Source organism: Loxodonta africana, chromosome 27 (genome assembly GCF_030014295.1).
Source record: "Loxodonta africana isolate mLoxAfr1 chromosome 27, mLoxAfr1.hap2, whole genome shotgun sequence".
NCBI lineage: Eukaryota > Metazoa > Chordata > Mammalia > Proboscidea > Elephantidae > Loxodonta > Loxodonta africana.
This window is the reverse complement of record NC_087368.1, coordinates 27,448,856-27,593,034: the sequence shown is the minus strand read 5'-3', so window position 1 is coordinate 27,593,034 and position 144,179 is coordinate 27,448,856. Positions and strand designations below refer to the sequence as shown.

General features: G+C 38.8%; 2 protein-coding genes across 16 annotated transcripts; one reads left to right on the top strand and one right to left on the bottom strand.

Annotated features, from left to right (window-relative positions):
* Positions 1–32,213: 32,213 nt before the first annotated feature.
* On the top strand, positions 32,214–58,158 carry AZI2 (5-azacytidine induced 2). 3 transcript variants are annotated; one of them, XM_064277412.1, is made up of 9 exons: positions 39,353–39,457; positions 39,607–39,741; positions 41,599–41,819; positions 43,639–43,761; positions 44,221–44,320; positions 45,359–45,507; positions 48,365–48,423; positions 55,074–55,192; positions 57,511–58,158. In XM_064277412.1, exons 2-9 carry the CDS (start codon positions 39,693–39,695, stop codon positions 57,921–57,923), a joined length of 1,233 nt encoding a protein of 410 aa, XP_064133482.1. In that variant the 5' UTR covers positions 39,353–39,457; positions 39,607–39,692; the 3' UTR covers positions 57,924–58,158. The 3 variants fall into 3 exon arrangements, with proteins under 3 accessions (XP_064133483.1, XP_064133484.1, XP_064133482.1); XM_064277413.1 differs by lacking the exons at positions 39,353–39,457; positions 39,607–39,741 and adding an exon at positions 32,214–32,414; XM_064277414.1 differs by lacking the exons at positions 39,353–39,457; positions 39,607–39,741 and adding an exon at positions 32,500–33,006.
* CMC1 (C-X9-C motif containing 1) lies at positions 40,820–142,979 on the bottom strand. Of its 13 annotated transcripts, none has more exons than XR_010319597.1 (6): positions 142,780–142,912; positions 121,364–121,453; positions 66,484–66,574; positions 62,087–62,277; positions 57,349–61,842; positions 40,820–46,783 (listed from the first exon to the last, which is right to left on the bottom strand). XR_010319597.1 is itself a non-coding variant. In XM_064277418.1 (6 exons), the coding sequence occupies exons 4-6, from the start codon at positions 121,404–121,406 to the stop codon at positions 62,157–62,159; spliced, it is 255 nt and encodes an 84-aa protein (XP_064133488.1). In that variant the 5' UTR covers positions 121,407–121,453; positions 122,756–122,836; positions 130,004–130,217; positions 142,006–142,649; the 3' UTR covers positions 61,849–62,156. The 13 variants fall into 13 exon arrangements, 10 of the variants coding, with proteins under 10 accessions (XP_064133488.1, XP_064133490.1, XP_023410662.2 ...); XR_010319598.1 differs by having other exon boundaries at positions 61,493–61,842; XM_064277418.1 differs by lacking the exons at positions 40,820–46,783; positions 57,349–61,842; positions 142,780–142,912 and adding exons at positions 122,756–122,836; positions 130,004–130,217; positions 142,006–142,649 and having other exon boundaries at positions 61,849–62,277.
* Between the last annotated feature and the right edge of the window lie 1,200 nt (positions 142,980–144,179).

Below are 144,179 nucleotides of genomic sequence, written 5' to 3'. Positions count from 1 at the left end.
TAATGTTAAGAAAAAAAAAAACTGATCATGGCCAGACAAGCAATGAGGGGTAAGAATTAATTTGTCCAGTACTGGTTTCCTGTAAGCTGTCATCCCCTAAAAAGAGATGTCCTGCAAAGTTCCATGCAAACTGGGTATGGCTCAGAGCCTAAGGCAATCAATACCGGTCAATGACTATTTAAACCTCAGCATGACCTCCACCACCCCATCATGCCAGGGAAGAGACTGCTGCTAGCTCAACCATGTACAGATAGTCCCTGACTTACAACGAGGTTCTGATTCAAAGACTATTCCATTATAAGTCAGTTCTGACATAAGTTAAATACCTCGTTTTTTTTTTTAGTTTTCATTATTAAATATAATATATTTATTTTTATTATTGCCTTTTATGATCAGTATCTTTATAAATACGATCTTTACTTGTTTTGGGGCTTGGAAACATTACATCTGACAATGATAACATCGGCAGCATTATATGTAGTACACATTACTAACAACGAATTGTGCCAAACAAAACAAAGAACGGTCCTAAGTGCTGATTATCATAACTCAAATACGTCGTAAATCGGGGACTACCTGTATACAGATGAGGCCAATCCTATTGCTGGCTTCCAGCATCTTACGGCTGCAACCATAAGGCTTGAGTTTCGGGTTTGGCTAGGGCTAGGGCTTCCCATCAACCTCGAACACTGGAATCAAAGTTCTGCCCCATCGTATTGCTATTCTATTCTGGTCCTTGATCAAGTGAGGGGAAGAGCCGGTGGTTCTATAATTATTCATTAAAAACCCCACAGTCCAAGGGTCAAAGTCTCTGTAATGGAGCTTGTCATATGACCTTACTAGACTGTTGTGTGCTCTGCCTCAGAGTTAGAGGAGGTAATGCAGATCTACCCACTGGGCCATGGACCCCATCCCTGTTTTCCCCAGCAAACACTGCTCCAGCAGGTATAACCCCTGTGCTGCTTGGCCACTTGCCTTGTCTGCATGACACGCCACATAATGGATTAAAGAAGAAAAAACATCTGATCATCTTAATATTTGTCCAAAAAGCAAGTGAAAAATTCAACATTCATTCGTGATATTTACAACAAAAAATAAAGTTCAATCTCAATGCAACACCATTCATAAAAACAAATTCCACATTAAATAAACACTAATGTAAAAAGTATAAAATAGTACATGGCTTAAGACTGAAGTAGAGGGTCAGCAAAAAAGAGGAAAGCCCTCAACGAGATGGATTGACACAGTGGCTGCAACCCTGGGCTCAAACAGAACCACAATTATGAGGATGGTCTAAGACCAGGCAGTGTTTCCCTCTGTTGCACATAGGGTGGCTATGAGTTGGAACCGACTTGACGGCAACCAACAACGACAACAACACTGAAGTTGAAATGTATTTGTACGCAAAACACAAAAGAAATACCGATAAACTTGAACATGCCATGATTCAAAATTCTCTGTGACTAACATAAAACTTAAAAACAATGAAAACCATTAAATTGAAAGGAAAATAAGAGGCTATGACAAAATATTTCAATATACAGGCATGTGGATGAATACCCAGAATACACAGAGCCTGAGGTGAATGTCCTCAGTTGAAGAACTTCAGGAAAACAGAACAGCTGTAAGGTCGTTTTTGTTCGTTTTGTTTTCTAATTTTCTAATAAGACGTCGACCTTGGACACCAGGCTGTCACGACAGTGCTGGAATCAAAGCAAAAGCTTTGATCATATGTATCTAACAACACAAAAGTACAAAACAGATCTGTGATTTCTAATATAATAATACAAAGTACTTGACTACATACAGAACATCCAAAGCCAAAAACCAAACCCACTGCCGTCGAGTCGATTCTGGCTCACGGTGACTCTACAGGACAGAGTAGAACTGCCCCATAGAATTTCCAAGGACCGCCTGGTGGATTCGAACTGCCGACCTTTTGGTTAGCAGCTGTAGCACTTAGCCACTATGCCACCACGGTTTGCATATAGAACATAGTAAGGGCAAAGAGAGGTGGAAGGGGGAAAGAAGACAGTGGTTGGGTCTAGTGATAAATAAACTCAGAACTAGAGATGGAGGACCTATATTATATTCTAGCATCAATAACAGCCAAATGTACCAAAATAAATTTCAAGTATGACTCAGGAGGAAGACAGCAGCTGGAACTTTGTAATATTCCTCAAAGGCTGTAGGAGAGCCCACTTAACTCATGGTGGCATGTAGCATGTGGGTTTTGTCCAAAAGGAAGAAACACAGAATTTTAACTTTAGGTTAATAAATATAAAACTTTTTTACAGGGTGCCCATAAAAAGTGTCTCACTCCTTACTGTTGTTTACACTATCCAATTTAAAAAATTCAGATTTAAACGTAGGCACAAGGAGTCACACTGTTACAAGGTAGGCAAAATGTTCTTCCCTCATTATGAAAAGTCTTAACTGGTGATACCATTTCCTAAACTTTTAGAGAAGAGGCAATGAGAGTACTTTGGTTTGTGCTCAAGTGAGAAAGGTTGTTTTTTTTTTAATTTTATTAATTTTGTTGTTGTTAAGAATATACACAGCAAAATCTACACCAATTCAACAGTTTCTACATGTAAAATTCAGTGACATTGGAGTTGTGCAACCATTCTCACCCCCCTTTTCTGAGTTGTTCCTCCCCCTTTAACATACATTCACTGCATCCTAAATTTCCTACCTAATCTTTCAAGTTGGTGTTGTCAATTTGATTCCATGTTGATAGATCCTGGAAGAGCGTAACACTTACAGAAGATGTTCTTTACTGGTTTTGCTGAACTGCTGCTTAGTCTTAAGAAGACTTCAGGGGACGTTTTGGATTACGGTTTAAAGATTATCTCAGGGCAATAGTTTCAGGGGTTCATCCAGCCTCCATGGCTACAGAAAGTCTGAAGTCCATAAAAATTTGAAAATCTGTTCTGCATTTCCCCCTTTTGATCAGGTGAGAAATGAAGATATTAAAAAAGATTTTAGAATTGAAGAGTTCCGGGTTCAGAATTCATTAATCATCTACCATCTCTATGTTCAGAAAGCCTGACTAAAAGAAGCCAAGCCAAAAACCAACCCACTCAGCACTGACACACACCTCTTCTAGAATTTTTCTTTAAATATAGAGTGAAAACAAAACAAACAAAAACAACAACCAAAAAAAAAAAAAAAAACCTCATAGGTCAAGCAAGAAAGCAAGTCAAATGCCATCTCTACACAGGAAAAACCTTCACAGAGATCAACTGAAGTAATTTAGAGCTAAAAAATTATGCAGGTTTTCATTAAAGTCACCGGTTATATAAATAAAAGTGATTATTTACATATACTGTAAGCTCTCTAAGAAATGTCCCCCAAGAAGCATTAGCTTTTCCTTTATGCTATCTTGAAGACTTACACATTTTATTTTTCAAAGAGTGTAACATTTTTAATAGAGTGTGTTTTCTACTACGTGGTAATGCTTCGTGTTATTCATATAGCATCTCCTAGCGTAAAGACTTGTGGTTTTCCCAAGAGGAGATTTGGTCCTGCTTTAGAAATCTCATTTTAAACACTTTTTCAAATATTAATAAAGAGGGAAGTGACACAGGATGTAACACAGGCTATCAAGTTACCTCTTTGTATGTTTATGAATTAGTTTCTCCTACAAGGTATTTGAACCAGGAAGCTTAGTCCATCCTGATTAATATTTCAATAGTACAGGTTTGAGTGATCAGAACCTTGGCAAAACCTTAATTCAAAAGTATTAACTAATATTCCTAGGGACAAGTCCATATGATTGAGTTATGACAATTTTCTTATTATAAGGGAAAACAAGCACAGTCAGTCATCTTTAAAAAATGCCTTAACTACTGCTTCTCAAAAAAGACTAAAACTACCTATGGTTTATCGTACAATGAATCCCATCTCTGTCTTCTGAAATTCCCCTAATTTCATTCACTAGAAGGGGATTTCAAAAGATCTAAGTGCACTTTATAGCAATATTCAGCTTTCCTACGAAATACTCAATATCTTAAAAATCATGCACACATTTATACAGGATAATGCCAGGGATCATTCACGATCCGGGATCATTCACAACAAGATCAATGACATCGACAGGATCAGGACCACAACAATTTTAACGCTTAGACATGATTACATGTGATGCGTATTACTAATTAAGGTAAAGTAGATGACTCTTAATAGTCATTACAGCCCAGGTGAGCATTTACCAACCCAGTCGCTTTTCTTTCCTGTGTGGAGGTATGTCTATCTTCAAATTTCAACAAATGAGCACCAACGCTGTGCCAAAATACTTATCTTCTGTGGTACACAAAATAATACCTCCCCAAAGATGTCCACATCCTAAACCCCAGAATGTGTCAATATGTTACTTTATAAAACAAAAGGGACTTGGCAGATATGATTAAATTAACAATTTTGAGATGGATAGGGTACCCTGGATTATCCAGGCGGGTCCAACCTAATCCAGGGTATCCAGCTCTGTTTTATATGGTTGCCTATTCTTCAAAAAAAAAAAAATTTTTTTTCTTCAGTTTATAATATTTCACTGATTAAGTTTCATAGTTTTCAGTTGTAGGGTTTTAACTTTTCAAGATGTCTATTTTCGAAACTAGCCATTTCTCCTGATTTGCAAAATCAAACAATGAATAAAAATCAATTTTGCACCTAGTATTACGACATGTTTTATCTGGATTAAATTGACTTAGTTTTTCAATCAACTATTATAGACATATTGCATAATTTGGGCCATAATTCAGGCCTTATGGCCAAATTTTAACCATTATTATGTGAAAATGGACATTAGAAAACAAAACAAAACAAAACCCATTCCTGTCAAGTTGATTCAGACTCATGACGACCTAATGTGTTACAGAGTAGAACTGCTCCATAGGGTCTTCTTGGCTGTAATCTTCACAGACGTAGATCGCCAGGTTTTTTGTCCATGGGACAGCTGGATGGGTTCGAACCACCAAGCTCTGGGTTAGTAATAGAACACAAACCATTTAGCAACTGAATTCTTAACTACTGCCCCACCAGGGCTCCTGCACCACATTAGGTATATATTAAAGAGAAAACAGAACATTTTGAATGGAGAATGAAAAACAAAGATTATAAAACAAACGAAGATTATACACTAATCTCAGTGAAATGCAGAGTGACATTTAATGTTCAGAACCTTATGCATTTTCTACATTACATTACCTGAGGACACTAATCTCTTCTTATCTTCATGCCCGTAGATATCAATGAAACGTGACTGTCTTCTGTATGGATGTCTTTTTTTTATTCTAATACATTTTTTCTGGTTATAATTTTTTGTAATTGAAGTGAAGTACACTTAATATAAAATTAAACATTAGAAAGTGAGTAACTCAGTGGAATTTAGAACATTGACAGTGCCATGTAGTCACTACCTCTATCCAAAACACTGTCATCACCCCAAAAGGAAATGCTGTACCCATTTGGCTGCTGCTTCCCATTTCCTCCTTCCCTCACTCCATGGCAGTCTGCATTCTACCTCTATGGATTTACTTATTCTTGATATTTTATATACGTGGAATTATACAGTATGTGACCTTTTGTGTCTGGTTTCTTTCCCGTAACGTAAGGCTTTCGAAGTTCTTGCAGATTTTACCATGTATCAGCATTTCAGTTCTTTTTAAGACCAAATAAATACTCCATTCTACCGATCTACCGCAATTTGTTTATCCATTCATCTGTTAATGATGAACACTTGGGTTTTTCCCGCCTTTGGCTATTATGAATAATGCTGCTATGAGTACCAATTTGAGTACCAATTTTAACTTCTTGAGGGACCAACCTGTTTTCCACAGCCGCTGAAGCATTTTCCATTCCCACCAACAATGCACGAAGGTCCCACTTTCTCTACATCCTCATCAACACTTCTTATTTTCAGATTATTACTGTTTTATCATTATACCCCTCCTAGTGGGGGTGAAGTCCTATCGCATTGTGGTTTTGATTTATTTTCCTCATGACTAATGATGTCGAGAATCTTTTCCTGAGGTCGTTGGCAATTTGCATATCTTTTTTAGAGAAACGTCTATTCGTGTCCTTTGCACATTTTTAAATTGGGTTGTCTTTTCGTTGCTGAGCTATAGGAGTTTTTAATATATTTTGGACGATGGTGTTGTTAGTGGCTGTCAAGTCAATTCTCACTCATGTGTGCGGGTAGAACTGCTCCATAGGGTTTTCAGGGCTGTACCTTTTCAGTAGCAGATGACAAGGCCTATCTTCCAAGGTGCCTCTCGGTAGGTTCGAACCTCCAACTTTTCAGCTAGTAGTGGAGTACTTGACTGCTTATGTCACCCAGGGACTCCTATATATTCTGGATACCAGATCTTATCAGATATGTCTTACCAATATTTTCTCCTATTCTGTGGGTTATCTTTTCGCCTTCATGACGGTGTCCCTTGATGCACAATGCTTTAAATTTTTATGAAGTCCAATTTATCCATTATTTTTGTTGCTTGTGCTTTTGGTGTCGTATCTAAGAATCCACTGCCAAATCCCAGGTCATGAAGATTTACCCCTATGCTTTCTTCTGAGGGTTTTATTGTTTTAGCACTTATGTTTAGGTCATTGATCCATTTTGAATTAATTTTTGCAGTCTGTCCTTATGTCAGTACCACACTGTGTTGATTACTGTAAGTTTTAAAACTGGAAAGTATAAGTCTTTCTACTTCATTTTTCTTTTTCAATCTTGTTTTGGCTATTGGAGGCCCTTGCAATTCCATATGGGTTTTGAGAATTGGCTTTTCCATTTCCACAAAAAAAAGCCATTGAAATTTTGATAGAGACTGCACTGAATCTCTAGATTGCTACCTAGATGGTAACATGGCCATCTAAAAAATGTTGAGTCTTCCAACACATGAACATGGGATGTCTTTCCATTTGTTCAGGTTTCGATGTCTTCCAGCCGTGTTTTGTGGTTTTCAGTGTACGAACCCTTCACCTCCCTGGTTAAATTCATTCCCCGGTATTTTATTCTTCTGGGTGCTACTGTAAATGGAGTTGTTCTCTTAATTTCCTCTTTAGATTGTTCATTGCTGGTATACGGAAACACAGCTGATTTTTGTGTGTTGATCTCATAACCTGCAGCTTTGCTGAATTTGTTTACTAATACTTTTTTGTGGATTTTTTTTTTTTTGATTTCCTACAGATAGGACCAAGTCATCTGCGAGCAGAGATGGTTTTACTTCTTCCTTTCCAATTTGGATGTCCTTCATCTCTTTTTCCTGTCTAACTTCTCTGGCTAGAACTTTCAGCACAGTGTTGTGAAAATGGGCCTCCTTGTCCTCTTCCTGATCTCAGGGGGAAAGCTTTCAGTCGTTCACCACCGAGGATGATGTTAGCCGTATATTTCTCATAAATGCCCTTTATCATGTTAAAAAAAAGTTTCCTTCTATTCCTATTTTTCTGATTTTCTAAGTGTTTTTACCATGAAAGAGTGCTGGACTTTGTTAAATGTTTTTTCTGTATCAACTGAATGATCTTTGTGTTTTAAAAATTTCTTCCTATCGTATATCGTATCACTGTGTAGAGAATGGGTTTGAAGATAGATGATGTGTCACACTTGGGCACTGATACGGCCCTGAACAAATTGATTCTACACATGTTTTAGAGGCAGAATAATAGACAGAAGTCCCTAGATGGTGCAAATAGTTAACAAGCTCAGTTGCTAACCAAAAGGTTGGATGTTTGAGTCCACCAGGGCTGCCTGAGAAGAAAGGCCTGGAGATCTACTTCCAAAAGGCCAGCCATGGAAAACCCTATGCAGCACAGTTCTACTCTGACACACACGGGGTCGCCATAAGTCTGAGTCAACTCATCGCAACTGCTAGTTAAGCAGGGCTCACTAACCTGTAACGTATAGGTGATTGTTATGGATTGAATTGTGTCCCCCAGAAATGTGCGTCAACTTGGCTAGGCCATGATTCCCAGTATTGGATGGCTGTCCTCCATTTTGTGAGCCGATGTAACTTTCCTATGTGCTGTATATCCTAATCTCTGCCTGTGGTTAATGAGGCAAGATGAGATTATGTTAAAGATGATTAGGGTGGGACACAATACCCTTACTCAGGTCACAGCCCTGATGGGATGTAAGGGGAGTTTCCCTGGGGTATGGCCTGTGTTACCTTTTATCTCGCAAGAGATAAAAGGAGAGAAGAGCAAGTAGAGAGATGGGGACCTCCTACCACCAAGAAAGCAGAGCCGGGAGCAGAGCTCATACTTTGGACCCAGGGTTCCTACGCTGAGAAACTCCTAGACCACGGGAAGACTGATGACAAGAGCTGACAGAAAGCTAAAGTCTTCGCTTGGAGGTGGCACCCTAAATTTGGACTTCTAGCCTCCTAGACTGTGAAAGAATAAATTTCTGTTTGTTAAAGCTGTCCACTTGTGGTACTTCTGTTATAGCAGCACTAGATAACTAAGACAGGCATAAAGAAAAGGAAGGAATTAAAATTGACTCCTAAGTTTTCTGCTTACGTAATTAGATCAAAGTTGGTGATATTTATGCTTAAAGAAAGACAGAGTGATTGACTGTGTTGGATGCTGTTTAGAATTCTAGTTGCTTAGATTTTCTGTTGGTACCACTACAAAGTAATAAGGACAGAGAAGTTGCCATGGATTTAAATATGAAAGTTAATTGGTGACCTGAAAAGAGCAGTGTCAGTATAGTGATGGGGATAAAAATCTGATTGGAAAGTGCTGAAAGTATAATTAGAAAGTAAGGAAATGGAGAAAACAATTGTAGATCATTTTTTCAGCAGCTTTTCTCTGTGAATGGGGAACAGAAAAATGGAAAGAAAAAAGCAAGCTGGAAAACATTGTGGGGTCAGAGGAAGTTATGAAACATACATTATATGGGTGGTGGAGGAAGGGGACCCCTGATTAGAAAAAAAACAAAAACTTGACTTATTTAACAATTTTCGCCCAAGATTAGGCCATTACATTGCAGTTCATTTCTCCCCAAAATAGAAAGCCACTTTGTATGAAACTTTTTGACATATTGCTTGGACTACTACAGTCAATTCTTTTTCTAGGGGGAAACAGCTGCTAACCAAAGATTGGCAGTTCAAATCCACCAGACGCTCCTCGGAAAACACATGAGGTAGTTCTACTCTGTCCTGTGGGGTGCTATGAGTCAGAATTGACTTGGTGGCAACGGGTTTTGCTTTTTTTTTTTTTTTTTAGTAGGACAAAGTTCCCGTTTTTCTCCTTCATTTTTTTAAACAACTTTATTGAGAGATAATTCACATGCCATAAAATTTACCCACTTAGAGTGTACCGCTATTTCTTTTTCAGGCTTTGGTTCCTCAATAACATTCAAGGGTTGTCTGGCATCAGCAATATTCAGCGTCAGACAAAAAATGTTCTTGAAAGAGAAGAGAAATACTTTCCTTCTAAATTTTTATGTCATGACCTATTTTAATGTAAAAATATTTGTTATACAAAAGAACATTTTGGAAAAAATACACAGACAGACCCTTTCCTATTGTTGACTTTTAGGGAAGAACTCACAGAAACATTCTGAGGACTGATTTACAGCCACCTACACTGGGTTATGGGTAGGTACACATGCTCTTGTGGCCTCGTGGGTAAGTGCTACAGCTGCTAACCAAAGGGTCAGCAGTTCGAAACCTCCAGGCGCTCCTTGGAAACTCTATAGGGCAGTTCTACTCTGTCCTATAGGGTCGCTATGAGTCAGAATCGACGGCACTGGGTTTGTTTTTTTTTTTTTTGTTTGACACATGCTCTTCATTATATGTGAGAACATTAACCCTATTTGTTTAAGCCCCCATTGGATATCTTTTCAATTACCTGAGGCCAAAAGCACTCCTAACTCACATAGGCCTGGGCCCTGATTTCTGAGCTGCTGATTTGTGGAAGAAATTACATAGTCAGGCCTGTCGGTACCAGTACTACTACGAATTCACCATCTCCAACCTCAGATAAGTCCTTAACATCTCCAAGGTTATCCTTTTTATATGTTCTTTTTCTCTTTCCTCTTGCATCCTCACAGTGATTATTCTAAACTTTTATGATCTTAAGCCAACTTCTTCACTCTCAAAAGATAAACTTTCCTCCAACCTAACAAGGAAATCTCCATCACTTCTCATCCCAATATCTAAAAGCTTGTCTAAAACTCCTCTCTCACTCATTTGCTGCAGTCTCAGATCTTGATTCTATTTACTTATTGGGGGTTTGCTATGAGCCAGGCACAATGCTAAGGTAAAGACAAGATCTTTCTCTGCAAGGAACTTAACAATCTAGAACGGAATGTAGACACATAAACCGCAGTACGATAAGTACTATTCTGGGGGTAAATACGGAATGCTATAGAAGCACGTGGGGGACATCTAACTGGGATTTTCAGGGAGGAGGTGATAGCCTACTAGGGGAAAAGGAGGTCTAAGCCCATTTGAAAGATAATAAGTAGGAGTCAGTGGCCCTACTGTGTGCACCCCAGTAGTCTGTACTCCCAGTACACATACACCACACTGTATTATAATTGTTTGTTTAATAAAGTTCTCTACAAGACAAGAAAAATCCACTAGAGCAAGGTTCACATATATCTTGTATCCCTAGCACCTAGAAGAGTACTTGATAAAGTGAAGCACTGGATAAATATTTATAAGTTACGAAACAGTGGAAGTAAAATGTACTTTAGAGCTAGGCTGGCCTAGGCAGAGCTGAACAACCATCATGGCTGCATCAATTGAATGTCATCACTGGGTCTGGATTTAAATTCCCACTCTATTTCCTACGAGTTTTCTTTAAGTCCGAGTCAGGTAAATGATCTGAGCATTATTTTATCATCTATACATGTTAATGGGAATAATGCTCTGTTCACAAGGTGGTTTTAATAATGAAATGAAACAGGATATGAAAGTACCCATTTCAGTGCCTGGCACACTGAAGACATATAATAAATTGTTTGATTTCTTTCTTAGACTGCTTTTAAGTGGGTCATATTTTTAATTAGATGAGAAAATTAAAATATGCAGAAACCAATACAGAATGAGAACATTCTAATTATGTTGTCTTGCCTTCATAATTTTTCTCAAGTGCTCAACTTAACAATTAATTTGCTGCTAATCCTGAAAACGTATTTATCTTTAATTTTCTCTACAATGTAAATTTGACATTCAGGGTTCATTCACTTACCTAATTAACAAATTTGTGTCTATATGACAACCTTATATTATATTTAATGATTCAACAGAAATTTACTAAGAGCCTATTATCTATGCAAAACTAATTTATCTTTATCATTTAGGGTCTAGTTTCTACAGATATTGCTGGACGGCTTCTAGCATAGCTTCAAGATGCTAATAAATGCTTTTTTTTTTAATTAACAATGAAGATAACTGATGGATTCCATCAAAGGTTAGAAATCACAGTAGACTAGAAAGAAAGAGCTTATTAGCATAAATAAGGAATGGTTATCTTTCACAATAACTATATTTTGCTTCTATGGGGCTGTTCTACTCTTTCACATGGGGTCACTATGAGTCGAAACTGACTCCATGGAACCTAACAACAACAATCACAATATTCTGCTTCTTCAAAAAATTTCAAAGCAGAAGTTTACAAATTTTTAGAAATTTGATAAATTTCAATTCAAAACCTTAGCAATGGGTTTATATACCACAGGTCTACGCTGGATGGCCACCAATATCCTAGTTAATTCAGTATATCAAGACTTGTAAAAATATAACAACAGATCCAAAACAATTAAAATTAAGCTTAACATATAATAAAAATTATCCTTCAGATAGTCTACCAAATACAGTAATGTTATAAAAATGAAAAGAATTATATTAGTAGATTGAATGAGGAGAGTTTTAAACTTGCTTGCTTATTTTGCCCAGCATGTACCCAGTCTCAGTTGACCTTTACCTAAGCTATGATGCCATGACAGTCATAGAATTAATCTGCTTAAAGGTAAAATTCTGTCCCACTAATGTTGTGGAAAAAAGATCTTCAATTAAGTTGACTGCTTCCTTTAAACCACATGACACCTCCCCCTACCCCCAAAAAAGGAATCTCCAGCGATTCAAATTAGAAAAGTCCAACTTGTCATTCAAAATGATTTATACATTGTCATTTATTTTCCTCGTTTTAGAAATAAATGTCATAATCCTCATAAATAAAGAGTGATGACTTTCTTATTCTGGGTTCTAGTAACTACATAGTTATTGTTTCAAGGATCACCATTCAAATATTAAGAAAAAGGCATCTGTCACTAAAGACTTGTAAAATGAGAAGGGAAAATGGAAGTAGTTTAAAATTACATACTACGAAACTAAGAGAACACGTCTTCAAGGTATTACATCTAAATTTGCAAAGGATACATGACAGGCTGAGGATAGGAATCAGCCGGAGTTCTTCTCCTGAAAAGAAACAAATTAAAGGTCCCTAAACCAATCACTGATGGAATACAAAGATCATTATCTAATCACTCCAATAGTGCAAAAACATAGTGATTTTCACTTTGAATTTCATTAGAACTGTCTAAATACATAATTGAGGAGTAAATGAAGAATATATTTTTAACTTCAAAACTTAAATCATGGCTATGCTTACACCCTGTAGATATTTAATGATATAAAAAATGTTCAAAATATATTGTCAAATAAAGAAAGCAAATCGTCAAGTTCTGTTCAGGGTTAAAAATGATTTAGTTACCTTTTTTGTCTATTAAAACTCAGTAAAAAAAGAAATATACACGTAATAAAGAAAAGTTCGGAGCGTTATCAGTGAAGAAGGGATCTAAACAAATTTTCTGAGATAAACTGGGTATAAACGTGTTGTCGAGTGACATGGAGCTCATTAAGCTTTAGCACAGAATACACTGAAGGAGTCTACAGTGGAGATGGGAATCAGTCTTTCCAGAAAGTTCATGGTGAGGCTTTGAGTTTAGGTCCTTTGCTCTGGAAGCCCAAAATGGAAGGTGGGGGATAACTTTTTGGAAGTCTTTTTGTGAAACTAAGGTGTCAATTATCCTCCCCTCCCTGTCTTCCTCATCTCATCTCATCATGCTGAAAGACAGGCAGCCCAGAGTTCCCTCCCAGGCCAAAAAACAAGAACAATTCCAAAAAACATTGATCACTTACTATGTGTCTAGGCACAGGGCATACAGCCAAGAAAAAGACAGGCTCTTGCTTTCCAAGAGTGAACAATGCAAGTTATGCAAAGGTACAAGTCAAAAAATAATTCTAACATGAGAAATGTGCAAAATTCAAAAAAGAAAATAATCAAATTAAACAGGATTCTGAGAAGAATTTAAGAAACTAGAATATATTCTATTTACTCGACAGAAATTACAAAAAAGCTGGATGATCTTATGATATAATGAAGACGGAATAAGTTTCTTCATCCAGTGAGACAAAATAAAAAGGCAAGTTACTCTCCAAATGTGAACTAAACAAAAATGTGGCACAATTTTACCAATTATTGGTATACAAAAAGATAACTAATTTGACATCTTGACAGTATAGATTTTAGGAATGTAATTACTCGATGTGTAGATCTAATCTGCCAAGGACGAGATTTTACATGAAAGAAACCAGTAAAATTTTATAATAAAATCCAACAACAGACACTGATGAGTAACAATTTAGGTAAACAACTTCATATAATTTGTTATCAAGTAAATATATTTATCAACGGTAAATTCAGCTTTTGAAAGTTCAATATCCTAAGCATAAGAATGTTTAAAAGAAACTAATAAATATCCAATTCTTTCATTAAAAAACCAAAAAACCAAAACCAGTGCCGTTGAGTCAATTCCAACTCATGGCGACCCTATAGGGCAGAGTAGAACTGCCCCACAGAGTTTCCAAGGAGCGCCTGGAGGATTCGAACTGCTGACCGCTTGGTTAGCAGCCGTGGCACTTAACCACTACACCACCAGAGATTCCATTCTTTCATTATAGTGTAAAAAATACTTCTAAAATTATCTTACATAGAGAAAAGTGCATAAATTATAACTGCACAGCTGACTGAATCTTCACAAAGTGAATATACCATGTAGCCAACACCCAGTTCAAGGAAAAGAACATAAAACAATCCCTCAGAAATCTCTGGTGGCCTCTCCCAGTTGTTGTTGCTAGTTGACTTCAAGTTAGCCCCAACTCATGGCAACCTTTTATATAACAAAACAGAATATTGCCCAGTGCTGCACCCTCTCACAGTGCTTGTTGTATTTGAGCCCATTGTTGCAACCAATTCAATCAAGGAACTAGCAGGGAACTGCTAGAAGTTCAAGCCAGATTTAGAAGAAGACATGAAATGAGGGATATCATTGCTGATGTCAGATGGATCTTGGACAAAAGAAGGGAATACCAGAAAGACGTTTATCTGTGTTTACCAACTATGTGAAGGGATTCAACTCTGTGGTTCACAACAAATAATGCATAATATTATGAAGAATGGCAATTCCAGAACACTTCCTTGTGCTCATGCAGAGCCTGTACATGGGTCAAGAGGCAGTTGTCCCAACAGAACAAAGGGATTAAAATCGGAAAAGGTGTGCGGCAGGGTTGTATCCTTTCACCTTACTTATTCAATCTATGCTGATCAAATAATCAGAGAAGTTGGACTATATGCAGAAGAACACAGCATCAGGATTGGGGGAAGATTCATTAACAACCTGCAATACACAGGTGACAAAACCTTGCTTTCTAAAAGTGAAGACGACTTGAAGCACTTACTGATGAAGGTAAAAGAAAAAACTACAGCCTTTAATTTGGATTGTACTTGAACCTAAAGAAAAGGAAAACCCTCACAACTGGACCAATGAACATCATCAAGATAAATGGCGAAGAAATTGAAGTTGTCAAGGATTTCATTGTACTGGAATCAACAACCAATGCCATGGAAGCAGCAGTCAGAAATCAAATGGCGCACTGCATTGGGCAAATCTGCAAAAGACCTCTCTGAAGTGTTGAAAAGCAAAGATGTCACTTTGATGACAAAGGTACATCTGACTCAAGTTACAGCTTTTTCAATCACCTCATACGCATATGAAAGTTAGACATTGAAAAGAAAGAATTCATGTATTTAAATTGTGGTGCTGATGATGAATATTGACTATACCCTGGACTGCCAGAAGAAGAAACAAATCAGTCTTAGAAGAAGTGCAGCCAGAACCTTTTTCATAAGGCAGGATGGTGAGGCTTTCATCTTTCTTACTTTGGACATATCATCAGGAAAGATCAATTGCTAGAACAGGACATCACGTTTGGTACAGTGGAGGGTGAGCAAAATGAGGGAAAACTTCTATGAGATGGGCTGACACTGCGGCTGCAACAATGGGCTCAAACACATGAAAGTTGGTAAGGATGGCGCAGGGTTTCATTTTGTTGATACATAAGGTCACCCAGAGTTGGCACCTCCTTGATGGAAAGTATAAACAATTACTTTCACCATGCTGTGTGTGCAACCATCACCACTATCAATATCCAAATGTTTATCACCCTAAACAGACATCCAGTACCTACTAACGCCCCATTACTCCCTCCCCTTAGTTCCGGGTTACCAGTAATAAGCTTTTGTCTCTAGGCATTTACCTATTCTAGATATTTCATTTGAGGAGGATCATTTAATATTTGTCCTATTGTATCTGACTTATTTCACTCAGTATAATGTTTTCAAGGTTCAGCCATGTCATGGCATGTACCAGATCTTCCTTTCTCACTGTGGCTGAATAACATTCCATTGTAGCGATATACCACAGTTTGTTTATCCATTCCTCGGCTGAAGGACATTTGGGCTGTTTCTATCTTTTGGCTATTGGGAATAGTGCTGCAACGAATACTGCCATGCAAGTATCTGTTTCAGTCCCTGTTTTTAGTCTTTTGGGGTGTATACCTAGGAGTAATTTCTGGGTCATGTAGTAATTCCGTGTTTCACTTTTTGAGGAACAACCAAACTGTTGTCCACAGAGCTGTACCACGTCACATTCCCAGTAGCAATGGGTAAGAGTTCCAATTTCTCCACAGTCTCCCACACTTGCCATTTTCTGTTTTCCTTGTAATAGCAATCTTAGTGGAGGTGAAGTGGTATATCACTGTTTTAAATTTGTATTTCCCTAATGATTAATAACGTTGAGCATCTTTCCATGTACTTTCCGACCATTTGTGTGTACCTTCTTTGTTGAAACATCTATTCAAGTTCCTTGCCTACGTTCTATTTCTACTGTTGGCTTTCATTGTTCAGTTTTAGTTCTTTACATAGTCTGGATACGAAACCTTTATTAGATATATGGTTTTTTCCAAATATTTTCTTCTATCCCACAGGTTGTCTCTTCACTTTCTTGATTAAGCCCTTTGATACACATGTTTTTAACCGTGATGAAGTCCAATTTATCTGTCTTTTGTTGCTTATGCTTGGTGTCATGTCTACCAATCCATTGTCAAAAACTAGGTCCTGAAGCTTCAGCCCTGTATTGTCTTCTAAGAGCTCTATGGTTTTAGTTCTTTAGGTCAAGGACACATTGAGTTAATTTTTGTATATGGTATGAGGTACGGGACCAACTTCATTCTTTTGCACGCGGAAATCCATTTCTCCCAACACTATTTATTGAAGAGGTTATTCTTTCCGCATTGCATGGACTTGGCAACTTGGTTGAATATCAATTGACCACAGATTTATAGATTTATTTCTGTACTCTCAATTCCATTCCATTAGTCTATCCTTATACCAGTTCCAGACTGTTCTTATTACTGTAGCTTTGTAGTGTGTTTGGAAATCAGAAAATGTGAGTCCTCCTACTTTGTTCTTCTTTCTCAAGATCATTTTGGCTCTTTGCAATTCCATATGAATTTAAGGATTGGTTTTTCTATTTCTGTAAAAGAGGTTTTTGGAGTTTTGATTGCATTGAATGTATAGATTGTCTTGGGTAGTATTGTCATCTAACAATATCAAGTCTTCCAGTACATAAATACAAGTTGTCTTTCCATTTATTTAGGGCTTAATTTCTTTCAGCAGTGTTTCATAGTTGTCAGTGCACAAATTTCATCTCCATGGTTAAATTTTTTCCTACATAATTTATTTTTTTAAAGGCTATTGTAAATAGAACTGTTTTCTTAATTTATTAGATTGTTTATTGCTGGTACATTGAAACACAACAAAATTTTGCACTTTGTTCTTGTACCCTGCAATTTTGCTGAATCCATTTATTAGCTCTAGGTGGCGTAGTGGTTAAGAGCTTGGCTGCTAACCAAAAGGTTGGCAGTTTGAATCCACTAGCCGCTCCTTGGAAACCTTATGGGGCAGTTCTACTCTGTCTGATAGGGTCACTATGAGCCAGAATTGACTCGACAGCAAGGTTTTTTGTTTTTTTTTAAGTAGCTTTGGTGTGCATTCTTTGGAACTTTCTATATATAGGATCACGTTATCTGTGAAAAAAGGTAGTTTTGTTTCTTTCTGATTTATATAACTTCTAATTTTTTTCTTGTCTAATTGCTTGGGCTAGAATTTCTAGTGCAATATTAAACATCAGTAGTGAAAGTGGGCATCTTTGTCTGTCCTGATCATGGGGGGAAAGTTTTTCAGTCTTTTCCCACTATGTTGTTTTTTTTATGATGTTAGCTGTGGGTTTTTCATAAATTCCCTTTATTATACTGATACATAGCCATTCAATTCCTAATTTGTTGATGTTTTTGTTATTTTTAATCATAAAAGGGTGTAATATTTTGTCAAATGTCTTTTCTGGACCAACTGAGATGATCATGTGATTCTTCTGATTTTATTAATGTGGCGTATTACATTGATTGATTTTCTTATGTTGAACTACCTTTACATTCCTGAAATAATTCCCACCTGATCATAGTGTATAATCTTTTTAATATGCTCTTGGATTCAGGTTGCTGGTATTTTGTTGAGGATTTTTCCATCTATAAGTGATAATTGGTCTGCAGTTTCTTTTTCTCATAGTGGCATTGTTTGATATCAGGGTATTGCTGGCCTCACAGGAAGAGCTAGGAAGTTTTCCTCCCGCTTCAATATTTTGGAAGAGTTTAATAAGGGTTGGTGTCAATTCTTCTTTAAATATTTGGTAGAATTCACCAGTGAAGCCATCTGGTCTAGGACATTTTCTGTTGGGAGGTTTTTTGATTCATGATTCAATCTCTCCACTTGTCATGAGTCAGCTGAGATGTTCTATTTCTTTTTGAGTCAAGTCAAATTCTAGGAATTTGTCAGTTTCATCTAGATTATCTATTTGATTGACATACAATTGTTTACAGTATTTTTTTATAATCCATTTTTATTTCTGTAGGGTCAGTAGTAATGTCCCTACTTTCGTTTCCAATTTTAGCATTTCCTTTTTTTTTTTTTTTTTATCAGTCTAGCTAAAGTCTTGTTAAGCTGATTGATCTTTTCTAAGAACCAACTTCTGGTTTCCTTGATTCCACTGCTTTTCTATAATCTGCTCTGATCTTCATTATTTCCTTCCTTCTAGGAGATTTGGGCTTGATTTCCTCATCTTTTTCTAATTCCTCAAGGTATACAGTCAGATTAATGATTCGAGACTTCTCTTTTTTAATGGAGGCTGAGAACTGCCTTCTCTGCATGTCGTAAGTTTTGGTATGTTGTGCTTTCATTTTCATTTATCTCTAAGTATTTTTGATTGCCTTTTTTTTCTTTTGATCCACTGGTTAATAGCACATTGTTTAATTTCTATATAATTGCATAATTTCCAGTTTTCCTTTTGCTATTTATTTCTAGCTTCATTTCACTGCGGTCTGAGAAGATATTCTTTATTATAATTTCAATCTTTTTTACGTTTATTGAGACTTGTGACCTAGCATATGGTCTATCCTGGAGAATGATCCATATGCAATGGAGATTGTGTATTGTGCTGTTGTTGGGCCACTTGTCCTATACATGTCTGTTGGGTCTAGTTGTTCAAATTCTCTACTTCCTTAATGGTCTTCTGTCTAGAGATCCTATCCATTATTTATCGAAAGTGATGTACTGATTGAAGTCTCCCAACTATTACTGTAAAACTGTCTATTTTTCCCTTCAATTTTGTCTGTTTTTGTCTCATATATTTTGGTGTTCTGATGCTAGGTGCATACATATTTACAACTGTTATATCTTCTTGGGGAATTACACCTTTTATCATGATATAATACCCTTCTTTGTCTCTTACAACAGATTTTGACTTCAAATCTCATTTGTATGATATTAATATAGTCACCCCAGTTCTCTTTTGGTTATTATTTGCGTAGAGTAGTTTTTTCCATCCTTTCATTTTCAACCTATTTATGTCTTTGTACCTAAAGTGGTTTCTTGAGACAGCATATAGATCATTTTTTTTTAATCCATTCTGCCACTGTCTGCCTTTTGATTAGAGAATTTAATCCACTTACCTTCAAAGTAGTTATTGATAAGGACTTACTGTTGCCATTTGGCTATTCGTTTTGTGTATGTGTTACTCATTTTTTTGTCCCTAACTTCTTCCAATACTGCCTTCTTTTGTGTTTAGTTCATTTTTTCTAATGAACCATTTTGATTCCCTTCTCCTTTCCATTTCTGTATTTTTTTTAAGATACTTTCTTTGTGGTTACTATGGGATTACTTTTACTACCTGTCTTAAGTTTCTTAGACCTGCTGCAATAGAAATATCAGAAGGGGGGGGTAGCTTTAACAAACAGAAATTTATTTTCTCATGGTTAAGAGGGCTAGAAGTCTGAATTCAGGGCACCAGCTCTAGGGGAAAGCTTTCTATATTGTCTCTGGGGGAAGGTCCTTGTCTCTTTTAAGCTTTTGTTCCTTGGCTCCTTAGTGATTTTCACGTGGCGTGGCATCTATCTTCCCCCATCTGTGCTTGCTTGCTTCTGTGCCTAATCTGCTCCTTTTATATCTCAAAAGTGATTGGCTTAAGACACATTCTACACTGAAACAACCTTATTAACATAACAAAGAAAATCTTATTCCAAATGGGATTCATCCATAAATGTAGGGGTTAGGATTTATAACGCAGGGTTTGGTGGGATACAGTCCAATCCATAACACTTTCCCAAATTTATAGCAACCTAGTTTAAACTGATAACAACTGAACTTCAATAACATGACAAAACTCTATACTTAAACTCTATACTTACACTGTTCTCCCTCACTTTGTTTTTATCACAAATTATATCTTTATACACGATGTGCCCAATAACATAAATTTATAAATATTTTAATGCAATTTTCAGTTTCAATCATGTAGGACGTAACAACTAGGGTTACAACACCACCCCCCCGCCCCGCCCCACACATAAAAAAAATACCAGAAAACTGGCCCTTATACTTTCTTATGAAATTACCATTAGCCAGGCTTTGAGTTGCTGGGTAGTGTGCTCTCATTTCAAACTGAAAGACTTACTTTAACACTTCTTGTAGGGCAAATCTACCTGTAAAGAACACCCTCAGGTTTTGTTTAACTGGGAATGCCTTAATTTTGCCCTCAGTCTTGAAGGATAGCTTTGCCAGATATATAATTCTTATTAACAGTTTTCTTTTAGCACTTTATACATGTCATCCTACTACCTCCTGGCCTCCAAGGTTTCTGAAGAGAAATCAGTACTGACCCTTATTGACGATCCCTTGTATGTGATGGTTTATTTCTGTCTTGCTGCTGTCAGGATTTTCTCTTTACCTTTGTGGCTTTTAAGAGTTTGATTATAAAAAATCTTGGCTTGGGTCTCTTTGAGTTTATCCTACTTGAAGGTCATTGAACTTCTTGGATGTGTAAATTATTCATGCCCTGATCATCAAATTTGGTTAGTGTTCAGTCATTATTTCTTCAAATTTTCTTTCTGGCCCTTTTTCTCTCTCTGCACCTTCTGGGACTCCCATAATGTGTATGATGCTTCACTTGATGGTGTCCCACAAGTTCCTTAGGCTCTGTTCACTTTTCATTCCTTTTTTTCTCCTTAGAGTCAATAATTTCAATTGTTTTCATCTTTCAGTTCACTGATTCTTTCTTTTGCTACCTCAAATCTGCTGTTGAGGGACTCAATGATAAAATTTTCATATCATTTATTTTTCAGCTTTGGTAATTTTGTTTGGTTCCTTTGCAGAGCAACGATTATGAGGGTGGCACAGGACCAGGCAGTGTTTCATTCTGTTGTACATAAAGTCACTATGAGTTGAAAGTGACTCAGCGGCACCTAACAACATCTTTTTATTGATATTCTCTATTTTGTTCATCTATCATTTTTCTTATATCCTTTAGTTCTTCGTCTGTGTTTTCCTTTAGCTCTTTCAGTACACTTAATACTGTTGCTTTAAAGTCTTCTAGTCTTTCGTTTAACTGGGCTTTCATGGGGACATGTCGCTTGATTTTTTGGAATGGGCCATTCTTTACCGATTCTTTCGCACACTTTGTAAATTTTTTGTTGAAACTGCAACATTTGAACATAAATATGTGTTAGCTCTGAAACTTAGATTCTTCCTTTTTCCTAGGGTTTAGGTAAAAACGTTCTTTAGTTAATGAAAGCTGTGACAGCCCATCTGCTCAGCAAGTTTCTGTATTTATGTAATGACCACCCTACAGGATGTGTGTGGACACAGAGGACTCTGTTCTCTAGCTGATGCCCAGCTAATGCCCAGCTAATGTTTTGAGATTCCCTTGTACTAGAGGGAAGAAAATGAAACAAAATCCTTCTCCAAAGTTTTTGAAACTTTGCTCTGTGTTGGGGCCTCCTTCAACATTTAGGATTACTTGCCCCATGCTTAAGTGTCAGCCCAAGTTGAAAATATAGGTTCTACCTTAGGCATTTTCTGTGTATGCATTTTGTCCTGGTATATATGTGGCTTTCTCAATTCCCCATATACGGTGCTTTTGAAAGCACTAATTTCTGAAAGAAACTCTCTTCTGGCTTTCCCTTCAGCCTTTAGATATTACATGTATGCTCCAGTTGTACTGTTTGAAACCAGATGGCTAAGAACAGTTACAATCTTGAGGCATTCTTCATCACTTCCTCCCACCCACCCCACCCCTACCCTGCATGAGCTCTGAGGAAAGCCAAATCAAGGGGAGCACTCCGCTTCCGTATTTCAGACAGTATCCTTACAAATAAGAAAAGACACAAACAATAATCCACTAGCAACGTTTGTTCTGTTCATGCCAGAGACAGAAAAACAGGCCATCTCTCAGAGTAGGTCCATGGTCCGCTACTGCCACCAAGCCAAGGAGGGGGAATGGTGCAGGTGATAGAAAATAAGTTTTCATCCATTTAAAAGTCTTTTCCTTGATTCACCGTTTACTTAGCCACTGCAACCCTCCGATTGCTTTTCAGAGTTCTAAGAAAGTTGAATCTGCCAATTTCTGGTTGTTTTCCTTGGTAATTGTGTGAGGAACGAGAGTATGGAAGTGCTCATGCCACCATTTTCCAGGAAGTCACTTTGGTAAGGTTTTATTTATGATTTTTTGCATCCTACTCCTAAGAGACCTTAATCTATAATTTTCCCTTCTTGTACTGTCTTTTTAAGATTTTGCTATTAAAATTATGCTGGTTTCATAAAATGAGTTAGGATACAGTCCCTTTCTATTCTCTGGGAGAATCTGAATAAAATTTGTGTAGTTTCTCCCTTAAATGTTTAGTAATATTCAACAGTGAATCCATCTGTGCATATAGCTTTCAAAATGGAAGTGTTTTTAGTTATGGATTTGACACTACAGTATTTAGAGTTTCTATTTCTTTTTTGTATTATTTTTGGTAAGTAGTATTTTACAAAGAATTTTTCTATTTAAATTTTCAAATTTATTGGTATAAAATTACTCATATTATGCTATTATAATTTTAATATCCATATGATTTGATATTGGTTATTTGAGTCTCCCCTCATTTTTCTTGGTGTTACCAGGAATTTATCAATTTTATTAGAGTAACCAAAAGGTTGGCAGTTCAAATCCACTAGCCGCTCTTTGGACGCCCTATGGGGCAGTTCTACTCTGTCCCATAGGGTTGTTATGAGTTAAAAACAACTCAACAGCCATGGCTTTTTTTTTTTTTTAGTCTTTTCAAATAATCATCTGTGGTTTTCTTAATTTTCTCTACTGTATATTTATTATTTCACTAATTTCTTCTCCAGTCTTTATTATGTCTTTTGTTTTCTGTTCATTGGATTCTAACGTCTTGTTCATTCTTCTTCTAACTTCTTGAGATGGATGCTTAGCTTTCTGATAATTAATCCGTCCTTCTTCTCAAACATAGACATCCAAAGCTATCATTTTCCCTCTAGGCCCTTGCTTAGTTGCATGTACACCTTTTGCTATATCATATTTTTATTATTCTGCTAAAAATACATTTTAATTTCCATTGTAATTTCTTCTTTGTTCCTCAGCTTATTTTGAAGTGTGTTTTGTAATATGCAAATACAAGAATTTTTTTTTTTTTTTACTTATCTTTTTGTCTATTTTAATTCTTCAAGGTCTATAGGATTTCAAAACTTGAATTTTTGATAATTGTTTTATGGCTCAGCATATGGTCATTTTTGGCAAATTTTCCAAGTGTACTTCAATTTGTATTTCGCAGATCTTAAGTACTGCACACCATATAAATCAATCTGATCAAGTCTGTTGTTTAGTCCAATGGTCTATTTCCTTACGAATTATCACTCTTTGTTCTATCAGTTACTGAGGGAGGTATGTTAAAATCTTCCCCTGCTGAGGATTTGTCTCTTAGTTTCACCAAGTTTTGCTTCATACATTCTGCAGCTATTAGGTGCATATAAATTGAGAATTGTTTTATTTTCTTGTAAGAAAATAAAAGAGACAGAAGTAACATTCCCCCCCAGAAGTCCACTTTGTCTCATATTATTATACCAAATCAATATTTTGCCATCTGTTACACTTTTACACATATTTCTTGTAATCAGCACAGTTATTTTTCTTAATCCAATATGATGATCTTTATTGTGAGTAGTCTGTGTACATTTAATGGAATTATGATACATTTGGTTTAAACTATATCATCCAATTGTTTTCAAAATGATTCTTAAAAAGTGAGTTGTCTATTTTTTTCCTAATTTTTTTAAATTGACACATCATTAGAGGAAGTGATGAAAATTATTAACATGATTTTGTATACAATTAATCTTTTAAAAATTATTATTTTCAACTAAACGGGTGTGTAGGAGAAAAAAAAGAAAACACTATTTCTAATTAATTCCTACCTAAAGAAAGCTTTCATAAACACATCATATAAACATATTCAGTGCTTCATAACTTATAGTTGATAATTTCATTATTGCTCTATGTGCTTCTCTGCTGCAAAGCCATGAATAAACCTGGTCCAGAGATGTTTTGTAAGGATGAAATCATTTATAACTTTTCAAAGATATTTTTGTTCTTGCTTTCATTTTTATAAAGAATTATGGGATATTCTGATAATTCATTTAATGTCAAGATACATAAAATTTTCCCATAAGCCTTTTTTCTCTCTTCCTCAACCCAAACCATTTTTTCCCCCTAAAATCAGAGACAGCCATATGCATGTTCTCAAGTGAATAAGCTCTACCTGGAAAACCCTAGCTGTCCTCTGCCTAGTTGCACCAAACCAAAAAAAAAAAAACCAAACCCACTGCCATCGAGTCGATTTTGACTCAGAGCAACCCTATAGGACAGAGTAGAACCGCTCCATAGAGTTTCCAAGGAGCGCCTGGCAGATTCGAACTGCCAATCCTTTGGTTAGCAGCTGTAGCACTTAACCACTACACCACCAGGGTTTCCCCTAGCTGCACAGACAAAATAATTTAGATTCTCTTAGACTCTTTACTATATTTTATACTTTTATAAGAAAATATTGGCCAAATCAGGAGGAGTAAATGATCAAATATCAATGAAGAATATACTCAATATGCAGCAGGATTACATTTTTCATGAATGTAAGTGTGATGAATAATTTTAAATCATATTTCTGTTACTAATAATTTCCCAAGTTAAAACACAAATAGTTTTGGATCATAGATCTGGTCATTTCTGTTTTTATCCAAACAGCATTAAAAATCAAAACTGAAAAATAACAGAAGTAAAGGATAACCTGGCCTCTAAAATCCTGTTATCTTTTGTCTTAAGCAATTACCTCACTCACTGTAGTCAACATGGCGATGCTTTTCTCAAAGTACAGCTAAGTATGACCAGGCAGTGATAGTCCTGCCTTATCTCTGACCTTTAAACTACTTTGTTGTCTAACATAGGTACTTGTAACATATTAACTCCTTTGAGGTTATAAATATATCAAACTGTCTCATCAGCAAAACAAAAGAGGTACTTCTGTAAATTGAAAATCTGGATTATTCCAGAAAAAGCATTGGTGGAGGTTGGATGAGGTAAGAACTCCTCTTGTGACTTGTGCCTGTAATATTCAGGAAGCAATCCAATTAATTATGAAGATTTAAGGGAACAATTGAGAGTTCTGATGGTAATTTTAGATGGCCTTCAGAGAAAAACCTTTTTCAGGCACTAAAGGAGTGTGTGACTTTGAATCCCATTAGGGGGCACCTGATGTCCAAATAGTGATGATACATTCCTTATACATATTTTTTTTTTTTAAATGTATGACTCAATAATGTATTCTGATGATATCCATTATATGGAGATATAGGATCCCCTTTTGAATTTGGTAAATTATTTTGTTACAGACATGTGAGAACTAGAGCTGCAATTCTCAACCTGGTATCGGAGAAGGTTTTCTGGGGCACCCCGATTCTCTGAGAATTGTTTTTTAAAATGTCAGTGGTAATCTAAGAAAGTAAATATTTTAGAAGCACCATCAGGGTCACTTGAACACAAACTTCGTTAATGAGTAGAGCTATCCAACTTCAGTGCCTCAGTTTACACCTGTGTTCATGGGTGCCTTGGCACCCAGTGCTGCTTCCTTAACTCTCACAGGCTAGTAAAAACAGAGCAAAAGTGCACTCAAATGATAAAGAGTAAATACAGACCAAAGGTCAAATGACATTTTAAAATGTTTCACAGTAGAGGTGTTTAAGAAAAACTGAGTCATCTTGTACTGCACAGTAACACAGGTATTCTCTACTCAAAAGTATTTCACCACTGCATTCAAAGCTATAGGCGGTTTATAAGAGGTTGTATGGCTTCTGGGAAATAACATCATTTAGAAATTTAGTGATATTGTTAACTGCTTTCATAATTTTTGTTTATATTTAGTTTATAATCTTGCTTTGGTTTTATAACTTCATTACATCAACATAATTTTCTTTCTTTAAAAATCTGATTTAAAACAAAAATTGATAAATGTCATCACAAGTATGTACAGCATGGCACTAGAGAACCAGGCATGAATTCATGTTTTGCGGGACCCGAAGCTTATCCATTTCTGAGGGACTTCCTTCACGAAAAATTACAAACACCAAAATAAATAATAAAGTGTTAAAAGGACTCCTGGTTAAAACAGTATGCTCTAAGTATACTTAGGTCTGTGAAAAATAAGTTGGTGGTGAAAATTTTAAAATGAAAAAGAACTTTACCCCAAAGCTTCCTTTAGTCTATTTCTTTGAGAAATTATATATTTTTTGAGTTATATTAGTTCATTAATTCAGTGAACAAATTTGATTTTTCTTCGGTGCCGTGCTAAGCAGGCATGAGGACATGGAAATCTGGGCCACAGGAGCTGACAGGCAAGTGGAAGCTGCTCTGAAAGTCAAAAGCAGAGTAAACCTCATTGTGGATGGAACAATGGATGGCTGCAAAGAAGAGGTAACAATTGAAGGTTAAAGGTTGTGATCTGTCAAATTAGCAGAAAGAAGGTAGAACAGGAAAAACAACACGTACAAAGGTGGGCTTCAAAGCCCACAGTAAAATTAAGGAGGGAGTTCAGTATGGCAGTATATGCAGGGCTGGTGGAAAAGCAGGCTGGGCTAGATCAAAGAAGGGCCTTGTAAAACATGCTAAGCACCAATTTTGGGAGTTTGAGAGAAGAAATGTAATCATTAGATTTATGTTTTCAAAAGATCACTTTGATATCAGTGTAAATGACGGGTTGGAAGGAGAAACACTAGCTAGAGGAAACTATTGTCCAGATGAGAAACTGTGGTATGGTTGTGGCTATGAAGCTGGGCCTGAAAGACAGCTAAGGGATAGAGTCCATAAAGCCAGGTGAGGAGATCGGCTAAAGGATGAGAGAGACGGGGATTATTAAAGCTATAAGGGATTGTTAGAGAATGTTTTTTTTTTTTTAGGAGAAAATGGCTAATATCATCTGTGAATAAAGAAAAATATCATTATTTTATTTAATCATCAATTGGTTACTCATAACTACTCCAAAAAAATCTACACTAGGAGACTGTCTTAAACTCTGTAACAATCGCAAGTCAAAAATTTCACTTTTGTATTGTGTGAGTTATGCAATGGGTTTGAAAATTTTTCCTGTCTTCTTCACATAATCAAATTTTTAAAATCTAGTTTAATTTCTGTCCATAGAACTTACTGAAGTTTAATGTCATCATTTCATTATAGTTTATTTGGTAGCTTTATGAAATGCCTTTCCTCTAAAAAGCTGACTTTGTCTTCTTGGTATTTACGGTGTACTTGAAAGCCTCAAAATACAGTTATTTCTTCCTCTTCCTGATCTACATAGGAAAATAAATGTGTCTGTTTTTGTCCACTCCAAATATTTGAGAATGGAATGGTTTTCTGATTATAGGAATTACCATTTTTTTGAACTCCTACATTACACACCAAAAATCATGCAGGGGTATGTCATCAAAAATCATTTTTAATGATCGCCTGACCTGACCAGGGTTGCAAAAGAATTAGCTACCGAGCCTTTAGAGTCATTACTTCCTAAACACCACTATCAAGATTTAGGACTAAAGGTAGGGCTTCATTTGTAGAATAAAAGAGGGGAATTTGCTAAAGAGGAAACGGGAAAGTGTACCTGGTTCGGGCACAGTGTCTAAACCAGGCGGGCTGTGATCTGGATCAATTTTAGGGAAGAAAACATGCAAGTTGACAACCTGACAAATCAATACTCTTAAAACTATCCTTACACACATGCCGTCTGGGAAGCCTTCACACACCTCCTAAGGTTAAGAGTAAGGGCTTTGCTCTGCCCACTTTAAAAACTGCTGCTCTGGGGTACACACAAGTTTGGACACACGCAAGTATAACATACGGATCTCGGTTACTGAGTTTACAAACTTCTCTGTGTGCGTTTTGTGTGGGAGGAGTGATGAAATACTGGGAGAACATAAGGATATTTAGACTATTACACTCCAACGCTAGATTTTTCAATAGCTTCTGTGTAAGATAGAAGTTTGAAGTTAGAACATCATGCTAGAAAGAAAACATTTTAAGGTGGAGGGAGGCCTTCCAGATTGGTTTTAAAAGGATGGAATTTGGTCTGGCAAAGAAGTGCACCTCTCTTACTTCAAACACAACATATTATAGGATATAATTTTACCCTAAAACTTCCCTACTACAAATTTCAGATTCACAGGGTAACAAGCTTTTCATACCTTTTGCCAGACTCAGGCTTCTTCTTCCAAATCATTTTGGGTAATATTCTTGAAACTGCTCTTTATCCATGCCACTAAAACCATTTTCCTACCCTAAAGATCTTAATCTGGGCATATGACACGTGGGGGAAAAGAGAGGGCCAATGCTTTCACAATGCCGATGAAATGACACTGAAGCTGATGTTAATATGAAAAGATGGGCACTGCTTTTTCAACTTGCCAGTTCTCACATCTTACATCTGTTCTCTTGACACTGATGAGCTGCATCTATTGAGGGTCAACGCAAAGCACAGTACTCAGAATATAGAACAAAGAAACAGAAAACATGAAGGACCCTTAGGGTGGTTTAATTTTAACCAAATTAAATTAATACATAATTTAAATCACTAATGAGAAATATTCACTTGAAAAAATTTCCTCGAAAATTGTATTTTTGCTTTAACCATAAATACCCTTCACAGCTCAGACATAGGTAATAGCCCTCAATTTTAAAAAAAGTAAACTATTTTTTTTTGACAGGCTGCATAATTAAACAAACATAAGATTTGATGCATTTCTAACAATGCATGATTGACTAAAAATAAGAGAAGGGGACAGAGCTACAGTTAGGGGTTGTGCCAGAGCCCATATTCTTTGTTCAGATAACTACTTTGAAAACCAGTCTACCCCAGTATACCTAGCCACAGCCAGTATAATATCTTTCACTGAGCCCTGTCCCTGATGAAAAACACTTGGAGCTTGGTGAGCCGGTGGCTGGAGGTAGGAAAAGGTGGGGGGAAGCTCTTGTGGCATCTTTCCCTTCGTATTTTGTTCATAACACTCTGTAAATAGGACACTTAAAAAAAATGCCTGGTGTCAAGAGTGTTCAATTCAGTCCAAAATGACCACGTCCTGTCACAAATGTGTTTTAAATGCAGTGAATTGTTTTGAAATTTTCGGATTGCTATTGTTGCTACTGAAAATGTAATGACGATTTAAAAAAAAAAAAAAAGTCCCAAACTGGTCTGGACAGATTTTTTTTGGATGATGTAATTCACATCTCTCTCGGGAGAAAATGAGCATTCCTGAAAAAATGCCTAAGCAATCTTCCAATAAACTTTAACGAAATTAAGGCTTGTTCTGGGAAACCGGCTACTCCCTATCCATCTAGCTCATTTAAGAGTCTGCTGTTATTGAGTGCCCTCTAGTCATTCCGACTCATAGCAACCCCATGTGACAGAGCAGAACTGCCCCATAGGGTTTCCAAGGATTGGCTGGTGGATTCGAACTGCTGACCTTGTGGTTAGCAGCCAAATGCTTAGCCTCTACGTCATCAGGGCTCCAGCTAGTTTGACAATAGTCATTTAACAGTGGTTGCTTAGTGGTGAAGAGTTTGGCTGCTAACCACAAGGTCGGCAGTTTGAACCCACGAGGAGCTCCTTGGAAACCTTACAGGCAGTTCTACTCTGTGGCTATGACTCGGAATAGACTTGACGGCAACGGGTTTATGGGGTTTCATTATCTAACCATTCCTTTTTCCTATAAAATCTCCTTACCAAGACATTTTCTTATTGATTTATCAGAGGCCATTTCTTTTGCAGAACCAGTATAATAAAACTTTAATGATGCATATAATTAAACTGACAGGTTTTCTTTAGTAATTTAATTATTTTATTTGCCAAAGTTAATTAAAACAGATGCACGCAAGTTGTCAGGCAGTGATCATTTCCAGCTAAGCGCTACGACTATCTGGTAACATTTTGTCTTAACCTAGGGGGTACTATCCACTAAGAAGAAAAATTTAAGATGTTTTACTTGACTAAAATGATAAGTTTATGTATTGCAGACAAGCAAATAATTTTAATAAAACCCATTTTGGGGAAGAGTTATAACTGGAAGGTTGTGGTTTAAAAAAAATCGACTAACCAGATAAACTTTAAAATATTGAGCTATGCTATTTTCTCTTTGTTTACCTTGAAAAAAATGTAAAAATGAATTTCCCTGCTTTTGAGCAATTATCAAATTATTCTAATTGTGAATGAAGGTTCAAAAACAGAAAACATTTCTCTATCTGCATTTTAAAACTAGATTATCATTTTTGATGACTTCGGGTGCTTCAAGCCTTTTACTTTGTTAACATTCTTCAAAACTTAACTGGCCAAAACACACTGGTTGGTGGTTCGGTTTTAAATGGAAAATTCGTAAAGCGCATTACGGAGGCAACCAAAAAAAGTAAAGAACTGCTCTTTGCCTCAAATATTAAGACTACTGCTCTCTTCCGTCCCTTGGGCCAATAAATTGGATCTAGTGGATCCCTTTACTAAATTACTTTAATACATATATTTAAGTGTTTTTAAAAGGAACACATAACTTTAAGGTGTGGTCTTTGTTCAAAACAGCTGAAAAAATTCGCTTAAATCTAAACAACAACAACACAAAGAGGGGCTTAAAATTTAAATGAAAACACATTTTAAAGAAGACCCTCGAGTTGAACCTACTCTATCCATGCGCTTACAGTTGGGCTGGTGCGTTACAACGTGATGAACAAGATCTTCCAACTGAACTTAAAACCATTATTTAAAAACCTTCAGCTGACAAAATTACTACTTAAAAGGAGTAACGACAGTAGTGTTGCTCACTGGCGGTGAGTGAAGGTAAGTTCCCTGTAATCACCGTTTTGTGTGTTCACTCGTTTAAGCAGAAATAGTGATACCACCCCAAAGGGTGTAAGGGACTCGACGACGCACTTTGGGACAACGCACTTTGGGACAGTCTAAAGCCATCGTCGTCGAGTGGATTCCGACTCACGGCGACCCTACAGGACAGAGCAGCACCGCCCCAGAGGGGTTCCAAGGGGCGGCTGGTGGATTCGAACTGCCCATCCCTGGGTTAGCAGCCGAGCTCTTAACCACTGCGCCACCAGCGCTGGGGGGACGGTTTGGGATAAACAAATAGCCAAGGGTCTAAACCGTACGGGGACAACCCCGAAGCTCTGCCACCTTCTCCCTGCCCTTCATTCCATCAATTTCCCGTTAAACCCAGCAGGGCTTTAGTTCCCGCCGAGTAACCGGGGGCCGTCGAGGAACGCCGCCCCGAAGACAGGACCGAGGGGCCGAAACGGCTTCCCCCGGGCCCGCATCTAACCGGTTTCCCAGTCCCCAGCTCGGTAAACCGTAACGGGGCGACTGAGCTGTGCCGGCACGCACCCCACACTCGGGAGCCCCGAGAGGACTCACACGCGAAGCGGCGCGTAGAGGGCGGCCCTGAGGCGACCCGGGGCCCAACCGCCGCGGCGGCCGACTGCGCTTACCCGGCCCGGCTCCGCCTCCTCGCGCCCCAGCCCCGCCCCGTCCCGCCGCGGAGGCTCACGGGACACGTAGTACGACAGGCCCACTTTCCCCGCGTCGCGAACGCCCTCCCTGCTCCTCGGGCTTCACTTCCGGTCTCCCCGCCCGCCCCCGGCGCGCAGCCCGCAGACGGCGGAAGCCCCTTTTCCGGTCGTGCGCGCCGCGTCCTCCCGGCCCCCCGCGCCATCGATTCCCCGGCGCGGCGAGCGAGGCGGCGGCCGGCCCACGCAGGCCCTGAGCAGGCCGGCTGCGGCGGCCCGGGCCTCGCGCGTGCGTTGCCGGGTAACGGGCCCTGTCGGCCGGCGGCTCGGCCCCGCGTCCCCTGAGCTCCCGGGCCCTGCGGCGGGGCCGGGCCGCGCGGGGCCTGGCGCAGTCGCGGCGCGAGCGATGGAAATCCCTCCTCGGCGCTCCCGAAGCGGCTGCCATCGCTGGGGAAGCGGCCGTGCCTTCGAGGAAACCGGAAGCCCGTGGTGACCCCTGGCGACCCGGCTTGATTTCGATCCGTTTCCAAATCCTGGGGAATCGAAACTCAGCGGCCCGGGGGGCAGCCGTGCGTAGCCTGGCTGCGGGGTGAGTGACTCGCCGCGCCCGGGCCTGGCATGGGGGTGCGGGCAGTGCCGGGGCCAGCCGCCGCCCCTCGCGCTGGGCCCGAGAGACCTGTCATTTTCTCTCCAAAAGCAGGCCCCCCGTTTTTGAACAGAGCACCCCACCCCGGAGCACCCCTACCCCTGCCACCCGCCTCTCCCCAGCAGTCCCAGGCCCCTGGTGCTTCACTTCACTGCTCCCCTATTGGCACCCTTTTTTTCCTCCTCCGTGCTCCTCTTCGCAGGGACCCTTTCGGTTGGGGTTCATTCATTGGAATGGCTTTTGTACCAGAAAGGAAAGGGGGACCCGTGGCTAGGACGGCACTGCCTGGAGCACCCAGCCTTGGGCATCAAACCCGTGTCCATTATCAAGGGCTAACAGTCGGTAGTCGTCGTTTCTCCGGTGTCTGACCTGTGTATTCAGTACGGTGTTTGCTGAGTGACTAGGACACGCGAGGTAGACCGAGACCTTCGTCCCAACAGAGGGGGAACTCACATACGAATGAGCTGAACGACCCGTGAAAATTAAAACAGATCCAAACACAGATTGCTCCAGGACATGTTGGAAGTATACTAAGGTGATCAAAGGGAGTGACTTACCGGGATTGAAATTGACCCCTCCTTCTATGGGAATTTTAAATTGGATTGAACAAGACCTCGAGGCGAAATTTAAATTCGAGTTCTAATTTCCGAACTTGTGATTACTCCCTCTATTGTTTGGAAATTGGAAATAACGCCTTCCTCACAGGATAGTTAAAATTTAACGGGGTACTGTTTGTAAACTGGGAACTCCTATAAAATACAAGGTTTTACTATGAAAGAGGCAGCACCGTGATCAAGTCAGAACACCAGGAAGTGAGTCCTGAATTTTCCAGTTCCTTCCTCAAATCTTTAGGAGAAGCTAAACCTCCTCCTCCTTTTTCTACTAAAATGGGAGTAGGGCATAGTTTCTATGAGCTATGGTGGCTCTGGGATCAACTGGCTGATTTTCATTCTTGGCTTCTGAGTTCTCTAATGTTTGTCTGTCTTAGACTACATGGCATATCATAAACACTTGGCAAACAATTACCATCTCAGAGGGCTGTCGTGATTAACGGTGTGATGAAGTTCTTTATAATCCATGAAGTAATAGAAAAAATGTAACTTCTATTTTTTTTCTTATATTCTGGATTGAAGTATAGTGGTCTTACCACTATTAAAAAAATTATAGATAACATCAGAAATATTTACTGTATAATGGGTGCTCGGTTTCACGGCGATGTATTACTTTATGAAAGCCATGAAAAGGCATAGTCTGCTCTTGATATCTGTGCTGGCTTTGAAAGATAATTTTATGATTCCTTGGCTATGAGTCGGATGGCACTGGGTTTTGGCTGTACAAACTGATTTCTGGACTAGTGCAGTTACTGAGGTAACTGAGGACCATGAAGATGAAAGTGGAGCTTTTCTTACTGTATATCTGGTGCTGAGCACACTTTTGGACACTTAAAGCGTTATAGATCATTAGAGCGCTAAGGTACATACACTGAATGATAACCCACTGCCGCCGAGTTGATTCCAACTCATAGTGACCCTATAGGACAGAGTAGGACTGCCCCACAGAGTTTCCTGAGTTTATCACTGAGTGATAGCATCTTGAAAAAAGGCACTTGATCATCCCTTCTAAATTAACTAGTTTGGCCGTATCTGCCCCTACTTACTGCGCTACACATAGGGAAAGAGAACTAAGTGTTGGTCTGTCTGCATTTATAAGATGTAATCCATAACCCTTGCTCCATAGTATCTTGAAGATCATAGGAAGTGAGTACGGGAATACCCTGACTTTGCGGAAGTAGAAACTTGATGGAAATTCTAAATAAGATCCAGTTCGAGAAGTAATAATAGAGGAAAGAACCTATGAGACAGGCTTTAATTCAAACTCCAGATCTGTCACATAGTACTGATGTAATCAAAGGCAACGTTAACGTTACCTCACCTCTTTGAGCCTCAGTTTCTCTTCTGCGGTGGTAGTAATACCTTTCTTGCCAAGTTTGGTTTGGAGTTGAGTAATGTGTATGTATATTTCTTAGTTCCTGGCAAAAATGTTGATTCCCTTCTACCTGTTTAGATTTCTATTCATACTTGGATTAAGAAATTGCCTTCTCAATATAGGAAGGTGGTGTTTTAGTGATGTAGTCCAACTGTGTCATTTTATAGGTGGGAAAATTTAGACCTGGAGAAGCGAAGCGCACTGATCAAAGTGGCAGAACCGAGACTAGAATCCGGGGCTTCTAAACCCTGTGTTCTTTCTAGTGTATAGTTCTACCTTGTCTAAACTCTTACTGGGCAAATCAGAATCCAAGTTATATTGCTTTGTGAATGTTTTATGACAGGCACAGATCTAGAGGTCAGCTTACCTGGGCTCGCATCCCAGCTTTGCCACTGATTAGTTGTGTAGCTTTAGGTAAGCTATTTAATGTTTCTAAGACTTAGTTGTTCAATGGAATAATAGTGGGCACTGTGTGTAAAACCACTAGTGCCTGGCATATGGTAAATGATCGATAAATGGTAGATATGAAATATGACAGGATAATCGTGTTTATTCCTATAAAAAACATCACCCTGGTGTCAGGAGATATTTCTATCTTTTCTAGTATCCCAAACTCAGGTGTATGTATCTATGAAGAACTGAGGGCCCTTTTAATGTGGATTGCAGTGAAGACTGGAATTTAGGATCTTGATGTCTAAATTAATTCTCATTACTGTAATAACCTTTGAATCTTTTTTTTTATGTCTCTTTTCCTAGCCTCAGGAACTATTTTTCTCTTTTCTACCCACCTTATTTGAGAGATTATGCCTTTCTTTCTCCCATTGCCATTCTATGTAACTTCACTGTTCTCAACATCTTTTATCTCAATCTTTTCCAATTCTCTTTTCATTTATACTTTATGTAAACTTCTGTAAACAGAATTTAATATATAAAATGTTTGCATGATTCATCCAGTTGCCATTGAGTTGATTTAAATTCTTGGCAAACCTATGTGTGTCAGAGTAGAGCTGTGGTCCATAGGGTTTTCAAGGTTTTTTGGCAGTACCTCGCCGTGTCTTTCTTCCTAGGTCCCTCTGGGTGGATACAAACCTCCAGCCATTTGGTTAGCAGCAAGTGTTTTAATCATTGCATCTCCCAGGGACTCCTCCCTCTAGCGGGTTTTATATTTCACTGGGACTTCAGAATCCTGGGGTGCTTCTATGGAGTCCCTGGGTGGTACAAATGGTTAGGCACTTGACTACTAACAGGTTCATGCCTCAGATCCACTCAGAGGCACCTTAGAAGGAAGGCCCAGTAATCTACTTATAAAAGATCACAGCAATTGAAAATCCAGTGAAGTACAGTTCCATTACGATACACATAGGGTCCCCATGAGGTGAAATAGACTCAAGAGCAACGGGTTTTTTTGTTCGTTTTTTAGGGTGTTTGTTGGAAGTACGGTTCTGATATCCATAGATCTCTGGTGGAGCCTAGAAACCAGTGTTTTTGAAAACTCCAAGTGAGTCCAAGACAGTGGAGCACACCTCACTTTGTGAAACACTGCTTTGGTTGTCTCTAGTTTCTTGGAATGTTTTTGAAAAAGAAATTTCTTTGTGACGTGCCTGTGGAGTACATTTATTATTGAATTTCATGATTGAGGGAAGTCTACTTAAGCTTGCCTTTGAACATTTTTTTGTGGCATTTGTTAAGTTTTGAAAGTTAATGTTATTCCTGCTAGACTATTTAAAATATTGTCTAGTCTTTGGATAGTTGTAGCCTTTGTTAATAACATGATTATAGCACTCATTTTGTATAAATTAGAGTAAAAAAAGTTTTCTTATTTTAATTTCAATTATGGTAAATTAGGTAGTTATAGTAGAGGGTACGTTTGCCCAGATGTTAAAGGGTAAACCATAGCTTGGTCTAGTTCGTTAAGTATAATAGCCAGTTAGGCTTTTTACCATTTATCCAGAAAATCAAACTGCGTGGTCCGGAAATACTTCATCACAACCATAGTGTGTAAAACTGAATCCTACTGTGAGACGGACTGCTGCAGCAACCTTTATTCTCTGTAGATGTTGAGGAAAAATGCTTGCATGAGCAGAGACACCTCAGGCTGTGTGCACACGAGCTACTTTGTTGCTCTGCTAGCAGTTTCCTGTTCCTGTGGTAACAAATATAAGGGGCGTCTGGCTCGCATTGGGTACCTTCCTGGGATGTGTGTTTTCCCTGGCCTTGCAGCTTTATCTCTAGGAGGCTGGTTTGTACAGTGTAATATGATAAGCATTAAAGTTTCTGATACTAATGTGATTTGGTTTGTATTTTTGCAGAGACAAATTAAAATTTTAACTTTCAGTTTACAGCAAACTTAAATGACAGTCATTTTAAAAGTTAATCGATTTTGGTGCTTGTCTGTGCCAGTAATGGATTTCCTCTTAGCTGTACGTTACCACGTGGGTATTTCTCATATAAAATTTAGGACAGGTAAGTAGCTTTCCAGTGCATTCCAAGTCGCGTTTACAGAGTACAGAATAAATGTATAGGATAATGGTTTAAAACTTGAAAGGTGCTTCTTTTATGCAAATTATTTTTTTATATTGAGAAGGTGAGCGACGTATGCAATTTTTTGGCACTTTGTAAATAAAAAAGATAACATAAATACGTGAAATGAGCCAGTCTGAGTACTCATTTTGTTCTAAAAATGAGTATTTTGACCAGTTATCTTACTGTATAATATAATATGTGACGTTGTTAGATCAGTATGCCCAATCCCCTTTAAGGTACTTGTAAACCTTCTCAGGGTTCCTAGTTTTGTAGTTCGTGATGAGTTCAAGTGTGTAAAAGCCTCACCAGAGAAGGAGAAATATTGGTAGTTCAGGCTCTGAAACCCCTGTACTTGGGCTGCATGTTGTCTGATCCTGACTAAACCACATGACCTTTCTGGGTCCCAGTTTTCTCATCTGTGAAATGGGTTTCATGAGATTTTCCACCTCATAAGATTGTCATGAGAATTAAGATATTTATAAAACTCTTGGCACAATGCTAAATAGTTCATTTGGTTGTGATTTTTTTTTTTTTTTTAACAAATATAGTGTAAGTATTCTTCACTATAATCACATCTAGGTCTATCTTGTAAAATGCTGTAGAATAAGGGCCAAACCCTGTAGTCTCTGTTATAAAGGGCCATCTCATTTTGTGTCTATCCTGTCTTTCCAGTTTCATCTCCTACCCTTCCCTTTCTCTACCCTTTTCCCTATACTCTTACAGGCCTTTGATCTCCACATGTGTTCACCCTATTGTAAAGGTATGATTACAGTAACCACTGTCTTCATTTAGAGTATGAGTCATTCTGTTTTTGTGGTATTTTCTTTGAATATAACTGCCCCATCCTCATAGCATTCTGTTTTGTTTCTATTACTCACCTCTACGATATAATAATTTTTTGTACATTTTCTCCCACACTGGGTTTTCCTTGTTGAGTAAAATGATTGCTTCATGATAAAAATGAATAGGAAATCACAGAGCTGAGCTAGTTAGAAAGAACGTTATGTAAAGCTAAAGTACATAGGCTTTGATTCTTAGAGCAAAGTACACAAACTTTAGGACATGTATTTTGACTGTAAGGAGCCCGGTGGTGCAGTGGCTAAAGCGCTAGGCTGCTAACCAAAAGGTCAGTGATATAAACCCAACAGCAGCACCACAGGAGAAAAGACCTGGTGATCTGTTCCAGGAAAGATTACAACCTAGGAAACCCTATGGGGCAGTTCTACGCTTGTCACATAAGGCTGCTATGAATTGGAATCAACTCGACAGCACACATCAATAACATTTTGACTGTAGATGATGAGAAATGGTTTTTGTTTTAACAAGGATTTTAGGCTTATATCTTGTTTTCTATCAGTCTTTAGAAAAAGAAAATTATTCAAGTTAAATCCTCATTTGGTTGAGTATGAAGATATTATCTCTCAGATGTTTCATATGGTGTTAAAACAAAAATCATATTAAGCCAGTAATAGAAATTGAAGTTTATTGATATATACGATTTACAAATCGGGGTGACATTTTGACTGTTGTTGTTAGGTGCCATCGAGTCCGTTCTGACTCATAGCGACCCTGTGCACTACAGAACGAAACACTGCCCAGTCCTTTGCCATGTTCACAGTTGTTATGCTTAAGCCCGTTGCTGCAGCCACTGTGTCAGTCCATCTCATTGAGGGTCTTCCTCTTTTGCGTTGACCCTGTGCTCTATCAAGCATGATGTCCTTCTCCAGGAACTGATCCCTCCTGATAACGTGTCCAGAGTGTATAACACACAGTCTCACTGTCCTTCTAAGGAGCATTCTGGTTGTACTTCTTCCAAGACAGATTTGTTCCTTCTTTTGGCAGTCCATGGTGTATTCTTCACCAGCACCACAACTTAAAGGTGTCATTTCTCCTTTGATCTTCCTTATTCATCATCCAGCTTTCACGTGCATATGAGGCAATTGAAAACACCAAGGCTTGGCTCAGGCACACCTTAGTCTTCAAGGTGACATCTTTGGTTTTAAACACTTCCAAGAGGTCCTTTGCAGCAGATTTGCCCAATGCAGTGTGTCATTTGATTTCTTTATTGCTTCTTCTATGGGTGTTGATTATAGATCCAAATAAAATGAAATCCTTAACAACTTCAGTCTTTTCTCCGTTTATCATGATGTTGCTTATTGGTCCAGTTCTGGTGATTTTTGTTTTGTGTTGATGTGTAGTCCATACTGAAGGCTGTGGTCTTTGACCTTTGTCAGTGTTTTAAGTCCTCTTCATTTTCAGCAAGTAAGGTTGCGTCATCAGCATAACACAGGTTGCCAATAAATCGTCCTCCAATCCTGATGCCCCATTCTTCGTACAGTCCAGCTTCTTGGATTAGTTGCTCAGCAAACAGATGATTATACGGTGAAAGGATACAAGCCTGACACACACCTTCCCTGACTTTCAACCAACCACGCAGGATCCCCTCGTTCTGTTCAAAGGACTGCCTCTTGATCTAGGTACAGATTCCTTATGAGCACAATTAAGCATTCTGGAATTCCCATTCTTCACAATATTATCCATAATTTGTTACGATCCACACAGTTGAATGTCTTTGCATAGTCAATAAAACACAGGTAAACATCTTTCTGGAATTCTCTGTTTTCAGCCAGGATCCATCTGACATCAGCAGTGATATCCCTGGTTCTGTGTCCTCTTCTGAATCTGGCTTGAATTTCTGGCAGTTCCCTGTTGATGTACTACTGTAGCTGCTTTTTAATGATCTTCAGCAAAATTTTACTTGGTACGATATTAATGACATTGGTCAGTAATTTCCACATTTGGTGGCATCACCTTTCTCAGTAACAGGCTTAAATAAGGATTTTTTCCAGTCAGTTGGGTAGGTAGCTGTCTTCCAGATTTCTTGATACAGGCGAATGAGCACTTCCAGTGCTACATCCGTTGGTTGAAGCATCTCAGTTGGTATTCCGTCAATTCCTGGAGCCTTGTTTTTTGCCAGTGTTTTTCAGCGCAGCTTAGACTTCTACCTTCAGTACCATCGGTTCCTGATCATATGCTTCCTCCTGAAATGGTTGAACGTTGATTCTTAAATTCTAATTTAAGAATACAAATTACCCTGTATGGTAGAAATTTTTAAATCCGTGTTGGTAAAGATTGATTGGATTATAAGTTTCACCTACCCAAGCTTGTACACAGATTTGTTTTTGCCTACTTTCCTTATAATCCTAGATATAACTAGACACTCCACATTGACAAATAACTCGACCTCCAGATTCTGACTTTGCTTGAGAGCAATTGGGTGCTTTCAGTTATAAAATCAGAAAGACAATACTATTGTGATAGAAGATCGGACGCAGAAAAATAGACGAAAGCTTTCATTACTATTCACATTGCCTGAAATAAAGGAAAACAAACTTTACAGGCATTAATTGACACAGGAAGAAAGAAATTTCAGAGAAGAGCAAGCACAGTGAAACATGGATTCTGTGATTAAACAACTTGTGTTTACATTTCACCTCTCCACTTACTGTGTTACTGTGGTAAAGTTAAATTCTTTCTACCTGTTTCCTCATCTGTAAAGTTTTTTGAACAGTGACTGGCACTAGTAAGCAACTGTGAAATAAAGAACTGGCTTTGACTGTTTATCTCTGGTTTCTGAAAATAACCCTTGGGATAGCCAGAGGTGTAGTGGTTAAGAGCTCAGCTGCTAACTGAAAGGTCAGCAGTTCATATCCACCAGCTGCTCCTTGGAAACCGTATGGGGTAGTTCTGCTCTGTCCTGTATGGTTGCTATGAGTTAGAATCGACTCGACAGCAACGGGTTTTTTTTTGGGTTTTGCTTTCTAAAATAACCAGCCAGCATTTAAATGTGTGAATAAGTAGGGGGCTACACAGGCCCCACTCTGGCAGCAGGCCTCAGGAAGGGAGGGGCATGATGCAGTCATTCATATTCATTGATCGAACATAACTTTGTATTAAGGCTCCATCATGCATATTCCCTAGATTGGTGAGAAAATCCTTGAACTAGAGAGGGTGGCATGTCCCTGGAGACAACGGAGGCCCCTGTGCCAGGAACGCTCTCAGACCTCGCCTCATGTCTCTTCACTTGTATCCTTTCTGGTTATAATAAATGGGTGACTGTAAGTATAGGTAATGTTACTGTTGTTACGTGCTGTCAAGTCAGTTCTGATTCACAGTGACCCTATCAGACCGAGTAGGACTGCCCCTTAGGGTATCCTTCGGCTGAAACCTTCACAGGAGCAGATCGCCAAGCCCTTTCTCCTGTGGAGCCTTTGCTGAATTCCAACTGCTAACCTTTCCGTTAGCAGCCGAGCACTTAAGCGTTGCACCACTAGAGCTCCTTAATTATTAAAAAACAAACAAACCAACCCGTTGCCGTCCAGTTCATTCTGAGTCATAGTGACGCTATCAGACAGGGTAGTGGTAGAACTTGGATTAGAAAATCCAGGCAGTCTGGTGCCGGAGTCCATGCTCTTAGCTACTATGCTATACTGCCTCTAAAAAATCAGAGTTTTTAAACATTGCCCCGATACTCACATTACTCTAAATACATCTTTTTTTGTTGTTGCTCATTTCTTCAGTGAGACATTTCTGTTCCCTGTGTTTTTCTTTGAACTAGCTGTCATGGATACACTGGTGGAAGATGATATCTGCATTTTGAATCATGAAAAAGCCCACAGGAGAGACCTAGTGACTCCAGCCTCAGTATATTCAGGAGATGAGTCTGTTGCCTCCCATTTCGCCCTGGTCACTGCGTATGAAGACATCAAGAAACGACTAAAGGATTCAGAGAAAGAGAACTCTCTGTTAAAGAAAAGAGTAAGACTTTTGGAAGAAAAGGTAATTCTTTTACCCTCATTATGTTTTATGAGATAAAGGATGATTCACAATATTAGAAATTTTTTATATTTTTCTATCCTCTCTTCCATAGTTAAACCAAATTTCCAAGCATCTTTCACTGCTAATTTCCAAACCTTGGGCATTGTACTTAGTCACAGTGTCACTCACATACCATGTGATTGGGGAATATTTGTGGGGTAGGATTGAATAACTTGGAAGGGGTATATTCCAAATATTTTCCTTCCTTTTTTCAGATCGCCTTAACATTCATAGCTGTATGTATTGTATTCAGAATTTTAAAATCCGTGCAAAAGTAAATGACATAGCAACAAAGGAAATGAAAAGCCAAAAGAGGCTTTTCTGAGTATTGTTTTAGTAATGTTTAATATCAATTTCTTCATCAAGACTGAAGTTACAGCAGGACTTTCATCTTCTTTACCTCAGTGTTTTCTTTTGCTCTTGAATACCCATATATGAATACTGCTTTTTTAACTGATGAATTAATGTCCAGTGTTTACCTTTTTATGCAGAATCTTGACATTTCTAAATGTTTCAGAACGTACAAACAAGGTGGTGTTGTAAGCGCTATGTGCCCCTGAGTTGAATTTTGACTCATAGCGACAGCATGTGACAGAGCGGAACTGCTCTAGAGGGTTTTCTAGGCTCTGATCTTTACAGGAGCGGATTACCAGGCCTTCTCCTGCAGAGCCACCGAATGGGTTCGAACTGCCAACCTTCTGTGAGCAGCCAAGTGCTTAACTGTTGCTCCTTTATAAACAAGGTGGCTGATTTAATCGCAAGATCTTCTTGGCCTCACGTCTTGAGAAATGGTCCCCGCTTCCCCGTTTACTTTTGAGTTTTGAAGTTTTTCCTTACCTTAGTGTGTATTTCTTCAGGTCAGATCAGTGCGTCTCTATTTTATAAAGAGCAGCTTCCACAAGGGTGAAAGAAGTGGATTCTTAGCAGCCAAGAGAATGAGTTCTTCTGTCACAGAAGCTTGGGGATGGGGCTTGCTGGGGCTAGAGGGGAGTCGGTTGTAAAAATAACCATAATTTCTTTGCATTCATATGAATTCATTCTTTGCTTCAATGGTAATTAAATACGTTTGTGACATACTGGGATAGAATGAGAGAATTAACATTTCGGCGCTCATAGCTATGTACGTTATTTGAAATTTGGTAGGAAAAATGTGATTTGGTATACAGTTACTATGGGAAATATTTCTGTACTTTGTGACCGAATAATCCTGTTCAGTCCTATTCTGGAATAATGCAGGATTTAATGAACTAACACACGTATTCCTTAAAAAGTCAACTCTACCTTAACTGGCTACTCTTCTGATGACGGGCATTTGATACTAACAGCTTCAGAGATGCTTAAGAACTTCAGAAGGATAATGTGTTGTGAAATACTGCGATGAATCAACAGGTTATAAAACATGGTATAGAAGGCTTCTAAAAAATTCTCTCTTTTTTTTATGCTTTCTTAATCAGTATAATTATACGGAAGTGAAATGTTCACTTTACTATGCTGCTGTTAGCAGCCATCAGGTTGACCCCTGACTCATGACAACCCCATGTGTTACTGAGTAGAACTGCTCCAGGAGGTTTTCTTAACAGAAGCGGGTTGCCAGGTCTTCTGTGGAGCTGCTGCCTGGGTTCCCACCACCAGCCTTTAGGTTAGTGGCCAGCTGCAGGCTGCTTGTGCCACCCGCATTACATGATTAAAGTTAGATGCGGACCCATCAGAAGACTGACTTATTTTTTATTCAAAATCCCCTTTTAATAATATCCTTCGTCTGCTAATTTTTTGCCATTAGCTTATAGGGGCTCGATTAGATGACGAAAGTTCTGTGGGACGAGAACAAGTAAATAAGGCCTACCATGCGTATCGAGAGGTCTGCATTGATAGAGACAATCTGAAGAGCAAATTGGATAAAATGGTAAGTTGGTTTAAAAAGAACATTATCTACAGACTGCAGATGAGTTTTCTCCTTCGAGAAGTTTAAGGTTCAAAGAGGTTAAATATTTACGTTTATAAAATCACAGATGCTCAGGGCAAAAATAGAATTTTTTATAATATTTATAAATTATTTCTATACAAAATAGATATTACGTAATGACGCGTGGGCCTTAAATACATCTGGCACTGCCGACTTCTGTTGAAAAACCCTGAGATGGTGGGATAATTCATTATGTTAAAAAGAAAAAAAGCTGTTGAACGAAATATGCCCTAAGTCAGAAAAAGAAAGGAAAAAAGATTGATGAGAGCTACGTTTATTTTCCCATCTTGCTTTTAAAGGCTAGAATGAGTTTTTTCCAGTATCGACCCGAAAACGAAGATAGAATACCAACTTACTGATTTTATTGAATGTAATTTGGCATTTTCCCTACTTAACTAGAATAAAGACAACTCTGAATCTTTGAAAGTATTGAATGAGCAGCTACAATCTAAAGAAGTAGAGCTTCTCCAGCTAAGGACAGAGGTGGAAACTCAGCAGGGTATGCCACTTACTTGTTCTGAATATTCTTACAGAATTAATGCATTTGTCCATTTATGTGTTACCTCCATTACCAACTTTCTACATCTGTATTTAGGCCTTATTTTTTAATTTTTAGGCTTATGTTAATTTCTCTGTTCTGCTTTCATAACGTATCAGCTCATTTTAACTTATAAATTGTGCATTTCCAAGAGAAAATACAAGGATTTTTCTTCAGGGCTGGTTTGTGATGACGTAGAGGAGAGGAGTAATCCCCCACCCTCATCCAGTCCTCTTGCCCTGGCTTTTCCTTTCTGCACAGCCTTTGTCTACACTGTCATGGAATAGTCACAATTGCTTATTTATATTTTTCCTTTCTGAAGGTCGTGAAAATGTGCAGATGAGATGTTGGGGTGGAAAGTCAGGTCTGAGGGATACCACTGTTAGCCTGTACCCATGAACACTGACGCAGGGGCCTTTAGGAGACCTGCTGATGGGAGTGGAAATCTCAGGACAGCTGGTTGGGGGTGTTTCTAAATACAGAGACAAAGGTACCGTGTTCAGGGTCAAGAATAAAGCAGTATCCACTTGTATTGAGTTTTCTACTTTGAAATGTTGATGATAAAATTGTTTTGGCATCATGCCATTCAGTGTTCCGGGCCTGATGGTCAAACTTTATACTCCCTGAAGGGACTAAGTGAAGAGATTAGCTGAGTGTGCATCAGTTTATTATTTTTATCATGCAAAATAGGAGATTATTGATCTGTGTACAATTCTAGCATATGCTTGATTACTGTAGCATCTTCTAAAATTCCAGACTGGCAAATTTGTACTTTAACCTAAACAGAAAATGGGGGGTGGGAGTGAATAATACATTCTAAACCAAAATTACTAGATTTCTTACTAGCATAGATCTTTGAAAGTCATTACTTTTTTTCAATTATTAATTATTATACATTTCATATTAGCATTTCTTTTATCTTCAGCAGCATAACCTTCTTGGGATTGCAGCCAATGTAGAAAGCAGAGGTAACAGTTTTGACGCCTGTCCTTTTTGTAGTGATGAGGAATTTAAATCCACCGTCATCGAACTGGGAGGTGGAGAAGTTGAGCTGTGACCTGAAGATCCATGGTTTGGAACAAGAGCTGGAACTGGTGAAGAAAGAATGTAGCGATCTCAAAAGGGAGCTGCAAAAATCCAAACAAACGGTACTAAAGAATTACTAAATTGAGAAATTCAGTACTCTGTGTGTAGGATTTATAATTAGGTATTAAAATGTAAGGAGCTTTGATGGCACAGTGGTTAAAGCACTTGGCTGATAAAATGTGAGGTTGGCAGTTTCAACCCGCCAGCTGCTCAGTGGGAGAAGGATGCGGCAGTCTGCTTCCCTAAAGACTACAGCCCTGGAAACCCTATGGGGTGCTTCTCCTCTGTCCTTGAGGTTGCTGTGAGTCGGATCCACTCGATGGCAGTGGATTTGGTTTGGTATTGAACTGCAGAGTTGACATGAATGGTAACTACCTAGAAAGGGAATGTTCTTATTCTCTGAACAGTCTGTGTTTAGCTTCCCTTTTAATCATTTCTGCTAAAATTTGATATACTCTATACTTTTAACATGATTCTAGAATAATAGGTTGCTTAAAAAAAACCTTAGTGTTTACTTATTGTAACCAGGGCTTCTGACCAGTTTGTTTTGGCTTGAGCCCCTGCCGAGAATTTCCACTCAATATACTGAATCAGAATCTACATTTTAACAAGATCCCCAGGTGAATTTGGTTCTAGTTTCAGTTCTTAGTAGTTACTCTTTTCCACTAGATGGTGCTAGGGAATACACTTTGCTTTTAGTTTTATTCATGATCATAAATCACAGAAACAGAAGAAATTTTAGAAAAATCACTTTTACTGATGATGAAATTGTGCATGAGAGACTACGTAACTTTAAGGGCTGAAGATAAAGAGGGAATATTAAAAAAGATTAAAACATGGTCCCCAATTTTACAGTTTATTTTTGGGGTAGGGGGGAGATGTGAACTAAAACAGGAGTCACAACTGAGACAGACAAACGAACTAGAAGTGCTTTATTTCGGTGTATGAGTGGCTCCAAGTTGACGTCTCGACACCACGGGATGTGTACTTCCAGGCCTGTTTCAGTGGTGATGCTGACCCAGCCCTCTTAGATACGGGAATCAGAGCAGGCCAAGGGGAGAGGTTTGTGTTCACCTTACCAGTCTTGCTTTACTTTCTGTAAAACATTATTTTAGTGTCTTCTGAATTGTATAATAGCATCTGTCATTGACATAATAGTTTTGTTTTGTTTTGTTTTTTTTAAGTGTTTAGTTAATGAACTCAGTTGATCAGTATCTGGTATTAAGTGAGGTCAGGGTTCCAGGGTCAATTCCAGACTCTGTGGGCCTTTTAGACTTTTTGCATTCGTTAATTTTCCATCTATTTATATTCAGAACAGTTGATCCTCAGAAAAACAAACTGTAGGGCCAAAGAAATATAAGAACTGGGTCAGTAGAGTAGAGTTTATTTAGAAGACATGTCCTGTAATATAGGGACCTATTTAACTTGAGCATTTGTTTCTCAAGGTTATATGACCATGCGGCCCTGTTTATGTGAAACTCCCACCTCACAGGGCACTAGTGTTGTGTGGACATGTTGGGAAACAAACCCATTTCCATCTTCAGAAAATGGCAAACTGATGACTGTCCAGGAGCAGGGTCTTTGAATATTAAAGAAAATCCCTTTGAGCTTACTGCAGATTTACATTAGATCTTCTGAATTTTTAGGAGATTGGCTGGAAAAATACTTTTCCACACAAATGCAGAGTTTTTTTTATCAATGACTTTAAGAATGAGGATATTTTTATTGTTTATAGTAAGTTTAAGAATATACTAGTTGTAAACTTTCACTTAAAGCACAATAAAAATTATTTTTTAAAAAATACACTAGTTGTAAATATTAAAAATTAATGACACAGGGGAACTGAAAATGACCTGATCTGATTCTTTGCTTTCCTCTGGAGAACAGGGAAGAAAAATGCCCAAAGTCATGCACCTTGTTAGTGGTCAAACCTCCCCTAACTTGAGGGCCAGTTCCGTTCCCCCTCTCTGTAGGCCTCCCTAAGATGCAATTTAATTATTAATTTCTACAGCATTTAGTACTTCCTGGAGAATCAGGGGTCCAAAATGTTTAAATTCCTATAATGTATTTTTCATATTTTATGTTCCCAAGTTCATGCTACTTGTGAAGTCTTGTGTAGCTTTTTAACAGTTCCACATTAAAATATATAATCTAGATTATATAAGCAAGAAAAAGTAAAATTAAATTTTGTTCTCTTCACAGCCCACTTCTGCCATTAGAATTAGTAGTGATAGCCATTTTTATTTGTTACAGAACTTTAAATGAGAATGCATTGCAGAAAATTGTCAGAATTGTCTTAGACATATTAAGCCTACTTTTAAATACCCTTTATAGGTTCTTTCTGTCGTATCTACTACTTGCACTACTAAAACTTAAAAATATACAAAGACTTTATGAAGTCCTTGCAAATGGTCACTTAGAATTCATAGCAAGTTATTTTGTTGTCTGTGTGGGAGGAGGAAACATACACTCATTGTTTTCAACAGTAACCTGTAAACTTTGGCTCTTTTTTGTAATAAAAAGACTGAAATGCCAATATACTTCCATTTCCTATGGAATTCCTTCAGCTGTACCTTGAAAAAAAACAGTAATTTTCTTGAGAAAAAATTTTTTACTCTTACCGAATACAGACTTCAGATTGGTGTCTTAAATACATTATGTGTGAGACTCCAAATTCTTTTTCATGGGAGTAGTTTAATTTTGAAAGAAAATTAAAACATGAACACCTTTAGATAACTGGAAGTGATTTAGAAATATCTGATGTAGGTTGGAGGTATTTCACTGGAATTGAGTAAAAAAATCTAGTCTTACACTGTACATTACAGATGTCTTATATAAAAGCTGAAAACATGTCTGGCAAGAAAAGTCTTGAGAATAAATAGAATGTAACAATTTTTTTTTTTTTTAAACAAATGACAGGATCTGTCTCAAGGAGATGATCTGAAGAGCAGAGATCTCCAGAGACTGAGCATTTCAAGGTATGACCATCCTTCAACATTAAACAAAAATACATGGTCTGTCTTCTGCAGGCCACTTTGTGTAGGTACCTAGATTTCTGTTATGATTTTATTTAAAAATAAAAAGAATCTTGAATGTAATCTTTGACCATCATATATTTTTAAAAAATAGTTTTGTTACTTAACAACAAACTTGAACTTGATTAGTAGAAAAGTCCGTATTGTGATGCCTTAAACAAACACTTTGAACATCCAGTCATATTTTAAATATAATTTTAAGAAGCTAGGTATGTAGAGGTATTCTGTAAGAAATCCTGATTTTGTACTTAAAGTATCATACATTTCAGAAGAAAACCAAAGACACAAGGAAAACATGAGTCTAAAGAACTAATGGACCAACCACATGAACCATGGCCTCCACCAGCCTGAGAGTAGAAGAACTAGATGGTGCCCAGCGACCACCACTTGACTGCTTTGACAGGGGTCACAACAGAGGGTCCCGACAGAGCAGGAGAAAAATTTAGAACAAAATTCAAATTCACACAAAAAAGACCAGGCTTACTGATCTGACAGACTGGAGGGGAGCCCCTGAGACTATGGCCCTCAGATACCCTGATAACTCAGAATGAAGCAACTCCTGAAGTCCACCTTTCAGCAAAAGATTAGACAGGCCTATAAAACAAACAGTAACACATGAGGGATACGAGACCAAATGGGCAACACCTGCCCAAAGACAAAGATGAGAAGGCAAGATGGGACAGAAACCTGGACAAATGGATACAGGGAACCCTGGGTGTAAAGTGAAAGGAGCATACTGTTGACACATTGCAGGGATTGCGACCAACGTCACAAAATAATTAGTGTATAAATTTTTGAATGAGAAACTAATTTGCATTGTAAACTTCTACCTAAAACATGATAAGGGGAAAAAAAAGAATTATGCATTTCAGTAGTATCTGTCTCAAGGGCAGACTTGAACAATCAGTCTTTTGTGTAGCACGAGCTCTCCTCTTACGGTAAAAACAGAAAGTATCGGAGTTCACATACTTCAATCTTTTTTTCTCAAATACATCATACTTAAGTTATTTAAGTTCTGTGCTTTAAATTTTTCTGGTAAGTTTGTTTCTGCTGTTTAGCATGGCCTCTATGCAGATACCCCCACCATCCAATGATAACTACCGATTTGACTTCCTTGTTAAAACTTCTGTTGGATCATTTGGCTTCCAAAGTTTACTGACCTAAGTAAATCGTGTGAATTTCTCCCACCTATTCCTTTCAAAAACAGAATTGGGAGAAATGATCAATTAAGGAGAAGAGTTTGAGGAAATGCTGTCTAGCCACTCTTGTATATGAGCAGTTGGCACGCTTTTGTGAAGAGCCCACTAACAAATGTTCTGGGCTCTGTAGGCCATACAGTCTCTGTCACAACTACTTTGCTGTCTGAACTGTACCTCAATTACGCCTTTGGCTTTTACATCAAGAAAAAAAAACGTGTCTAGGACACTGTCTGTGTAAGCTATTTCTCAAAGCTGTAGAGAAGGAAAACTTTTGCCTTAAAGGACTTGTTTTTCACCTGAGATCACAAAAGTTATGTCATTTCAGCATATCTTTTCTCCAGTTAACCTAAGTGTTACTCATTTTGCTGTATTTGTCCATTTTATAAGTTGCTTTAAATCATTTTGGAAAGAGGTAGGGAATAAGTAAATATGTTAGAATCAGAGTTGGTCGCATAAAGGGGCTGTGTAGTGTAGATATAGATACTTGATATAGAATGGGACTTCTGCTTCCATTCAAGGGGGATTAGATAATTTTGATCAACAGTCTCACTGAGAATAACTTTAAAAGCTGATCAACCCCCGGAAATACTTGTTGGAAGGCATCAGGTATTTTACAAGATAGTGAAGGATTTGAGAGAAGGTTAAAACCCAAGAAGGTAAGCCCAGTTTTTTGAGGCTGCTTTTCCCCTGGAAGCATTTGCTGATTTTTGAAGGGGTGCTTCAGACAGCCTCAGAATGGGTTAGGTGAACAGGGATTAGAATCCAGTGCCATGGCAGGGGTTGGCCTTGGTGAGATCAGCTCCCATTAGGTGGGGGCCCTGAAGGGCTGCACCTTACGGTAAGCATGAATTGAAAGTAGACAGGCTCTCCCCATAGACTATAGTTTAGTATCCTCAGTCCCTGAAATACAGTTAAAGGGATCCCGGAGTGTTAACATTCCCAAGTGTGTGGCTAAAGCAAACGTAAATACTCCCTGGAAGACGATAATATCATTTTAAGTCTCCCACATGCAACCAGAAAGGAGGAGGATTCTTAGGAGACTGACAGCATAGACAAAAACAAGCAGACAAAAGATAGAGATCAAAAAAAAAAAAAAACCAAGCTATAGTTCACTTAAAAAAAAAAAAAGCTGTTCTTACTCTATGTTTCACAGACATAAAAAACAAAATTGAGAACTTTGAAAGAATTGGAAAGTAAAAAAGAACCAGTAGGGGTTCTATAACTGAAACATACAGTGACTGAAATGAAAACCCAGTAGATGGGTTTAGCAGCAGATAGAACAGAAGGCTGTGTCCAGAAAGAAGGTCTATAGGTTGAGTTCTTCCGAAACTGAAGTCATTAGTTTTGGTAGGTGTGTTCTTACACAGTCAGTCAGTCATTTCATTTAGCTACACTGGGGTTATTAGCTTAGAGGGCATGTTTAGAATGTAGCACTGATCAAAGCTAGGCTTTCAAAGAAAAAAAAAATATAATGGGAAAGGTGGTTTTTTTCAGACTGTGTGTGTGCGGAGCTGTAATCGTGGCTTCAGTTCGCAGTCTTGAATACTATGAAGCTCAGTATTATAGCATCAGCTGACAGAAATAATGTTCTAAAAGGATTATCTCAAGTTCTCTTTAAAAGTTACCATATATTAAAGCCATACCCAGGGCATGGTGTTACTTGTGTAACTGAAGCGTGTCCTAGTGGCTCCTCTAGTGCTCAAGTCCACTCGCGGGGTTTTTGCACATTGATTTACATTTGTCCTATGTAGGCAGTGTGACTTGTGTAAAAGGTTTCCCTGTTCTGATTAGCAACTAGAGAACTTTATAACTAAATTTGTGGCCTATTCTTAGCAAACTTCGCATCATGTATTTTTATGTTAGCCTTATTCCTGACTACATGGTCTTTTTTTGTCCTTACCTCATCATTTATATTGTATCTTACCATGCTTTCTGAATTACTTCATTCACTTTTAAATGGGAACAGCCCAGATAATAAAAGTTTATATGTCCTTAAAGATTATTTTTCAGTTATTTGGAAAGCTTCCCTTTTTGGAAAACTCCTTTTTTTATTTCCTCCATCATATGGCCAGGCAAATGAAGTACTACTGTATTGTTTCCTTAAGACAGAGTGAATTTTTTAACTACTGGAGGCCTTTTACATAGTATTTACCATTATTTAGCAGTAGCAGACATTTGGCCAGTGACCTGTTTTTGTTGTTAAAACTGTTAAAATTGGCTGCTGTTCTTAAACTAGATTTGGGAATGGAGTTACTGTATTTCTTGTGCTCATCTGTAAACTTGTATGGTGGAACCGTGTTACAGATGGCTTACTGAAACATGGGCTAGTGTGTTTCAAACTGCTGTGTTCCCTTAGTTAGGAAATTTTGTGAGTGTTTTTTCAAACAGGGAATATAACAGTAGAACATAGCAGAGTGCATCACATGTAATAAGCGTAACTCATAACTTGTCTGTGTTGTAATGTAAAACGGTTCCTTGCTGTGCCTTGCAATGAACAGTTTGAAAACCACTAGTTTGGGAGAGTCGCAGATGTCAAAACATGCATTTCTGAGTCTGTAACTCCTGGCGATGAATAACCCATGCATTAATGGTAGCTCCTCTGGGGGGATGTCACAGTTCAGTAACTGTGAAAGTTAAGTAAAAATACGTATGGCTGAAGTAGAAACTCAGCTAAGTAGATTTTTCTAACACTTCAGTATTAGAAAGAGTAAAATGTGTAGTGTCAATGAAGAAAACTGGGCTTTCATACAGTCTTACATTGTAAGCTGGATGTGTTCTCTTTGAAATGTGGACAAGCAGGTTTCATACACGTCAACTTTAGAGGTGTGAAATCTTATATTATGGCTGAAAAGGTTGTGTTGGCAGTCAGTGTATGATGATGCTATCAAAACGGCAGTGATCAGCCGTTATTAGACTGGATAACTGAAAGACAACTGTGAGCAACATGGTAAAGTAACTTCTCCTGAACCTGTTTCCTCATGGTAAGATGAGGTTACCTAGTTTGCCAGGTTGGTGTGAGAACATGGGTGACGTGCCTAGCATACGGTAAAATGCTCAACCATCATTTGTGTGTGTGTGTGTCTATCTTATCTTTCAGGGTTCTCATTCAGGATGCTGTAGTGTTAGATTTCAGTATTTTTCAAGTATCTTACAAGTTCCTTATAGACCACTAACTATATAACACTGGGATTCTGCTTGCATTGGAACCCAGGGGAGGGGGGCATGAGGGGGCAATTTACATATCGTCTCAGAACTACCTAGATAAGAAGGCTAGTGTGAAACCTACTGAATATTTGTGAGATGACAAATTGCTTGTTTCAGTCTCACTTAAATAAATGGTTTAAAAATTTTGTTCGAGTAGGCAGAACTAAAAATAAATTTTTAACGTAAGTATCAGAACCTTGAAGACTAAAATTTTATTACCTGTAAAGTAACACTAACTGCCATTGCTTTTTTATCCACAAGAGGGAGAGCTTAGACTTAGTAATCATTTCAGATTTTTATCTCCATTGCTTTAAATTCAGGTGACATTAAGGACAATAGAAAAAAGACCTAGTTTTCAGTTTAACCTAATTTGGAAGCAGTCTTCATTAGATTGAATTGGAAAATGTACTGGACGCTGCTTTAACACCTCTGTTGTCATTGTTTCTCTTTGATTTTTCTTGCTGAGCTGTCAACTAATTCTCAGATGTGTTTGGTATTTCAGTGCCCATACTCTGTCTTGGGCATTTGCTTTTCTTTTCTCCAAGTCAGATACTGATTTACCATCTCATGCCAATAACAATGGTAAGACCATCTATTTTTAAACCATATTATTCATGTCATGACTGCCTGCACACATTAGCACATGTATAGTGTTTACACAGACTGCTATGGAACTGAGTAACTCTTTGGAAAACATATCCAATGCCCAGAATTGTACAAGAAGCCAACCACTCTCTTCACATTAAGACAGGTTCCTATACGAAACATTCATTGTAGCAAACATCTCAAGTGTTCAGTGGTGAAACGAAGGTGGTTAACTAATTTTTGTGAAGTAATTATTTCACACCTATCGAAAACTTGCAAAAAGCTCTAGATTTTTTAATACGCTAAAATGAGACTAAACTCGTTCCTCCCCCCCGCCAACCCCAAAAAGCCCTAATCTTTGTAAAGCAGTATAGAGTTTATTCTACTGCTTCTATTGAAGAAAGAATTAGTCTGAGTGGAATGGAAATATTTTCACCCCCTAAAAACAAGGTATTTAACTTTACATAATTCAGAATAATTCAGTTTTTGAATGTATCTTTTGCTTCCTTAATTAGAGAGGATATTAGATTTCGTTATCAAGGATGTTATCCCCTTGAAGTCTGTTTAAAGGTTTTTGTATTTAGTTAAGCACAAATTGAGGTATGAGGCTATACATGTTTGTATAATTTGATTTCTATACTACTAAACAGACACTTAGAGGTAATATATAATGGTTGCTTGAATGCTATCAGACCTGTTATTCCTACATTCAGTATTTTATATATTCTTGTGCAACTAAGTAATAATATATGTTGAAAATTCCAATTCATAATAGTTGGCAATTAAGAGCCTAAAATGAAGAAAATCATGAATAGACAGATAAGAATGTTTACTAGAACACCAAAACCTGTCAACATTAAAGTACCTCGTTTATAAAATGTTTGAGATAATTGAGTTAAAATACTTTTAATTACAAAAATATCAGAGGCATTTGTCAAGTTTTTACTTCTGTTTCATTGAATCCTCCCTTTCTAGCTTCTTTTCCCTTACCAGGAAATCATCTGGCTCTTCATGTCTTGGGCTGTCATGTCACATTGGTTTAAAACCAACAATATGAGACAGCCCGGTCAAACATAAAAGAAAGTAATGCATGAAACCTAAAATTTATTTTAATGTGGGCTTGGGTATACGTTTAGCAATTGACATATTGTTTTAATTCACATCATCAATACGGAATGATTAGGAGATAAATACAAATTTAAAATCATACCTGAATGAATATAACTTTATTCTTGGTCAGATTTGCAAGTTAAGAGCATATTTTTTACTATTAATTATATTTAAACCACTGCACATACTAGGTTACAAAAAAAAAAAATCTCAATTCTGAGAAGAAACTCTTGTTGGTTAGAAATTTTCTTTCTGTAATACCCTTCTGTTCAGTACATTGCAGGCTATTGCTAGAGATCAGAAGGACAGTGTTATTCTCGTGAGATCTTTTCCTTTATTTTAATGCCCTAATATTCAGTTTAATTATCTAATGAGGAAATTTTATATTATCTCAAAATTAATTTTAGCAGAAATACAGATGTTTATTTCTATTTTAAAGTTGTTCCCTTCTGTCCGTCAAGAGAATAATGACTTTTTTTTTAACCTGTATTTCAGTGATAACATGCAGAATGCATACTGGGAACTGCAGAGAGAAATGTCAAATTTACATCTGGTAACTCAAGTACAAGCTGAACTACTGAGAAAACTGAAAACCCCAACAGCAATCAGAAAAGGCAAGTCAGTGTTTGCCGGAAACCACCGATTCCAGGCAAACTGTTTGAAGAGCAGCTAGCTATAGTATCTTATCAAAATCTCATCAAATGAGTTTGATAAACCAAAGTATATATAGTGTGTTCACAGCCTACCCATTCTCTGCTCTGGCTTTAAGTCTCACACTGGTCAGCTTCACACATAAAGGTGTTGCTGATGTGTTTTTTCTTCAGTACTGTATTCTTTTCCCCTTGTGGCTTTTTTCTCAGCCAAGTGTTGCTTATGTGTGTAAGGCTGAGGTGTTAAGTTTGCTCTAGTTGACCTTTAACCACAACTACTTCATATATTACCAAAAAAAAAAGGACACCAAATGCTATTTTTCAGTCCAGTGCTACAGAATACACCAGAGACCTAGCTTTTTAAACTGTTTAGAAAAAAATAATTTTGATTGTTTTGGTTGGTTATTTTTTCAGCCAGATGTTTGCAAACTTAATTGTTCTTTCCATAAAAGAGACGTTGCTTAGAGCAGAGACTAGGTGTTTTCTCCCCATCCCCTTCTACCCAACAAAATTTTCATTGCATTGCCTTTCATATTTAACTGCCTAACTGATCAGAATTCTTCAGTTTTGTGTATTTCTCAAAAGCTGGGTAATATAAAATGGAATGCCCTAAATTTCTAAAGAAATGAGATGTGGCTTTTTACAAAAAATAATCACCATCTAATTGTGTTTATATCACAGGAAAATGTTACACATTGGGAAAGAAAACAGTTCAGAATAGGGGATATATTTCTTTCCGTTTCTGTAGAGTTACTTATGAATCAGGCGACATAATGTGGTATTTTAGCAGGCGCAGTGGTTACGAGCTATGGCTGCTAACCAAAAGGCTGGCAGTTCAAATCCACTAGCTGCTCCTTGGAAACCCTGTGGGGCAGTTCTCCTCTGTCCTACAGGCTTGCTGTGAGTCTGAATGAACTCAATGGTAACAGGTAGCTAACCTTCTGGTTAAGTTTGTCTTTGAATTTCCCAGTGGTCAGGGTTATATCTGAGGAGACCATAAGTTGATGGTGGAAATAAAACTTCTTAAAAGAGACTCAGAGTAATTTTCCAGGGAGTTTTTGGTGTGGCTGTTTGCTTATGGAATAAATAGGAGGAAAATGCTTTTTCCATTCCTGGAAATAGCTCATTGTTTTGTCCCTTCCAAGCTGGTGAGTGGTATGTCTTCTGGTGCTTTGGACCGTAAGTTTCCTAAGCACGTTTTCACGGACATCAGCAGGCTCAAGGTCGTCACTCCTCACCCACAGAGCTCACTGCTTTGAGGAGCAAAGACCAGATCACCTTCTTTCCCTGACCTACTTACTGCCTCTATCCAGAGCTGAACACTTGTTATTTCTAGTCCTCCCGTGCCCCTACCTCTGCCCTCCCAAGAAAAGCCAATGAGCTGTCATAATGTGGTTCAGCGTGTTTTTCTTCTAAAACCACAGAGTCAAGCCTTACTTGAACTTGGCATCTTTCTTAAGCTTAAAATTCATTTATTTTTCCCACGCTGGTAGGTTAAGTTGGATGGGGAGAAAAAACGCATACTACCATTGCTGGCTTATGACTAAATAATAGCTTTAGAGCAGTCTTAGTTTTGTAAGCCAATGCATGTGTACGAAACACATTTTTTGCTTTTTTTCCCCAGTTGACCTATATTGTGATCAGAATTTACATTTATTATTTATTTTTTACAAGAAACAAGATTTTAAAGCTTTTATTTGAACTGTCTTTATCCATAAAAGCCTTTGAATACATATTAAAACGTCTGTAAAACTTCATTTGGGTCTTACCAACTCACAATATAATGTAATTATCTGTGAAATAGATTTATTTCTGGACCACCTATGGAGAAAAGGTTTGAATAAGCAAAAGAATACTATATTTAGCTAACAAATATTAAAACTTAAGAAGGACAACGTTCTCAATCCCCACTAACACGTCCACTGCCCTCAGATCTTCTCTAAGCCATGATAAAAGCCAAGAACAGGGATCTTTACTTGTGTTTTAACTCTTACTTTTCACTTAAGAATTTCTTAAGTGAAATTCTTCATTCATCCTTAGTGCTGTGATATAGGTGAGACGGGAATACCTGTGCCCATTTTACAAATGAGAGTGGCACTTGGAGCAGTTAAGTGACTTACCTAAAGTCACAATGTGAGTAAAGAGCTGACCCATGATTAGAGCTCAGATTGTCTACTTCCAGGTCACAGTGCTTCAGTCATCCTCCAAACTAATGAAGTGTTACGTGTTGTACGCTCACAGATGGCTTGAAAATTAACATCTAGCCTGTGCTTTCCTTCTAGCCTCTGCCCCAGTAGGATGTGTTGAAGACCTTGGGAGAGACAGCACAAAACTGCATTTGACGAATTTTACTGCAACGTACAAAAGACATCCCCCTCTCTCACCAAATGGCAAAGCCCTTTCTCACACCACATCTCCTCCTTTCCCAGGAGATACAAAGGTTTTATCAGAGAAAGCAGTTCTCCAATCGTGGACAAATAATGAGAGAACTGTGCCTGGTGATGGCGCAGACTTTCAGGAAGACAACTCCTGTGGCAGAAATTCTCCGGAAGATAATTCTTGGGTGTTCCCAAGCCCTCCTAAATCAAGTGAGACAGCGTTTGGAGAAACTAGAAGCAAAGTTTTGCCTTTACCCAACCTGCCACCATTGCACTGCTTGGATCAGCATAATCAGAACTGCCTTTATAAGAATTAATTCTGGAGAGATGTGTTATCTGGCCAAAAGGATGCTGTATCGCCCTCAGTGGTTCCCCCGAGAAATTATTTAAGAGTAAAAGTGGATTTTGATTATAATTTTGCAGTTTTTCAGTATATATATACATTTGCACACACTGTACCATAATTATGTAATGAATTTTGGATACCCTCCAGCTCCACATTCTGGCAAAGAATCAGATATATGTTACTAATAAATTAAAGTATTTCAAAAAGACTGTTTTTTTTCACCTTCGATTACAGTTGTGAATTTCAGCCTCTCCGATAAAGAATGGAATTGGACGTTTCTAGATTGGCTTTACAAAGTGTGTGATATGCCTAAATATATTCATTTATATGATAATAATCAAGGAGGTATATGGAATTAAAACCATGTCAGTTGCTTCAAATTGCCTGAAAGTAAAAGGCAATGTGAATAGGTTATATTTCTCTTGACCTTACGATACATAAAGATAGGAAAAATATTACAGTGGAGTAACAGTATCTAGGTTATTCCATTTCTATGTGCCATTGTGTTAAAAATTTTAAATCGCTTCTTACTCACAGTATTGTGTGTCAGTAGGTGTAGAATTGCAATTAGATTTCTAAGACTCAAAATAACCTGATCACTGAAGCCAGTCCCAGTACATCCTTCAAGTCATAATCGAAAATTATGATGAAATCATTGCAGAACTATGTGTTGTGTGAGTAAATTATTATAAACCTATACATCCAATTAGAAGTAGAAAAACTGACAAAGATTTCACTCTAATCTGTCCCTTCAGTGGTCCACAATGAAAATCCAAATCTGTGTGTGTAACTGTGTAAAGCCATCTTCTCCAGAGGGACTACGGCTGCTTATACAACAGCTTGCAAGTATCAGGCTTTGTATTGAAATGGAACATTTTACTCATGGAGGTGATTTTTAATTAATTGAATTAATTAGGAACTTTAATTCTAGAAATCAAATTTTGTACCATCTTGATACAGTACAGTCATGAAATGTCCCAAAACTTTGGTTCTAGGTGGCCTATCATTTATAAACAAGTAAGGAAATAACAAAAATGGCTTCACATGGAAATTTTGGGGGAAATCTAAACTTCAGGGTGGAGGTATTAAGAATATGAATAATATAACGTGTTACTTGTTTCATACACTTTTGGCCTGGGGATGAAGGTTTCATGTAGGGGGCCTTTATCCTTTTTGAGAGACAGTTTCCTGTCTCTTGAACTCAGTATCTCAGATCTCTTCTACTCTATTACTGAGTAGCGTACATACATAAACAATGCTCATTGCTCACCAGATATTTTTGTCTTTCTATTATCTTTCTTATTCAGGCTTGTCTTTGATTAATGGAATTGGTGGCAGATGCTAGAATTTATTCTGACCAATGAACACAGCTGACTCAAGGGAGTACAATCTCTTGCCAAGTAATAGAACAAAACCCAATATGCATAAAACAAATACCGGGCTCAGGCTTTAGCTGAAGGAAGCAACTACCTGTGTAATAACGAAGCAGCAGGAACTCCTTCTCATGTGGCTGCGTAGGCCTGTGTATTACGTCTCCTCTCTAATGTTGCTTACTGGGGTTTGCCTTTATTTTTTGAACCAAATTGGAAATTTTCCTTTGTAAAGAAAATTAAGTCTTCTGAGATAATGGCTTGATTAATGTTTTGAACAATGCGAAGAATTGTTTCCTTAAAATAAATTATTTTTGTTTGAAATTAAAGTGGATGTGAAATACTGTCCTTGCCCATGTATTCCCAGGTCAAGCACTAAAATTGCTGGCTGTTAATGTGATTCATATAACAGACATTTGTCTTGCTTATCTTTAAACCAGCTTCCTTTGGGGAAGAGCTTTTCCATCTAAATAATGATGCCTATCAAACAGGTATGCTAGAGAATCAGGGGTTGGATGTTCTTGACAGTTGAAGTGCAAAATAAATGTGTAAGACTCTAGTAAGAAAAGGTTGAAAAATTTTTTTACCCCCATAAAAAAATTTTGAATGTATACTCACTCTCAGGTACTAAAATAAAAAAATGTGTTGTCTTATCAGTACCTTAAAATCTATTTAAATTGAAAAATTTATGTAGGGTTCTTTCATACAAGTGGAGACTTGCTCCAAAGAGATTCCCTTGAATATCTAATCTGCAGATTTCTTCTTATAGTGATAACTCAGTTCAGCACATCCATAACTCAACAGAATGAAGAGAAAGATAGCTAACAAAAAAGCCACCTGTTCCTTCCTTTTGATCTCTTATTAGCTAAAACAGTATTTACATCTTCTCTAAACGGACAACTTTTTATTGAGGAACCGAATTCACAAGTAGAGCAAGGACATACCTATGTGGGAACCATGAGAAAACGAAAATAAATAGGGGAGAAATCGAAGACTTCCCCAGATCTTATCAAGAAAGGCTACTTGGAGAAGGCAGATCTTTAGGGGCAGAAAACCTGTGGATTGCCACTTAGTAGGGAATAATCTAAGCAGAGGCACAAGTAAGCAAGGTACATCTGAGGCATACGCACAAGTCAGAGAAATAGGCACGAGTACAGATAGGCGGATGGGTATCCTGAAATCTATGTTGAGTGGTTTCGTTTTGATACAATGAAGAGGTATGAATGCATCATGCTACACAACCTCCTAATGGTCTAGGGCCTATGGGGAAAGTGACATTTACGTAAGTGAATGTACCACATAAAATTGAAGAGGGTTCCTCTGATTTTAACCTAAATTATAAAACAGTGACAGATCATATAGTTCCCTGGCTTCTTAAAGTAACTTCTGGCTTTTCTTCATCGGGGTCGTCATTAAAAACAAGAACTAAGGTCCTATGTTCTGGGAGGTACACCAATACCAAAAGGCCAACAAGAATATAGACTTGTGTGCCCCTATGCTACATGGTCTCTAGGTTTCTTTATTTGCTTTGCTTTTCTCTGTTCTCGTAATCTTCCTCCTCTGGCTCCATGGCCTGGGAAAATGTGGTTTCTTTCTATTTCAAATAAGAGTAGTTTTTTGAGTGATTCACTAAGGAGTAAAATGTGCAACTTGAACAGCCATTGGTCCTTCAAGATCCTATTTGCTTTAACTAAGTTCTTTATAAAAAATAATCTCTCATATCAATTTCATGGAAATGGGGCCAAAGTTAAATCTCGTCCTACTGTGCAGTAACTTCTGTGATTTTGGTGAGAACTGTGTATGCGTAAAATTTACCAATTTTGAAACTGGTTAAAAGCAGGTATAATAGCTGTGGTGAATGTGAGTTAATGGGGAAGAAGAGCAACTTTGAACTACTGCATCAGGGCAGAAATTTTTTAAACTATTGAGACCATTACTGTGTTACAAAATGGTAATTCTAGTTTGTGAACAAGACCTTTTAAAATGAAAGGTTAAAACATTTTCAGTAGCTAAGTTACAGGTCAAGGAACGTCATAATGCAAAGACATAAGTAAAATTAATTCACGTAAGTATCTTATTTATGTTTCTAAATCAGGCTTTCCTACTACTGCTAATGACTGACAAAGAGCATTTAGCACATCTGAAGCACTGGACTATGCACTTAACTTACCTGCAATGCTCAGTAAACCCTTACAACTGTGTGAGACTCTTAATCCATGGTTGCATAGGTAAAAAGTGGTAGAACCAGGCAGGATTTGAGTTCATCACGCTGCTATCCCACTGCTGTTGAGTCGATTCCGACTCATAGCAACCCTATAGGACAGAGTAGAACTGCCCCACAGAGCTTCCAAGGAATGCCTGGTGGATTTGAACTGCTGACCTCTTGGTTAGCAGCCATAGTACTTAACCACTACGCCACCAGGGTTTCCTGTCCATTCTGCTATACTGTCTAGTTATCAGCACCTCTGAAGGCTGTCTGTTCCTGCTTTCCTTTAGTTGCTTTTGGTTTCTGTGATTAGCCTATACAATGGAAGAGAATAATATACGGTCAACATAGAACTCCAAGAATTAGCATCACTGTTGTAGAACTATGGTTCTGGAAAAATTTATTAAAAATCCAGAATGATCAGGAAAACCATATCCCATTTTACTAATTACTCCCTGCCCATTTAATAAACTGTAATTTTTTTAAGTTAAAATTTATTTCAGACAAAATTAACATTTCCATAATTTAGGATAAAGCAAAAAGATACTTCCTTATTACCAGTGATTCCATTAATACCAGTGACTGTGCCTTCTGTATGAGAGTTCCTGAGTGTCATTGAAACATTTGCCTACATGCTCGTGGGAAGCTTCTGCAGCCTATTCTTAGCAGGAATTCCGGTTTTTCTGAATTCTTCCCTTTCTCTGAGGTATTCCATTTTGCACTCCTCATAAAAGGCTGGATCAGTATAGCTACAAAAAAGAAAAAATCTCCCTTTAAAATGAATTCGTAACTTTGTGAGCTTTTAATACAACCTCACTTTAATAATATTCAGGCATCTGGTTCGTCAAGCTCCATCTTCAGAAGTAAACGTTTAGCATCAATTGCAAATTCACTGTAAACATTAGCCTACCAAGCTAGTGAAAGAAAAAGGAAGAAAAAAAAAAAAAAAAGACCTAGTGGTTCTTTTTGTATAGTACTGTTCAGCAATGAGAGGCACAGCTCCTAGCCTTGAGGAGTACATGGTGTTATAGGGCAGACAAGTAAAGACTGCATTACAATTGGAAATACAAAGTGCTAAATGCAGAGGTATGGCCCAGAGCACCATGGAAACACGGGAAAGGAGCAGCGGAAGGAGGAGTTGCCAGCTGAAGGTCTATGATCTCTGTATAGAAAGTACATGTGGAAAAGCACACAGGTGAGGGAAAACTGATCCAGGAAGAACTACAAGCAGCTGGGTACAACTATAGCAACTCACCCACGCAGAGAAAAAGGCCTGACACAAAGCTGGAATGGGCATGGCTCAAACCATGACGGGCCATTTATGCCGTACTAAGAAATTTAAATCTACCCTGAAGGCAACAGGATGCTGTTCACAGAGCAACTGTAAGATCAGTTTTGTGTTTTAGATCAGTCTGATAGCATATGGCATATAGGCTGAAAGGGGGCAGCCAGGTTAGAGGCAGGATGGTCCAATAAATAAACTGCAATAATCCAGACAAGAAATGAGGAGGACCTGGGCCAAGGAAGGGACAGTAGGGATGGACAGAAGGAAATGGCACTGGAAGAAATTTAGGAAACAAAATCAGTAGGAAGTAACCAATAACAAGGAAGAGTCTGTGTTCTAGAAAACTATCACTTACAAAGATATATGCTGCAGCAGGAAGAAAGAAGCCGAGTTCAGTTTTGGACCTGATGATAAAAAGCAGCAGAAAAATGTCATAGCCCATAGGAAGTAACTGAATCCAGGGGTACAAACTGAGCTTGCCCGGATTTAAGAATGAGAAGAGAACCGAACCTAGGGAAAAACCAACTTTAAAAAGTAGGTGAAGGAAGAAAAGGCTGAGAAGCAGTAGGTAGAGATGCTGGGGAGATGAGGGAAGAGCATTATCACAGAAGCCAGACAGGAAGGAATTTTAGGACTGGGTTGGTCTGAAAACATTCCCATCCTCGCAACAAGAAAAAAGCTGACAAACTGAAAATCATCAACTCTTCTTAGATCCATCCGAAAATTGAGGTGATAGAGCAAGCCACCACTCCAAAAACTGGAGCGATAAGACAGGCTGATAACCACCACAACGGGAAGGCATACCTAGTAACTGACTAATTGCTGGAGTTAGACTAGCTTGAAAGACAAAAACTCTTGGAGGCTCAGTCTTACCCATATTTTCATGCATTTTACCTCCAGGAGCCCCACCAGATTCTCACTGTAAAGCACAGAGAAAAATCCCCTTGTCCTCCCAACAGGGGGAGAAGGAAAGTAAATATTTTGAAATAGTGCTGTTCTCCTTAACAATGGCCTGTCCTAGGGGGAAACTACTGTACACATCATGTTTCATCAAAAAAAATTACAGGACATGTTAAAAGGCAAAAAACAGAGTCAGATGAGACAAGGTAAGCATCTGAACCAAACTCAGATATGGCACAGATTTTGGAATTACCAGACCAAAAATTTTAAATGACTATGACTAATATGCTAAGGGCTCTAATGACCAAAGAGACAACATGCAAGAACGGATGAGTCATGTAAGCAGAGAGATGGAAACTCAAAGAATCAAAAGGAAAGCTACAAATCAAAAATACTGTAAAAGAAATGAAGAATGCCTTTGATGCGCTCATCAGTAGACTGATAACACAGCTGAGGAAAGAACTGGTGAGCTTGAAGATACGTTAGTAGAAAACTTCCCAAACTGAAAAGCAGAAAAACAAAACACAACAACAAAAAACCCACAGGATATCTGTGGGGCAATTACAGAAGCTATAAAAAAAAAATTCTTTTTTTTTTTTATAATATGGATAATGAGAATACCAGAAGAGAAAAAGTAACAGAGAAATATTTGAAGTAATAAGAATTTTACAAAATCGTTGACAGACACCAAACTACAGATCCAGGAAGCTCAGAGAACACAAAGCAGGTATACGTACCAAAAATCCTACACCTAGCCATATCAAAGTGCATAAAATCAAAGACAAAATCTAGAAAGAAAAGACCTTACCAATAATGGAACAAGGAAAAACATACACCAGACTTCTCTTTAGAAACCATGCAAGAAAGACGACAGTTGAGTGAAATAGTGATGAAAGAAAAAAACCTCATCAACCTAGAACTCTGTATCCAGCAAAATTATCTTTTAAAAGTGAAGGAGAAATAAAGACTTTCTCAAATCAAAATAACAAATCAGAGCGCTTTCCTATTCAAAGATGAAAAAATTTATTTCTTAGAGTAGTTCAGACTTAAGGTCAAGTAAAATTTTCTTTAATAACTCTCCATTTACTTTCAGCAAATGTCACATCCCTCTTTCTTTCCTTCACTGCATATCTTCCTTCTAAACAAACCAAAAGCAGCCTCATCCTCCACCCCTTACCTGTACCTCAGGAGGGACTAGAACCTATTATTTTCTTTTCTTATTTCCAGAGATGGAAGGAAACCCTGGCGATATAGTAGTTAAGTGCTACGGTTAGCAGTTGGAATCTACCAGGTGCTCCCTGGAAACCCTATGGGGCAGTTCTACTCTGTCCTATAGGGTTGCTATGAGTCAGAATCAACTCAATGGCAACAGGTTTGGGGTGTTTTTGGTGGTAGATATGTTTATATGTGTTACCGCACTCCATGGAGTATAATTATCCCATTTTACACTGAGGAACCTGCCCAAGGTACATAGCTAGCTAAACTTTGGCTGATTCAGTGGAGCCCAGCCTGCCTTCTGCACAGTCCGTGTTCCCATCCACTATGTTCTAGTGCTGCCCTATCTGGAAGGAGGGATAGTAACAACAGAAATTTATTATGGTGACTGAAACTGAGGTGTAAAAATTACTTAACCGATATATACAACAGGATTTAACAAATGCAATCACATTATTCGTTAAACCTCTTGGGAACACTAGGGAACAGAACTGAAAAAAGAGCAAGTCACAGAAGGGACTCTCACTCCTCTACAGTATAGTGCTTAACACAGGCCCTGACCCATAAATAATGACTGCTGTTACTACTGTTATTATTACTGCAGTCACTGGGCATGTCTTCTCATCTATAAAAGTAGAGTTTAAATAATCTCTGAAGTCTCTTCCAACTCCAGCATTCTAAAACAATCTATATAAGTTTATGGGTACATTATTTGTTATTAAAAAGAAACCACAGAGGACTCAGATAATCACTACTTCCTTTTTTATTTAATTCCCTGAGAGGCATCATACCATACAGACATATGCCTCCCAGGTTAAGCGAGCACAGTAGAGGAAATAAGGGCTTATCAAAACTAAGACTGCACTTACAACTATCAAATAACAATACTTACTGAAGTACTCAGCAATAATCTCTCTCAGTAACGTGGGTAATAAAACAGCAGATGGAATAGACAGCATTCAAGTTCCCGTATTCAAGGGACTTTGCATATTTTACTTTAAGATTTAAGGAACTACAATGAAGTATCAGTGAACACGATATTCAAGAATTATTTTAAAAGTTAATTTGATTAACTCCAAAAATCTGTATTTACTTTTGGAGTCATTTAATTTACCCCAGCTTTCCTAGAAGTTAAATCACACTAACAAATCCCAAGGCTGGAAAGGTCTTAGAGAATTTAACTCAATACTTTTCTATTAAAATAAATGAATATAAATCACTCTATATTATATTCAAATATATAAACCTGTTCATGAAAACAGGTTTATTAAATCGTGAAAAATAATGTATTTTATAGTCTGACCCCTTAATTTTAATCAAACACAACACTGGCAAACAAAACTTGAAAAGATCCTTTCATAAATACGTTACATTGCTTCTTTTAGAATAATCTTCAGTAAGTGGAAATTTTTGACTTGACCAACAATATGAAGGATTTGGTGGGAGGAGGGTACAGATGCGTTACATGTAACAGTTAATAAAAAATGTACTCTCACCTCCTATATGTCTGTGTGTGTGCATGTGTGTGTGTGAGAACACTGAGAGAATTACTTACTAAGCAGTTAGACAATCTTTCAGTGCAGAATTTTCTTTCCGGCATTTTACTACCATGAGGACTCCGGAATCCTTGCAACATTTGGTAAAATCTGAAATAAAAAATTTGGAAGAAAAAAATACCACTGCAATTATATCAATATAATTTTTAACAAGTCTAAAGTTATCATTTAACATTTATTATCTAGATTGTGCCTGGCACATGGTAAATGTCTAACGTAAGACATGTATACTAGTAACAGACAGAAAAAGGCAAATGCCATTCACTTTGTAGAAATAACGAGAGTTGAGAGGAGGAAGAGAAGACTTCTAAGATAAAGGTGTGAGGAGGCTTTGTGGAGACAGGCAGGATGTGGACACTGCGTAGGATTTTTCTAACAGAAGTAGACAGTGTATTCTAGGAGGAGTGAATTAGAAGACTAAAAGAGGAATCTGCTTCCAGTCACTGACTGAAAGAAATCAGGCACCTGCTATCCAATCTCTCCTGTCTTCTCACTACCCAATAAGCTGGTGGATTCCAACCTGATGGCACAAGATGCCCTTTTTCTTTGAGACAACCCTGCCATGGGGCCTCACTTCTGATAACAGGGCTCTCATTTCACTTCCAACTCAGCTTTTAGAGGCCCCAGAAATTGCAAATGGCTTTCTGTCAAATTTCCGTTCTTGTGGTTCGCCTGTACGATTGTACTGGCCTTGTGGTATCCTGCCTACTCAGGACTGCCAATCCAGAAAACCCTGATGCCATACTCCACAGATAGCTGGACCAGTTGTTATTCTTTCTTCTCTTTATGTGTGTGCGTGTAGACACGTCTATACACATATTTTGTACATATATCTATAATATGTAGCAAAAATATCTTTAAACCACAAGCAAACAAAAACCGATAGAGAATTGTTAAATGCATACAACACTCATTGTTATGTGCCTTGCTGGGACAAGAGCACCACAGCACAGGCAATCTGCGGCATCATACTCACACTGTGAAGGACAACTGATGGAAGAGCAGGGGAATGAGTAGGCACAAGGACAAAGGATGCAGAAAATTACTTTAATTCAAATAATTTCATCTGTGTGGTTACATAAAACTGTGCATGACATGTAACATTCCCCTTCAAGGACGTGCAAGCTTTGCTTCCTTAGCCCCTCGTTCACCAGTCTCAGCACTCCCATCATTTGCTGATTCCCAACTCAGCTTGTTAGACTCTGTTATGGATTGAATTGTGTCCCTTCAAAATATATGTTGAATTCCTGGCTCTTGTACCTCTGGATGTGATCCTGTTTGGAAACTGGGTTTTTCTTTTGTTACGTTAATGAGGTCATGCTAATATGGGGTGGATCCTAAACCTAATCACTTCTGAGTTATAAAAAGACCAGAGTAGACACAGAGACACACATACAGGGGAAGACGGACACCGTGTAAGGATTGTCTACAAGCCCAGGAATGCCAAGGAACAAAGCAGTGCCCAAGGTGACCAACTAGGAAGGAAGTGACAAGGCCAAGACCCTGATTTAGACTGTCAGTCTACAGAAATATGTGAAAATAATTTTTTTTTTAAAGCCACCACTTACGGTGTTTCTGTTACAGCAGCAGTAAGTAACTAAGACAGACTGATCCTAATCAGGTATCTTCTTTCTTACAACTATGCAGATGAGCTGGGCACACGGGCCAAATCAGACCAAAGGAATTTCCTTTGCAACCTTTGATTAAGGGTTCCCTACAATTTAAAAAAGGAAACCCTGGTGGCATAGTGGTTGAGTGCTATGGCTGCTAACCAAAGGGTCAGCAGTTTGAATCCGCCAGGCGCTCCTTGGAAACTCTATGGGGCGGTTCTACTCTGTCCTATAGGGTCGCTGTGAGTCGAAATCGACTCGACGGCACTGGGTTTGGTTTTGGGTTTGACAACTTAAAAAGGCAATACAGTCTTTTGGCCAGCTCCTTATCAATGGACATGGTGAGCGGTGGCCACATGGATATCAAAAAGCCCATTAACTTTCTCTCTGGAATGCCTATATATTCCTGCACATTAGTGTTTCTATTTATAGTATGATATTAAGATCTACCTTTATGGAAGCAAGAATTATGATCCCAAATAAAAATTAGGGTGTGGGTAATCCTCAAAAGAATATATACATAAAACTAATCTAAAATTGGCTAAATCTGGCTACAGGCCTCTTTAAGAGGATCGCCGTGTCCGACAAGAGGATAAAAGCACGGGCTGGCTTTTCCTGTACCATCTTACCTTTAAGAGGATCTCCGTGTCCAACAGGAGAATAAAAGCTCGGGCTGGCTTTTCCTGTACCATCTCACCTTTAAGAGGATCGCCGTGTCCAACAAGAGGATAAAAGCACGGGCTGGCTTTTCCTGTACCATCTCACCTTTATTGTATCCTCACTATACCTACACCAGACTAGTTCACCCAGATGACACCTAGAAGAACACACTAACATCATGAATTTTGTCTAATGAAGACATGCTGGTTGGTTAAACCCCAGTACTTATCCAGAAAACGCAAATATAATGGCTATTATTAAAAGTCCACTTTCAGAATTTAACAGATCCAATATTTTTACTCACTTGAGAAATTCACAATAGATTTCCTAGGCACGGTATTATTTTAAGATTATTTTTTCCCTAATATACATGAAATATCATTAGAGAATTGACAGGAGACAGCATTTGTGTATTCTGATCACAAGAGAGGCACAGTCTATATATTTTCACACTTGTCCAAATCTCTTCAGAAATAGCTGTGATTGGCCTAAAGCCTCAAGCTGTTTGTAAGGCTTTTGTCACTTGTTTAGCAACAAGGTTTTAATGAGGATCTTTCTTTCATATCACATTAGCATACAGTCATATAATAGTGATGTTGCTAATACTGTCAAGTGATTCTGAAATGGAATTTTGAAACAAATCCAATTTAAACTGCTCCTGTCTTTCAATATTATTATGTCAAATGTTAAAGACTGCACACCTTATTCTCCCTATAAATAACCGTATTACCATTTAAGACTATGAAAAGTAAAATTTCATTTACCTACATACTAGGAAACCCTGGTGGCGTAGTGGTTAAGTGCTACAGCTGCTAACCAAAACATCAGCAGTTCAAATCCGCCAGGTGGTCCCTGGAAACTCTATGGGGCAGTTCTACTCTGTCCTATAGGGTCGCTATGACTCAGAATCGACTCAACAGCAGTGGGTTTACATATAGACTGTGTGGCTCATAACAAATTATGGACAGCATTGCAAAGAATGGGAATTCCAGAACACTTAATTATTCTCATGAGGAACCTGTACTTAGATCAACAGACAGTTATTCAGACAGAACAAGGGGATACTGCGTGGTTTAAAGTCAGGGAAGGTGTGCATCAGTGTTCTATACTTCCACCATATCTATTCCATCTGTATGCTAAGCAAATAATCCGAGAAGCTGGACTATATGAAGAAGAATTTGGCATCAGGATGGCAGGAAAACTCATTAACAACCTGCGTTATGCAGATGACACAACCTCGCTTGCTCAAAGTGAAGAGGACTTGAAGCACTTACTGATGAAGATCAAAGACCACAGCCTTCAGTATGGATTGCAATATAAAGAAAACAAAAATCTTCACAACTGGACCAATGAGCAACACCATGGTAAATGGAGAAAAGACTGAAGTTGTGAAGGATTTCATTTTACTGGGATCCACAATCAACAGCCATGGAAGCAGCAGCCAAGAAATCAAAAGACGAATTGCACTGGGCAAATCTGCTGCAAAAGACGTCTTTAAAGTGTTGAAAAGCAAAGATGTCACCTTGAAGACTAAGGTGCACCTGACCCAAGCCATGGTATTTTCAATCACATCATATGAATGCAAAAGCTGAACAATGAATAAGACAGAAGAACTGACGCCTTTGAATTGTGGTGTTGGTGAAAAATATTGAATATACCATGGGGTGCCAAAACAATGAACAAATTTGTCTTGGAAGAAGTACAACCAGAATGCTCTTTAGAAGCAGGGATGACAAGACTACATCTTATGTACTTTGGACACATTGTCAGTAGAGATCAGTCCCTGGAGAAGGACATCATGCTTGGTAAAGTAAAGGGTCAACGAAAAAGAGGAAGACCCTCAATGAGGAAGACCCTCAATGGATGGACTGACACAGTTGCTGCAACAATGGGCTCAAGCATAAGAACAACTGTAGGCATGGCACAGGACCGGGCAGTTTTCATTCTGTTGTAGACGTGGTCACTATGTGTCGGAGCCGACTCCGTGGTACCTAACAGCAACATATATCCTAAGGTAATGCAATTAAATGCCAATTAACAGTGGAAATAACAGCACATGGGAAGAATGTTAGAAGTTATTACAACAATGGAATACCTCACAACGATAAAGAACAACGATGAACCCGTGAAACATCTCACAACATGGATGAATCTGGAGGGCATTATGCTAAGTGAAATAAGTCACCCACAAAAGGACAGATGTTGAATGAGACCATGATTATAAAAACCAAGAAAAGGTTTACATACAGAAGAAAATAATCTTTTATGGTTAGCAGGGAAGGTGGGATGGGGAGGGAAAATCACTGATTACAAAGCAGAAAACTGGTAACTTTGGTGAAGGGAAAGATAACACACATTATAGGGGAAGTCAGAACAACTTGACCAAGGCAAAGTCATAGAAGCTTCCTAGACATAGCCAAAGGGCTAGGGACCGGGTCTCAGGGGACACCTAGGTAGCTGGCATAACAAAGTTCATAAAGTTCATAAAGAAAATGTTCTACATCCTACTTCACTGAGTAGCACCTGGGGTCTTAAAAGCTTTCAAGCAGCCTTCTAAGATATATCTATTGGTCCCATCTTGTCTGGAGCAAAAGAGAATGAAGCAAAGCAAAGACACAGGGAAAATATTAGTCCAAAGGACTAACAGACCACATGAACCACAGCCTCCACCAGCCTGAGTCAAGAAGAATGAGATGGTGCCTGGCTACCACCACTGACTGCTCTGACAGGGATCACAACAGAGGGTCTTGAACAGAGTGGGAGAAAAACGTGGAACAAAATACAATTTTGTAAAAAAAAAAAAAAAAAAAACGACCAGACTTACTGGTCTGACACAGACTAGGAGAACTCCTGAGACTATGGCCCCTGGACACCCTGCTAACTCAGAACTGAAGCCACTCCCAAAGTCCACCTTTCAGACAAAGTCCTGCCTGGCTAAACAAACAATAACGCAGGTGAGGAACATGCTTCTTAGTTCAGTCAAGTGTATGAGACCAAATGGGCAACACCTGCCTAAAAGCAAAGGTGAAGGTGGGAAGGGACAGGAAAGCTGGACGAATGGACATGGGCAACTCGAAGTGTAAAAGGAAAGGGAGACGGTGCTGACACATTGCAGGGACTGCAACCAATGTCACAAAACAATTTTTGTATACATTTCTGAGAATCTAATTTGTGCTGTAAAGTTTCACCTAAAGCACAGTTTAAAAAAAAAGTTATTCCAAGAAATAAATGTGCTTAAAGATAGCACTAAAGACCTTACTTCATGAAAATATTAAGAACAGAAGGATATGACACCAAAAGCACAAGGAAGAAGAGAAAAAAGATAAACTGCACATCACCAAAATTAAAAGCTTTCATGCATCGAAGGACTTTATCAAGAAAGTGAAGAGACAACCCACAGAATGGGAGAATATACATGGGAACCTTAAATAAAGGCAAAATATCCAGAATATATAAAGAACTCCCACAACTCAATAACAAAAAGCCAAACAGCCCAACTAACAAAAGGGCAAAGAGCTTGAACAAACATTTCACCAAAGAAGATACACAAATGGCCAATAAGCATATGAAAAGATGCTCAATATCATCAGTCATTAGAGAAATACAAATTGAAACTACAATGAGACACTAATTCATACCCATTAGGATGGTGACGATAGAAAGAAAAAAGGAAAATAATAAGTGACAGCATAGATGTGGAGAAACTGGAACCCTTGTGCATTGCTCGTGGGAACGTAAAATGGTACAGCTGCTGTGGACAATAGTTTGACAGTTTGTCAAAAAGCTAAACAGATGATTACCATACCCCTATTACCATATGACCCAGCAATTTCACTCCTAGGCATATACCCAAAAGACTTGAAAGCAGAGACCAATACTCATTGTAGCTCTATTCACAACAGCCCAAAGGTGAAAACAACCTAAATGCCCAACAGTGGCTAAATGGATAAACAAACTGTGGTGCATACATACAATAAAATACTACTCAGCCAGTAAGAGAAATGAAATCTTGATACATGCTACTATATGGATGGAGCTTAAAGATATCATGAAAAGACAAATATTGTATGGCTTTGCTTATATAAAAAGTGTATAGAGACCAAAGTTTATTAGTAGTTACAGGGATGGGGGGGAAGGGTGGTCTGTGCTATAAGCAAATACATCTTCTTGTCAGTAATGGAAGTAAAAAGAGATAAAATCTAACTTCAATCTAACTAAAATAAGGTATGAAACAGTCATTCATACTGTAATAAAGTACAAATATAACTCCGAGTTTATTATGATATAAAAAAAGTTTTGGGGAGCCTCTATATAAATGCAGTTAAGAGAAATAATGAAATTGTTTTTAACTCATTTCATCTATAGCACTTTTGAATATATCTTAATATTGAAATGAGCCTCAAATAATAAGTTTTTTAAATTAGCTCAAGGTAAAGTATTTACAGAGAGACATATATGCAGAGAACTAGTAATACCAGGCACTTGATCTTTTATATTTCTCTCTGCATTTAGTCAGTTTCAAGCAACGCATTATTTTTCAAATGCAGTCACCCAGTTGAAACTAAAGCATTAACTGATACCAAACCAAAACCAAACCCATTGCCGTCGAGTCGATTCTGACTCATAGCGACCCTACAGAATACAGCAAAACTGCCCATAGAGTTTCCAAGGAGTGCCTGGTGGATTCCAACTGCTGACCTTTTGGGTATCAGCTGTAGCACTTCACCACTGTGCCACCAGGGTATCCCATTAACTGACAGATGAGTTTAAAAACATATGAAATGAAATGATACCCACTGTTTCATGTGTCTTGATTAGAACCACGAATTTTATCTCCACTAATCTATAATTAAAAAAAAAAAAATCCTAGTCCTATAAATTTTTACACAGCCACCTTTAGTAGACGTAGTGCTTATTTCTAACTTTGCAGTAATTTATTTCCTTAACCGGCAAAATGTTTGTAAACGCCCATTTTCCCAAACGTTCCACAAAGCAAAGATGTATTTGGATACCAATATAATTTGGAACTTGAACGTATGAGCGACATGTAATATTTCTGTGATCACAGCATCATCTGAACAGTCTCCTCTTTAAGACTGTCGCTTCAATTAAATCTAAAGGAAAAACATTTACTATGTCCTGCTTATTAAAGACAGGTAGTAGGGCAGATTTTAAAGTCTCCCTAAGTTCTTAACACTCTACGAGTGGAAATCTTAAACTGTTTTCCTGAAAAAGAACAAAAAACAGAGATGTGCTTTAAACGTAATGTTATAATATAAAAGATCTTTAGGCCAGTTACTGAATCTTAAGAGGTTTTAAAAACAGGTAACTGAAAACAACACAACTAGGGGAGGGGTCTAGGTAGGTGGGAACTTGTAGTATGACTGCCCTTCAGACAAATGTTTTGTAAATCTGCAGTATATATTAAAACCTAAAGTTAATCTTTTTCAAGAAAAGCCATCTTTTATGTAAAGCCTGATGTTGTGGACAGTCTAACGCCAGGTCCCTGCAGACCGGTGCCTGAGTGCTGCTCTCTCTCAGCAAGCGTCATTCCTTGCGGAGCTGTGAAAAGTGCCTGAAGACTACAGGAGGTCATCCTGAGTTCTGAGTTCGCCAGTTTCAAACGCAGTGATGAAGCCTGAGCGAAGGCACAGACAATGAAGACAGTATTTTGTCTTCCTCTTTCTGATAATTATCCAGCTGAAGGTAACCAAGGCCATAGGGACACAGCACATCACTGTGCACAACCAAAAGAAGGTGCACTATTTCAGAGGCTCGTAGGAAAGAGTTTATCAACAGCTGGGACTTTTATGTACATTAGTTCATAAAATGAAGTAGTGACACCGAGTCTCTCTGAAACTTGTATGTCAATAATTCCAATAGTGTCTTTGGGAAAGAATTCAATACAACCTACAGACAAAGTCAAATATTATAAATAACTCCAGATTGGGTGAGAAGCTAATTAGTACTTTGTTGTTGTTGTTAGGTGCTGTCAGGTTGGTTCCCCCTCATAGTAACCCTATATACAACAGAATGAAACACTGCCCAGTCCTGTGCCATCCTCATAATTGTCGCCATGTTTGAGCCCACTGTTGCAGCCACTGTGTCAGTCCATCTCACTGAGGATTTTCCTCTCTTTAGTTGACCCTCTACCTTATCAAGTAGGCCGTCTTTCTCCAGGGACTGGTGCCTCCCGATAACATGTCCAAAATATGTGAGATGAATCTCACCATCCTCACTTCCAAGGAGCACTCTGGCTGTACTTTCTCCAAGACAGATTTGTTCGTTCTTCTGCCAGTTCATGGTATATTCAATATTCTTCATTAACACCATAATTCAAAGGCATCGAATTCTTCTTTGGTCTTCCTTATTCACTGTCCAGCTTTTGCATGCATATGAAGTGACTGAAAGTATCATGGCTTGGCTCAGGCACACCTTAGTCCTCGAAGTGACATCTTTGCTTTTCAACACTTGAACATGTCTTTCGCAGCAGATCTGCCCAATGCAATATGTACAGCCAGAATACGTACAATGTGTACAGCCAGGATGCCCCTCAGAGGAAGGATGGCGAGACTTCATCTCACAGACTTTGAACATGTTATCAGGAGGGACCAGTCCCTGGAGAAGGACATCATGCTCGGTAGAGGGTCATCGGAAGAGAGGAAGACCCTCAATGAGACGTACTGATGCAGTGGCGGCAACAATGGGCTCAAGCATAACAATGACACTGAGGACAGCACAGGACTGGGCAGTATTTTGTTCTATTACACTTAGGGTCACTGTGAGTAGGAAACGACTCGATGGCACCTAATTACAACATGTCGCTTGATTTCTTGACTGCTGCTTCTGTGGGCGTTGACTGTGGACTCCAGGAGAGTGAACTACTTGACAACTTCAAGTTCACTTTAGCTAAGGAAAGCATACCAGCGTGTATTTCCCAGCAAACATTCCAATAAAATACAGAAACCCATACACTGTCTTCCAAAGGATCTACGAAATCAATAGCTCACGTGGAGAAACAAAGTGGAAAAACAATAAACATCATTTCCAAGATGCATACACTGAAATAGTGGCTTCTTTACTGCACTTATTCTTTTAAAAATGACTCTGCTTTCAAAGACAAATCTGTAATACCGCGGTAGGAACTGCCATATCATGCCACTACCTACTGTTTAAGAAGAGATTCATTTGTCACTTTCATTTGTCCTTTTTTTTCAATTACAAAAGGACAAAAACATAAACTCACATTCCAGCCTTTGTGACAGCAACAACAGTAATAGGTAATACCTGTTGTGTTTACTATGTGCCAGGTACCGTTCAGTGAGTTAATTCAGGCTTCACGTGTACTAACTGATTCAATCAATTAAAAGATGTAATTTTTGTCATATATCCTTTCAGTCCTTATTCATAGGCTCATAAAATATTCATTCATTCCACAGACATTTTCAAAGTACTTGCTGTGTGCTATTCAGTCAATTCCGACTCATAGTTACCCTATGTAACAGAGTAGAACTGCCCCATAGGGTTTCCTAGGCTACAGTCTTTATGGGAGCGGATCTCCCACTGAGCTGCTGTCAGGTTTGAACCACTGACCTACTGGTTAGCAGCCAAGCGCTTAACTGTTGCACTACTAAAGTTCTTTGTGAGCTTAACACTTAACTCCTTACTCTGTGCTTAACACTGTATTAGGTTATGGGGTCTTCATGGGGAGCAACACAGACAGGGTTCCTGCCCTGAGAGAGCCAACAAGAATCCCAGGGAAGACAGACAATTAAAAAGCACAAACAGTTGAGTCTGACACCTGCTGTGATAAGGAAGGACAAGGAAGGTGCTGTTAAGGCATGCAATTAAGAACTCCAAGCATACTCCAGAGGAACTTCCAAAGAGAAGTACATTTAAGCTATCATGAACACAGTAAGTGTTAGGCAAAGAGGAAGGGGAAGGGTGTTCTAGATAAAGGGAATAGTGGCCCTGGAGGTAAACTGCCAGACCATATTAAAGAGTGTGATCTGAATGGCTGGAACACTTAAGGTTCTTTGGGTATGTGTATATGTGTGTGGGGGGGGTATGAAAGAAAGGTGTGTGTGGAGGGGGAGGGGGTGGTAGATGGAAGAAAGGCAGGTACCAAGTAGGCCTGTGTTAAAGTGTTTAGGCTTTGTCCTCAGGGCAATGGAAATCTCCAGGTTTTTAAAGAGGGGAATGGCACTATCAGATTTGCCTCTGCAGAGCAATGAAAGAGCAGGGAAGGCAGGAGTGAAAGTAATAGGGAAACTGGCTAGGGGATTAGTATAATAATCCAAGCAAGAGATGATACTCGAAAAAAAAATGTTGCTGTCACGTCAATTTCAACTCACAGAGACCCTACAAGACAGAGCAGAACTGCCCCACAGGGATTCCAAGGCTATAAATCTTTATGGAAGCAGACTGTCACATCTTTCTCTTGGGGAGCGGCTGGTGGGTTAGAACCTTTGGGTTAGCAGCCAACCACTTTAACCACTGTACCACCAGGGCTCCTTCAAGAGATGATAAGGAGCTAAAAAGGTACACTCTATGAGAATAGAGAGAAGTGGATGAATACAACTGCAACTTGAGAGATCTGACATATTAGGGATGTGGCTGGCTATGAGGGGTAAAAGATGAAAAAGTTAAGATAACTCCTAAGTTTCTTGCTGGGTGTATGACGGCGCTTTCTGATGACTCAAAAAACACCAGAAAAGGAACAGCATAGGATTTTGTTCTGCTCTAGTGAGAGCCAGTGGAGGAAGGTGGGACAAAGACAATGTCAAGAACGGGACGTGCTGAGCAAGGGGAACTGTGAAACAGCTGAGCTGTCCAGAAACCAGATAGCTATGGGTCTGAAGGAGTTAAGTCTGGAGATACTGGCTTGATGGTAGTAACTTATTAAAAATGACAAAGAGAAAGAGGCTTTGGGCAACTGCTGCAGAATATCAATATTTAAGGGTCAAGGAGAGAAAGAAGAGGCTGAGAAGATATACAAGACTACATGGCAATGAAAGCCAAAAAAACTGAGTGTTTAACTGCTGGTATACAATCAGGGTCCACTGAATCCAATTGTAGTTTTTTAGTTTCTTTTATGAGTAGTTATAACTAGCATAAGGATGATATTTCCTGACTTTTTACTCATTCTTAGAAGTCATCCCGCTAAAAAACAAAGAAAATTTACATATTTTTAATATAATAAAACTCATCCTATCTTGCAAGTATCATATGGGTTCATTGGACCCTTGTATAAAGCTAAGATACATTATAGAATCTTCATGATCTTGTTTTTCCTATTTTGAAACATTTTACTATTTTCTCATTCTAGGAATTATTTCATCATGACTCCTCGATTATTCCCAATTATACTAAAAAAGACATTACAGAATGATGGAATCACCTAGAAGGATTATGCACCAGTGAAATAAATATTCACCAGTTTTCTTACGGTATTGACCAACACGCTGCATCGTCTTTCATGAAGATACAAAGAAGTCTGGAGACATTTTTTTGTAGTCTTTTCTTTTTTTTTCTTTAAGTTTTACTGAACACAATTGAGATGAGATTTTTTTCATTTTCTGACTGTATTAGGCAAAATAAAGGCCCCCCAAAACATCTAATTCCTAATCCCTGGAACCTGTGAGTACGTTAAATTACAAGACGAAGGCGAGTTAAGGCTGCTTATCAGCTGACCTTAAAATGAAGAGATTCTCCTGCATTACCTGGGTGAGCCCAATACAATCCTAAAGGTTTTAAAAAGAGCAAAACCAAAAATCAAACCAGTTGCCACAGAGTCAATTTCAAATCAGGGCAAACCCGTGAATGATGCAAAAGAAGAGAGTGAGAGAGAGAGATGTGGATGATGGAAATGGGGTCAGAGAGATGCTATGTTACTGGCTTTGAAGAGGGAGGAAGGAGAACACTTGCCAAGGAACACAGGCAGCCTCTAGAAGCTGGAAAAGGCAAGGAAGCGAATTCTCTCTCAAAGCTTTCAGAAAGGGCCGCAGCACTAACGACACCTTGATTTTAGCCCAGTGAGGCCCATGTCAGGCTTGTGAACTACAGAACTACAGGATAATAAATCTGCATTGTTTTTAGTCACTAAGTTTATGTAATTTGTTATGGCAGCAATAGAAAACTAATATGCAGTACACAATGGAAAAGAGACCAAAAAACTGACCAAAAGAAGATGCTTCACAATCACTAGATACACGAGCATAGGAACGCAAAGAAACTAACAGCAGCTCTCCAGACGCTAACGCTGACGGTGGGATCATCCTACAGGCGTAAACACAGGCTATGAGTCTTTAGGTGACAATATTCTACAGGAGTTTCCTCAAAACCAGAAACTGACCAGTGAATAATGCATTTGTAAGGATAAAAAAGAAATATAGTATACTCATCCAGACGGTCATTTGACAGGAAAGACTTACCATGCTGTTTATTTTATAACAAGAGCCTGGCCTCTCCCACTTTGCAAAAAGGAAATATGACGGTATTCCTCCATCTTTTATGTCTGTGGGCCAAAAGGCACTTGACACAAATCTGAAGGCGGGTGTATATACAAAGGTAATTAGAAGAAAATAGTATTTATGGTATTTCTAAGTCTAAAAATGAAAATGTTTTACAGTTATGGAGTTAAAAAGTTTGGCCATCCTCTCTTCAACAAAATTATGAACCATCAACGTTTTCAAACATACTGTGATTAATGGCAAACTAGAACTTCATAGACATAAGCTGAAATTTAGAGTCCAGTTTTTTATTTACAAGTATTTACAAGACGGCTATGTTCCAGGTTCATTCGGACACTGACCATTTCTAGCATAAAACTATCAAAACCAGGAAAACATGGAATAAAAATTTCAATTTGCTACGTTTAAATTCTCATCTAAATTTCTAAAGTCACTATCCCTTTATTCTTCTGCAAAGTATCTGAATATGACTTCAAGATATTAAAAAAATAATAAATGTGACCAGCAGGTGACTAGTTTTTCCGGGATACTGTGGGTCATTAAGATCAAGTGTTGCTGAGATGTCTACTAAGATGAAGAGTGAAAAGCGCCCATCGGATTTTGCTGGAATGGCTTGATCGGTGATCTTAGGAGGAGGAATTTTTGTGGAAGCTGAAGATTGACTGGCAGGTCAGTAAGGCAAGTATAGACAATTTTTTTTAATTGTTGTGAATATATACACAAAACATATACCAGTTAACAACTGTTACTTGTACAATTCAGAGACATTGATTACATTCAAGCTGTGCAACCATGCTTGCTATCCTTTTCTAAATCATTCCACCACCATTAACACAACCTCAGCACCCTCTAAGCAGAACTTTCCTTTTTCCCCTCCCTCCCACCCTGTGTAACCACTAATCATCTTTGGTTTCTACGTATTTGCTTATTTCCTACAAGTGGGATCATACAATATTTGTCCTTTTGCCACTGACTTATTTTGAGCAGCATGATGTTTTCAAGGTTCATCCCTGCAGTGGCATGCAACAAGACTTCATTTCTCTTTATGGCTGAGTAGTATTCCACTGTGTATATATACACCACGTTTGGGTTATCCATTCACTGTGGATGGACATTTTGGTTGTCTTCACCTTTTGGCTATTGTAAATAGTACTGCAGTGAACACTGGTGTACAAGTAGTATAGGAAACCCTTTTAATAAATTTGTCCGGGAAGAGAAGGCAAGAGTAAAGGCAGCGGTTGGAAGGAGATATGGATCAAGGGCAGTTTGCTGAATGCCTTATGTGAAGGGAGAGACTTGACAGAAGGTGAAAGAGATTTGATCTACAGCACAGGTAGATAAGCATTAGGAAGGGAAAGAATGACCTCTTCAAATTTAACGAGAGGAAGAAGAGGGTGAAGCTGGGGTAAGTGTGGTTTTAAAAGCAGAAAGTTTGCATTCTGATGGCTTCTACTTCCTCTTGGAAGTGGGAAGGATAATCTGCTGAGAGGGAGAAGAAAGATGGAAAGGTTGGAACGGTGGTTCTGGAAAGCTCTTAGAAAAAAAAAGAGAAGTCTGGCCACTGCCCAAAAGTTTTCACTAACAAAGATAAATATAAACCAAAAAAACCAAACCCACTGCTGTACAGTCAATTCTGACTCACAGCAACCCTATAGGACGGGGTAGAACTACACCATAGAGTTTCCAAGGAGCGCCTGGCAGATTCAAACTGCTGACCTACTGGGTAGCAGCCGTAGCACTTAACCACTACGCTACCAGGGCTTCGTAAGGTAAATACACATGCGTGCATATACATACTTCTATAAACATGTTCAATATTAGAACATCCACAAAAACATGAGATGTCCAACATTAGTGAATGATTAAATAAGTTTTGGTACAATAAAGAAAACATCATTGGGCCAAGAGAATAAAAGATAATACAATAACTGTGTAGCAACTTAGGGAGAATATGTATGATATAACCTTACGTAGAAAAGAAAATTATGTGGATGCTACCTTTGAAACGATGTAACAAAACATGTATGGCTACGATAAAACCTCAAGGAGAACATGTTTAAAACAGTGTTAACTTACTAAAATGATTAGGACTGTGAGTAAATATCCTAGATTCTAGTTCAATTTTTGTTACATGTGTGTAGAACGTATTTTTAAAAGAAGTATAAAATGTCACCTCTGCCCATAATGCCTACTTAAAAAAAAAAAAAAGATCAGTAGCAGCCACGAATCTCTCGGTACTAAATTCTGTCTTAGTCATCTAGTGCTGTCATAACAGAAATACCACAAGTGAATGGTTTTAACAAAGAGAAATTTATTTTCTCAGAGTCTAGGAGGTTACAAGTCCAAATTCAGGGCATCGGCTCCAGGGGAAGGTTTTCTCTCTGTCAGCTCTGGAGGCAGATTCCTTGTCCTCAGACTTCCCCTGGACGAGGAGTTTCTCATGCGTAGGGACCCCAGGTCTAAAGGGCGTGCTCTGCTCCTGGTGCTGCTTTCTTGGTGGTATGAGGTCCCCAACTCTCTGCTTGCTTCCCTTTCCTTTTATCTCTTAAGAGATAAAAGATGGTGCAGGCCACACCCCAGGGAAAATCTTTTTACCTTGGATCAGGAATGTGGCCTGAACCAGGGTGTCACATCCCACCCTAATCCTCTTTAACCACATGCAGAGATTATGATTTATAATACACAGGAAAATCACACACGGCCTAACCAAGTTGAAACATTTTTGGGGGGGCACAATTCAATCCATGACGACCCCTCTACCGAAGAGTTTAGTATTTCCAAAGACTCAAGGAAAGAAGAAAAATATTCCATGTATGTCAGGCAAGAGATGATCCCAATGCTTGCTGTCAAGTGCTCGAGCCTGCCACTTTGGTAGCTGGTATGATTTCCTCATCTTCTTTCCTACCCCCAAACACCACGCGGCAGCCCATCAAAAATAACTTGAGCAGCATGTGTAGCTGCTGAGAAAAAGAGCAAACTATTCAGTGTATAGGCCAATAAAAAATGTGGGAGTTATTTTTACTATTAAAATATTTACATACATGCTGGACCACAAGGCAGAAGTGCAGAAAGAAAGATATTTCTGTAGCTGTGGAAATTTTACATACAGTTTTTTATGTTAAAATGGTTGTACTGCTCTCCAGAAATACCTGTGATTTCACATAATGCCAATGATGGGACTAGAACAGACAAGAAATTCTTACTCCTTATCTCTGATTTATTAAACCAAAACCAACCAAACCCAGTGCTGTCAAGTCAATTCTGACTCATAGCGACCCTATGGAAACCCTGGTGGCATAGTGGTTAAGTACTATGGCTGCTGCCCAAGAGGTTGGCAGTTTGAATCTGCCAGGTGCTCCTTGGAAACTCTGTGGGGCAGTTCTACTCTGTCCTATAAGGTCGCTATGAGTTGAAATCGACTTGACGGCAGTGGGTTGGGTAGCGACCCTATAGGACAGGGTAGAACTGCCCCACAGAGTTTCCAAGGAGCACCTGTTGGATTCGAACTGCCGACCCTTTGGTTAGCAGCTGTAGCGCTTAACCACTACGCCACCAGGGTTTCCCTGATTTATTAAACATAGCTTTTATTTTCAACTCTTACTAGGATGGAAATTTCCTTAATCAGGTATTCCTTAAATACAAAATATGGCCCCAAACTTCAATGTGTTTATAATGCAGTAGCAGATCCATGAAGGAATTCAACAGTAATACTGAATGGTGTGTCTTTTGGTCAACCAGATTGGGTTTGTTGTGCAAACTTCTAGACCTGCACGGTCCAATATGGTAGCCACTAGCCACATGGGGCTATTGAGCACTTGAGGGTGACTAGTCTGAATTGGGATGTGTCATCGGTGTTAAAATCCACACTGGATTTTTAAGGCTTGGGATGAAAAAAGAAATGCAAAACATCCCATAAAAAATTTTCATATTGATTACATGCTGAAATGATAGTATTTTAGATACACGTTAAATAAAACATAATATTGAAATTTTACTATTTTTAAATTAACTTCGCATTTTTGCATGTAGCTACTTATAAAGCTGAAATTTCATGTAACTCACATTGTATTTCTCTCTCTCAACAAAACTTTCTGTGATGATGGAAATGACCTATGCCCTGTCTATGCTCTGTCCACAGAGTAGTCATTTCTACATGTAAGCACTTGAAACGTGGGTAATGAGACTACAGGGCTGACTTCTCTATTTTAATTAACTTTAAATTTAAATAGCTATGTTGGTTGTATCAAGAGGCTACCATATTGGACAGAGCAGCTCTGGTGGCGCGGTGGTGAAAGGGCTCGGCTACTAACCAAAAGGTTGGCAGTTCAAAACCCCAGCTTCTCCTCAGGAAAAAGATGCGGCAGTCTGATTCCGTAAAAATTACAGCCTTAGAAACCCTATGGGGCAGTTCTACTCTGTCCTACAGGGCTGCTGAGTCAGAACCGACATGGTGGCAGAGGGTTTTGATACACTTCACGTGTGATGCTAACAGGCATCTGATGACTTGGCTCTTGCTTCTGGATTTGAAACCTACGATGACTTTAGGCTTGGTTATCTTCTTATCTTTCCTTAACCCACCTGTTACCCAGAGTCAACTCCAACTCATGGCGACCCCATGTATGTCAGAGTAGAACCGTGCTCCACAGGGTTTTTGATGGCTGAGTTTTTTGGAAGTAGATTTTCAGGCCTTTCTTCCGAGGTACCTCTGGGTGGACTCAAACCGCCAATCTTTTGGTTATCAGCTAAGTGCATCAACCATTTGCACCACCCAGGGACAATCTTAGTTTACTAGGGTAAAAATTTAACAAGATTAAAATGTGATTCTTACAAGGAGCCCTTAGTATGTAGCACTTAGAGACGATTTCTGCTTATGGAAAACAAAAGGTCAATGACACTTGAATAATGCTCAACAGCGTCTTCACTGATTCTTAGCTCATTTCTCCATTAGAAGACATCGCCTTATTTCATGTGACCTTTTTCCTGCCTTTCCTTTTTCCCATGTCCCTTTGTACTATTTCACAAGGAACTGAAAGGTATCAATGATAACAGCAATAACGACAACATGAGAACAGCAACTAAGACATACTGAGTGTTTACTACGTATCAGGCCCAATACTAAGTACTTTATACTTATTAGGTCATTTGAATTTTACAAAAACACTAACAGGTGCTAACATTATCTACATCTGCCAGATGAGGAAACTGGGCTTGAAATACGTTGTCATAGCTCCACGATCACATAGTAGGGCACACGCTGGTCTAGAACCACTTAGGCAGCTGGGGTAACCTTGTTAAATTAAAAGATAGGATGAGACGCATCCAGTCATTTTTACATTGGAATTTGATGAAAAATTCTACTGTGGATATGTCTCTTTTAAAAGAGATTAGACAGATGACAATCTTCGTTCGCGGGGAATCACTAAGAATGACATATTACTTGTCATTTCTCATCTTGTCTTCTCTCACCTGAAGCCAAAAATATTTTTAGCCTCTGACACCATCAAAAGCCACACTATTGGCTTTCTTGTAATTTAACAAGGTCACACCAACTGCCTAAGTGGAAATATTATATCATGAAATACTATGCGGCCATAAAAAAAACAGCGCTGGTAAGGAATTATTTCTAAGACTTAAAAATAACAAGGTGCAGAAGAACACACTATGTTATCATTTCTGCTTAGAAAAAAATACATATATATGTACGTATACATATATACGGGATATATAGATAGATGCTTACGTAAACAAAAAAAGGCTGTGGAAGAGTACGGAAGAAGCTGTTAACTGTGGTTGTCTCAGGGGAGGAAAATCAGGGGCCTGAGGGACAAGAATAGAAGAAACATGTCTGTACTATGCTTGGTATTCTGTACATGTATTAACCTCACAAAATACAACTTTTTTAAAAAAAGGAAGAACAAATCTTGGAGAGGAGAAGAGAGTCCAGAGAAGAAGAGCCTTGCTTTGATGAGCAGAATGAAAGCAATCCCTCTCTCTTATCTTTTTCTTAGCAGGCCTTTTCCCCTGAATTCTACTTAGCCACAACTGGGCTGGGAACCCTTCCATAAGATCTCCCTGAGAACTCCCCATTCATCACACACCAGGGATGTTCCTGCCCATATGGTTTAATTTCATTAAATGTTAATTGTCCTAAATATAAAGTTGGGACATTCCTTTTTGCAAGATACACAGCTACATAAATCTTACTATCCCCATTACACCAAGTGAAAAGCACTAGTCCAAGGTAGAATGACACTATCGAAAGCCACACTATCTGCTTTCTTTTAATTTAACACGGTCACACCAATTGCCAAAATGGAAGAAATCTGACAACGATGGCATACATGTGCTACCTGGCTAATAAACAGGTCCAAATTCTTAGTTTTAAAGTCAAAAACAAACAAAAAAAAGGAATAAAGGACATGTTATGCTAAATTTAATTAGACATTTAATAAGTGTGGTATCCCCAGTTAACAAGACAAATCGATCCTTTCAGTTCTGGCTGCAGTTTATTTAAAGACTTTACAATTTTACTACTTAAGAGCAAGTCCTACAGAGGTGTTATCTCACCATTTATATTTTCACAACACTTATGATATTGCTATCACACTCTTAAAATAAATGAAAAGCCCATGCCACATTTTCAACTGATATAATGCTACAAACTCTATTTTTACTTCTGGAAATAAACATTAAAATAAGTCTGTACTGCTCACTTTATTCTTGCAATGTTGAATATTAAAAAAAAGACTAAGATTTTTTAAAAAGTCCCAGGTATAGTTAAACAGCAGAGGTTTTTATGGCCTGGTTTTAAAATTGGGTACTAAAAATTATAAAATTCTGACAACAATGGCATTTCGTGAGAAAATTATCGTGCTTTTAATTTTCTATTAAATTGTAGTTTATTAGCTTGTTACTTTAAAGATTAGTCTGTGCACAGAACCAATTTAGTGGTGCGTTTAATGAGGCAAGAAGGTAGAAGGATGAACATGAAAAGATGATTCTACATTGCAGTGCGGGAACTAGTTGATAATTCTAACAGAGTACAAAAGAAAGCTTCTCTCCAGATTGACCATGGTTCAGTTAACATCACTGAATATCTAATACCTCCAACTCAATTAATTCTCACCTGATTAACATCAGACTGATATTCAAACTAAATCATCTCTCCAGTCAAGTAGAAATCAATATTTCTGATTTTACTTTTAAATTACAATAGAAAATAAAATGCATGCATCTTCAATATGCCAAGAGTAGCTTTTCTATTCTAGTCTACCATGGCATGGATAACACAGTTGATTAAAGAATTATTCTAATTTGAGCACCAATATGTAGTAGAATCTGATTAATCTGAACACAGAAATGGAATAAAGTAATTAAATATATCTTGTACAGGGGCAAAGAGAAAATTGACATAAAATAATCTTGGCTTCTTTAAAACAAACCTGACTATTTATCAGCTCAAGTAGTTAGGAGCACAGTCTTATTAAGGACTGAAGGCTCTTAAGGAAGAGCCTTGTTTCAGGCAAAGATACGTACAAGGTGAGCAAAGACACACCTCTTTTTAGACTAATCTCTTTCCACCCCTTCCCTCAAAAACACCAAAAAAACCAAACCCACTGCCACTGAGTCGACTCCAACTCCCAGCGACCCTACAGGACAGAGCAGAACTGCCCCACAGAGTGTCCAAGGAGCACCTGGCGGATTCGAACTGCTGATCTCTTGGCCAGCAGCCGTAGCTCTTAACCGCTATGCTACCACAGTTTCCCTCAAAAGCACGCGCATACCTTAAAATAACCAAATTATTTCTATACAACTTTCCCAGAAAAAAGCAGAGCATCCTGACCCATCCTTACCGGGCAACGGTTATCAGTGAATTTAAAATAACAAAATGCTTATATATTTGTAGCTCTTGCTGCTAAAAGAGAAGAGAAAACGGACGTTCCTCCTCTGTTTTAACTCCTTCATTCCTCAACTTCCTTCAAATTTAAGATGGAGGGGAAAGGGAAAGCCAAATTATTTGTTAGATTAATTGAATAGCAATTATTGTTTGTTGAGTTTGTTGGCAAACTCTACAGCTCAGATGAAAATAACAAAATTTTTACACAATATATTTAGGAAAGCAAAATCACCGCTAGATGCACTGTTTATCAGAACTGAAAATAATAATACAACGTGTTAGGAGTACTTAATGTGTGCCAAACATTGCGTTGCTCTTAGGTGCCATGGAAGTGATTGCAACCCACAGCAACCCTGTGTACAACAAAACAAAACACTGCCCAGTCCTGCGCCATCCTCACAGTTGTTGTTGTTTGAGCTCATGGTTGCAACCACTGTGTCAGTCCATCTCACTGAGGGTCTTCCTTTTTCACTGACCCTCTACCTTACCAAGCACGATGTCCTTCTCCAGGGACTGGTCCCTCCTGCTAACATGACCAAAGTACTTAGGGCGAAGCCTCAGCCTCACCATCCTCTCTTCTAAGGAGCATTTGGTTGTACTTTTTGATTTATTCATTCTTCTCGCAGTTCATGGTACATTCAATATTCTTTGCCAACACCATAGGTTCAAAAGCATCAATTCTTCTTTCGTCTTCCTTATTCATTGTCCAGCTTTCACATCCATGTGAAGCGACTGAAAATATTATGGCTTGAGTCAAGCGTACCTTAGTCCTGAAAGTGACATCTTTGCTTTTCAACTTTAAAGAGTTCTTTTGCAGCAGATCTCCCCAACGCAATACGTCATTTGATGTCTTGACTGCTGCTTCCATGGGTGTTGACTGTGGATACGAGTAAAATGAAATCCTTGACAACTTCAATCTTTTCTCTGTTTATCATGATGTTGCTTATTGGTCCAGTTGTGAGGATTTTTGTTTCCTTTACGTTGACACATAATCCACACTGAAGGCTGTAGTCTTTGATCTTCATCAGTAAGTGCTTCAACTCCTCTTCCCTTTTGGCCAGCAAGGTTGTGTTACCTGCACATTGCAGATCATTAATGAGTCTTCCTCCAATCCTGATGCCATCTTCTTTTTCATACAGTATAGCTAAACACTGTATACTATATTATATATATTATGTATGTATAATATATAAAAATACTTTATAAACAAAGATACAGTTTACATAAAATCTATCTAGACTGTACATGTAAAATATAAGATGTATTTTGCATTTGTTATACACAACTATTTCTAAATCTCACAAACTAGGTTATTAACCATGTAGTAAATATTCATAGATTTTACTCAGATATGCTTTTTCTGGTGTTTGAGATATACTACTTCATAGAAAATATAAGGAACAAAGAATTATACAAATGAATCTGAAAACATAAATATTTCCAAAATTCGTATCCTGTAAGAAACAGCCACAAAAGTTACTTATAAACCGTAAGTAAGGGCACGAAAATAAAAATCCGGTAAGACATGATTCCTCCGAGGACTGGCAGGGTCTGAGACAGAGCTGCCTATGCTATTTGGAACTGCGTCTTTTGCAGGTTAAACACAAAAGAATACTCTTTACTTTCATAACAGACTCCGTTCCTACTTTTCCTGAACGACGTGTGCGTCAGTTTGGTTTTCTTATGATTAAAAACATAGTCAGAGCAATTATTTCTCTAAATACACACACAGAGCACGTGCACAAAGACTGTGATGAACCAGCACACACACACACACAGCGCAAGCACAAAGACTGATGAACCAGCACACACACACAGCGTAAGCACAAAGACTGATGAACCAGCACACACACACACACACAGCGCAAGCACAAAGACTGATGAACCAGCACACACACACACACAGCACAAGCACAAAGACTGTGATGAACCAGCACACATACACACACACAGTGCAAGCACAAAAACTGTGATGAACCAACACACACACACACACTGCAAGCACAAAAACTGTGATGAACCAGCACACACACACAGTGCAAGCACAAAGACTGTGATGAAGCAGCACACACACACAGTGCAAGCACAAAGACTGTGATGAACCAGCAGACACACATATGCCCACATCTAAAAAAAAAAAACAGTTTAAAGGTCCCATCATTGCTCCCCTTGCACTACTGGAAACAAAAAAATCCTCACCACGTCTGAGGATTTATCTTTAAAGTTGGAAACTTTTTTTTAAATGTGAAATCTCACAATTTTAAATCGTTCAGCGAACTTTGTTTTTTGAAACACCACACAGATGAAAACAAAATACCCCTGCGTAAGGGCTCCCAGCCAAAAGCTGATGGTCTGTGTGCTCTGCTTTAAAGGCGTTCGTGAACACCTCAACTCTACAATAATTATTCACATGTGGTTATCCCTTCAAAGGCTACTATCACACACTCTAAAGACAACTACTAAAGCAGAGGTCTGAACAATTACTCTAAACAGCATCACACTCCTAGAGGTAGAGGAATTAAATGGAGATTTTCCTGCTTCTATTCCCTAACCCCATCTCTAATTCCAAAGGCCTCATCCTCTTCCACAGTTCTGTGAGGCCGGCTCGGTCATGGTGGACATACAGTACATTTATCCCGTCGGGCATCAAAATGGGCCCTTCAAGTCTCCTGTAAGGCCACCTTGAATGGATTTCGTATCAGCTGCTAAACCTCTCTAAACATATGCTTCACGAAGCACCTGAGCTAAGAGGAATGTTCCACCCTGAATGGCTGCTCCATCATGAAAGAAAGTGCTCTTTCTCCTCCTCTCTTAAAAAAATCAAACTATACGAAATAAAACTGCAACTGTGGAAAAAGTACAATATTCTGTGGCAGTAAAAGACCGATTACCCAGTGAGGGTAGTGAGGGTATGTGCAATGACTAAGTCTGCAGAGTTTGCAGGGGAGTGCTCGCCACAGGCTACTGGAAAAGGAGCAGAAAATTTCCGGAACTTCCCCCGTATTCGGGAAGATGGATGAAAGGGTTCTAAGTAACATAAAACAACAATCTTTATCCTTTTTTTTTTTTTTTTTTGGTATTGAACTATGAAACAGCCTGTAAGTACAATTGATGACACAAATAATTATTTAAAATATTTCTAATAATTTCACATCGTTGGATGAGTTGTTGTGCATGAATTGTTGTGCATGAAAAGATGGTAAAATATAACAAGTCCAAAACACAGGGCTTGACCTTAAGATACTATTTATAATACAATGCAAAACAGGAATTTTACTTTTGTTTTGTATCTCATCAGTAACTTTTACTGTATAAATAAATAAATAGACACAGCTCATCCTAGGATTTAGAAATTTTCAGTTGTCAGAACAAACACAGAGAAAGTAGCTGTGACAGAGTCTTACTTGTTAGATTCCACAAAGAATATCTTTAATTTAAAAACAGAATGTCAACAGGGTTGATTGAAATAAAGAGAAATAAATTAATGCTAAATAATTACTAAGGAAGTTTTGTTTATGGAAATGAATTATTCAGTGTTTTACAAAGCAAATTCAAACAGCAGCTGTTTTGCTGACATTAAGCTAAAAAGAGCTTTCTCAAAATGTACAAACTTTAAAACTAGATAATCATCATATTTTTCTTATGTCCAACAGAAATAAGTTTACTTTTTAAGTCTTCCGGTTTTGGTATAAAACACTGCATGGTTCCAACGGTAATTAACCAACCATAGAAAGCGTCTCAGCAGTACGTTTTTCACAGGAGGTATCTGTCACATTCTAGTTAACCGCATATATATGAATAATTCCTGGCCTGTTAAGTCTTATAACAGCTGGCGGGGGGGGTAGTAATTCAGATTTCTAACAATCTGTTCCCAACCCTCGACTTGGTCCTAGATTTTATTCAGATTTTGAAATTAATCCTATGCCTGCCTTTTAATTTCACTGCAGTTCCATCTCTATCTCCTAACTACTTACTCCCATATACCAGGAAAGAAATCTTCCTCCTTCAAAAAGAAATTAACTCAAACTTCTAAAACACACTTGAGAGAAACGGTACACGTTACAAATTAAGTTTACTTTTACTAAATAATGTATTCCTATTTCTTGTAAAAGGAAATCCCAGTGGCGTAGTGGTTAAGAGTTTGGTTGCTAACCGGAAGGTCAGCAGTTCGAATCCACCAGGTGCTCCTGGGAAATCCTATGGGGCAGTTCTACCCTGTCCTATAGGGTTGCTATGAGTCCGAATCTACTTGACAGCAATGGGTTTGGGTTTTTTGTTGTTGTTGTTGTTATTTCTTATAAAAACCAGTTTCACAAAGCAGCTAATAAATATTAAAAAAAAAAAAATTAGGCATTTGAAAACCAAAATGTTACAAGTAGCCTCAAAGATCAATCTGAAATTAAACACTCCCAAACAGTAACGTAAGACAAAAGGAAAGCCAGGTTCTATTTATATAGAATTTTTAAAGGAGTATCATGAAAATTTAGGGGATTGTAAAGAGCATTTGTTTTTAAAAACGAAACAGAATAGGAAACAGAGTGTATTGGCGTATCTATATAAATACACACACACACAAATGCACAGTACACATAGCCAGGCCAAAAAGCCACTGCCGTCAAGTTGATACAGGTGGTTTTATTTTAAAATGTATTTCTCACTGTGTGGGTCAGGCGAGAAAGAGTTTGTAAACCACTGGCCAAGTGCACGCTAATTCTTATCCTCAACAGTAGAAGAAAGCAGCTCGACATATTCTTAATTCATTCTTTTATCAAATATTTATTGAGCATCTCCATATACTAAGCCCTTTTCTAGGCATTTGGGATCTGTGAATAACACAAACCAAGGAAGAAACAGACTAGCAACGTAATATTGTGTAGCATGTTAGAATGTGGGAAGAGTTCTGGGGGAAATAAAAAAGAAGAAAGAGGTAAAGGGGGATTGTGAGAGCAGTGGGTTGTATTTTTAAGCAGGGTGGTCCAGGTAGGCTCCTCTAGAAGACTTTTGGGGAAAAACTTAAAAGAAGAAATCACTGACATCGTTTGTCAACCTGCTGACGCTGCTGCTGCTGCTGCTGTTGTGTGCCGTCAAGTTGATTCCGTCTTCAGTCTTTACCTTCATTATATTTGCATCTTCAAATTAAATCCTGTCTGGTTCCCAAAGGAGTAACTTTGGGACTTTTACCTTGGCATTCCTATCTCCGCTTTCTCTTTAGCAGTGGAGGGAGTGGCCACCTGTGCTGGTTTTAAGACTCCATTCCTAGAACTTTAGCCTTTTCTACAGTTATTCTGCCTTTATGTCCATTTTCCTTATGTTTTTTTGATATGTCATGCATAGACATTAGACACTCGTGTTTGAATTATGCTATCATCAGGCAGAAGGAGCCTTGGTGGCGCAGTGGTTAAGAGCTCAGCTGCTAACTGAAAGATCAATGGTTCGAACCCACCAGCCACTCCACAGAATAAACATGTCTGACAGTCTGCTTCCGTAAAGGTCACAACCTTGGAAACCCTGTGGGGCAGTTCTACTCTGTCCTATAGGTTCACTATGAGTCAGATCAACTCGACTGCACGGGTTTTTTTTTTTCTGGCTTTTAAGTAATAAGGGAATATGAGTATCATCTAGATGACAAACCTCGAAGTAACCACATTAGCATAGGCTAAGAACCTAAGTTTTCTATTTTATCCAAGTCAATGAACACAAACATATTTCCTAAAGAGAAGATGGGGAAAATAAGACTAAAGGACCTCAGGTTAAAATGATTTCTTTTTTAATTCATAAGAATGGAGAAATGAGCAAATTTGCTATTTTAGGTGTCAGTGTTTTATGTTGACTTTAACTTATCTTTCAGTTTCCATTGGCTTTTTAACTTAATATTAAGGCACCTTACTTTTTATTTATGATACACAAGCAGCTCACTACTTAACTTCTGGTACTCACTAATGTCCGTACAGCTACACCACTGCGCCATCTTATTCTGTGAAATTGTATGAAAAATTCCCCCAAATCCTTTTAACATCAAAATGGTTACTAGAAGTTTATTTGCCCTATATTGTAGAAGAGAGGAATTGATTTCATGTGGCAAAAAGGAGCTACCACCCCCAAATTTGGGTATTAAACTATGAAATTTACAACTTTAGAGAGCTCATCTGTAAGAAAATAAAGTTTTTTGCATATTAAGGAAAAGCAAAGGATTTATTTTGCACATGTAATAACTGAGTAAGGTTCCCAAGATTGCAGTGTCAGTCATACAAATTTCTGAGAAGAGTTCATTTATTCAATTGTTCCACAGCTGGCATTTACACGCACCATTAATGGGCATACATCAAGTTACAGGAAACACGAAGATTCTGCTACAGTAATTTCTACATGACCAGACATTAATATTTTTAAAGGTCTTTTTTAAAAAAAATCACTAATTCCACATTTCAGTCAATTAAAATGGTTTCTCCAAAAAATACCAATTATTCGCTTCCCTTATTTGATATCCATATGGTACAAATTCAGAATCTAAAAGGCCTTTGGGAAGAAAATTAACTCAGATTTTATAAGAAGAAATCACTTTTCATATTAAAGAATGCTTTTCAAAGATGATGTGTTCTGTTTTCAAACCTACTTTTAATGCCTTATAATGAAAACTTAAGACACAAAGCAAATTTGTGTTAAAAGCTGCAGATTTCTTCCTGGCTACTCTCATGTCTATCTACCTCAAACCTACGTGTTCAGGTTCACTGGCCGGAAGATTCTTGCCAACCACTTGAAATCAAGGTCTTGGCATCACCGTTCTTTTCTCTAATCTTCTCTTCAATCACTAAGTCCTGCTAATGTTTCCACTGAAATGCTTCCCATTCTCACTGCCACTTCACTAAAACAGGCCCTCACCTGTTGTCCTGGAGTCAATTCTGGCTCATAGCGACCCTTTAGAACAGAGCAGAACTGCCCCACAAGGTTTTCAAGGAGTGGCTGGTTGATTCGAACTGGTGACCTTTTGATCAGCAGCCGAGCTCTTAACCACTGTGCCACCAGTGCTCACCTATTTGTAGCTTAATCAAAGGGAAACTCTGCCCTTTCTTGAATGTCACCTGCTCCAACCAGCCTATGTCCGTAGCCAGAACAACCATGATTTTTCTCTCTTATGTTGCCAGAGACAAGAAGAAGAAAACACAACTGGATGAGACAAAAAAAACGATGCAGAAAGTAATGGAACTACCGCCGTATCTCCCTCGCCACAAAGTTACTTACTTAGCCTTATCCAATTCAGTGTTTCTTTCAGAGACTAAGTAGGAAATCACTAAAGGCACGATTAGTATATACAGATATAACACAGGATAGGACTGACTTGACATTCAAAATAATCTCAATAATATGGAAAACCAGAGCAATTTTTTTAAAAGATAAAAGTTCTCAGAAATAAATGCAAATTCCTACTTTGAAAGTTAAAAAAAAATAATAGATTGACAAATTTTAGAAGGACAGATGATAAACACTATGTGATTCAACACTATGATGAAACCTGACAGAAAACATAAACCAATCTTAGTATCAGTGTCTCAATTACAATTGTAAGGGGCTCACAGTACATGTGTGTTCATCTCTGGGATCACATTTTCACATGAATCTGGAAAACTGAGCATGTCCCCATAGAAAGGTGATTGGGGGCTGAGAAATCCGAAAACCACTATATATAGAAACACCATATTATATATTAACCACATCTTGGAAGTCTACCCAGGGTATATATGGGAGAATAGAAAATATTTTAATTGAGCCAAAGAAGAAGGACCAAGAAATGGACTAAGAGCTATGATTGAGTAAAGCGGTCAAATCCTGGAAGACCTTAAATGTAAGAGTTTAGATTTGATCCTACAGGCAGTGAGAAACAATATGAACCGAGCCGTAAACTTCAAAAAGCTTTACCTAGCAACCACATTGAGGGTAAAGTTAGGAGGAAGGAAAAGAAATTTTCTAGATAGGGAAAGCTAGTCTAACATGTTAATAATATAATCCAGGCAAGAGATATTGAGGAGGATAGAGCTAGATAAAAACTGCAGAATACTGGGAGTTCACAGATGCTTTCTTCCCCCAAAATTAGTAAGATAAACAAAAGAAGTTTTTTTCAAAGGCAAAAAATTGGCTATCTGCCACCATACAAGAAAAGAAGTATAATGTCCCACCATAAACTTCAAAAAGTAGCAGCCAGGAATAAAAACGTTCCGGCAAGGCTTAGCAAGGCATGGCTCCTCACCCCAAATCCACCCCTAGAACTCAGTAAGGAAAGAAAATACATTGAGAAATCCTGAGACTTCCCATTACAAACGCGCTTCTCATTCTCGAGAGAAGCACGTCATAAATAGGGAGTCTAACACCCTTAGAATAAAAACCCCTACCCACCTTCACGGATGTCTAAGCAGAGGTTCGAAAAACCACCAGAGCATGCCATTTTTCACGGCTCTGCGCTTAAAAGAGAGGATAGCCCAAAGGTAACCCCACAGGAAAAGAAGATACATTCCTTAAGGGTATTTAACAAAACTACTGCTATGGCCAGTTTGCGCCCTTCTCTGCCTCCCTCCAGACTCCAAGAGAGCACACAGAACACCTGAGCCCTCAACCTGTAGTTCACGGGGAAGATAACCTATGAGAAAAAGGTGGCAGGAGCTTTATGGAGAATTCACGCACTATTTTTCAGAGAAACAACAAAGCAACTCTGCAAACAAGCCCAAAAGAAAGTAAGAATCTTCTCAACTGTCACACTGCATAAAAACTTAGAACATAAATTCAAAGCCAGACTTCAGGCATAAGGCGATAAAACACAGTAAGATGAAAGAGGAGATAAAGAAGTAAATTGAAGACCAAACAAATTCCTAACAGGGCTAATAAACATATTAGAAATATAAAAGGAATGGAATAGACACAGCTGAAATTCCAATGATAAATTTTATGAAAATACTCAAGTTAATCATGGTAAATACAGAGGAAAATGGGGGGGGGAGAAAAGGTTAATGCAAACTGAGAAAAACCAAGGTTTAACAAGCAACTACTTTTTTTTTTTTTTTACTATGGTAGAAACTGTCAAAACTGGCCCCCAATAAGCCCAGCCTAATATCCACACTCTTGAAGGTAAGCTGAACTGACTGATTTACTTCTAACCAAACATACGGCAATGCTGATGAGATGTCGCCTTCATGATGAGGTTACTACAGACTGTGACTATTGTCTTTTTAGCAAGCACTCTTTATTGCTTCCTTGGCTTGCACACTTTGATGAAGCAAACTACCATGTGGAAGAGGCTCGTCACGTGGTAAGGAACTGAGGTGGCCACCAGTTAACAGGAAGGAAGGAAGGAAGGAAAGCTGTCAGTTCAAAAGCCCACAGGAAAACAAATGCTGCCAATAACCACTGAGTGAGCTTGGAGGCAGATCCTTCCCTAGTTGACCCTACGGCTAAGACTGCAGATCCTGGGCTGACTCCTTATAGCGGTCTTCCGAGAGACCGGGAAGCAGAAGACCCAGCTAAGCCAGGACTGGATTCCCGCCTACAGAAACAGAAATAATAAATGTACTGAATCAGAATCTACATTTTAAAAAGATCCCCAGGTGATTCCAGGGGATCTTGTTAAAACATAGGTTCTGATTCCGTGTATCTGGGGTGGAAATGCAAAATCTCAGCAGTGGGTCTAAAAGAACCAGTCGAAAACCCTGTCAGAAAGAATTGGTAGAAAACAATGAACACTCAGGATGTACGCTAACTAAGCTACCAAATTCAAGGATAAAGAAAGAATTTTTCTAGTATTCAAGCAGAACGGAATGCGGGTGGGGAGTGGGGATGAAAATCAGGCTGGCCTCAGGATTCCCATAGCAACATTCAGTGTCATGAATGCTATGGTAACTTATACAAAGTTCTAGAGAAAGAAAATATGACCTGAGAATATTATACTCCGCCTATATGTCATTTATGTATATGAATAAGCAGTCATTTTCAAACCTGAAATATCTCAAAGATTCTAGAACCCAAAGACCCTTATTAAATATTAACTTATTTGACAATGAAATCTATCCAATCAAGCAATGGGTCAAAACAAACAAATAAGAAAGGGGAAGATGTGATGAGCAGTGAATATCTGGTTACAGAAGAGAATACAGAGTATTGTAAGTTTTGGCAACGTCAAACTACAACTTAAAAAAACTGAGACCTAAGAGAGTGACCTGTTACTGTTAATTCTGACTCTTAGCAACCCTAAAGGACAGAATAGAATTGCCCATAGGTTTCCAAGGAGCGGCGGTGGACTCGAACTGCCAACCTTTTGGTTAGCAGCTAAGCTCTTAACCACAGAACCACCAGGGCTCCTGAGAGAGGAGGGGGAAGTATAATTGTTCTCTCAAAGCGGGAATCAATCAATATTGTCCAAAATCAAGATATGAAGTTAAAAAAAAAAAAAAACCATAATGGCTCAAATTTATTAATGGCTTTCATAATATTTGTTATGATTTGAGGCAAGTTTAGAAGTAGCACACCTTTTATCAAGAAAGTTATCTGAATCTCAGCAAATCTTTTAGTTCCATTTGGTTTCTTTTTCTTCTGCTAAATTAAACTTAAATAGTGTGCATTATATGATCTCTTTTGTATGTTCATAAACAGATATCTGGACTTGTAAATAGTGGAATTTGGGGTGATTTTTTTTGGAGTGGTTTCACCTTTTCCATATTCCTTTCATTATATAAATTTAGTATCATTTAAATTAAAAGAATGATTTTTCTTTTAAACGAATGAAATGCACAGGGGTAGGTATAAATAATGAGAGCCTGAATTGGGGTAGAGGTGTTGAAAATGCAAAGTCTCACATATTATTGGAAAAGATTCCTACAGTAGGACTAGTAAAACACAATGGCTCCATCTAATGCTAGGTTTCTAAGATCACAGAATTTTCCCTAAGTAAAAATCTTTGCTACACGCAAATCCCCGTCCACTACTTATCAGTTCTGGACTTCTCTGCCTGGCTTTCAGTGAGCACAGAAATATCATCCGAAACTATAACTAAACAGTGTTACGTAGTTAAAGTAATCTCCTTACTGTTTTATAAATATTAGTGCTACATTCAACTTTCATGCCACAATTCCTGTTTTGAATATTCTTTAAATAGACTGGTTGTTTAAATGTTGCCAGTTCATAGACTACTCGTCCCCCATTTATAAGGTAAACAAACGATCTAAAGCTATCCATCTAAATCCACCCCAGCTAAAGTCTACGGAGTGTACAAAATCCTAGAACTCTGAAAGACTTAACCACCATGCTCTTTCTGAATTTCTACAGCATCAGTCTTCCTTTATAAAAATTAGCCCCAAATTAATACTGCTCTGTGAATCGTTAGTCTTAATTTGAAAACTTTAAAAAAAAAAAAAAACCTCAAAGAACATAAAAATGTATCAAGTTAAGTATGTTACGATAAAAAACCACTCACCAAAAAATTGAAAAGAATGATATAAATAAATCTGATTTGAAATAGTCTTAAACCTTTGATTTGGTTCTCCCAACCAAATATTTCATAGTAGATATTTTAAAAAGATAAGATTATACGTTTGGATAGACTGCTAACAGTTTACAAAGTATTTTAATACTCGCTTTCTCATTTACTTCCAAGAATTTTCTTACAATTACCCCAAAAGAACTGTGACCATATTAAAAAACTCGAAACTATAAAAATTAAAATTATAAAAAATAACTATTATAATCAGTAAGAAACAATTTACGAAACTTCATGGATTTATCCTATAAGCATACGTATTCACCACAATCCTCTTTAACGACGAACTAGACTTGCCAGTAAGCCGCCTAAGCTTCTCCTTTTGTTTCTTCCCTAACCGTGATTAAAATGTTTATACCCTTGTTTCAGTACTGCAACACACATACGGAATGTGGCGCTCACAGTTCTGGATTTCCATCTTAATAGTAACTATAAAAATAACCTAAATTTTTTTTTTAATTTTACTCAATTGTACTTCAGATGGAGGTTTACAGAACTAGTTTCTCATTACAGTTAGTACATATATTGTTTTATGACACTGGTTAACAACCCCACAACACGTCAACATTCTCCCTAAAATTATTTTTTATTGGCTCTTGGAGTAGGACCCCAAATCTTCTAAATAAACATGAAACACTTACTATCACACTCCCAGTAACGGGGAGGGGCAGGGGTAGGTCAACACTATACAGGCGGATAAGTTTTAACTATACTCCGAAGAACAGCATTTTCATACTTTTCCACCACAAGATGGAGATAAAGTAGATGTGCTTACATATTTCAGAAAGACAGAACTTCTATTAAACATTTAAAATCACTTAGTTTCTAATCAGAACATATCCTGATATTCAAGCTAAACAGAAAGGCAAAACCATCTTAGCGGTAATCAGTTATAGTTTCAAATATTCCAAAATATTCTTTTAATAAAAGATGCTATAAAGACATACGATGTTCTCATGTTTCAGTTCATTTTACACAGGGAAATATCAGAATTGAGATTTTTTTAAAACATACTGAAGAAGATGATTCATATAGCTATAGCCACGCTCTCCAATGGAGCTTTCTGCAACGATGGATATGATCGATATCTGTGCTGTCCAATGATAGCCACAAGCCACACTGGGCTACTGAGCATTTGAAAGGTAACTAGTGCACCAAGACACTGATTTTTTTAATTTTATTTATTTTTAACAAATTTAGATATAACGTTAAATAGCCATTAAGGCTAGTGGCCACAGTACTGAACAGCACAGACCCATACCAATTTATAAATTACAGGTTATAGCCAATTAATTTAATATTTTATATATGTCAAATTCAATGGGGTTTCAGCTATTAAAATAATCAATAAAATCTTCCCTGTAAAAATAAAATAATTACAAATTAATTAGAAAAAAAATCATTAATAACTGAGATTTTCCCGTAAGCATGAGGAAAAAATGGTAAAGCTCAATGGAACTACAGAGGTGAAGAAAACACTGTAACGTTTAAAGGAGTGAAGTCTTACAGCATCCTTCAAAGAGAATAAAAGAGCGTGTATTTGCACATACACACAAATCTTCTAAAAGTATTTCAATAACCATAGAATTGGACTTAAATATTCAAAGCATTTAAATATCTGCATACAAAATAAGCTCTGTATTTTCCATTTTTGCAAATCGAAGTTTAGTTGTCTTTTTAAATAACGAAAAACATTGCTCCCTCTTACCAAAACAGCGGAAGTCTAACTCTGCGATTACAAAGAACAGCACTTTGCACCTGGAACAGATTCCAACAAGAATCAACTGGATCTCAAGCTATGCAGAACCAAAAAAATCAAACCCACTGCCGCTGAGCTGATTCCGACTTATAGTGGCCCTGTATGACAGGGTAGAACTGACCCAGAGGCTGTAATCTACACAAACACCAATCTTTCAGGTAGCAGCCAAGCACTGAACCGCTGTACCAACAGGGCAAAGTGCAACACAACTCAGGCTAGAGAGCCAGCAGTAAATCTGTTTCAAACTGGGAGAACTGCTCTCACGGATCCAGGCAGAGGTGCCAGTTAAAGGTGCTGAAGCTGAAATGGCCAAGTTACATGATGATCATTACATCCTGAAAGCACTTCACTAGGGTCTGTTGGGTTTGGCCAGAGAAGTGGAGGCAGGTGACCCAGAAGTGCTACAGGTGACAATGAGAAGACGAAAGGGTGTTAAAAAGGAATCTGGGCATTGGCCACCAAATAATTCTTGAAAATGTGTTGATGGTTGTGTTGGACATGTTCTCACTTGCAATAAATTATCGAATTTATAACAAATGCAGGCCGTCCTTGGGTTGCAAATAAGATCTGTTCCTGTCTTTAAATCAGATTTGTAGGTAGGTCGTAACAGGTGCTAGTGATTCTCATCCAGCCTTACTTTAGTGCAAGGAAAGGCTCGGAGCTTTTTCAGAGATTTAAAAGCTGCGCTTCCAGCAAGTGAAGGTGATTGTGAAGAATTTGTTCCAAGTAGGGGTTGGTTTGGTCGTTTCAAACTGAGGGCAAATTTACGCAACATTCAAGGGCAGGTGTGAGTTGTCCCTGAGTTGGATCTTTGTAACCCGGGGACTGCTTAGAGTGAAAACCAGCTTGCTGCTGACTTGCAGTCACACTCTACCATAAAATGTAACAGAGAGCTCTGCTCTTCAGCAGACACAGCCCTCCCCCGGAAGATCTCTCCAAATTATTTCTCCATGTGCTGTGTTAAAATTGAACCCCTAGAGGGCCACTGAGCTTCAATTTTTTACTTCATAATATACTTCAGCTCCTAACCAGTTTGTAGGTACCATGACCTATTTCCTTATACCTTATAACTTTTCCTTAAAAACAAAAGGGAAACGGAAAGAAGAAAACTGAGACTTCCCTCTACTAATGAAAAATACCATTATGAAAAAAATATATATCGTTATGGAGTACTTTTTTTAAGAGCGATAATTCAAAGATAAAGAATATGGTACAAACATATTCCTAAATAACACACACCATAAATGAATATTTGAATATTATCACTCTCAGTAGGAGCTGTTTAACAAGAAAGACATACTTAACAAGTCCATTTAATACACATGCTTTGCATAACTTTACATTCATTAAATGGCATATAAAAATCTACAGGAAAAGAAGGTGAAGAATCAAATCTCAATAGTAATTAACCCTATATTACAACCCAGTACAGGGAAACCAATGTTCCTTCAAGGTCAAAAATGTCGAGAGGTTTCCTAACTGCCTATTTAAGCTCATTCTACTTCATGAGGTAGAACTATAGATGTTCAAATAGGCCCATACAAAAATACTGAGGTAGCAAAAACAGAGCTAGCGTATCAATGTGAAAGAGTGCTAGTTAGTATAGCCACCAACGGATACAACTTCAGACTCAGCCTTTTTTCAGTAAAACTCAGGAACTGGGTACATATAAGGCTCAAATGTATACGCCAACAGGGTAACATAAGAGAATGAGACAAGAATTTACATCAACAGTATATACGATAAAAATAATAACTTGATAAAAAAAGTTCTGTTTATTTTAATATAAATAAGATTTTTTGAAGATCAACTCTCATATTTGTATGTTGCTGCTGTGTGCCATCAAGCAGATTTCTACTCATAGTAATCCTATGCGACAGAACTGACCCACAGGGCTTCCTAGGCTATAATCTGCACGGTGCACGCTAAAGCTGGACAATGAATAAGGAAGACCATATAAGGACTGATGTCTTTGAATTTTGGTGTTGGCAAAGAATACTGAATATGCCATGGATCCGTTTTGGAAGAAGTCCGGCTACAATGCCCCTTAGAAGCATGGCAAGACTTTGTCTCACATACTTTGGACATGTTATCTGGAGGGATCAGTCCCTGGAGAAGGACATCATACTTGGTAAAGTGGAGGGTCAGAAAAAGAGGAAGACCCTCCAAGAGATGGATTGACACGTTGGCTGCAACAATGGGCTCAAGCAGAGCACAGGTTTGTGAGGATGGCTCAAGACTAGGAAGTGTTTCGTTCTGTTGTACAAAGGGTCACTATGAGTTGGAACCAACTCGATGGCACTTAACAATGACAACGACAAAAATCTTTACAGAAGCAGATCGCCAGGTCTTTTTTCCCGCGGAGCTGCTGGTGGGTTCAAACTACTGGTCTTTTGGCTAGCAAGCAAGCACTTAACCATTGCGCCACCAAGGCTCCTTCACGTTTGTATATATACTCTCTATGTTTGCTCTAACTGGAACAAAATTATAAGTTAATCCATAAACAGTTTTTGAATGTGAGTGTGTACCTATATGTCACCACACAACCCTCCCTTCCAAGCAGGGCAGGTTACCAGGTCACCACACCTTACATATTGTCTTGAGCGGCAGAGCTATGATCTTGGTGAGGGCAGAGGATACATGCACATGCTTTAAACACTTTTTCTCCATGTTGCAGTAATTTTCTTCACTCAATTTGTGAACTAGTCACATCACCTCCTGTGGACTCAGAAACCTTACAAACCAATCTGTGCTCATTTGAATTAGAATCTATCCATGAAGCTGAACAAAGCAAAGAATGTACTGACCAAACAGAGAGAAGAGACAGTCTGCTAAAGAGGGCAAAATTTTTGTACCATGAGGTCAATAATTTTCAGAACAGGGAAGTGGGAAAGGGACAATTCATCTAATTCACAGGATTAAAAAAGGTCAAGGTGTAAGTCAGCAAGAGCATACCTGGGTTCACCATTTCCTAAAGCTTGCTAAGGACTCATTGGAAAAGAACTTGAAGGCTAGCCTAGATAATCAGGAGTTTAACCTCCAAGATGGAAGTAGGAAAGTAAAGGTCAAGAAATAGCAAAAAAAAAAAAGACAAAAAAAAAAAAAGCTAATAATAGCAACAACAAGAAGAAAAACAACAACTTAAAGAGTTTGTATGGAAAAGAATGCCCTAGGTAGTGAGATATATAACTGTAAGGTATACAAAGTCACCTGAGGACAGAAGAAAAATCCACATGGCCTCTTGCTATATGCTGCTTTAAGGGGCAACTCTGTTCCTTTGGATAACCCCTTGTTTCTCAATCTTGGCTACACATTAGAACCACCTTGGGGAGACGAGCACTGGGATATTAAAAAAAAAAAAAACGAAGCTTCCCAGGTTACTCTGATGCACGCTGAGCGCTGAGAACCACTGATCCAGCCTAGGTGTTACAGACGGGCATCAAACGCACTGCAATCGTAAGGGCTGAACTGAGCAGAGGTTCTACGGTAAGAATATGATAACTTGTATCTGATCATCTGAACAACACAGATACACAGAAGGAAAAGATAACACAGAAGAAACGACACGAAGCCTTAATCTTTGAGACACTGAGTAAACAGGTCCACTCCGAGAATCACAGACTACTGATGAAAATGAAGAGCTGCTTAGCAAACTCAACCGCACGTAAATTAATCACGTATGGTCTCCTGAGGCAGAAATGAGAAGAAAACATTCAGATTTCTCACACTAGTACATCAAAAAGTATGCTTAAGAAAACCTTCAATAGGATCAGAAATTTTAATTTTCAAAGTTTAAATTTTATGAGCTAGGGACAGAATAAATCTATGAAAGACAAGCCAGGCAGGGCACAGGATGCAGCAGGGCTCAAATTTAAGTTTGTGCTCTGTATTGAGCCACGGTAGAGTTCAGTGAATATCTAGCTCCCTGTTAAGTGGGTTTCAAATTTCCACATATAGCCTTCGTTCTTCTTGTAGGATAGTGTAGTTGAGCTTTGTGTAGGTGAGTGAAGAGAAAAGCAAGCAAGGGCTGTGACTGCATGAATCTGTGCTGAGCTGTAGTACCATTGCTCCTACTGATCCGGTAAAGGAGCCTAGTGGAGCCGGAGTTAAGAACTATGGCTGCTAACCCAAAGGTACGTAGTTCAAATCCACCAGTCGCTGCTTGGAAACACTATGGGGAGTTCTAGTTTGTCCTACAGGGTCGCTATGAGTCAGAATTGACACAACGGCAATGGGGTTATAGGGATCCAATAAAGGTATCTTCTACCACCATAAAGGACTACTGTATATCTGTAGGAGCCAGTTAGAATGGAAATGAATTACCGCTTATAAAGAGCTTAAGGAGCCAACAGACTTTTAGAAAGGCAACTAAAAGGGTAAGACATGCTACTGCAGAGAGAGAGAACTGAGTTCTAATCATGCTATTGATATTAACCCAGGGTTTTACATAAAGGATATATTGGAAAAGACGATTTTAAAGATTCTGTTCATCATTTTAGTTCTATTCAGGACCTGGTTCTTCGGCAGTGTTACTGACTAGGGAGGTGTAAGTATGAGGCTGAACTATGGAAATATTTTTGTGATAAACACATGGAGAAGTTCAGAAAAGCTAAGAGGAAGCTGGACTTGTGTCTGATAAGCTGGAAATTTTATAGGAAAATATGTCCTAATAAATCTACTTTAAAACCAAAGACCAAACCAAACCCATTACCGTCGAGTTGGTTCCGGCTCATAGCCACCCTCCAGGACAGAGGGGAAATGCCCCATAGGGTTTCCAGGGAGTGGCTGGTGGACTCAAAGTGCTGACCTTTTGGTTAGCAGTCAGAGCTCTCAACCAGTGGCCCCACCGGGGCTCCAAATCTACTTTAGTCAAGTCAAATCAGACTTTCTCAAACTTTAAGTTAGTGCTAGCAGAGATGGCTGGAGTAAGAAAAGACATCTAACAATATGGACGCAGAGTTAAATTCACGCTATGTTTGTGAGTTTGGTCATCGCTAAAACCAAATTTTAGGGTTATGGTAAAGAATCAAAGCCTGAAAAACTCCAATGTAGAGAGATCATTAGTTCATCTACTTTAAAGGTAAGGACATGGGGTATTACATTAGAACGTAGAGTAAAACGATTGTGTTCATTAGGGGAAAAAGGCAGCCTGACAATGTGAACTTTCAGATCATGTAAGCAAGTCAATTGCCATTAAATTAAGAGAATAAACTGGGCTGTCTAGCTGTTTAGTCAATTGCGGATCAAAGGGGGTTGTGCTTTAACTTTGGAGACTTAAAGTAAACTAAAACGTTGGACTTAAAACTCTGACAAATCCAACAAATCCATTTGTTTAGCAGAGGCAATGAATAACCAAGGTGACTATGGACACCTACAAGAATAATAAAAAGTTTCAACACCAGAGACCACGGCACACTAACTCTGTAGCAGGAACATGCTTCAGCTAAAGCTCGTCTGCACACAGCAGCCTGACACGTTTAGTCCACGCCAGGGGTTCCACTACAGCAGCCGAAGAAAGGAGCGCCCCCTTAGCTCTGCACATGTAGCCTGTCACCATTAACGAACAGACTCCAGTTTAAAAAGAATGCAGAAAACCAAAATTTAGAAAGCAAACTTGTTGATTTGTCTTATATTCCGCTGCCAAATTAATCTACTTTCAATTCTATCTGTAAAAAGTCTTCTCCTGGGAAGGGAAAGAAGAGAAGAGAGGAGGAAAGAAAGGAAAAGAGGGAGGGGGGAAGAACAAACTTGAGATGCTTCCTATCTCTTAAAAACCAAACCAAACTTGTTGTCATTGAGTCAATCCTGACTCAATGGCGAACCTATACGACAGAGTAGAACTGCCCCACAGGGTTTTCAAGGAGTAGCTGGTGCATTCTAACTGCCAACCTGCTGGCTAGCAGCCAAGCTCTTAACCACTGCACCACCAAGGCTCCTCTGATCAAGTGATAACCAGTACCCACTACTGTGGAGCTGATTTCAACTCACAGCAACACCATAGGGTTTCCAAGGTCGTAAATCTTTACGGAAGCAGACTGCCACATCTTTCTCCCTCGGAGCTGCTGGTTGCTTTTGAACTATTGACCTTTCAGTTGGTAGTTGATCACTTTAACCACTGTACCACCAGGGCTGAACAAGTGATAGGCATCAATAAATATTTAATAAGAATGCTTATAAAGTTGATTAAGTCTGCAAATTAAGAGCAATGTTATAAAAAAAATTAATTTCTGAAGAAGCAAATGTCTGGTTATCTACTCAATCTTCATTACTGTTACCCAAACCAAAACCAAACCCAGTGCCATTGAGTCAATTCCGACTCATAGCGACCCTATAGGACAGAACAGAACTGCCCCATAGAATTTCCAAGGAGCGCCTGGGAGATATGAACTGCCAACCCTTTGGTTAGCAGCCATAGCACTTAACCGCTACGCCACCAGGGTTTCCTCATTACTGTTACTCAATAAAAAACAACTGATGAATGTAAAAACAATCTAGAAAACAGAGAAATTTTTTAAAAATCACCATTATTCCCAACACTTAGAAATAATTCCTATTGACATTTATTCATAAGTCTCTTCACAGTATAAATCATAGTTCTAATTTAAATATTTAAAGACACTTTGGCTCCAGAAGAACAAGGCCTGAGTCTGCTATGTACACAGTGTGTCTGCAGTGCCTGGTAGGTAGTTAAGTGCTCATAAAAAATGTATGGAATCAGTCAATTTGGGTAAGCTCTTCCTGTACTTGACCTACACAAAATATATCTCCGACTACCATAAAAAGGAACCTCATGGGATCAAAGTGGCAAGAGCAACTCGAAGGATTAGACAGGAACCTTAGGGGGCAGTGAGTTCATGTTAATGGGGGAGGAACAACTCAGAAAAGGAGGGTGAGGATGGTTGAGCAACTGGAAGGATGTAATCAACGTCACTGGGCTGCACATGCAGAAGCGGCTGAGCTGGTGAATGTTTTGCGGTGTATATTCTCAAAAACGAAAGTGAAAAAAAAAGGACCCTCAGCATATATAATAATTTGCAGATTTTAAGAAACTAAGCCAAGAGTCCGCCAACTTTCTGTAAAAGGCCATACAGTAAATATTTTAGGCTTTGTGGGCCATATGGTCGCCGTCGCAACTACCCAACTCGGCTCCTGTAGTGAAAAAGCAGTCAGACAATACATAAGCAAATAAACTTTATTTACCAAGACAGGCAGCAAGCCAGATGCGGGCAGCAGGCTGTAGTTTGCCAGCCCTGGAACGAAACCAAGATATTGTGAGATTTCTCTCATATCAATCAAGGTATTTACTTTGATTGCAAATGATATATATTATTTTTTTATATGATATACCATAATTTATATAATCAATTTGCCTTTTGACATCTGCGTTTTTGGCGATGTTCCATACTATATGTAATGCTGTGCTGAACATGCTTACACTTATATTTCATTACACAACTCCTATCATTTCCTTAAGATAAACCCCTACAAGATGAATTGCTTAGGTTAAAGGTAACTACATTTAAGAATTTCTCTGAATTTTAACAATACAGAATTTCTTTCATAGAATTGCACCCAATCAACCTACATCCTACATCCCTAGCCGGTGGTGTGAATCCCTGCCTTTCCAAGCCCTCACCAGCATTATACATTATATATGCGTTCTTATTCATTAATACCTCGTTATGCATCTGATCAGAACTCAGTATTGGTTTACTTTTTCTTGTCAGATAACATTTATATACAACGAAATACACAAATCTCACATACGCCACTTGAGGAATTCCAACAAAGCCATACACCTGCACAACCCAAATCACTAACAAGATCCAGAGCATTAAAATCACCCCAGGAAGTTCCTTTAATGTGTCTTCTCAGTCAATAACTGTCCCACCTCCTGCTCAACAGCACAACATTGTTCAAACGGTTTTTGACTGTTCTAGACCATCATATAAACGTTGCCTGGCCTAGAACATCATGTAAAAGTGTATGGACTCTTTTATACTTCACTCAGCATAATGGTTTTGAGATTCACCTCTACTGCTGGAAGTTTGTTCCATTTGACTACGCCACAGTTAGCTATTACTACTCTTACTGAAAGATAACCAGGCGATTTTCAGTTTTTTTTAGCTATTACGAATAAACTACTCAGAGTATTACCGTACAGATCTTTTGTATACACAAGAAAGCCTTCTTTATTGTATAGAACTCTGAGCGGAGTTGCTGGCTTACAGGGCATTTCTATGTTTAATGAACACTGTCAATGTTTTAATTGCAGCCATTTGGTAGGTATGTGATTCCAATTCCATGAAGGTTGTCCTTATGATACTGTCCCACAGGTCCCTGAGGGTCTATTCATTGTTTTTTTTTTTCTACTCACTATTCTGTAGATTGGGTATTTCTACTACCTGTTTTTAACTTCATGACTCCTTCTGTCAATTCTATTCTGAAGTTTTTACTTCAGATAGTGTATTTTTCAGTTCTAGAATATCTATTTGGTTTGTTTTTATTGCTTCTAATTCTCTGTTAAGATTTCTATCTCTTCACTCACCGCAAACATATTCTCCTTTACATTCTTAAGCAGTTACAACAGCTGCCTTAAAATCTTTGTCTGCTAATTCAAGTAACTCAGTTATCTTGGATTTTACCTTTGTCTTTTCTTTTGAGAACGGGTTACGTTTTCCTGTTTCTGGGTATGCTGAGTAATTCTGAATTGTATCCTGGATATTGTGAATGGTATGACATAGAAAGTCTGACTTCATTATGTTTTCGTGAGGAAAATTTCCCCTTTTCATTTAAGCAGTAAGTTTACTTGCCTTAATTCAAACTTTAAAACTGTATCCCCTCCAACGAATAGTGGGTGGCAGCTCAAATTCTGGTTCAGTTCTTTTGGCCTTCACTAAGCTACATGAAATCTGCCCCACACGTATGTAGTTCAGGCTTCAGCCTAAGCAGTTTACATGCAGAATACAAGCCTCCTCTTCTCTGGCCCTCTCCCTGTTTGGATGTATGCTCCCTCCAACGCCTGCAGTTACACCAAGGCCTGTCTTTGGTTTTTCAAGCCAGCAAGACCAATGGCTCTTTCATTTTGTTTTGTTCTGAGAATGAGTCTCACCACTCTGCATGGCATAGATTCGCCCAATGCCATTCCTTTCATTCAAGGTTTGACCCTTCTCCAATTTTTTTTTTGTTTACTCTCCAATGCCTTCAGGTAGTTGTTTTTCACATTTTGTTTATAGTTATTTGCAGAAGGATTGGTCTGACAGGAGCTACTAAGGTGTACCAAAAGTGAAGCTCCTCCGTTACGAATTCTGAATCATACCACAGTCACAGGTAAAATACAGCACTGCAGGTTTTGGTTTGCAATTAACCAAATGGAAGTGAGGGCAAACACTATTCATGCTTAATGATACATAATTTATAGAGTGAAACTTGGTGGCCTCTACCCATTTTTTAAATTGGATACTCATAACCAGCAGGGCCCTTGATCAACAGTATCTGAAGTTGAAATAGATGTCCCACTTCTAGGTAGATAAGCAGCAGAAACGCACACACCTAAGTACAAAAGGCCTAAACCAGAAGGTTTATATTAGTCCAGTAAAGACTGGAAATGACCTCAACGTCACCATGGTAGAAGGGCGGAATGATTTATAACATTTCCATGTAAGGTTCTACATCCAAAAACCAAAACAAACCCAGTGCCGTCGAGTCGGTTCTGACTCATATGGCGTAGTGGTTAAGTGCTACAGCTGCTAACCACGCGGTCGGCAGTTCAAACCTGCAGGCGCTCCTTGGAAACTCGATGGGGCAGTTCTACTCTGTCCTGTAAGGTCGCTATGAGTCTGAGAAGGTACTATACAGAGATGAAAATGAGGGCACTACTGTTACACGCAACACGGGTACAGCTAACAAACATAATGTTGAACAACAGAAGCCGGACACAAAAGAACACATACTATATGACTCCGTTTAAATTAAAAAACAGGCAAACAAATCCACGAAGTTAGCTGTCAAAATGGTGGTTACCTTTTGGGGGCAGGAAGGGGGTAGTGATGGAGAATGAGCACAAAGAAGGCGGATCTGGTCAATTTCTATTTATTGCACTTGATAGCGGTTACACAGCTAAGTTCACTTTGTGATAATTCATCAAGGTGGACATTTATAATTTGTGTATGCATAAGATAAAAAGTTTAGCTAAGAAAAATACTTATTTTCATTTTGGAAAATATGAGAAAACAACACATGAGAAATAACCTATAACTCACCTTTCTTCTCCCATATTTCTAGTTATTGTTAAATTTGGATGTATTTCTTTTTTCCTACACACAAAAATATCATGTTTTTTCATAAGCAGGATTATACAATGTATATGATTTTATATCCTGCTCTTTACTTTTTTTTACTTAGCATACGAGCATGTTCACATTTGTTACTGGTCCTTCATAAAATTCACTACTAAATGTGTCACATAGTTTAATTTTATCTTTCATAAGAATTTATAAGGTAAAGAAAATCAATAAAAAAGTTTCAATTTCAGTAAAAACTACATATCAAAGAAGTAGATACTGTTAATTATAAATTATAAAAATAAAATATTTAACACCTAACTCATTTACTATGCTGTATGGTATGACTGTATCTTTTTTTTTTTATGGTATGACTGTATCTTTTCTGAGTAAATGAATGGCCTGCAGTTCGTAGGGTACCACAGAAAACAATTAAAAATAAACCCTGAAAAAAAAAATTAAAAATTGCTTAGGCTATAGGAAGAAAATAACTATTCCTGGTTGATGAAGCCTGGCGTATATAGCACAGAGCAGGCACAATCCAGCAATGAAAACGTACCAAGTGGAAAGAGACTAGCATATAGACCAAAAATAATAAATACCAAGCAAAGCATATCATTACTTACAAATCCACCGTTCCTGACCAACACAGCGAATTGATACAACGACACTCTTTCCAAATGACTCGAATTCACAGCGGCCAGGCAGCCATTACCACGTGATTACAGCTGGTGCAAATGAACTCTATTTGCTATCCTTGATACGGTAAACGGTATGATGGAAAGAATACTAGATTGGAAATTAAGATACCTGGATTCTAATGACAGCACTGATATAAATTAAGTCATGTAATACTAAGTTGGTCATTTGCTACCTTTATTGCAGTTTGAAACCTTGTCTTTGTTAGCCTAGCACCATATACTGCACATAGCAGTACTGAAGAACAGTTTACTGAACTAATAAGTCAACGCAGTTATGGTATGTTCTGGAAGGGAAGTGGTCTATGTAAAATGTTGAAAGGAAAATCAGGGAACTAAAATGTCAGTTTTTAATCAATCATTAACAAGCTGAAAAGGTATACGACTGTAGAGAACTTGCACTATTTACCCAAAAACATTTGGAAAATATTAGAACCACCACAACTGGATAATCACTCTACTCCTTTGTTTCCCTTCAAAAGAGGAATTAATTTTTACTACTGTTTAATGCAGTGGTTTCAAACACACATCTAATAGACACCGCAAAGTTAACACGCTCAAAACTAAACTCCTGGTCCACCAACCAGTAAAAAATAAAATGAGATAATAAAGTAACTCTACCTGCAGCTTTCCTCATCTCTGTTAACTACAACTCCATTATTTTACTTGCTTGGGACAAATAATAGGGACCCATCTCTTTGCCTGTTGCCTGTACCTTCAATACCGATGTGCTCACTTCTCACCACTTCCAATCCACCATCATCTGTCACTTGGATTATCAAAAACACATCCTTACTAGTGTCCCCGATTCTGCCCTTGCTCCATTCCATCTACTCTTAACACAGCTATTAAATTGTAAATTAGACCCTGGCTCACTCCATTGCTCAAAGCCATCAATGTCTTTCCATTTCTCACAATAAAAACCAACGTTCTTAGTACCTGTTGTTGTTTTTAGGTGCCATCCAGTTGATTTAGACTCATACGGACTCCATGTGACAGCACAGAAGTACCCCATAAGGCTTCCTTGGCTGTAATCTTTAGAGAGCAGACCACCAGTCTTTCTCCCACAGAACTACTAGGTAGTTTTGAATTGTCAGGCTTTCGATTAGCAGCTGAGCGCTACCTGTTGAGCCATCAGGGCTCCTCAAGATCCTAAATGAAACTACCCCAATGCTTCTCTGAACTTCTCCTTTTCCCCTCTCCCTCATTCTACTGGAACCACCACATGCGCTTTCGGTGTTCCTTGAACATGACAGCCCCTCTAGAAAACTAACAGTTTTTAAAAAACAGTTCTAAATCTACCGGTCTATGCATTCTCAAGTTTTGCACATACCAAATAACCTCCTTTATTTTTCCAAAGGGCATACAAGATTTCCACAAGACAGTATTTCAGTTAAAATAGAATTATTTGCAAGTGTTTGCAAAGAGTTTCCCAGTATTGGGCCCTGATTATCTAGACAGAATGCCAATTACAACTGGAGGATCAGCAGGTAGCTTAAGTCATGCGTGATCTTGTACTCAGGTTGCACGTACAGGGCACGCCATGGTACTGTTTAAAGACTGTATTTAATTCTGGATTAATTTCTCACGAGATGAAAGGATTTAGGTATATTACAACAAAATAATTGAAAGTTGATGTCTATGAAGACCATATAGTAAAAAAACCTGCTGATGAAGTACTGGCAGAACGACTCATATTTCACATTAACAGTATCTATTCAAGCTCATAATATTTAAGTTTCAAGCCATAAAATTCTTTGCTTTTGTGTTCAAATGTAGATTTTTCACAGACTTATACTTTCAAAGATGAGATGTATAAAAATTGTTTAAAGTATTATATTCAGCTGACCTGACAAATCTCCCTGATAATCTAGTCATTTACAGATTTAGCATTTAAAAGATTTCACTTACTTCTGAACCTAAAACATACTGCACATCTTTCTGTGAGAAAAAAACCACCAGCTATTTTATTCAAGAGTATTTATGTCCAATCACACATAGTTTTATTCCAAAATTGCTCCTGTTACTCAGATATAACAACTGTAACAAGCCACTTTAAGGAGCTACAATAGAAGCATAAGTTAACAAATGTAACAAACGTAAATTAATAAATAATGACTATTACATATTTGTTCAGCGCCTTTACTTTAAGGATGATTCCGCTGTATTTGTGACTGGTATTAAGTCTATTACTCAAGTTGACATTGGTATGACATCAACCCAAATGGGTACACACAAATACCTACTGCCAATTAACATTTATTGGGTTTATGTCCATGTACAGAAAAGAATTAACATAGCAAGTTTGAGACTGCTAATGTTTAGAAAGGTCTGCTCGGAAGGTTGGCCTTTGGCTGGCATCTAAGAACTTGAACTTCGGAAGTGTTCTCACCATTCCCTAAGTGGTAAGAGTGACTCATTTTGTCTAAACTGAGCAGGCAATATAGTATATTCTTGTCTTAGTCATCCAGTGCTGCTATAACAGAAATATCACAAGTGGGGGGCTTTAACAAACAGAATTTTATTTTTCACAGTTAGGAGGCTAGAAGTCGGAATTCAGGGTGCCAGCTCTAGGGGAAGGCTTTCTCTCTCTGTCAGCCCTAGAGGAAGGTCCCTGTCTGTCTGAGTTTCTATTCCTTGGTAATCTTCCTGTAGTGTGCCATTTATCTTGCCCCATTTCTGCTTTTCTTCCTTGCTTAATCTGCTCCTTTTATATCTCAAAAGAGACTGACTCAAGACATACCCCATACTAACACTGTCTCATTAAGGTAACAAAGAAGACCCATTCTCAAATGGAATTATGACTACAGGTTAAAGAATTAGGATTTACAACACTTATTTCTGGGGGACACAATTCGATCACAACAAATGCTGAATACTTTCCTTCTGGGTGTCTGGTATGTGCTAGACAGAGGTGTTCTGAGACCAGCTCCCAATAAAAACTCTGGGCACTGAGTCTCTATAGAGCTTCTCCAGCAGGTAACACTTTATACATGTTGCTATAATTTGATGCTAGAGGAATTAAGCTGGTCCAAAGTGATTTCTTAAGACAAAACTCTTGGAAGCTTGCACCTGGTTTTATCTGGACTTTGCCCTACTGACCTTTGCCCCTTGCTAACTTAGCTTTGTATTCTTTGCTGTAATAAACCTCAGCCCAGAGTACAACTATATACTTAGTCCTTTGAGTCTTCCTAACAAAGCAAGGAGCCTAGGAGTGGTCCTTGGAAGAAGTACAGCCAGAATGCTCCTTAGAAGCCAGGATGGTGAGACTTTGTCTCACATACTTCGGACGTGTTATCAGAAGGGACCAGTCCTTGGAGAAGGACATCATGCTTGATAAAGTAGAGGATCAGCAAAAAAGAGAAAGACCCTCAATGAGATGGACTGACACAGTGGCTACAACAACGGGCTCAAATACAGCAACGATTGTAAGGATGGTGCAGCACTAGGCGGTGTTTTGTTCTGTGTACACAGGGTCGCGAAGAGTCAAAACTGATTGGACAGCACCTAACAATAACAAGGAGTGATCTTGGGAACCCCCAACATGGTGCAGTGTTAAGTTCAAAGAACAGGAACTGTGTCTTTTGCCTATTTTTATTTCTTAGAATACCTGACATACCCTTTTATATAGCAGATATTCATATATTTGGATATCAGTCTATAGACATGCCATACGCTCACTTTAATGTTAGTTAACATTGGTGAACTGGGTAAATGGAAAATACAGTTTATATGTGATGTTAATGGCACAGTTCAAACAACAAGTGAGGAGTTTGGGGCAGGTTTGTGTAACATAGGTGGTTATTTTGACTACTGATTATTTTGACTAAATATAGTCGGAGTCAATTTTCAACTCATACTGATCCCATGTGACAGAGGAGAACTATCCCACAGGGTTGTCTACTTTACGGGAAAAGTAGAATCTTCACAGGAGCAGAGGGCCAGGTCTTTCTCCCACGGAGCTGCTGGGTGGGTTTGAAACTCCAGCCATTCAGTTAGCAGCTGAGTGCTTAACCATTGCATCACCAAAAAAAAAAAAAAAACAAGCTCACTGCCATCAAGCTGACAGCCCTCCAATTTGTTTTAATGTTGTTCTGATTTTCTCTGCTTATGAACCACCTAAAGAATATCCTGACCATTCTTAATTTGATTTTCTTTCTTGTCAATTCACGTATCTTTGGAGTCTAGTAAAAGGTAACATACTTCAGTTGCATGTGGCAGACGAAAGAATACGGGCACATGATTCCACCAAGTTTCTGTGCTGTAGCTCTGTGGTGTTTCAGAGAAACAATCCACGCTTCCTTATATTTTACATAATTCCTTCATGACTATGACCCGCCTTTTTGATATTGGTCAGGATATCAAAAAGACAGCAACAGAAGATACTGATATGAAAGAAACATTAAAAAAAGGTAAAAGAAGAAGGGTCAAGGAATGAAAGAAGTCAACCGAATATACCTAGGTTAAGGAAAGTTCCAGGTCACTCCCAAGGACAACATACTTTTTTGGTCTTAATCTGGCACAGCAAAAAGAAAAATGGGCTTTCAGTAATCTTAAAGCAAACTTCATTGTCCAAAATAGAGACTACATCAAAGGCCAACATTGCAACTCATAAGAGTCAAGAAATGAAGATCTTTTTATAAAACACAGCAACTTACTTACTCTTGCTCTTCTGAGAGCCCTATTTCTAGGAGAAAATTTTACAGTATTAGAATGTATAATTTACCAATATCCGTGGCAAATAATATTTCAAAAAATATTACGAAGATATAATATGAATCATAGTCACAAAGCTGAAAGCACTCTCCCAAAGTCATCAACCAAATCATCTCCCTAAAACACAAGCTGGCTTACCCTCAGATCCATAAAAAAAAAAAAACAATGACTCTATCATCGCACTTGGCAGATTTCTGTTTTGGCTTTTTTTGGAGGGAGAGTGGAAATAAGAGAGAGATGGTACATCCCAGCATTTTCCTTCAATTCTTGCTAATTTTGTCAAAGTTCACACATTAAAGATCAGCATTCTTGAGTCTATCAGTATCTAGTCTGTAAATTAAGCCACCTCTACTACCCAAAGTTCCAAAGAGAAAGGTGAGGAGCACTAGTTTTCTCTTCAAAAAGAAAAAAAAAAAGTGTATTTTATTTAGTCAGATTCTCAAGTTGACCCCAATTTAGTAATGCAAACACTGCTTAATTATCATCCAAAAGCTGAGATTTTCTTGTATAGCCTTCATTATACTGAACTTCTGGTGACTTTATACAAAGTCACTGTACAATTAGAATCATGTCATTGTAGATTAAAATTATATTTTAAAATACTATGGCCCATGAAGATGAAACATTCTAAATGTTTTCTGCTGCTTAAGACAAACTTGATCGTGTTTAAACATAAGGTAAAATGTGCAACTCAGATTAAATCAGTGGATATACACCAATAGCATATAGATAATTAAGGTATCATGGAAGCTGGTTAAAAAATTATAATGAAGAGAGAACTAGTAAGAATATAGCAACCTGGCTGAAATTGATATTCATTAGGGTACTCTTCACATCAATAGGGAGCATTTGGGCTCTGTGGTCTTTATCAGTGTCCCAGCTGGTAATGGTTGAAGGTTAATGCCTTACCCCATTCTGTTCAATTTTCTATCCTAATTAGCCCTCCAAATCTATAGCTGTGAGCACCAAGTGTCTGTGCTCAAAAGAAACTAATTAATGCTAGCAAATTAGATCAAGTCCAAAGATCCAACAGCCAAACTCTTAGTTAAATGCGCCTTGTTAATAGGAAGTATAGCTGTCAATAACTGCTGTTGCTGACTGTAATGAGGCATCTTTCTTTCATTGAAAGTGATTTCATTTCTCTTTGTCCCTGGAAAGCTGTTCCATCTCCTTCACAAACCTAAGTTTCTGGCAGTCTGACCCAATTCTTGTGATCAGCTGGGTTGAAATGACATGAAAAAAATCAAAGAGAAAAGCTTTCCCACATAATCATGTTTCAGGCATTTAGCAGAAAGTCAGATCACTTATTAAAATTCCTGTATCTTTACCCAAGAACAATACAATTAGCACACACAATGCTTTTATATAAAATCCTATATGGTAATACGCCACATAACGTCCGTTCAGGCAACATCTGACTGCATGTACGTCCGTGGCTGCGTACCAGAATAAAAAGGGGTAGTCAAACATGTAAGAGCCTGAGAAGTCAGAATGACAGGTGGAGGTTCATGATTTTTTCTTTTTTTCAGATATGTACTTCCAAATGCTGCTGAAAGGTCAAGCAATGTGAAAAAACCATGTGTGTGTATATATGTATCTGTGTTACATTTACCGACATAGTGTCCATGTGTATACTGGCATCTGCTATTTTCTAGTCTCTCCTTTATAGGATAAATTACTCCTGAGAAGATGAAAGGAGTTCACTATAACTGGAGGAAATTTATGCAGCTGTTGGTTTCATGCTTCCATTTAGGCCGAGAGTTGGAAGAGAGTTGAAGACGCAACACTTGAGAAAAGCAGAGGTTTGAAATTTCCATTGAGGAATCTGTGGCAGTTTAAGAGGCAAAAGAGAACTACCAATCTGGAAATGAAACAAAAGATTATTAAACAACACGGAAGTGGAAGATCAATGAGTGCTATTGCTTGCAATTAGGCATGTTCACATGACGTCCACATCATGTAATGCCCTATCGTGGATGTTAAGTGACGCACAACTATACCATAATTATTTAAAAACCAGAGGCTATAAACAGTAAATAAACTACGATGGAAGTGTCCTGATTCCAAATTACAACGTATTGTTCAGTGTAAAGGTAACTGCTGGTCTGCTGTTTGAGCAATACCAGTGATGTTCTTTCTTAATTCACAAAGTTAAATGGGGAATCTAAGGATTTATTCTTCTTTTCTAAAATAATCAATTTTAGATTCTAAACCACTGTTTCGGACCACACAGCCTAGAAAATCAATATCTCATTATCTATAAGAAGTTCAAATATTCAAAACTTAATTAGGTTATAACATATGCTCTAATAAGGGCAAATATGTTGAAATAACCCAAACGAATCCTAAGTTTTAAGATGTTTTTCAGTCTTTAGACCGAAATAATTTAACTCTTGATAAAGAAGTTAAAAGGAAACATTTTCTTTCCTGTACTTTTGTAAAGTAGTACCTTGCAACACAAACAGGTATTTTAAAGTTATACTCCATTTCTTTTATTTCAAAAACTGAAAACAGAAGTTTCACCTTCAAAGAGTAAGCAAAGGCAATTCTGAAACCCAAAACCATGCAATCATTATATATTTTTATCTGAGTCATGTGAGTAAAAACGAAATTTTTAGACATTTTAAATAGTTCAATAAAAAAAGCATCTTAATTTTATGAATTAGCTAGCTTTCTTTCATTCTAGGTATCGGGACAACGTGTTACGCAACAGCATAAAGACAACTCATATTTGCAACTTTAGACTGAAGCCTCTGTAATAACATTTCCCTAGTAGTAAAAAGTGAGCCACACAACTTTATCATCCATTTTTAAGTTTAGTTCTCCCTCATCTAAACCAGAGTATATATTATTTAAAGTTCTTAGAGGCAGGTGGAGGATTATCTCTTGAGACTGTCAGCATGACACCTGCCAATGCCAGATGTACCCTAGAACCCTGTCTGCAGGTGCCAGCGGGTTAATTTCTCCTGACACCTGGGGGTGGGGGTTGGAGGAAGGTGCTCTGATTAGACAACTAATTCATAATGAAAGCAAAAGTAATACCCAAGAATGATAATTCATTTTAAATTACTTATTTATAGTTGACTATAAGGAAAAAAAAAAAAAATAAGGAAACCGGAAACCCTGGTGGCGTCGTGGTTAAGTGCTACGGCTGCTAAACAAAAGGTCAGCAGTTTGAATCTACCAGGCACTCCCTGGAAACTCTACAGGGCAGTTTGATTCTGTCCTATAGGGTCACTAGGAGTCGGAATCGACTCGATGGTAACAGGTTAGGTTACAAAAATAAAAGCGGCCACGATAAATCATTTAAGACACAGAAATGAGCATCCCACTATGCTGAGTCTAAGGAACTACTCTTCACTCTTCTTTTATCCACTCCATCCGTCAATAACAAAGGTCATTCTAAGGAGATGGCATCACGGGACACAAATGTTCTCTACATCCAAACATTACTGATACAACCTTGAAACCACCGTTGGCACAGCCTGGCCCTCCTCTCCTTGAAGCGGCACTGTGGCCCATTATCCTCACTAAGAGTTATTGTGGCCCCTCAATGAAAATGACTTCCTGGGAAGGTGAAGAAGGGGTGGTCAGAAAAATAGCCTATCTCAGTAAAATTTTACGCTACTTTTTGATGACCATTCCAAGAGGCAGGTTTTTTTTAATAGCCATTTCTTCAGTAATACTGCTACCTGCTTTACTAATTGCCATCACGAACGGATGTATTATGCTCATGGAAGCACACACACACCCATTGCCGCTGACTCAACGCCAACTCACAGCTCACGGAAGCAATAGTTAGGAAATCAAAAGACATACTGCACTGATCAAATCTGCTGCAGAAGGCCTGTTTGAAGTGTCAAAAAGCACAGATGTCTCCTTGAGGACTAAGGTGCACCTAACTCAAGCCATGGTATTTTTAATCGTCTCACATGTCTGCAAAAGCTGGACAATGAATAAGGAAGACCAAAGAAGAATTAATGTCTTTGAATTACAGTGTTGGTGAAGAATATTAAATATATCACGACTGCCAGAAGAACGAACACATCTGTTCTGGAAGAAGTACAGCCAGAATGTTCCTTAGAAGGAAGGATGGTGAGACTTTGTCTTACGTACTTTGGACATGCTATCAGGAGGGACCAGTCCCTGGAGGAGAACACCATGCTTGGTAAAGTAGACGGTCAGCGAAAAAGAGGAAGACCCTCAACGAAACAGACTGACACAGTGGCTGCCACAATGGACTCAAACATAGCAACAACTGTGAGGATGGCGCAGGACCAAGCAGTGTTTCGTTCTGTTGTACACAGGGTTGCTATGAGTCGGAACCAACTTGACGGCACCTAACCACAACAATTATGGCCTCATTTTTTATCTTCCACTGCTCTGCTTAAAACTTTCATTAGAATGTTACATATTAATCAATAAAATGCAACTAGATTTATGTAATACAGGATTATTTCCAAAGAAAACATGTATATGTGGTTGCCTGGTGAATGTGTTTACATAAATATCTTCCACTGAGAAAAGTAAAGGGGAAAAAAGAAAAAGAACCAGACTTGTCTTACCGGGATTCCATTAACAATTCAGTAATAATGTCACCCAATAAATTTATCTTAGAATACACGCACGCATGGATTTTATATATATATAAAAACTCGCTGCCGTTGAGTCGATTCCGACTCACAGCGACCCTACAGGACAGAGTAGAACTGCCCCACAGAGTTTCCAAAGACTGCCTGGCGGATTCAAACTGCCGACCTTTTGGTTAGCAGCCGTAGCACTTAACCACTACGCCACCAGGGTTTCCATATATATACACACACACACCCCCACACACACACATATATACTTATATATATACACACACATACATATATATACACACACATATACACATATATACACACACACAAATTGTTACTAAAAAGAAATGAAAAGAAGTCCATGTTAGATTTGATTTCTTCTTTATCAGAAGCACCAGAATAACCTGTTTCTCCAGAATACTTACACCAAATTTTTCTCTCTACACAAGCATACACTTAAGAAAAAAATGTTCTTTACTACTAATTTGGAGGAATATTTTTGAACTATAAAGAAATTGAAAGCCTCCTGGAAGTTATGAAAGCTGAAATACTGGTATCTCAGTGAAAGCGTGAGAGGCAATTCATACATATTAATTCACTGACTACTTGACTCTGTGGCTCAGGATTAAATTCAGATCGTATTTTAAAAACGGAATTCGATCTTTATATGAATATTGGAATTTTACCTTGAACTTGTTCAGAACATCTCTCTTTGGCCTTCTCTCTCATTATTTTAGGGATCAAAACATCTTTTTCGACATGTCTGAGATGCTGTTCTAAAAAAAAAACAAATATTTTTCTTTAATACAGTAAAATTTGTTAGTTCAACTTATAAAAACAACACAGCCTTGTTTTTAAAAATCTAAGTCTCAAGTAAGTCACCAGATTAAGAAAAGAAAAAAAGGACGCTAGCTTCCTTAATATAAAAGCCTGTACCAAAACAAAACAAAACCCAAACACATTGCCATTGAGTGGATTCTGACTCATAGCAACCCTACAGGTCAGAGGAGAACTGCCTCATAGGGTTTCCAAGGAGCGACTGGTGGATTCAAACTGCAGACCTTTTGGTCAGCAGTTGAGCTCTTAACCACTGTGTCACCAGGGCTCCTACAAGTACATTAAAAACTGACTCTTTAAAGCCTGATAAAATTGTGATTCTTTCAGTCACTGAAAATCATTCCAATTTTTTTTAATTTTGCTTTAGGTGAAGGTTTACAGAACAAACTAGTTTCTCACTGAACAATTAATACACATCTTGTTTTGTGTCATTGGTTGCCAACCCCACAATATGTCAACACTCTCCCCTTCTCAACCTCAGGTTACCCATTTCCATTTTTCCTGCTTTCCTGTCCCTTCTTGCCTTCTTGTCTTTGTTTTTGGGCTAAATATTTTTTGATGCATAATAGAAAAAAAAGGAGTCCCTGGGTGGTGCAAATGGTTAAGCACTCAACTACTAGAAAAAAGGTTGGCCGTTCAAAACCACGCAGAAACACCCTCAAAGACAGACTGGGTGATCTGCTTCCAAAACGTCACAGCCTTACAAACCCTATGGCCAACCATTCTACTATGCAGATATTGGGAATTGACTCAATGGCACCTAACAACAACAGCAAGACATGTGAGGGACACACGTAACAACTTTCTAAACATTTCTGCAAACAATATCACAAAACTTTTACCTGTTAACATATTCCATGTAGTCTTGTCAAAAATGATGTCAGTCTAAATCGTCATCATTTTTCTTACTCGTATAATTCATAAAAAGATTTTCATCTATACTAAGATCCAAATGATGTCAGTCTAAATCGTCATCATTTTTCTTACTCGTATAATTCATAAAAAGATTTTCATCTATACTAAGATCCAAGTAGAGATGAAGAGATCCAGGATTAAGTGACACATGAGTAGCTTTTCTAACTAGTAATAAGAATGGTCAAAGAAACAAAGGTCTGGCAGAAGAAAAAGTAGAACCACAGGTCCATATACGAAATAAAATAAGTGAGAGTTCTATGCATTTTAAACACAACTACCACAATTACACTAAGATGGCTGACTGAGCACTTGCTCCAGATTCCTACCTGCTCCTTAATTTCCTAGACAGCCCTGAAAAACAAAGAAGGGGTAGGTGTCCTCAGTAAACCAAAAATGATGAGGAATCTCTGAAAGACAAAAGGCAGATGAGATACGTTAAACGGGGTCATTGTTTCCTCAGAAAGTAATAGGAAAGAACTAGTGCCACAAACAGGTGCTGCTCCACGGTCTGAAGCACCACAAACGGGAAGCAAGATGGTGCCCTGGATGGAACACAAGCATTATCTGAAGTACCTCAGGAGGGCAAACAAGTCTGTTTTTTAAGAAGTACAGCCAGAATGCTTCTCAGAAGTAAGGATGGCAAGACTTCATCTCACATATTTTGGACATGTTATCAGGAGGAATATGTCCCTGGAGAAGGACATCATCCTTAGTAAAGCAGGGGATCACTGAAAAAGATGACGTTTTTCCTCTGAATTACCTGATTTGGAATTCAGAACTCTTAATATCCAGGGTTCTCCAACAGATGGAGGAAAATGCAGACAAAAATAAGAAAAAAATAGACAAAATCATGGAAAAGACAGACAAAACAATAAAAGAAATCAGGAAGATAATACATGAACAAAATGTGAAAATCAACAAACAGCTAGAAATCACACAAAAACAGCAATTAGAAATCCAAAAGATAAACAAGATTTCAGAAATGGACAGTGTCAGAGAAGAATTTAGGAGCAAATGTGAAAAAATGGAAGACGGGAGCAGGGGAATTGAAAATAAATCCTTAGACACCACCTTGTTTGAGGCAAAATTAGAAAAAAGAACAAAGAAAAATGAAGAAACCCTGAGAACGATGTGGGATACAATCAAATGCAAAAATCTGCACGTGGTCAGAGTTCCAGAACAGGGGAGGAAATGGAAAACAGAGAGGATCACTGAAGATTTGCTGACAGAAAACTTCCCTAACGTCATGAAAGACAAAAAATAAACTACCTAAGAGGCACAATGAACTCGATATAGGATAGAACCCACAAGAAAAACACCAAGACATAAAATCACAGTTGCTAAAACCAAAGACAAAGAAAGAATCTGAGAGCACCTTGAGAACAATGAAAAGTCACATACAAAGGAGAAACAGTAAGACTAAGCTCTGATTACTCAGCAGAAACCAAGCAGGCAAGAAGGCCATGGGATGACATGTGTAAAAGCCTGAAAGAAAAAAACTGCCAATCAAGAATAATATGTCCTGCAACACTCTCTCTCGAATATGGTGTTAAAATTATGACATTTCCAGATAAACAGAAATTAAGGGAATTCATAGAAAGCAAAGCAAACTTAGAAGACTTTTTAAAGGAAGTCCTTCAGTTAGAAAACCAACGGCATCAGACACTAACCTGAATCTAGCACATAAGATAGCATCAGCCAGATACCAACCCTAGATAATGAACCCTCAAGAATAAAATAAAACTAAAAAATTTACAACAGGGAACCAGAGACGTCAATCTGTAAATGACAACAAGATCAGAACAATAAAAATGGAGAGGAAGTCAAGGCTGTATCAAGTAATAAAAGCCTGGATTAAACTTAGGAAGGTAGGTGTAAATTTCAAGGTAACCACAAAGAAAGTTAACAAACCTACTCATCAATATGAAGAAGAAAAACATAAAGATTCAGTAAACACAAAATCTACAAAAACAAAAGAAATGAAAAAAAAATGCAAACAAAAGGAATTTAGCACATAAGAGTAAGAGGAACAAAGAAAACATCAGCGCCACAAAAAAAAAAAAAGCACCACAAAATGAGAGCAATAAATTCACACTTATCGATAATCACACTGAATGTAAATGGCTTAAACGCACCCATAAAGAGACAGGAGTGACAGAATGGATAAAACAACAGGACCCATCAATATGCTGTCTACAAGAGACACACCTTAGGAACAACGACATAAATTTATTAAAAAAAAAAAAGGATGGAAAAAAATGTATCACGCAAGCAGCTACCAGAAAAAAGCAGGAGTGGCAATATTAATCAGATAAAATAGACTTTAAAACAAAATCCACCATAAAAAACAAAGAAGGGCATTATATAATGATTAAAGAAACAATCCACCATGAACATATAACCATAATAAATATCTACGCATCCAGTGACAGGGCTCCAAAATACATAAAATGAACTCTAACAGCACTGAAAAGAGAAACTGATAGTTCACAGCAACAGCAGGAGATCTCAAACACACTCACTATTCTCCGTAAAGGACAGAACATATGTAAGAAACTCAACGAAGATAACAGAAGATCTAAAGACCACAATCAACCAACTTGACCTCACAGACATATACAGAACAATCCATCCAATACCAACAAAGTACACGTTCTTTTCTAATGCGCACACGCAACGTTCTCTAGAAAAGGCTACCAAGCAACCCTCAACAAAATCCAAAACGCTGAGATAATACCAAGTATCTCCTCTGATCACAATGCCATCAAAGTAGAAATAACAGGAAGAGCAAGGAAAAAAAGTCAAATAACGTGGAAAATGAATAATACCCTGCTTGAAAACCACTGGGTAACTGATGAAATCAAAAAATTGCTAGACTCCAAACAAGCATGAAAACACATCATACCAAAACCTCTGGGACACTGCAAAGGCAGTGCTCAGAGGTCAATTTATAGCAATAGATGCACACATCAAAAAAAAAAAAAGGGACAAAATCAAAACATTAGCTACACAACTCAAGAAAGAGAACAGCAAAATAAGCCCACAGCCACCAGAAGAAAGACAATAATAAAGATCAGAGTAGAAATAAATGAAATAGAGAATAGGAAAAAATACAGTCAACAAAACCAAAAGTTGGTTCTTTGAAAGGATCAAACAAAATAAAAAAAAAAAAAAAATTCAGACCTACTGGTCTGACAGAGACTGCAGAAACCCCAGAGTATGGCCTGACACCCAGGCACCCTTTTAGTTCGGTACTGAGGTCACTCCTGAGGTTCACCCTTCGGCCAAAGATTACACAGGCCCATAACAAAACAAGACTAAATGGGCACCCCAGCCCAGGGGCAAGGACTAGACAGCAGGATGGGACAGGAAAGTTGGTAATAGGCAACCCAAGGTCGAGAAGAAGAGTGCTGACATGTTGTGGGGTTGGCAACAAATGTCACAAAACAATCTATGCACTAACTGTTTAATGAGAAATTAGTTTGCTCTGTAAACCTTCACCTAAAGTAAAATAAAATTAAAAAAATAAGTTAGCCTTCTACCTTGTGCACACATAAAAGGTTACAGATTTTATTAAACATTACACAAAGAGAAATACTGTCATGGCATTCATTATAAGAGCAGAAATTTTGTGATATTTAAAGGTCAAGACAGAAAATTGAACAATAGCCTGACAAACACTAAAAGGTTTTTTAAAGAAAACACTAAAAGAAAAAAATAAAAATAAATAAAGTTCTATTGTCCCATTTCACTGAATTTTGATAAAGAGAGAAGAAAAATGAAAAATGGCACTCTGAATTAACTGTAGGGCTAGAAATCTTGAATTCTGAATCACCGTCCCTCAGCCTAGGCTCGGGCTCTTCTGTGGTCCTGGCCAAGGCTCACTGCCTCTAAGGCAGAAGACAGGGCGGCAGAACCAGATCATCTTAAAGGTCTCCTCTAGCTTTAAAGTTTGTCACTTTGATTTTTAAAAATATGTTTCTATGTGACTTGGAGCACAGCTCTCTGCCCTTCGTATTTCCAATTTACAGGAAGGATGTGCCTAAGGAGATACGCCCTCAATACATTTGCTCTTAAATTTACGTTGGGGGCGGGGGGAAGATGGTGAAGTACTGGCATATTAGGATAAAGAAATAGATTAATGTAACAAAATTGGGTCCAGAGTACTTTCATACATGTATGGTCAATTTTGACAAAAGTGCCAAGGCTATTCAATGGAGAAATAAATCTTTTCGACAAATGATGGTAGAACTACTGGATAAACAAGAAAAAAGTCAGCCTGAGCACCGTCACTCCTAATTCATAGCACCCACAAAAATTAATTTGTCATGGATCATAAACCTAAATGCTAAAACTATTTTTTTTTTATATATACCTTCAATTTCTTGGAGTAGACAAGATTTCTTGAAGGGGACACAAAAAGCAAAACACACCATAAAGAAAATGAAAAGACAAGCCACAGACCAGAAGAAAATATTCACAACACATATATCTGACAAAGACTTGAATTCAGAATACATGAAGAACAATTTTGTTCATATATATAATGAATTCCAACATATGTATAATAAACAACCAAATGAAAAGTGGGCAAAACACTTGGACAATTCACAAAAGATCTACAAACTGTAATGTGTAAATGAAGAGTTGTCCAACATCCTTAGTCATTGAGAGAACACAAATAGAAACCACGATATCATTTCATACACGCCAGAATGACTCGAATTCAAAACACTGACACCACCAAATGCTGGAGAGAATTGGAACAGTTGGAACTTTCGTATATTGCTGGTGGGAGTGTAAAATGATAAGCTTCTCTGGAAAACTGCTTGGTCAGTTCTTGTAAAGTATACACCCACAAAAAAAAAACCAAACCTGGTGCCATCGAGTCAATTCCGACTCATAGTAACCCTATAAGATAGAGTGGAACTGCCCCACAGGGTTTTTCAAGAAGCAGCCGGTGGATCTGAACTAACAAATTGTGGTTAGCAGCTGTAGCTTTTAACTACTGTGCCACCAGGGCTAGGCCACAGTCCACTTATTCAAACACTAATCTAGGTCTTGCTCTGAAGGTAATTTGTAGATGGGATTAAGTTCTACAAGAAATTGTGTTTATGTAAAGGAGATTATCCTAGATAATCTGGGTAGGTCTGCTTCTATCAGAGGGTTCCCTAAAGAAGAATTCCACCTATGGACTACAGCTTCAGCTTGTGTCTGAAGAGTCTCAGCTTCCCTTCCTGACAGCCTGCCCTATAGATTTCAGACTTGCATAGCTAGGCCCCACATTCACATAAACCAGCTTGATAAACGTTCCAGCTATCTGACCTCTAGCCAGTCACTCTCTGTACTTCAGATGTTTCATATTTAAAGTAAGACTGCATGGAGGTAAACAAAGCAGATTTAAAAACAGATCATAGAATTCCTCTTTTCCCATTCAATGCCAAGAACAAAAATAGTTTTAAAGACTATCCAAAACTTAACAACAGCAACTAAACAAGAGGTTAAGACACCATATCAATAAAATTCAAAAATGGATAGCCAGAGGAGAGAAGCTAACAAAAATGAAGATTCTGGCAGAGCCAGATTGCTAAACCTCCCCTGTGGCCCTCCCACGCGTCCTTCTCCCTCTCCCAAAAAAGGACAATATCCTAAGAACTATCAGCAATATACTAACAAAGAGGAGTCCAGTTTGGGAGAGAGAAACAAACAAACAAACAAAAATTCTACCTAACAAAACCACCTGGGGCTTTAGCAGTAGTAGAAAATAAGTCACCAAGTCCGGCTGTTGCCAGAGGACCCGGCTAAAATGAGCGTAAAGAGTTAAAGGATGGAGCTCCTACAAGACTGGTGGGGCCCACAGGGAGTGAGGGAAAAGGATGACGCAAGGACGGCTTCCAGGTTTCTGGCTCCAAGTGAATGATGTGACCATTCCTTGAAATAGAGAATACAGAATGACCGGGTTTGGATAAGAGAGTTCAACTCTGGACATGCTGACTTTGAAGCGCCTGTGAGACATCTCACGGAGAGGAAAGGTGATATCTACCTGAAGAGAAAATAACACGACTGGGGATACTGCCACTCATTCCTTTTCTCCTGTCCTGTTCTATAGCACAAATTGTATTTAAAACAAAACCAAACCTGCTGTTGAGTTGATTCTGACTCATAGCTACCCTATAAGACAGTAAGACTGCCCCATAGGGCTTCCAGGGAGTGGCCAGCGGATCTGAACTCCTGACCTTTTGGTTAGCAGTCATAGCTCTTAACCACTGCATCACTAGGGCTCCAAACACTGTATTTAGGCATCGGTAATTAACAGTGTTAATTATTAACAGTGTGGACCCCTGGTGGTGTAGTGGTTAAGAGCTCGGCTGGTAGCCAAAAGGTCAGCAGTTCAAATCCACCAGCCATTCCTTGGATACCTTATGTGGCACTTAGTTCTACTCTGTCCTATAGTGTCACTAGGTGTTGGAAAGGACTCGACAGCACCTAACAATGTAATTGCTGAACACATTAGAAGTAATACTGTGATATGCTGATCTATTTTTCTAAAATCAATTTCAAAGCCTTACCTCTTTCTTTCATTTATTTAGTTTTAATCCATGTAACTTATTTATAATGTGTCCTGATGAATCTATGCTTTGCTCTATAAATCTCACAACGGCCTTAGATAATTAAAAGACTATTTTCTTGTATCGGTTTCTGGAAATCAGACATAGCTTTGTAATATTGAAGCATTTTCCCATAAATGGATTGTAATAGAAATTTACCTTCCTTATGAATTCTAAGTTATTGTATTTTTACTTGAACACATTTTTTAAATGGCTCACAAGAACTCCTTCCAATCATTCTAAAACTTCCTAGGGCAAAGAAACAGTTCTAGAACTGCATGAATATTGATTTTGTTTTCCCAAACTCGGTGTGAAATCAGAAATGACAGTCTTAAAAATACATACATAAGTTCTGCTAAAGATGTTCCCATCTGGTAGCACACCAACCGCTAAACATCAATTATTAATTACATTTATATACATATTTCAAAGCTACTTCAACAGGAAAATGTCATTAATATTACATGCAAATATTATATAGTTAAAATTACAAAGTGACTCCCCTCATGTCAATGTTGCACATATATGTTATATATTTACATAAGAGCCTACAAAAATAAATCAATTTTTGAGAGTTTGCTGCTATATAATCACATGGATTCATACTAAGATAAAGAATCAGGGTAACACCAGCAGAGAAAATTTCCAAAGCTCTAACTTCTCAACATTCTATCATCACCTGAAAGTCAATTTTCACCTTTTTCACTGGCTGAATTTGTTAGCTCGGATTTTGCTTTGGGGCTCACGTGTTCTTGCAATATGGCAGCCCGAGCTTCTGTGACTACTGACAACAGTGCCCACTAGGAATCCACAAAGACACTAGTGAAACCATCAGAACACTCCAGAATCTTTCACAGGTAAAGAATGGGACACAGGAGGAGCAATGAAAATGTTCTAATTTAACTAATATGAATCTTGTTTAGATAACGCTACTTAAAAAAAAAAAATCTTTCCAGTTGCACTTACCAGAAACCCGCTGCTAGAGAGTCAATTCCGACTCATAGCAACCCTATTGGACAGGGTAGAACTGCCTCATAGTTTCCAAGGAGCGGATGGTGGATTTGAACTGCCGACCATTTGGTTAGCAGCTGAACATTTAACCACGGTGCCACCAGGGCTCCAACCGCATTTACAAGCTCACTTAATTGCCCCCGGAGACATTTCCTTTCTATTGATTACCCTGGAGGAGAAACAACAATAATAAAAAAAATGCATGTAATAAATTTGCAACAGTGTTCTCATAAGCCACAGCTTCTCTCTTTACATACCTGTTCCTTACTAGCTACCAAGAGCCTGGGAATGAAGGGCTCCAGGCAGATGGCATCATGGACAACATGATGTGACCAGAGTTCTCCATTTTTACATCTCACTATGCGCTTCACACTGGGAAGCGAAGCGGACTCCACTTCTCCCCAACAGCATGGATTTTCATGCTCTTGCCAGCCTGTTCATACCTGCCTGCTATAATCATAACGTCAAATAGGGAGAGGGGCTGAGGTGCTTAGACTGAGAAAATCAAGACAGTGAAGGTCAGCGTTCCTTTCACCTTCTTCAAGATATACTTGAACTGACAAAAGAAGCACACAAACATGAAATCAATAATAAAACCCAAACCTGATGCCGTCAAGTCGATTCCGACTCATATCGACCCTAAAGGACAGAGTAGAACTGCCTCATAGGGTTTCCAAGGAGCAGCTGGTGGATTTGAACTGCCAACCTTTCGGTTAGCAGCTGAACACTCAAGCACCATGCCACAAGGGCTCTAAAATCAGTAATAGGAGAGACTTTGTCCCTCGAAATTTCGGACGGCCTCTGGCTATGAAACTATGAGGTGAGGGCAATAAATGCCAGATAGTCTTTGTAACAGCACTCTCAAGCAAGCATTTTGATTTCATTTTGAAGATGAAGAAGAGAAGGCCCACAGAGGCGAAAGGACCCAAGGTTCCGATAAAGTGGCAATGCGAAGATCATGTAACCCGGGTCCCAAATCTTCTTCCACATCACCGCCATACACAGGACGGTGGCCTATTTACCAGGATTTCAGTAAACAAAGGGTGCACGAGCTTCTGCGGCAATGCTGAAACAGGGGAGCCACCCTTGGACAAGCAGCCTGTTTCAGGCGCACCATTTTCAACAAACGAAAGTCAAAACTTCACGTTTCTCATTTTTTGATCGGAAAGTAAAGTCACATGGAATTCTAATTCTCCAACTCTTACCACTGAAAAGATTAATGACTATAAAAGCAACAGTGATTCGTCAGTTGGCTGCAAAACACCTCCAAAGACAGTAAACGCCAAATGTTACGAGGTGACTCAGTAACAACTTGATTTCTACAAGCTCAAACTCTCACAAAGCATGGAAACCCATCAATGAGGTAGATGTGCCTATTTCTGCTTAGCTTCGAGGTCAGGCACCACTATTTCCCACAACACTATGCTTCAACTGAACTGCTTTGTTCTATCAGCTTTCACTGTTAATAACCACCTAGTTCACAGCAGACATGCCCATTTCCAAACAGCACCCTTTTCTTGGACCTCAGATGCTGCAGATTGCTAAGGTGTGAAAGCTTCCTCCTCCACCCACACTGCTTTAATCAAGATGAGGCCAGAAAGGGACGAGAAAACTGAAAGTACACCAAAGCAGGAAATCAACTTACGCAATAATTTTTAGAGCTGTGCTGCAATTTCTGTTGTGGCCATCATTTCTTAAATGAACAGGTTTTACAATTATTTGGTAAAACTTCAAGACTATCTTTTCCTATAAGCAGAATTTCCCGCTGATATGTCTAGTAGAAAATCTGAAGTGTTAGGGTCATAAGTAAATACTGGAGAAAGGAATAAATGACAGCATGTGGCCTGTGGCCTAGATAACAACACACTAACTTATTTTTCTCTGCTGTACTTCTAGAACATAACGTGGTAGCATATTGTCAACTCCATGAATGTTCCTCAGTGCCTTTGGCCACCCTACCTCTACCTTTGTTTTTTCCTCCTTCGTCTTACAATGCTTCATAAAATATACTACTCTGATAACAGAGCGCAGGAGTTTTTATATTGAGAGGGCATTTACTTATTTCAATGATTCAGAGTTTGCTCAAATCATTCGCAACATTTTTCTTGGTACAGCCTCCAGGGCCATTTTCAGTGAGCATGAAAACTAGTTCCATAATACAACTTATTATTAATTTATTTTTCAGTACCATTTCTCTGGATGATCACTGTCATGGATTGAATTGTGTCCCCCCAAGATATGTGTCAACTTAGTTAGGCCATGATTCTCAGTATTGTGTGGTTGTCCTCCATTTTGTGACTGTAATTTTATGTTAAAGAGGATTAGGGTGGGATTGTAACACCATTACTAAGGTCACATCCCTGATCCAATGTACAGGGAGTTTCCCTGGGGTAAGCCTGCACCACCTTTTATCTTACAAGAGATAAAAGGAAAGGGAAGCAAGCAGAGAGTTGCGGGGCCTCGTATCACCAAGAAAGCAGCACCTGGAGCAGGGTGTGTCCTTTTGACCCAGGGTGCCTGCACAGAGAAGCTCTTAGTCCAGTGGAAGATTGATGAGAAGGCCAACAGAGAGAGAAAGCCTTCCCCTGGAGGTAACACCCCAAATTTGGACTTTTAGCCTATTTTACTGTGAAGAAAAAAATTTCTCTTTGTTAAAGCCATCCACTTGTAGTATTTCTGTTATAGCAGCACAAGACAACTAAGACAATCATCTACCACCTTTACCAGACTGTCCCTGACTATCCTTGGGCTAAGATTCACCTTCACAACAAAGATTTGCCAAAACGTAAAATTTAGATTAATGTGCTGTAGAGTCTGATGACAAATTTTAAAGTCTCAAAAACATCCTAACCAAGGTAACAATACTAAAAAATGTATGAAAGCTTCCAAGGTGAGATCAGCTTATTCTTCTTGCATGATCATGGGCAATACACAAGGTTCAGTCTTTAAAGATGGTATTTATGATGCTGAGTTCGTGCTGCTCATCCCCAGTTCCAACCTGACTCTGCCCACATGTTAAAGCATCTATTGGTAATTTCCATGCCCCACTGGCATCTCAATTTCAGCTTAAATGTTCTACAATTCAAACCTTCATTCTGCCATCCCTGTGGTTAAAAAAAATTAACTCACATTAATAAAGTACAAAGAAGGAGCACAGCAAATATTTGCAGAAGGACAAAGAAGGAGTGGCAGAAGGAACTGGTTTACAAACATCATCTCATTTACTGTTGATCTATATGTACAATTGTGTCAAGTAGGGGAACAGGCGTTGTGAAGAAACAGGCTCAGAGAGTTCAAAGCCATCTTGCACCATTGCACAATAAATTAACCGGTGAAGCCAAAGCTCCAGCTCAATCTTCTGTCTTTATTTCCCATCCTCTATATCTTATTTTCTGGTATCGAAGTTTACTTATTTAAAACCCAACTCAAAGCCTCTCCATCCCAAAGTTCTCCCTGACCCTTAGTACTTGAAGGTGATCTTTTCTTCATGGAACTGGGAGACTTTGCCTGTGTCAATTCTATGTTCTCTCTCTCTAGAATGTTCTTCCTTTCTTATTTACAAATCTCCTAGCTACCAAACTTCTAAATCCTATTCAGATACAATCTCCTCCTTCCCTTCAGAAAGTATTACTCTTCCAGACCCACTCAACTCAAGATAAAGTTCATCACTTCCTCTTCTGTGCCAATTCTTTGTCTTGGCTGCTGTTGGGGCAGTAACATTAAATAACAACAATTACTTACGTAACTGGTTTCCCTCATTAGCACTTAAGCTCTTTGAGGATAAAGTCAGTCTCATTTATCACCGAACCCTTCCATGTACAACTTCCCATCCCACTCCATATATACACCCATTGTAATGGAGGGCACTTAGGAGGAACTCAAATAATGGCTCCCGCTGCCCCTTAAATAATGAAGCTCAACCCCTTAGCAGGGCATTCAAAGCGTTTCTTGCAGTCTGTCCCCAGTGCTCCTTTACAGCATAATCTTTCCCTATATTTCAGCCTATAAACATATCTTCAGTGATGTCAGCAGCTTACTCATGAGAAAGTTCCCCACTCAATGAAGACAGTTTGTTTTGTCTAACCTCATGGTATTCTCTCTGCCTGAACGACCCTTCGCTACTTTCCACCTAATTTTTGAAGATCCAGTTCAAATGTAATCTCTTCTTTGAAGCCTTCCAAAGTCTGCCTCCCCCAGTACCTGCCCCTCTCCCAACTATCATCCTCCATTCTCTTTCTCGCCACAGCAGTTTATCACACTCAAGTATTTACCAAGTGAAGCCTCATTATCATTCCAAAGGCAGTAAGTTCCTGAGGGCAAATTCAACATCTCATTTGTTTGTTTTCTGCGTGTGTATTTTGTTTTGCATTTGTTTTTTTTTTTTATTCTCTCTCAACTCCGACTACTGTGACTTGCCTCTACACGGAAGGCACTGAGTGTTTGGTTTTTAATGGAATGCTCCAAAAAAGCAACTTTGTTTTAAAGGATTAAGCTGTACAATTTCTGAAGTATGATCTGAAATCTCTTTTTGACAACAACCTTATACAAAAATACAATCTTAATCCATTTTAAATGTCATAATTTGAAAATACTTACATGTGACTGGCAACACCATGTACTCTATGATTGGCAGCAGATCCGCACTGATTTAGCTCCAAACAGTTGGGTTTTAATTCAACACCACTTATTTAAAATAAGGACCAGATGTTAGGCTGAAGGAGCATTTATGACTCTTGGTGGGCAAATTAATTTGGTTTCATATCTAAAAGATTCACCTGCTTGGCATTTTTGTCTTCCTTCTCCAGTCTAATTATGGTGTTAGGCAATGATTAACAGTAAACATCCACTGTGTAAATAGAATCTACCCAATAATATTAAATATACATTTTACATGTTTAAACATGGTATTATATATTGCCCAATCCACTGTCTTCCTTTATTAAGTAATTCATACCTTACATGAAAAAATACTTCAGTCAGAACAATAAAGCAATGTATTTCATATGGAAAATACATTTTAAGTTCAGACATATGTAAAATGTTAAATAGTTCTCTTAGCTGTGAGCTACCAAGACGATTGATGCCTAAGAAAATATTGCAGCAATCCAGAGACAATAACAAAATAAAAATTTTTCTAATCAATTTCATACAACATATATTCAACACTCAGAAAATATGTTTTTTTTCCCCAGTAAATACAAGTACCACTACCTACATTCCCATGCTCATTGCCAAGGGGTAAATTCTGACTCGTAGCAACCCTGTAAGACAGAGCAGAAGTGCCCCATAGGATTTCCAAGGCTGTAATCTTTTTTGGAAGCAGACTGCCGCATCTTTGTCCCTGCGGAGTAGCTAGTGGGTTTGAACCACTGACCTTTCAGTCAGCAGCCAAGCACTGAACCACATGGCTCCTTACATCCCCACTGTTGTTCTTCGGTGCCACCAAGTGAGTTCCGACTCATAGTGACCCTACGTACAACAGAACAAAACAGCCTGGTCCTGCACCATCCTCACAATTGTTATGCTTGAGCCCACTGTTGCAGCCACTGTGTCAATCCATCTTTTTGAGGGGCTTCCTCTTTCTTGCTGATCCTCTAACTTTACCATGCATGATGTCCTTCTCTAGGGAGTGATCCCTTCTGACAACATGTCCAAAGCATGTGAGATGTAGTCTCGCCACCCTTACTTCTAAGGACTAATCTGGTTGTACTTCTTCCAAGACAGATTTGTTCATTCTTTTGGCAGTCATGGTATATTCAATATTCTTTGCCAACACCACAATTAATCCTCATTAAAAAAATCCAAACCCATTGCCGTCAAGTTTATTCCGACTCACAGAGACCCTACAGGACAGAGAAGAACTGCCCCATATAGTTTCCAAGGAGCACCTGGTGGATAAGAACTGCCAACCTTTTGGTTAGCAGCTATAGCTCTTAACCACTACACCACCAGGGTTTCCTTCATCCCCATAAAAACAAAAAACCCACTGCCGTCGAGTCGATTCCGACTCATAGTGACCCTATAGGACAGAGTAGAACTGCCCCATAGAGTTTCCAAGGAGCACCTGGTGGATAAGAACTGCCAACCTTTTGGTTAGCAGCCATGGCTCTTAACCACTACACCACCAGGGTTTCCTTCATCCCCATAAAAACAAAAAACCCACTGCCGTCGAGTCGATTTCGACTCATAGTGACCCTATAGGACAGAGTAGAACTGCCCCATGGAATTTCCAAGGAGCGCCTGGTGGATTTGAACTGCCGACCTCTTGGTTAGCAGCTGTAGCAATTAACCACTACGCCACCAGGGTTTCCTTCATCCCCATAGGAACCACTAAAAGAACCCCTGCAACCTACACTCCAAGAACTGTCATGATGACCTCCTCCTAAGACACATACGCCTTAAACATCCCCTCAAAAAATGCCATGACGTTTCTTACCCACTTTCCACAACCCAAGCCCTATCATTGTCCCTTGGCAGATTCCTGGAAGAAAACACCAACAGAGGGACACACTCAGAATTGATTAAGGAAACTTTTCTCATACTGCCATTACCCCCGTCAGGCAAAAGTAGAAAGTAAATACACGCTAATTGACAGGAGGAAAGGGAGTTTCCTATACTGCTGTAACAGGGAAAAGTGGGGGGAAAAAAGGGAGAAGCACCTTTTCCAGTTATTAGACAAAGCAAGAAATCAAAAATTATCGGGCACAAATTCCTATGAGCTGTCATCTGGGAATATAATCATGTCAGAAAAATACTCCAGAACTTGGAAACTTTCTTTCAGTTACGGCACTGGGCTTGACGTTCAATTATTGGGCTATTTTATAACTTGATAGGCACAGAGGTTAACTTGTAGAATTTTGTTGGGTGGTGACAGACATAATTTCTGACCAGTGGAAGAAGTATACAAAGTTTATGGCTTATGGCTCTGTTGCACATTAACCATGGTTCCTGAGTGGAGCAAGAGATTTGTGATTAACCGTTAAGCTAAAGGTGGGCAGCTCAAACCCACTCAGCAGCTCCATGAAGAGACTCCTGGAGAACTGCTTCCATAAAGGTTACAGTCAAGAAAGCTCTATGGAGTAGTTCAACTCTGTAACATATGGGGTCACCATGAGTTGGAATCCACAGTAATAACCAGTTTTTATCTAAGCCAGCAAGCTATGCAATTGTGTATAGAAAGACTGACAGACAGATATTTTCTCAAATGCTTTTTGGACTAAAAAATCTTTGACAATGTATTTATTTTGTATTTGCATGAGTCATAATTTTACCCTTCTCAAAATTATACTTTAATAAGCACTGTTCTTAACATTGCTTCTACAAATTTTCAATCACATAAATTCAACTGACTTTTTAAAATACACATGTGAGGTAAAAGACCTAGTTTCACCCCAAGTAAGCTGGTCGTCCATCATTGGCTCTGGAAAAATAACCATTGGAATAATTGGGTTGCCTTGATCTGGGACTTCCCGGCCACACCTGAGAGTTAGTGCTGCCACGTGAGGGCTGGCCAGACCAGAAAAGACTCACCTGTGAGGCTAATATCAACTAGCCTCAGGAGACATGATTTAGCCTATCATGTAGCACTGACTGATAATGGCCCTGAACACAAAGGCTCAGAGGGCTTCCTGGGTGGCAAAAACATCTGCTTTCAGAAGGGGGTAGCACGTCCCTTGGAGCACAGACGCTACACGTTAGGAACCCTCCTGGACCTCACCTTATGTGTCTCTTTGTTTATATCCTTTTTGGCTATAATAAATTTGTAAGCATGGTATACTCTCCGTGAGTTCTGTGAATTGTTCCAGCAAATTATCAAACTCAGTAGGGTAGTAGAAGCCAGCAGGTCAGAAAGTAGCGGTGTTACATGAACTCCTGAGCTAGCAGCTGGCATCCTGAAGGGGTACTGGGAAATCAGCCCCAAAATTGTGGCCAGCGGGTCAGAAGGTTGAAGGTTGGGGTGTTGTGTAGACTCCCCAAACTTATGGCTAACATCTGCCTACTTGGCAGTCTGAAGGGCAGTGTCCTTTTAATTGTGAGCTCTGACCTAGCTCCAGGTGGCTATGGTCAGAGAGAGAGTGCCATGGGGGTGGTTGGCAACGTGGACGGAGAAGTAGGAATATGAGGACTGGATCAGTGTCTACATTTTGGGGACTGGATTCATGCTGACCCTTATCATCTGATACAATACTTGTAGAAAGGGTTATAAATTGGTAAAGAAGCTGTAACTTGGAACAAAACCATGCTTAAGCCCTATTACTGGGAAGCCCTATTACAGGAGAATGAGCTGTACTGTATACATACTGTATATTTCTAAATCATTACTATGTGATCAGAGATCCCATTTATGGTTTAAAGATGTAGGGAGTCAAGTTCCAAGGTGATGATGATGCTGTTATTCTGGGGACCATACTTTGAACAGCAAGGTCCTACAAACTACACTGCCCAATATGGTACCCATTAGCTACATACTGCTTTTCAAAATTAAAATTAAATAGAATTTAAAATTTAGATCCTCAGTTGCATGAATTATATTTCAAGCGCTCAACAGCACTGGACAGTGTGGATACAGAACATTCTGAACTATCAGTGCAGAAAGTTCTACTGGACAGCTCGGTGAAGGAGTGCAAAAAACAAGAGCAAGCAAAGTGGTAGTCCTGAGCTGTGGCCCTGAGCCAGAGATGAGGGCATTATTGGAGCTCCATGGGAGACCAGGATGCTCGCATCTTAGTTCCATCAGCGGACAAAGGATTTCTGGGGAAAGGGACTAGAAAATGTGGAGACACAGGATGCATCTATGGAATAGGTTTATTACTACCCACCCTGTCTCCTCTACTGGTTTCCCAAAAGGTTAAGGAAAAGAGGTATTCAAAAAAAAAAAAAAATGTAGGGAGAGTTTTCTCTGTGAATAGGGTGACAAGACTCACAAGAAAACAAAGCTCGGGGCAGAATGAGCAAACTGGGAGTGTTCAGAACAGTTGCTCTCCTCTACTCCGGGTGCACAGTAGAACTGCCTGTGAAGTATTTAAAAATGTCAAAGGTTTGGGGTGTACCCCAGACCAACTGATTGTATCTGGGGGTGCAGCCCCAGCATTAGCATTTTTTTAAAGTTTAATCTCTCTCCACAGACACTTTTCTGAGGTGTCTTAAACCCTTTTCACCTTTTTCCCTCTGCATTCAAATTATAAGAGAAAATAATGCTCATAATTATGGCTGATAAACCTACAAGAGTACTACGATTACTCCCAACATTAAAGAAAAAGAAATAGTTTAAATAAAACTATATGTAAGAAGGAATATATAACCTGCATCCCATTGTTACATAGAGTTTCTTGAGAGAAATGGGCCCAATGAAGTTAGTGTTAAGGACGGCTGCCAATTTAAAATCAAACTTGTATATCTAAAGAGCTCAAAAACTGCAATATAAATCAATGGAAAAACAGGTTTTGCTCTTAAAAGCTTCATTTGGCATAACTATCCAGACTGTGGAGCCTGGTGGAGCAGTGGTTAAGGGCTCAGGTGCTGACCAAAAGATCAGCAGTTCGAATCTACCAGCTGCTACTTGGAAATCCTACAGGACAGTTCTACTTCGTCCTATAGAGTCGCTCAGTATGGTTCAGAACCAACGTGACGGTAGTGGGTTTTGTTTTTGTATCCAGACACTTATCTACTCAATGTGGACATATACTACTGTGGATTGTAAAAAGCAGTAAAACAGCAAAATGTGAACCTACGTTCCAATTTATGAACAAAAATCTATTAAAAAAAAAATCACTCCAATACATTTCTGTTCTTGAATTTAGACAAGGAAATTTGGAAAAACATCTTCACACTTGCCATCTCCACTTTCCTACTGTCCCTTCTTAATCCACTCCAGTTTCGTTTCTATCCCTGTTTTTGTCAGTCTTCAATGACCTTCATGTTGTTGGATCTGACCACTGCCATCCAACCAGTTGCTGAAGTAAAAAGCCTAGAAATTATCCGTAATTTCTCCTTCTCCCTCACCACCTTATTCAGTGCAGCAGCAGGTCCTATCAATTTCTCCTCCAAAATGTATACTGAATCCTTACATCTCTCTCCATCCCCACAGACCTGGCCTACCGCTACGGTCTCTTAACCTGTCTCCTTGCTTCTACTCAAAACCTGCCTACAACCCACTGTACCACTGCAGTCAGAGTAATATTTTAAAGACATAAATGGCGTCACAGCTCTTTTTAAAAGTCCCCAAAGGCTTCTGATAACATCAGAAAACATCCAAATGCTTTATCATTGCCCACAAGGCCCTGCGGCATGGAGGTCTAGCCTATTTTCCCAACATCTTTCCTTCTGGAGCTCCTCTGTACTCTGGCCATACATGCTAGCCCAGTATTTGAAGCATTTGCTATTTCCACTGCCCAGCATACTCTTTCCCTGGCTCTTCACATAGCTGCTTCCTCTCATCCTCCAGATTCTAATTCAAATGACACTTCTTCATAGTGCTTTTCACTGACCACTCTATTAAAAGCAGCCGTCTCTTCACTAGAACCCTGCTTATTTCTTCATGTTTACCACAATCTGTAAAGGGGGAGAGGAGTTATTTGTTTTCTTTCTTTTACACTAGAATACAAGCTTTACGGTGAATACCCAGTATATGCCAGGTATTGTTACAGGCCCTAGCAAACAGTGGGTGGACTTGAACCTCCCACCTTATAGATCTTGTCTGTCCTATATGCCATTGTTTCCTATAACAAAGCAGTCAGAGCTTAGGCTGCTAACCAAAAGGCTGGCGGTTCGAATCCACTAGTCGCTCCTTAGAAACCTGATGGGGCAGTTCTAACCTGTCCTATACGGTCGCTATGAATCGGAATCAAATTGATGGCACACAGCAACGTAACAATATTGGGCATATACCAGGCAGTCAACAAGTATTTGTTAAATCAATGAATACTTGAACAGAGGCACTGTCTACAGTGCCAGACTAGGATCGCAATTACCTGGGTTCTATACAGAGTTGGCGCTAACAGAAATTAGCTACAAGGTCTTGGACACACAAGACGGGTGTGGCTGGAAGGTAAGAAAGTAGAGACAACAAACATAAGATTTTTTTTTCCATTTTCTTAACTTTCTAAATTCAAGAGCATCAAGCCTTTAACCTCTCTGAATCTGTTTCATCCATATGTAAAAACCCATTGGCACGGACTCCACGTGACCCTATAGGTCAGAGAAGAACTGCTCCACAGGGATTCCAAGGAGCGCCTGGTAAATTCAAACTGCTGACCTTTTGGTCAGCAGCCTGAGTTCTTAACCACTGCACCACCAGTGCACTTTAATGCCTATGCTTTTGCTCATTAGGCTGCCTTGTCTCCAACTCTAACCATGAGAAATTCTTTGAGGCCCCAGATCAACTGCTAACTGCTTCATTACGCCTGATGAAATCACCTGGCCCAAAATCAGTACCATAGCTATGTGTTCCTTCTAACTTCTTTATGCTTCACACTAGAGTATTCCCTGATTTGACCACTGCCTACGTGGACTAGTAACTTAACCGCTCTTAGCCTGAGTTTCCTTCCTAATTTGTAAAATGGAGATAATTGTATTTGTATACCCTAAAAAAAAAAAAGTTGCCATGGAGTCGATTCTGACTCATAGAGACCCTACAGAACAGAGTAGAACTGCCCCATACACTATATACTATTGTTGGATAATTTAGAATACTTAGAAAAGGGCTTGATATTAAAGTGCTCGATAAATGTATTATTTGTGCATTATACAAATTTACATTCTCTTTCAGGGCATAAAAGTGTCTTTTTCAATTCTGAACTTCTAAAGGTTTGAAGTCATTTCACCTCCCAGTGTCTTGAGTTTTGGTATCCATTAAATGAAGCGAATGGGCTAGATGAATTACCACTGCGTCCAAAAATGAAGCTCTACATCCCTACCCAAGAAACTAAATCAGTTGCCAAGGACTGATTCCAACTCACGGCCATCCCGTGGGTGTCAGAGTAGAATCGTGCTGCACAGGATTTTCAACGGTTGATTTTTTTGGAAGCAGATCGCCAGGCCTTTCGTCTCTGGTGGGGCTCGAACCTCCAACCCTAAGGTTAGCAGCTGAGTGTTAACCTTTGCACCACCCAAGCTCTCCTCTAGACCTATACCCTCACATAAACAGCCTAGAGCAAATATTGCTGGTGAGGTTCTGTAAGGAGGGGAACTGAAACGACTTCTGCAAATGGAGCATGAAAATCAAGAAACATCCGTCAAGACTTCAGGGAACCTTTCTAAAGAAACGACCTCTTGCCGCAGCGACTAGACCCTCGGAACTGTTAAGTTGGCACCAAGCGTGAACTGGGAATCTGTGAAGTCCTGAAAGCCAACATAAAACCGTGCTTCCCCAAGGACTGGCGAAATTTTTCTGCACCGGACGTTAAGTGTTCCAAAGTCTGTGCCCCCGAGAGCCAAGACGATGCCGACTTAGGGAGGAAAATGTTTGCAAGTCACCAGCGGACGTGTGTTCAGACCACGAACCCTGCGCCCTGCACCGAACCCGAGCCCCCGGGCGCGGGAAGCGGACCTGTCGCCCCCGGAAGCCGGGGGCGCCCAGAGACCCTCAGTCATCCGCAGGGCGGGGGGTGGCGTCTGCGGACGGAGCGCAAGCCCGCGGCTCGGCCCCCTCCCCAGGCCCGCCCGAGACCGCACGCCCGCGGTTGAGACCCGGCCCGAGGCCCCTCGGTGACGCCCGCTCCCTGTCCCCGTACCTGCGGGGTCGAGCGCCATCTCGGCGGGCAGACAAGGAGGCAGCCCGGCGGCGGCTCAGGGGCAGGGGGCGGGGGGGCGGAGCTTCGGCTCCACTGCACGTGCGGCCGCGGGGAGCTTCCCGCGTGACGAGGAAGAGGAGGAGGAGCACAGCGCCCTCCGCGAAGCCGGGCCAAGCCCTTTTCCTCCTCTAGTTCCTACTTCCGCCGCCACTGCGCCTGCGCGCTGCTGGCCCCGCCCCTCGCCCTGGCGCCCTCCGCGGTGGAGCCGACTTCTGTAGGGAAGGACCCTGGGAAGGGGGCGTGGCTGCGCGCGCCCTGGGGGCGGGGCCGTCTCAGCGCGCGCAGCCCGGGTTCGGGCGGAGCGCGAGCACGTGGTGGCTGACCCTGGTCTGCGGTGGCCGGAGCCGGAGCTGCGGGCCTTGGGGACTGCGCTGCCTTCGGCGATTAGGTCAGAGTCGGAGACCTCCCATGCCCGCTTTCGGAGAATCGCCCGATTCCTTTTATTAATTATTCCTTCTTAACGTTCATTCATTCATAAATGTCTTATTTCACGCCTGCCAGGTGCCAGGCTCGGTCCTGCGTGCTGGGGGAAAATCATTGACTGAAAAGGTTTGTCCCTATTCTCGGGGAGCACAGTGTTGGCAGGGGATCAGGCCCGAGCCACGCGCGAGATGTGCACAGCACCTTCTACCATAGACCTGTATGCAGTTTCGTAATTTACCCCCTAAGCAACAGCCTGGGCCTCCCTGCAGGTTAAACGAAAAATGAGGATGCTAGGGGTACCTCTATTTGGTGAAATAATATACTCAGGGCGTACATCCCATTCTGAGTGGTCACTACATCCTCCTTAAATCCTTCCCCACTGCCCTCTTCGTGGCAGAAACGTTCTGGGTGACACGATACCCATTCTCATTCACCAACCAGCCTTCAGAAGGTCTACCTTGTCAAGCCCATGTTTAACTAGCTGGGGCCTCCAAAGGGTGAAGTGCAGTCAGGGACAGATGGGACAGATGTTTGGAAAAACAAGGAGCAGCTGCTTCTTCCCTGCAAGGGATTTAAAGCTTTCAGAATGATCCCCTCCACGCCTACCTGCGGTGCCTCCTCCCCTGCTGCTGCTTCCGCCTGGTCAGTTGGCAGCAAAAGCTGCCACAGTTGAGCAGGGCTGGGAAAGTGTGTCTCTGCTCAGCAGGTCTTCCGTTTAAGGGCCTATTTGGGCATAACGGCCCTTATTACGGCTGCAGTTTGAGGTGCCAAGGTAAGGAATTAATGTTGCACTCAGGCAGGAAAGCGGGTCCTTTTCCTTGTATATTTTTATAAGGGATACCCCAAATTCACTCTGGAGCCCTTTTTGTTTTTTTTTCTGGAGGTAAAGGATTTAATTCAGAAAGAAAATCTTTTTG

Coding starts and splice junctions, on each gene's coding strand:
- AZI2 (XM_064277412.1), top strand. CDS start 39,693: ATGTACTACTGTAGCTGCTTTTTAATGATCTTCAGCAAAATTTTACTT. Junction 41,820..43,638: donor TAAGACTTTTGGAAGAAAAG/GTAATTCTTTTA, acceptor TTTTGCCATTAG/CTTATAGGGGCTCGATTAGA. Junction 44,321..45,358: donor AGAGGTGGAAACTCAGCAGG/GTATGCCACTTA, acceptor TCCTTTTTGTAG/TGATGAGGAATTTAAATCCA.
- CMC1 (XM_064277415.1), bottom strand. Junction 88,199..121,363: donor ATGTTCTGAACAAGTTCAAG/GTAAAATTCCAA, acceptor TGCAATGTGCAG/GTAACACAACCTTGCTGGCC.